This window comes from Pelodiscus sinensis, chromosome 6, assembly GCF_049634645.1.
Source record: "Pelodiscus sinensis isolate JC-2024 chromosome 6, ASM4963464v1, whole genome shotgun sequence".
Lineage (NCBI taxonomy): Eukaryota > Metazoa > Chordata > Testudines > Trionychidae > Pelodiscus > Pelodiscus sinensis.
Genome location: NC_134716.1, coordinates 70678110 through 70800005, shown reverse-complemented (window position 1 = coordinate 70800005; position 121896 = coordinate 70678110). Strand labels below are relative to the sequence as shown.

Sequence of the window (121896 nt, the reverse complement as noted above, 5' to 3'; positions counted from 1 at the left end):
ATTGAAGGCAGACCCAGGAATTCCTTAATTGACAGCAGTACTTAACAGCTGATCAGAAAGCTGTATTATGTCCAACATTTTGAACTAATGTTATAATTAAAGCTAAGATTTTGTCAGGGATATTTTTTTGTAAAAGCCAAAGACAGGCCATAGACAATGAAGAAAAAATCCTGAAGCTTCTTGAACCCAAAACAAAGATACTTGTACCTGCTACTATTCTTGTGTAGGAGTGCAATACCATTCACCAACATGGCCACTCCTGTTGGTCAGCACAGATGGATTCAGGGCAATTACGCTATAACCATTATGGTGGCTTTCATGTGGAGCATCATGAAGGTGTTATGCTCAAATGAGGTCACATGTTGCAATTGTGGCTGATCCCTGTGCAAGAGGAGGACCCTGGCATTGTGTGCTCTGCTTTGTACACCCAAGAACAGATCAGCTGTTTTTTGGCTTGCAGGACTATATAATAAGCATGTTTATGTACAGAATTGTAATTGTGTTAGCAACATGCACTGAGTCCCACTAACCACTGCACAGCAAGATTCCATAGACCTTATTTGTGGAGAATGGGAAGTAATTGTGACTTTGTAACTTTCAGGTGATTAGGGATTGCTTTCAAATGAGCTAATTAAAAAGGTTGTTTTCAGTCCTCTGCCTGGGGACACAAGTTCATCCCACTGCTTTTTCTAATGACTTTAATGAATTTTGTCTTTAATTTGTCCATCAATGATGCTTCATGCTGACACTAGTTCTCTTCCTTTTTTGAAAAGGAGACTTAATTGCCTTGCCCAGCCCCTATTTGTGCCTCAGAAGGGTGGTGGGGGGAGGAGAGGTTGTGGGTGCTTTGTGCAAGTCACCAACAGTAGAGATGTGGATGTTAATTTTGTCAGATCTGAAACAAGAAGTCCAGGGTCCTGGTCAAAGTAGAGTTTAATGCTGCTACTTGAAGGAATTAATGGTTTGATTCTGTTTGATAATAAAAGCTTACCGGATTTTTAGCTGCATTTTATTCTACTTGTCAAAATGCCTTTGCTGCAGACTTGCTGCCAGATGTCTCTTAAAAGGCTTCATGTGTCACTACAAAAAAATTGTTTCAGGGTCACTTCTTTGCTTTGTTTCCTCTACGACCTATTGATTCCTGCTTCTCCTGGGAGCAGGGCTTTATTGAAGTCTTAGAAATGGGAACACTGCTTCTCCTCTTCAGAATAGGCTTCTGAATTTTAAATCCCTGAAAGACAAGCAACAAGCTCAACTAAAGTAGACAAGCCTCAGGTAGGAGTGGAAACATAGTAATATTCTAATTCAATTTAATTTTCTTTCAATTGTTTTAGGGTCAGTGAAACTCACTAGAGACCAAAGAGCATGCTGCTAATTTATAATGAAGGCCTTTTGACCCTGCCAAAATGGCATAGAGGGTCCTTATCTAGATGCACAAGCTGTACTGGTTTAACTAAATGGCTTTGGCTGGGCTGAGTTAGATCAGCATCTTTCTCCATTTGCGTAGCCATTAGTTTTGCACGGGCAGGTTGAGCCCAGGAGGCCTAATTTACTTGCTATTAGGGCAATTTTATGTTGAGTTCCAAATCTAGAAAGTGCCTACAGCAGTTAGATATATAAATAACCATAGTAGGTACAGGCTATTCATGCTCTGATCCTTCCATGGTGAATTAAAAAAAACACAATATTGTGTGTATACTGTAGCAATTGGAGAAAGGGTTAGAACTCACACTTTCTAAATCCTGATTATGTGAGCATACCTGCCTTTCAATGGCATTTTCCACATGCAAGACATTCTTTTCTATTCTATAGGGCTATTTATACCATTCTCATTATAGTATTAGAGCACATTCTGGTGTTGCATTAAGCAATGTGATTAGCATCTCATCTCATCCTTTGGGGGATATTTGGGGGTGAAGTGTCTAGGGTTTTGGTTTTGTTCAAAATGAACACACTGACATGGATTTATCTTGAAGAAGGCAGGTCAAAGAAGCACGCCTGGTATTGAGAAGAGAAAGGAGCAATGTCTGTGGTAACTTAGTTCTTGTGGGAGTTTATTCAGCAAGGACTGATCTCCCCTCTCCTCCCCCCCCCCCCCCCCAAGAAATCCCTGTCTCTTGCACTGTCTCCTCCTTTACTGTGGAGGTAGCTAGTTATATTGTGTTACAGAAGAGAGGTTGTTAAAGCATCACCAGGGAGACTGTGGATAAGCAAGCTTCCAGGGGTCTTGAAAATAAGGCCTGAGACCTTGAATTTGACTTGATAATCTATGGGAAGCTAGTGTAGATAGCAAAATACAGCTTTGAGGTAGTCATGATAACCTATGTTGCTGTATTTTGGACTTCTTTAACTAAAATGATTTTAAATTGAGCAGAGTTTACAGTTGTGTGAATGCATCAACACTAGGCATTTAACTAGACCAATTTTCAACTTTCAGTTTACAACTGGAATTTGTTAACACAGATCTGTTATACCACTGAAACCCCTAAGGCTTGTTTTCAGCAGGATTCAATCAACATCATGTTTCCAATGACTGAGTAGAAAGGATAGTGATTGCCGCTAAGTCCTCCTACTGTTAACATTAGTAGAGCTGAACTAGTTTTAGTGACAGTAGCCAGAGTGAAGTCATTTCTCCCATGCCCAGAGAGACTTAGCTGTAACCAGAACTACTATTGTCATATGGGAAGTTTGAACTTGTTGAATTCTCCTTCATATAAAAATTAAGATTCACACTAAGGAGGTTCCCCTATACATATGAAGATTTATTTGTTCATTAGTTGCATAATTTATTTTTCATGCACCTTTACAACGTGCACTATAATGTCTGTGCTCAAGCCAATAAACTGCTGTGAAAGCAGATTAACAATCATGCAAGACTGCACTATAAATCCAGAAGGCTGTTTGCAAAGCAAAAATCCTCAGGAAAATTGCCTTTGAGCATGCAGGTACTATAATAAATCTCCACTCTGGTACAGTAGGTTCTGAGTGGGAGGGCCGGTTGCAGCAGAAATGAAGTCAGTTTTTTTTATTAAAGCTGTTTCTTAGCCATAAGAGTGCAAACAACATCTATAACCTTTAAATGCCTGTTTATTTTTCCTGTGATAGCTTCCTTGCTGATTCAGTTTCTCTTCACTGGTTTAGTTGGTGATGATGTGAACAAATGCTGGACCCCAACTTACTCACTATATATTTGGAATTCTATATATAGGTAGGAGCTTGTGTTCCATCACTGTCTGGATTAGAGCCAAAGGGAACATGGCATACTCTAAAGATGGGAGGGAGGCCTTGAAGCTGGTAAGAAACATTTTCTTTTCATTTTTCATAGCTAGTCCCAGAAATGCTGCCAGTACATAGCTTGAGTACTTTGCTGCCAGACAAGCCTAAATGAAGTTAGGGAGTATAAAACCTTAAATAAAGATACAGCAAGAAGCGTTGAGCTTACGTCTGAACAATTTCATTTTGTTAGTATTCAGTCACCCTGCATCCAATTCCAGATTCTCCAGAGCACATGTATGAGTCAAGCATCTGAAGTTAGAATCAAACACAAGTGACGCTTACATAATTCCCTCTGTGAAATACAAAACAGGACGTGCTGAGAGCCACTGTAGCCTGGAATGCTCGTAATGGCAATGATACAGATACATGTGCCAGGCTTGCTGACATCAGCAGGAGCTATGTGTATATATCAGGGAAGGATCTGGCCCACTATATGCGTAGGCAGAGAAACTCAAGGATTGCTTTCAGTTCTTAACACTAGAAGGTCTCTCCCCAGTAATAGCTATAGAATAGCTAGCTATCTGCCTTGCTGGCAGTGGCTGCTTCTGCAGGCTCCCTCCTTTGTGCTGCTCCTCTCCTCCAGCCCACAGCATGGAGTGGGATTAAGAGCCTGCTGTAGCAGGTACTAGGGTGACAGAAGGAGCTGGGATGGAGGGCTGGGTACCTTTTCGATTCATTGTTTAATTGAAAAAATGAACTTGTAGGGAAGAGGCTGATTTGTTAAATCTGACAGTTGGGAAAAGGGGAAGATAAAGATCCTAGAAGTGATTGTCTAGGAAGGAGACTGCTGAAAGGGATTTAGGGATCATAGTAGACGACAAGTTAAACATGAGTCAACAGTGTGACACTGTTGCAAAAAAAGCAAACATGATTCTGAGATGCATTAACAGGTGTTGTGAGCAAGCACAGGAAGTCATTCTTCTGCTCTACTCTGCGCTGATAGGCCTTCGTTGGAGTATTGTGTCCACTTCCAGGCACCACATTTCTTAAGAGAGATGTGGAAAAATTGAAGAAGGTCCAGAGAAGAGCAACAAAAATGTTTAAAGGTCTACAACAGGGGTAACATGTTGAGCCGCATGTGGCTCTTTGATTAAGGAAATGCGGCTCCTGCCTCTTCTGAGCTGCGCGCCTGGACGGCTCACGGCCGGCCACTCTGCGCATGCACCCAGCGCCTGGAGGGGGATTGGGTTAGAGCAGGGGGGCTGGGAGTTCCTGGCTGTGTAGGAGGGAGGAATTGGGTTAGAGCAGGGGGGAGAGGCTGGGAATGCCTGGCTCTGGGGGAGAGGAAAGGGATTGGGTTAAAGCAGGAACCATGGGGGTACCTGGCTCTCCTGGAGGGGGAGGGCATTGGGTTAGAGCAGTGGTGGGAGGGGGGGGCTGAATCACCTTAAACTCAAAGTCTTTGCGGTCGCAGAATAAGGCAGCCAACACAGATGTCATATTTAAATTCCAGGGCAAAAAGGGAATCTGCAAGTACCTAGTTTACACTGTTTCTTTAAAGAAAATTCAAAGGCTATTGTTTGCCAGGCTGAAGCAATTATTCTGAGATATGAGTCTCTCCCTTATTGTTTTTGAACCTCTCATATTTGCAGTCTGGGACAGACCTGAATTTTTAGAACCATAAAAAAGCTATAATCTTCATAAGTAAAAAAATGAGGAAACCATACCAGAGATCAACAAGCTGGAGTGAAACAGGCACTTCAAATTGTGCTAATTTACTTCTCAGATCAGTTTAATTTTAAAAAAACTTACAGGACATAATAGGGCAGTAGTGTTAAATTTAAAATACATGGTGGGGATGCTTTTTTTTCAGTATGGGAATATTACTGTATTATGCTGCTTGAATTTTAAAAGAATTGGCTAACTTCATCATCATTACTAACATCTGTGGCTCTGCAAGCAAAAAATGGCAATTCTACTCATATAAAGTAATATATAAATCATACTTTAAGTTGGGCTGGGGGCTGCTGACCCACAGAAATATCAGTCAGGGGCTGCACACAAGAGAAAAGCAAAAAAACAAAACAACTCCCCCCCATCCCTGATGTGGCCCCCAGCTGAGAAGCAGAAAGACACTCCCCACATACATACAGTATTGCATAATGGGTTAGGTGCGATAGTCTGATGGAGTTTATCTGCCACTAGCAAACACTTAATTTCAAGGACATATAGAAATATAGGATTTGTCGATATAACGGGAGTCACATCCATTTCATTTTACTGTGAGGATAAAATAAAATGGGGGAAATCATTACCTATGAGTGTACACATACATAGATAGAAAAAGAACCCTTGCACTACTCTGGCAGATTAGAGCTTTAAGTTTGAGACTAGTGCATCATCAATAAAAAGTCAAATCAAATAAAGGCTGCAATATTAAATACCACCATCGCTACCTCACTACACAAACAATGAGCTTCTAAACGGGATACAAGGCCTACAGACACTTATCAAGGATGATCTAGACAGCGCTTGGTCCTGCCACGAGGGCAGGGGACTGGACTAGATGACCTCTTGAGATCCCTTACAGTTCTATGATTCTATGATCACAGGATGATTATGAACCACCATTGTAATGTGGTTGTGAAAAAGACAAATGCTATTACTGGGGAGAGACCTTCTAGTGTTAAGAACTGAAAGGTGTTTCCAGTAGAGAGAGGAAAAGTATGACTGCCATTGCTCAATATCTTGTGATACTTCCTAGGGGATTGTGAGGCATCTCACTACCACCTGCCTTTGTCATGATGCAGCCATGCCTTTACCTTCTGGGGATCAGCTACCCAACCACACTTGCCATTGACAACATAAGCACTCCCCTCTAGGCCAACACTGGCAATGCTGTCTGTCTATAGATTAATAGGCACACTCCACCTCCCAAGCTTTCTTAGAGTCCATCTGAAGTGACCAGCTCCTGTTACACTGTACTTCCATGCTAGTAACAGATACTCTGTTCCCAAAGAAGCAGTACACCCCAGTTTGCAAGGTTCCCTTCAGATCAATGTTCTATTTATAGTGAAGAGAAGCATTTAACAAGGAGTAGAGAATTCCATGATAGCAAGTAGAAATATTGGAAACAAATTATTACACATAAAATAAAAATCATATCATGTATTCTAAACCCAGGCTTCTTTAAGTACTTCCTGTTGTGTGTCTTTTGCAGTATTGCTTCCTAACATTCTTCAGTCAGGTAGGCTGTGATTCTTTTGTCATGAAATAAGCCATGTTGTCAGCTTCATGTCACCCTTTTTGCAACCCAAGATACCTCAACATAGTCTTTTGCTCTTCTTAAATCAGAACGCCACCCACACCTGCTGTATCTATCCTTCTGTAGATTTTGTGACCTCTTGTCTATTTTGCAAGCTTTATTAGCTGGTCGCTCTTCCTCACTGAAAGATACAATACATACCTGACCAGACATTGAGGGATAAGCATCTCCTCCCCTCTGCCTGAATCCATCCTTGGCCTGTAACCTCCTGGTGATTTGCTTTTAATTTCAAATCTTTAAGAACAGAATTTACAGCTTCTCAAATATTATCCATATATACATTCACAATGAGTATTATGTCCCATAAAGTACTGTTTTTTAGCCAAGATTTTACATGCTACCCTTTGGTGAAATATTACGCTTATACAAGCTTGTAAACTCCTGTGAAAACTTTGCCATCTACCATCTGGTATCCTCAGTCACAAACTCATTTGGAATCCTGTGTATATTCCAGTCACACACATTCAAGAACAATGAAGTCAAGCTGGAACAGGTAGAGAGAAGAGCTACTAGGATGACTGGGGAAATGGAGAACTCTGAATGATGAGAGTAGACTGGAAGGCTCTGTCTACACTGCCAGCTTTTTTGGCAGAAAATATCCTAACGAGGGACTCGTTAGCATAAGTTGCAACTTCATTAGCATATTTTCTGCCATTTCTTTTTGCACAAGGGGTTTTTGTGCAAAAAGAAGCAGAGTGTACGGGGGGTAGGGTTGCACAAAAATCCTGTTTTGTGCAAGATCCTTATACCTATCCCAGAGAAGCATAAGGACCTTGCACAAAAGGGCATTTTTGCATTAAAAAAAAGTCCACACTGCTTCTTTTTGCACAAAAACCTCTTGTGCAAAAAGAAATGGCAGAAAATATGTTAATGATGTCATGAGTTATGCTACTGAGCCCCACATTAGCATATTTTCTGTTGGAAGAACTCGCAGTGAACACGTAGCTGAAGAGTTTAACTTGGTTAACCCAGCAAAAAAAGAAAGTGGAGTTGGGTTATGATTGCTCTCTAGATACACTTAGGAGGCAAATACCAGAGAGGATGAAATGCTATGTAAGCAAAAATACACTGTTAGCACAAGAACAATGGTATAAACTGGCCATGAACAAATTTATGCTGGAAATTAGGTTTCTAACCAGTAGAGCAATAAGGTTCTGAAAAACCTCCTAAATTATTGGGGGGTGGCTCAATGTAATTAGTTTTAAAGGAGCATGGTTATATGGACAAGGTTGCTTGTGATGGTGCAGGTGACTGGTAGTCCTGGAGATCACTTCTGGTTATGACCTATGCCTCTAAAGCTCATGTTTCAGGGTTTCAGACAGTCACCTGCAGGCAGGGGCGAGGAAAGAAATTCTCCTCCCACCCCCATGTATTCAGAGATGACGATGGCTTTAGAAGGGGTGGGGCAGAGGTCTTTGGTGGCACTGAAGGTTCTCCTACTCCTTCACATACTTGACTGGTTGCACACATGAGCAAGAGCCAAACAAAGTCTAATTGATCACCAAAAGTGGGGGTGAATGGGAATTTTCCTATGGGTCAGACTGGCAATGCCTTTGGAGGTTGTAACCTTCCTTTTCAGCATGTGTACTTGGGTTTCATGTACAGGTACTGGGTATTGCTGATAGTCTGTAATATCAGGAGGTCAGACTAGGTGATCTGGTCACTGAGGACCTATACCCACCCCATGGACCGCTCTCCCTCATGCAGAACTCTTTGAAGGGCTACATTTGGGGCTTCCCACACACCCATCCTTTGGTCCCCCATCCGACGGCTTCCATTTTCTGCCCTTTTCCCCCTGATCCTAAACTCTCCATCGAGCCTCCTTACAGCTCTCCTGGTACCAGATCCTTTTTCCTGTCTCTCTGTCTAGCCCATCACCTGAGGAGAAGTGGTTGAGCCTCAGAAAACTTTCGTTGTTCTCTGCCAAGCAACTCTCACTTCTTTCTGGGGCTTCTCCAGAGTGGGGCCTGGGCTCTACCTGTGAAGTGCTAATCCAGGGCAGCAACAGGACTCGCCACCCCATCCCTGGAGTGGCAATGCCTTTTTTCCTCTTCTCTCAAGAGTTTGTCCTCTCGCTACATCCCAGCTCCCTCCATCACAAGGAGAAGTAAAGAGTTCAAAATATCCTTCTTCCCCCAGCACCTCTGAATGTGGCACAAGTTAATTCAGCTAAGCAAAAGACACAAGTGATTCTGGTTGAGAGAGTGTGGTCAGGAACTGTAACTGCCCTTTTTATTTACCTTCCACTGCTAATGAAGTTCACAGCCTTGGATTCCTATTTGATAAAGCACTCCAAGCAAATAAAAAGTATGGCACAAAAATGTTGCCCTTGGTCACACTCCTTTCTACCAACCCATAATAATCCTTTCCCTCCTTAATTTGGGGTAGACTGGAGGCCACACAGAGTCTTCAGCTGCTTCAGAACCCTTTAGCTCATCTCCTTATAGGAAAAACAAAACAAGAGCTCTCCATCCCATTCCTGATCTGCTTTATGTGCCTAGTTGTCTTTAGTGCTCTCAGTGAGCTACAGTTGGGCTACTTCAAAGACAAAAAACCTCACACTAGGACAGTCTACAAGGACATTATTGGGAGTGTTTGGTAGCAGGAGCTACCTCTGAAAGGCAAGATGACCTTGTGTTTTTAAGTCACTTTTGAAAATGGGACTTGGGCTCCTAGATTATTAAGTTGTTTTTTACATTTTTACCCTCATCCACTCAAAGCATCTGTTACCTACAGCATCATCCAGACATAATCCCCATGTTTACCTTAAGTACATGAGTAGTCCTGTTGGAGCAGATCTTCAACTAGTCACACTTGGCATAGCTCCACTGAACTCAATGGAGTGCTGCCTACTCATGAAAGATATGACCCATATAACTTCAATGAAAAAAACTTGTGCTTAGAATTGGGCAGTCATGTGCTTGCTAAACTGAGGCCTTTGCTAATGTTGATTTTAAAAACTAGGAAGAGCCCCTAAACTTGTTCCTTTGGCTTTGGATGACTAGGGCTGGTATGCTGTAGTTTTTGCAGCAGGGTATGAGAGTTGCACTGGTGGAAACCCAGTCACTTCTTTCTCATGAAAAAGCATAGAGACCCACCCCAAGACAGCTAATAGCTCAGGGTTTAGATCACTTATCTAGAGTGTGGGAGAGTAAATAATAAATTCATCACTCTCCCACATCTCAGATGAGTGCTCTAATCACTGTGGCTCTGGGACATAGCCAGTCAGCTAGCCCACACAAAGCCTACTGCTCACCTTTTGTGAGTGGCTCAGTGCAGGTGACGTAAGTGGGGGGAAGGGAGATTGCTACTTTGAAAATCTCTCTGAGTTTTAGATAGGAGCCAGGATCTCAGCAGTTTGACCATGGCAGGACTTCGGCAGTTTTGTACTTGCCCACTGGAAACAGATGCTTGGGGAATTTAGGTGGCCACAGGGTTAGGTGGCAGCCGAACAGGCATTTTGATGATCTCAGTAGTTGGATTAAACACCCTTTGTGAATCTAGTCCTAATAGTTCAGCACAGTACAACTGCAAATTTTCCATGGGAGCATTTGGTTCAATTTAAAAGGAAAAATGTATTTATTTCAGTTCGACCTGGATACAAATAGCACAATTTAGCTACTATAACACTGGTGTTAGTTTTCCCTGGTTTCCTGTGACATACATTTATACCACCTGACACATAGCTTCAAAGAGGATTTTCATAGAACTACAAATTATCTAGTTTACAAGGAGATGTTCTTGTTTAACAGGTCTTAGTACTTTTGAGTCTTATTTGTCAGAGAGCTATATGATTTGAAACCAAGCTTCAAGGTAACTTCTTGAGCTCTGCCTTCTGGCCAGGGTTAAGTTCTCCATTTCCAGTATTCCTGAGTTTTTGGTGCTAATATTTTATTCATAGAGTTTAAGCTCAAAAGACACAACCACATCCTTTAATCTGATCTCCAGTATATTACAGGCCATTACATTTCACCCAGTTACCTTGGTATCGAGACAAATAACATTTGCCTGACCAAAGTATATCTTCTGAAAGGCCTCCAGAATTGATTTGAAAACATGAAGAGATGGAGGATCCACAGCTTCCCCTGTTAGCTTATTCCAGTGGTTAATCTTCTTAAACATTAGTGCCTTATTTCTAATTTGAATTTGTTTGACTTCAGCTTCCAATCACTTTCTTCTTAGGCCATTCTTTGACAGTAGAGAGCCTTTTACTGTGTAACCAAATCAGACCTCGCTCTTCTTTTTTGATAAACTGGACTGCGCCTTCTCCAATTTTTCAGCATCATTTTAACAATGTTGAGAACTGAGCACAGCATTCTAGTATCTCACCAATGCCAAACCACAGAAGTCAAAATCACTTCCTTACCTCCTTATTTCCAAGTTCATGCATCCACAGATCACTTCAGCTCTTTTTGCCACAGCATTGGACTGGGAGACCTTACTGGGTTGTTTATCTGCTGTGACCCCCAAATCCATTTTGTAGTTATTCTTTATATGCAGAGGTTAGCATTGCCTTCATCATCTACTGCGTCCCTGTGGCTAGGTTTGAGGCTTTTTACCTATTTGAGTACAGCTGATTCTGTGGGCCTTCAAATAAAGTCACTAGAAAGTCTAGACACACCAGGCAGTTGATTGCTTCTATTTCATGCCCCTGCCCCATCCCCTACCTCCCATTTTTTTAAAATATGGATAAGTCTGCATCTTGTTCAGCTGATTAATAGATTCATTCTGGCAAATTGGTTTCAGACATACCGGCTGTGTCTACACTGGCATGAATTTACGGAACTTCTTAAAACGGAATACTATTCCGTTTTCAGTTTTTCCGGAACAGGAGCGTCTACATTGGCAGGCTGCTTTTCCGGAAAAGCCCTTTTTCCGGAAAAGCGTCCGTGGCCAATGTAGACGCGCTTTTCCGGAAAAGAGCCCCGATCGCCATTTTCGCGATCGGGGCTTTTTTCCGGAAAAGACTACTGGGCTGTCTACACTGGCCCTTTTCTGGAACAGTGTTCCGGAATAAGGACTTATGCCCGAGCGGGAGGAGAATAGTTTTTCTGGAATAGCAGCTGATTTTGTACATTAGAGCGTCGTTGCTTTTCCAGAAATTCAAGGGCCAGTGTAGACAGCTCGCAGCTTATTCCGGAAAAGCGGCTGATTTTCCGGAATAAGTGGCCCAGTGTAGACACAGCCATCAGGATTATAGACTATTGCTGCATTATATTTATAAAAGCAGTTTAAATTTAACCGGGCTTGGCCTCTAAGAAATCATTTTCTTTTAGCCTATCAGTAAGTTCCAAGAAATGTCCATCCAATTGGTCATTATTGCTTAATTACAAGTAATAAAACTGTTTCATAAAAATTGTACCTGATAACACAAGGACCAGCTTCAATAACACAACAAAATGTGCCAGACTGTCTGCTATGAAACTCACTGAGGGTCTCCCAGATCAGCTTCCTTTGCCTTATACATACTGTCACAGCACAGAAGCCAAACATAGTCTTTGCTGAATGGGACAATTAGTAAACATTATACAGAGAGGAAGCATAGTCTTGTGAGTAGGCATAGGACAGGGAGCCAGGAGGTCTGAGTTCTTTTCCTAGTTCTGTGGCAGGTTTCCTCGAGCTTGGGAAGTCATTTACCTCTGTGCCTTAGTTTCCCAATTGGAAAATTAAGGTAAAACTGCTTCCATGGTGCATGTTGAGACTTAATTTATTAACTGTAGTTACATTACTGTATTCTGCTAAAAGCCACAGAAACACCAACGTACACTAGGATAACACATTCCTAATTCTTAATCAGGAATTATCTGCATGTTAATTTCCCCATTTTAAAATAAAAAAGCTATCCATTCTCCAGGCTTTTCTCTACTTGGTATCATCCTGATTGCAAGAATTGCTAGTGCCATCTGGTGGAGATGTAGCATTTTTGTTTTAACCATAAGTTCACCCCTCATGTTTTAGGGCCTAATATTGTACACTCACATCAGGGATGCTTCTGGAACCAACTATTCTCTGTATGGCTGCATCAGGACTGAGTGAGTTTTTACAAGATATTTACAGTTAAAAAAAAAATTATTTTCTGAACATTTTCCTTGTGTGATGCTTGTTCCATTGCCTATCCTACACGTTGTTTAAAAGAATCCAAACTACACCACACAATCAGCACAATCATATTAGTCCTTGCATTGCACATTTAGCATTGCATCTTTCCTCTTGCCATTTTCCTACAATGTCTCCCCTACTACTAGGGTGACCAAATAGCAAGAGTGAAAAATCAGGTCACATTTTTGGGAGAGGAGGAGTGGGAGAGAAGCATATTTGCCAGTCAGGCAAAGCCCCTAATTGGTCATCCTATCCACTTCCAGGCCTGCAATAGTATCCTAGCTCCGCTCTTGATGTCCATCGGGAAAGTATCAGAGACAGGCAAAAAGATTATTTTTCAATTTGTACATTTTGACTACAAAACTTGAAAGACTTCCCTGTATTTACCTTAGACTCACAACGTCAGCCTACTGTTCAGTCCTTTTATACAGGGGTAGCCCGTGCATATAGGCCAACTAGGCCGTCGCCTAGGGTGCTGCATTAAACAGGGCGCCCAATGATGATGTCATGCCATTGAGGGCTGTGGAGGTGGGGGCGCCAATTGTGCATTCCACCGGGGGCGCCAGATGCCAGCAGCCCGCCTTGGGCTGACCCTGCTTTTATACCAAGCCAAGAGCTCCTTAGTTTACCTGGGGAAGTTCAGTGCTTGTAAATTCCAACTGAGTCATTGGAGTTAGCATGGTAGCAAATCTTTCAATTAGAATCAGCCTCCTGCTAGGACTGCTTTAAACAACATTTACCAGAGGAAGAGAAAGGCCTTCAAAAGGAAAATTCAGCGAGAGCAAAAAAGGAAAATCTACTTAAGAGGTGACCATCCTGACACAGTAAAGTACAAGTTCAAAAACAGCCAGAATCTTTAGCCACGTCCAGGCATTGCCATCACTAGCAAACATCATTGAATAATTATTAATATTTGGCAAAATTATGTAGAAATATTATTTTTGCAAATACTTGTTTGAAAAGGATTTTCCACATTGTTACTACCCTCTCAGGATGGCTTATTGACTAATTCTTCTCTCAAGCAAGCTTTAAAAGCACAACACTCAATTGAAACACTTGCCCAAATAGATTTGACTGTAGCTGAAGCCTGTTCCAGTCACTGACGAGTGGTTAGATTTGCTAGATTTTCAAATGACATATAATCACTTTCTGACATTTTGGAGTGCAGTCCAGATCAGTGAGGGGTTATGTAACCTTTGCCTGCAACCTAGATCATCCCATAATGCTTTATGACTATAGCTCCCAATCTGGGCTGCTCACAAACAGTCAAACAGCACACAAGTTACATCCCAAGTGCACATTGATAGCCACAGCCCTGGTTCAACAACTCTAATCCCACTAGCCTGTCAGCAAACACTGGCCAAGCTCTGACTTTCACCGCCCTTTGTTACTACTTGAAGGGTGACCCCAGTATAATCCCAATACCCATTTGCTCCCAAAACACATGTTCTTCACTGTCCAGACCTCTCCTGGGACAGTCAAGATATATTAGGGTCATTGCCCCTTTAAGGGGATCTATATACCATAGTCTGCTACCTTAAATAGTTACCCAAACAATTCATAACACTAGATTGGTTTTGATTAAAGAATAAAACAAGTTTATTTCACTACAATGAGAGAGATTTTAAGGGTGCGCAAATACAAGGCTTTAAAGTTAGAAATGATTACAAGAGAAATAAAGATAAAATGCATCCTAATACTAAAACTTGCGATTCAAGATGAAATCCCTTACTACATTTCCAGTAACATTTTAAACCAAATTCTTACGATCTGGTTTCAAAGTCAAACTACTAGTTCTTTTGATTTCGGGGGGGGGGGGGGGCAGGAGGGGAAAGAGATGGACAGGGAGGAAACTTCGCCCCTTACTTTTGTGGTTCAGTGCATTTTTCTGAGAGTTATCCTTAGATAAAGTTCATTCCCATTGTGTGCCAAAGACTGGGGGCTGGTGATAAAAGAGGTTCCATGCTATTGTGTGCTAAAATGAAGGCCTGTTTTTTCTGATCCCTTCCTAGCCCTAGAATGGTCACTTGAGTGGTGATGGCCCATTAGCTTTGATAACACCTGGCTAGAGGCATGAGCTTATCCTTTATCTTTGGTAAACAGGTTTACCCACTCCCCAGAGTTATCTGGTAAAGACACTTCAGTCATGATTTTACCTTCTGTTCATAATTTTACATATACTGTTGCCACATACATTTCACCAATATATTATTGACCAGCAAGTTATTTATTTCAAATGATACCTCACGAGGCATATTTTGTACAAAGATTATTACAGTGTTGCATAGGGTGTGAATACAGGGTTGAGCTCCATCACACCCTTTTTCTCCCATCCTCACAATTTTGCTAATACTCCACCATTTTCGGTTAACTCAAGATGATCACGCTGTATTAGATAAAAAGAAGTGTCAGACTAATTAGGCAAAACATTTTTGAAAGTCTGAAAATGTTAACTTTTTCCCTTCCTCCCCCCATTCCTCACGACTCCAGTTTGTGGATAGATTAGAAATGGGAATAGTGGTGCCAAAATACAGTGAAAACCCATTCTTATCTTTCTTGCCAGCTGGAAAGAGGAAGCAAGTAAAAAGCCATAGATGTATAGCTAGTTAAAATGTTTTAAAGCAAAGAAGTTGTCAAAGTTTCTCTGTTTTCCACAGAGATTTTTGATGAACTCTATTCACGAGAGTTTTCTAGCAAACTAAGGCCCTGACCCTGCGAACTTTTCCATGAGGGTAGACTCTTGTGCACACAGATCTCCAGGGACTGCACAAAGGAATCCACCTTAGCAGAATAACTTTCAGAAGTGGGATTTTTGAGCTAGTAATTTTGTTGCCTCAAGAAGCTTGCATAAGTCAGAAACACATCCAGATTTCTGAATGTTTGTCTGAAATGAATCTTTTCAGGCTCACCCATCATTTTGTATTTGCTTCTCTCTTGTCTAACCAGTACCAGTCTCCACACTGATCTTCCTCTTCCTCCCTGAATCAAACCTAATGTCTTAATACAAGGTTATCAATTCTCTTAGTTACTCGACCTGATAGGGACTGGCAACAAAATATAGGGGCCTGAACTTACATCTAGGACAGACAAGGGCATCAAACTTATTTTGCAGATGAGGCAAATTCCAATTCTTCTGTATATGCAAGAGCTGAACGGTTTTAAAGATGTACTTAAACTGAGCTGGTTAAGCTAGTGGAAAACCCGGTATGGATATTCAGATTGAAGCCTGTCATATATTGATTTAGCAGCATTCTGAAAATGATTATTTAAACCAATTTACAGTTAAATCTGTGAAACTTTCATAACTCTTTGACACTTACACACAGGAGAGCACTTAATCCTATGCTTTCATTATAAACCTATACCCATCATTATATCTGCAGATTGCTCTGCTATCCTAGCCCACCATTGCAAGATCCCAGTTTTCTGCTACTGACATAACTTGATTCTGAACTAAAATGATGTAGACTGGAACCTTGAGGTACATATGCACCTCTTTATTTTTGATAACACTCTGGATTCAAAAGTTTCAGAGGGGTAGCTGTGTTAGTCTGTAACTGGAAAAAAAATAAAAAACAACAAATGGTCCTGCATCACCTCAGAGACTAACAAAAATGTAGATGGTATCATGAGCTTTCATGGGCACAATGCACTTCTTCAGATGAATGGAATTAAGGAGTAGAGTACAAATAAATAGCAGAGAAAGAGAGCGGATGAGTATGGAAAGAAGGAAAAAATGTGTGTGTGGGGGAGGTTAGGGGGGAAATATTGTCGATTAGAGTGTCTGTGCTAAATGAGGTTAATAGAGTGGGCTCTGAGTGTCCAGTGCTTGGTTTTTATGTCATTAGGGTATAAGTTTCAAATTGGCATGCGCCCTTTTTCCTCACTCTGACTTGGTTTCCTTATGCTTTCATTTCTGTGGTTTAAATGCTCCTGCCAGCGCTTTATTTGCTTTGGTCTACTGAGGCCTCAGTCATACATAGATTTTTGCTTTAGTCACAAACTTTTGTTTTGATTTCTCTGGTAAATGCATTTCCCAGCTTGCTCATTCCCTAGGCAAGCCCTGCTCTGTCAAGTCTCTCCTGCTACCATCCCACACATCCATTATTACCACATCCGGGCTCAGGAGTGGAAATTGCTTAAAAAAATGAAAGGTCAGACAGAGGCAGTAATGCAAAGATCAGAGAAGAGCAACATCTGCCTAACTAAATCTCCCGCCCTGCCATCAGCATCTCCAGTGGTCAGTATAGGCAGTGGTGCTTGCTGCAGCTGGTCAGACCTCAGGCTGTTTCTATATAGTAACATTCAGACAAACAGGACCTGCATTCAAGTTGAACAAGACATCTGTGGAGCTGAGAGTGCATGTGAGGGGAGAAGCAAGATGCCTGTTACCAGACTTGTTTTTTCTAGAATTCAAGGTGAAGGCAGTTTAGAATCTTCCTTGCCCACCTCATAATTATAGCCTAAGTTCCAGTGACCTAACAAGCCCAGGAATTAGGGTAAACTCTATCACACAAAAGCGAGGACTCAAACGTATTTATTACTTGTTACACAACAACCCTGTAACATGTAGGATGAGTCATAAGGAGAAAGTAATTGAAGCAGAGAGTAGAAAGACAAGGTGGTTTAGGTAACATCTTTAACTGGACCAAATTCTGTTGGTGAGAGAGACATACTTTTGAATATATGGAGCTCCTCTTCAGGTCTGACAGTTCAAGTGAAATCTAAACATATTTCTGGTGGAAAATTATGATAAGGCAAAAAGGTAGAGGGACGAGAATGACAGGTATGTTAAGCTTATCCGTCTGATCTCAGATTCTTGGGTAAATGGTATGATACAAGTGCTGTGACCGCTTAAGGTCTCACAAAGCAATTTCACGGCTGTACAAAGCTGTGATCCTTCAGAAGCTACTGAAATTGTATACAGATGATTCTGAAATGTTAAAAATTCTGAATGTATTGTACTTTCTAGAAGATTCACTACCAGATTTTTCCCTTCTCTTAAATAAGTAGAAATTCCATGAATTTCCCTGAAAATATTCCTGAATTTATGCCAGTGTAAATTAGAATCAGGCCCACTCGGACTAGTTGTTTGAAATATTCCAACTGGAAGAACTGGTCTGTGCAAGAAGAGGTAAAACTGGCCTGCTATAGTAGAGCTGACCTGAGAACAAGTGCTACTGAGTGTTGTAAATTGCACAGAGATTAAAAGCCACACATTTACATATGCAGAATAGAAGCAGGTGTAGAAATACTCTGATGCCACCTTGTGCTTTAGAGTTGATCTAAGTTAGAAATAGAAAGGTATACATTCTGTTTTACTGGCACTTACCTCCAAGTTGTTCAGAATAGATGAAGATTGGTGATGGGAGGCTGTGTAAAAGTTTTACACTCCACAGCATCTGAACATCTTATACACAAAATAAGTAGCAGTCATAAAGTTCCTATAGGACTTAATGTAATCTCTGGCTTGCCTCTTTTTTTCCAGAGTAGTTGTTATTTGTGTCATCACCCGGCCTGCAGAAGCATTGTTACTGAGAATTTTAGCCCATTTTGTAACATCATAGTGTAGATACTTTCTGCCTCAACAGGTTTTTTTCTGTCAGTGTAGTTAATTCAGCTCTCCCAGAGGTGATGGCTAAGGAGAAGTAAGAATTCTTCCGCTTATACTGTATCTACACTGGGGAGTAGGTCAATCAAATTTCTAGGTGTAGAAAGACAAAACAGGTGAGATAATATTTATTGGAGCAACTTCTGGTGAGAGACTAGCTGTATGTTTCACTGTCTCAAACTTCTATATTCACCTTTTATGCTGATGCATAAACAGCTTAGACCCCGGTGGTCCAGCACCAGTCTCAAATGAGGAAATTTATCAGATTAGGGGAGGTTCCCCTGCTGCTGACTTTCTAGTCTGCTGGTGGCTCCATTTCTGGCCCCAGCTGGTCATCCTGCTGACTGCCTCAGCCAGGCTGCCTGTCAACGGTCCCAGCTCAGTGGGCTGCTGTACAGCCCCAATCCAGTTTCTCTGTTACAGCCCTGCATCCAACTCACCTGTGGGGGATGCAGCTCTCTTTGGCCACATGCTGCAAACCACTGCACCAAGAAGAAGTCAGAGGGTGGAACCAGGAAGCCAGGCTGTTTTAAATAGTGTCGGGCTACTGCGCGGCCCCAGCTTCGACTCCAGCTCACCAGCTCATGTGACTCTGACCCCGTGCCAGGCTGCTGTGTGGTCCTGGCTCCCCAGTTCACATAGCCTCCTTGCTGGGCTCCCACATAGCCCCATTTCCCCTGCTGGACTGCTGCACAACCCCAACCCTGGCTCAACTGCCAGCCTCCCTGCTTGTGCAGCCTGGCTTACTTGCAGGGCTGGTGCTAATCCCACCAGGCTCCCAGCTGCCAGCCCTCCTGCTTCCTGACTCCCGGCCACCAGGGCTCTCTGGCTATGGAACACTGTTGCTGGACCATGGATGTTGCCAAACAAGAGTCCCTGTTTAGAGAGGTACAAGGATGCCATATATATCAGTTCATTAGAATTCTTTGAGGCTATCACCACAAAGGTGAACTAGGGTGATCCAATTGATAGACTACTTAGACTTTCAGAAAGCCTTTAACAAGGCCCTATACCAAAGGCTCTTAAGAAAAGTCAACAGTCATGGGATAAAACGGATGGATTAATAACTGGTTGAAAGATAGGAAACACAAGGTAGGAATAACTGGTCAGCTTTCATAGCGGAAAACAATGAATAGGATTGGTACCAGAACCAGTGCTGTTCAATGTATTCATTAATGATCTGGGAAAAAAGGGAAACCAGTGAGGTGGCAAAGATTGCAGATGATTCAAAATTACTCAGAATAGTTAAGTCCAAATCTGATCATAATGTGATTTAAATAAGCTGTTAAGAAAGAGATCTTGGATTCATTGTGGATGATTCACTGAAAACCACACAGTTTGCAGCTGCAGTAAAAGAAATCCAAGCGATTGTTAGGAACAGTTAGGAAAGGGATGGGTGTTGCACGGGGAACACTGCAACGATTAATTTGATCTAATTGAGAGGACCTAAGCTCGCTCTGGCTATCTAGTTACTATATCGTCCCTGTTTCAGAAGCGAGATATGCCCGAGAAAGCCATATCTAATCACCGGTGGAGTTTTTGAAAGAATAGACAGACTCTCAATTTGGGGCCAAACCATATATTAAACAATTTAGAAAGCATACACAGAAAGTGACAATCAACTGGTGAACCACCCTAACCCTAAAAATAAAGATAGAAAAGTCCCTTAAGCAATAGGAATATAATTTACAATCAGTCAGTTGATAATGTAGCCGTTGCTCACGACCTCTACACTTTGGCTAATGGAAAGCCGCAATGGAGGAACGGTGAGGAGATCCCTCGAGCTCGGTCACCAGGCCTTGAGACACCGGTTCGTCTTAGGATCCTCAGCTCCTCGGGTAGCAGTCACGCTCAGGAGTCACGGGAACTGACTATTCAGCACACTCACGTAATCCCAAAAACGATAGCGAGGATAGTGTAGCTGCCACTATTCCTGGCCTAATTACCTCAATGCGGAAATACACCATGCGCAGGTGGCCCACAGAAATATCAAGCTAACTAAACACTTACTGCCATAATCCCGATGGTGACACAAATTAATCAACCTCTCACACACTCTTATCAAACAAGAGAGACTTGGGTAGACAGACAAGACAACAAGCTAACTCCACACAATCCGGTAAGTACGTCCACAAGGGAAGAACCAACCCGAACCTCTCAGAACCAAGGGGTTTTATTGCCTCTAAGGTGGGAAAGCCTGAGAAGGGCTGAGTGCACTTCTTTGGTGACATGTGCACATAGGTTACCTAGGTAGTGTGCAGATCTTAGGTGCCAAGTGCATAACGGGTGGTGTGCATAGCCTTAGAATGTTGTGTGCACACTGTTAGGATGGGGTGCACAGATTAATGACGAGTGCAAGGCGTAGATTAGGTGGGAAACCCTAACCTTTATCTCACCTAAAATGGAACCCATTTGTGACTCCATTTTGTGTTTACCACCACATCACCATACACATTCAAAACCCATGGTAACATAGATAATATGAGACAAAATATCATAATGTCACTATTTCAATCCATTCAGTTCCACCTTGAATATTGCATACAGTTCTGGTCACACATCTCAAAAGTATTACAATTAAAAAAGCTACAGAGAATTAGAATTAGAAAAGCTACGGAGAATAATAAAATTATTAGAGGTATGGAAGGAACAGTGTCCATCTGAGATAAGACTAAAAAGACTGAGACTATTCAGTATAGAAAAGAGACAACTAGGTGGAGATATAATAGAAGGCTATAAAATCAGAAATGGTGTGGAGAAAGACATAAGAACCAGGGGACACCCAATGAAATTCAATAGCCTGCAGTTTTAAAACAAAAATAAGGAAGTACTTCATATAATCCCCTGGCAATGAGTTGACTATGTATATTGTGAAGGCAAAAAAAAGTATAACTGGATGCAAAAGAGAATTCGGTAAATTTGTGGAAGATAGATCCAGCAATGGCTATTAACTAAGATGACTAGGGGTGTAACCCTATGGCTCTACGTGTTCCTAAACCTCTGACTACTAGACAGTGGAGCTAGAACACTTGATAATTCTTTTATTCATTCCCTCTGAAGCATTTGTCACTGACCACTCTCAGCATACAGGGTACTAGACTTGTCTGACCAAGTTTGGCAAGTTCTTATGTTAATGTCAATTTCAAATTAAGAAATACAGGCACACTTAGGGGGAAGTCTTGACTAGCTTCTAGAGCAATAAAAATCAAGGTAAAAACTAGTATAGGACATGTTACAACAATCTGCAATGCTACTGGAAACTACCTACATGTTATGTACTGTATATTTCCAGAAGCAGGGTTCTTCCCTGCTCCCTATAACAAACAAAGTACTAACATAGACTGAAAAGACCACAAGGTGGCACCATCTCATGCAGCTTTGTTTACCCATATTTAGAAATAATCATATTTCATAGCAAGAAAAATTACAAGCAAGACATTTCTTATATGGAAAATCAAGTGTTAATGCAGTATCTCTGGTTGCTTTGTTTTGAGCATTAATATCAGATTTTTAAGGGCATTTTCTAGAAAATGAAAGTCCAGGAGCATGTGCCAGAGACTATGTAATTATGAAACAAATTCTGTATCTAGCCCTGTACTTGCATATGCAAGTATAACAAACCATTCTCCTCTGTTGTACATGAACTTAGAGCTGCACGCTGCATGCAAGTGTACCATCTCCACCGTCTCTCCATTAGAAGTGGCTTTATTCTTACCCCAGCCCTGTTTGCAACTCCTGTAGTTCTTTGGATCATCAATCTCACAAGGCCTTTGTTTCATAATTGTACTGATTTCTTTTTCCTCTGTTATTCCTTTCATGATCATTTGAGGGGAAAGTATGCACCCGAGCATTAGCCAATACACTGTGCTGCTATTTGTGCCTTCAGTTTAGGGTGATCAGATAGCCAGTGTGAAAAGTCAGGACAAGGATTGGGGGGTAATCGTCACTTATATAGGACAAAACTCCAAATATCAGGACTGTCCCTATAAATTGGGGCACCTGGCCACCCCACTTCAGCTGGGTTAGCCCATCAGCTGAATGGAACTTCTCAGTTCTGTACTACCTCCATTTCTTTTATTAGTTCTTTGGCTGTTTTGACTCAGACTCCCAGTTGAATGATTGCCATAGGACATCTGATTGTGTATTTGAACGCCCACCCTTTAACAAACTGAGCAAACAAATTGCTTGCTAATTGTGAACCATAATTTGCCACTATACCAGGGAAGTCATAGCAACTTTAATGTCTCTTGTGTCACTCCACAAATAGCACTATGGGTTTATGGGAGGCTAAATTTAGTAGTCTTGACCTTTGGCTGTCTCTGTATTGAAAGTCTCGGGTGCTTCACATTTGACCTTTGAGAGAGACTTCCTGTCTAGAATTGCACCGATATATGTTTAATACCTTTTAGTCAGGTACAGTAGACTTCCGATAATCTGGCACCTTTAGGACCCAGGGGGTGCCGGATTATCGGATATGCCGGAGTATCAGGAGGTACTCCGGCAGAGGGGCTGTGACGGGTCTGGGGGGGGGGGGTCGGTGGGGAACAGTGCGGAGTGGGGCAAACCTGCCATTTTGCAAGGAAGTGGGGAAAACCCTGTGCAGCCACCGGCGACAGGCCAGCTGGGGCTGCAAGCGGCAGCGGTGATTTGGGGAAGTGGCAGGACAGAGCAGCTGGGGTGCTGCTGGGTTGGTCCCACAGAGCCGCCCCTCACCTGAGCAGCACTGCGGGACTAACCCAGCAGCACCCCAGCTGCTCTGCCCGACGCTTCCCCAAGTCCGCCGCTCATCAGTTTCAGCAGCGGCGGACTTGGGGAAGCTGCAGAGCAGAGCAGTTGGGGTACTGCTGGGCGCCAAGCAGGGGGATGAGGGGCAGCGCTGCGGGACCAACCAGGCAGTGCCCCAGCTGCTCTGCCCCACAGCTTCCCCAAGTCTGCCGCTGGTCAGTTTCAGTAGCGGCAGCAGCGGACTTGGGGAAACGGCGCAGAGCAGCTCCAATTGTCTGGCTGGCCAGAGCACTTCCGGGTTCCAGTTCGTGCCGGACTATCAGGAGTGTTGGACCACTGGATGCCGGACAATTGGAGTTTTACTGTACATTCATATTTTTTCTATAACTGCAGCAGCATATATTGAAATGTTTAGGGGGTAGACCAAGGATTTCATGCATATAAGTTCTCTTGATGCTTATTCCTGAATCAATATAGATTATTCCTGGGGTGCAGACTGAGTAAATCCTTTTCAGTGCATGCATGTTACTTCTATACTAAGGAGATATTTTGAAATAACTCCCCTGATTTTAAATAACAAGCAAAACAATCACACTACCACGCCTGATATTTTGAAATAATGGGCTTGTTATTTTGAAATAATAATTCCTGCTTTCCATGAGGAATAATGTTTATTTTCAAAACAGTTATTTTGAAGTAGTGGTGGTGTGGATGCTCCACTGCTGTTATTTTGAAAAAACTACTCCCCAGACTACTCCCCAGTGCTTCCTGGGGCTCAAAGTCGAGGTAGCACGTCCACATTCAGGGAGGCTACCTCGGAATAATTTCGAGGCTTCCCTGTAGTGTGGACATGCTATTTTGAAATAGTTATTTTGAGCGTGCAGCTCCTAGGAGCTAAGGAGTTAACACTCCCCTCCTTCCAGAGCTCTGCCTCCTGCTCTGGGAAGGGGTGGGGCTGAGGTTGCAATAGGGGTGGCGCAGCCAGTCACATGCTGCTGCCATCTCCATGGGGTGCTGGAGTCTGGGCTAATCAATGGGTGCTCCCCCCAGGTGGGGAGACCATTCCCATTGTCTCGCTGCACCTAGCTGAGGGATGGAGACAGCCCCGGGCAGCCACAGGGTCTGCCTGCTCTAGCCCTGGAGCTGCACACTGCAGGTGAGGAGCGAGCCCTGGGCAAAGGGCTTGGCCAGGCAGGGAAGTAACTCTGCCCGCCCCTCTGACCCGTCCTCACCCCAGCAATGCTTCCAGGGGGCTGCGAGTCCCAGCACTGCTGCCCTGCTGGCCTGTGCGCTGGGGGCACAGGAATGTGGGGCAGGAAGGGAGTGAAGGAGGATGCGGGGGCAGGATGGGAGGGGGCAGAGCTTGCACTGAGGGAGATGGGGAGAGTTAAATCTCGGCACACCATTTCTGAAAGGTTGCCGACTTCTGGGCCAGTCAATCTAGCTTTTGTTCAGGTTGAAGCTGTTTTTGTGGTGTTCTTGCTAGCTGCCTGCAGTCTTGGTCATCTGTAGTTTTTTCAGTGTATCTTTACAGCCTGTCACCAGTGTCATCTATAGTAAACTCCAAGTCACAGTCCACCCACAGCTTCATGAAGTCACTTCTGCTAAACATAATTACAGCAAGTTCAAGAGAATGGTATTCCAAGCCAGTGTTACGTGTGGTTGTTTTTTTTTTTTTTTTAAGGATCTTCTGTATGTGGGATGGAAGAGACTTGCATGAAAGCAATATCTTCCCTCCTACCTCCACCCAAAATAGTTTTCAAGGAATGTGAGCTGTTTAGTGCTCAGCTGAGGTCTGAACCACTGAATGAATACTTAGTTGGAAAGGAACTGAATTTCTATCGCCATACATATCCCCAGGGCCGGCTCGAGCCATTCCGGCGCCACAGGCAGTGGGCATGCGATGCATGTGCGGCTCGGCTCCTGAGTGCATGGCACATGTGCGCCGCAGCACGCGGTGCCTGATGGCAGCTCTAAGGGGCGCTATGTGGCCGGGCACACAGCACCCCTTACAGCTGCTATCAGGTGCCCCCCATAGGTTGGCACCCCAGGCAGCTGCCCGGCTAGCCCCCCTCTTAATCTGGCCCTGCATATCCGAGACAGTTGGCTCAGATGTTTTTTGAACACTTTATTCCCAGAGGTTGCATATAGCTGTCCTGAGCTTTATTTTAGTAGTGTTGGTACTTTACATGTGTTATTATGTAGTAACTTGAGTACCCAACTTCTAATGCTACTCACCTAGCAGAGACTCAAGTCCAATCAGTGAGCCCCCCTCACCCCTTATCAGATCAGACACCTTTCCACCCATGTCACTATAAAGTGTTTCTTCTACATTTGTTATGACACTCATTTTCTCATGCACAATTTGGGGCTTCTGCATCATTTTTACTATAGATCAAACATGTGTAGTCAGTGGAGGCCTATTCTGCTAGCAAGAATGACCACAGTTGATGGTGTCACAGCAGGCATCATGTAATAAAGTGAAGCAATCTGGCCCAATTCTTTAAATCTGTTAATATCTGGGGCAGCCCTGTGAGCAGGACTAGGTAGGGTTAGGATGTGAGTCAATGAAGAGTTTTGAGAGCACTGTGTGCTGGGATGTTTTTCTCCATTTGGAGACATGCTGGAAGAGCACACAACACCTCTTTTGAATATAGGGAATGATTGGAGGGTGGGCTTATTTTTGTAAGATTGTGACATTTTGTACAAAATCAAACCACTCTATGTTCAAGATTTGGAGAAGACAGTACATATGGAATGTCTCTAGCTGCTTCAAGTTTTCCTGTAAGAGTGTCCAGGTTTTTTAAGCTGTGAAACAATGCTAGTAACAGTCAGGATCTGTCAAATGTGTGTGTGTCCATAAGTGAGATGTGGACTTCACAGGAGGCAGCAAGACCTATTTGTCAGAGAACGTCCAGTTTGCTGAATTCTGTTTCTAGCCTAGGTAGATGAATTCACCAACACTGAGGCACTCAGTCTCTACCAGGTCTCTAATAATAAGATTAATGTCTATTTTATCCTATGTACAATTCATAGTGCCTGGTGTCTTAACCTGGTAGTATATATGTAGTCTATTTCTAAATAAGTTATTTCGAAATAACTCCCAAAATAACTCTTTCGAAATAGCACTTCCCCACTACAGGGAAGGCTCGAAATTAGTCCGAGGCAGGCTCGCTTAATGAGGACACGCTATCTGACTTACAGCCCCAGGAAGCACTGGGAAGTAATTATTTTGAATGACTCTAGGATGTAGTTATTTTAAAATAACAGCAGCTGAGCATTCACACTAACCCAATTTCAAAATAGGTGTTATTCCTCATAGAATGAGGGGTTATTTCGAAATAACAAGCCCATTATTTCAAACTAATTTCAAAATGACAGACTTGCTGTGTGGATGCTAACTGTGTTATTTTGAAATAACGGGAGTTATTTTGAAATAATTCTGTAGTACAGCTATGCCCTAAGAGCTTCATATAAAAGCCGAGATGTAACATGACTAATCAATTCTCAAGATATTTGCTGTATGGCTGAACAAGTAACAGCTTTTCTAGCACAAGATGTCCTCATGAGGATGCTTCTCAGTGCCTATGGTCAGAATGATCTACCATTACTTTCCTGGGGTTTTTACTATTTATACTGTTTGTACAGTATGCAGCATTAACCTAGCCATTGACATCTTAGTTTTCCAAGCTGAAGGAAGAGCAACACTGATTTCTCTTATTTTATACAATCCTCCAATGGCTGACAGTTTGCCATTGCTAGCATGCTTGCTACCATAACAGTGGCATGTGAGTCTACTTTTGTACTTAGTGCTTTCTTTATTCTTTTCACCCTGCCTCTAAGTCTTAGCAACATGAGTAATTTATTTAGAAGCCCCTCCCATCACATTAGGACCAATGCAGGTCTACTGGTGCACTGCTAATGCAAATTGGTTGCTAGTATACCCAGAGTGACACCAAGCTAGCAGACCCCAAGACAGAGGCAGCTGACATACTATGCTTGTATTGCCACCTTTACAGGTAGAGCTTAGCAATTGGGAGAATAAGAAAAATGCTAGTGTGGACAGCTATAATCTGTTTGTTTGCCTTTCTGATGGGCCAGCATTTACTCTTCCCTGCAGCTATTTTCTCACTGCCCATATTTCAAGGAAGGAAAAAGGTCTATCTTGGGCTCTTCAAACTTCTTAGTTTAGCACATACAATCATAGAAGATTAGGGTTGGAAAAGACCAAGGAGGTCCAACCCCTTGCCCAAAGCAACCTCAACTAAATCATCCCAACTAGAGCTTTGTCAAGCTTGGCTTAAAACCTTTGAGGATGGAGATTCCACCACCCATCTACGTTATCCATTCCAGTGCTTCACTTTGCACCTAGGCCATGTTTACATTACAGATAAAATCAAAGCAACCACAGTCCATCTTCCGGGATTCAAATTAGCAGGTCTAGTGAAGACACGCTAATTTGAACTGAGAGGGTACTCCCATTGAGGCTGGTAGTCCTGCTTCTATGAGGAGTAAGGAGTGTGGATGGTGCCAAAATTTGAGTTCAGATACTTTAACTTAAGCTACACATTAACATAGCTGAAGTTGAATATCTTAATTTGAATTTATCTCCTACTGTAGACCAAGGGCTAGTGAAATGGTTTTTCTTAATCAAACCTACACCCATGGCCACATTATGACTTTCATGGGCCCGAGGCACTTTTGCCTTTGTGGGCCCCTTCCTCCATAAAAAAAAATATTAAAAATTATTTTTGATATAACTTTAAATACTTCAACATTTTATTTTTTTTCTGTTTTAGGCAAAACTTAATAGATTTTCGTGGGCCCTAAAAGTTTCATTTTTTTTCTGATGTGAGAAAAAAAAATTAAAACATTTTCTTCAACCCTAAAAGTTCATTTTTTTCTTCTGATCTTAAAAGAAATCAAAACATTTTCATGGGCTCCTAAAAGTATCGTGGGCCCTATGCACTGTGCCTACTGTGCCTAATGGATAAGTCGGCCCTGCCTACACCTCTTCCCCCACTGCAGCTTGAGACCATTGCTCCTCGTTTTGCCATCTGTCACTACTGAAAGCAACTTGATTCATTCCTCTTTGGAGACTCCTTCCCCTTCAGGTAGTTAAAGGCTGTTATCAAATCTCCCCTCACTCTTCTGTAGATTAAATAAGCCCAGATCCCTCAGCCTCTCCTCATACATCATGGACCTCAGCCCCCTAATCATTTTCATTTCCCTCCACTGGACTCTCTCCAATTTGTTCACATACTTTCTGTAGTGATGCTCAAAACTGGATGCAATATTCCAGATGCAGCCTTACCAGTGCTGAATAGAGGGGAATAATCACTTCCCTCGATCTGCTGGAAATGCTCCTACTAATTCAGCCCAATATGCTGTTAGCCTTTTTGGCAACAAGGATGCACATATCCAGCTTCTAATCCCGTGTAATCCCCAGGTCCTTTTCTGCAGAACTGCCACTTAGACAGTCAGTCCCCAGCCTGTAACAGTGTTTGGGATTTTTCCCTCCTAACAGCAGGACTCTGTATGTGTCCTTTGTGAACCTCAGCAGATTTTTTGGTTCAAACCTCCAACTTGTCTAAGTCTCTCTGGACACTGTCCCTATCCTCCAGTGTTTCTATCTCTCTCCCCACCCCCACCCCAGTTTAGTGTCATCCATGAATTTATAGAGTACAAATCAAACTATTGAGAGCATTAATGAAGATGTTGAACAAAACCTGTCCCAGGACTGACCCCTGCAGTACTCTGCTTGATACTGGCTACCAAATAGACATCGAGCCATTGATCGCTACCCATTGACCACTATGATCTAGCCAGTTTTCTATCCACACCTTATAGTTAATTCATCCAATCCATACTGCTTTAACTTGCTGACAAGAATATTGTGGTAAACTGTATCAAAAGCTTTGCTCATGTCAAGGTATATCATGTCCTCTGCCTTCCCCACATCCACAGAGCCAGTTACCTCATCATAGAAGCAATCAGGTTGGTTAGGCATGAATTGCTCTTGGTGAATCCATGTTGACTGTTTCTGATCACATACGCTATGCTTTAGTGCTGAGCTCTGGAGATGTATCAATTTATCATTTGAATTTGCAGTGGCACAATTCTTCCTCTTTTTTTTTTTTTTTTTGATATCCCAATATAGTAATATGGGCTCTCAACAACCTCAGGTAGTTGCCTTAGAGATAGCTGGATATGGATCTGTGTGAAAGCCCATTTCAGCAGCAATAAATACAGAAGTAGTACTTCCTCATCTAACAAAGTGATCCTAACCTCAGGGCCTGTTCCACGTTATTATTAGCAGCCAGATCTCATCTGGAGAGAGACTGAGGTTTGAAGTGGGACCGAACTCCTGTGGCTGGCCTGTGTCACCTAACGTGAGCTTGTGGGTCTTGAGCTGCAGGGTTATGAAACTGTCTTGTAAACATCTGGGCTCAGGCAGAAGCCTAGGCTCTGGAATCCCATGGGAAGGGTGTGGGATCCAGTCTGAGCCCAGATCTCTGCATGGCAATTTTATAGCCCCATATTTTGAGTCTGTGAGTCTGATTCAGCTGACACAGACCAGCCACGAAGGTTTATGGGTAGGTTTACACTGCAATAAATGTCTAGGATTTTTACTTTCTCTAATTCTTCAAGAACAGCATAATAACCTGAGAGGTACTCACTCTGGCACCTTGTTTCAGCATAAGGTTTAAGTAAGCAACATTGAGGACAGTGAGCTTTGCATACACCTGTATTATCCCACTAGGTGGTGTGCCACACATTGAGCTTAAGTGCACTTTTCATCTTACTAGCTACAGCTTCTTTTATATGTAGTATCGTAGAGCTGGGCTTATCGATAGTATAATGGAGGTCCAGGTTCAAACATAGGGGAGTAAATAGAAGAAGCCAAGAATAAGATTAACCAATAGACCTTTTAGATATGGCATATCAAAACCCACATTACAACTATACTCCCATTTCTTAGCAAAAAGATTTACATTATGTTTTTGCACTGATATTTTCTCTTGAAATTTGTATTTAAGATTTCAGTAGTATCATGCCTATTATTAAAATCATGTATTCTGAATAATAAAAGCTATTTATAGCTCAGACACTGAAATGAAACTAAGGTTATATTTTTCCTATGGTGATACAATATTCTTCTAGCTAATTTACTAAAGTGCAAAATGTTTAATATTTCATCTTCTTGCTTTGACCTCCCAATGTGAGCACTGTAACTAAATAAAGTCAAACTGTATTTTAATGTTTAGCAGTCTGGTTTCTTTTTGGAAGAGTGATATCATGCATATCAATTGGATAATATTTTATCCTCTGAGCACAGAAATCAATTAAAAATTATTAGTTTTTATTAAAAGGTAATAATTTTAAAAAAATTGTTTCCAATCCTAGGCGTCTCAAAGAACAGTAGGAGTTTGGACAGGTCTACAGTCTTTTTGAATAGGACAGGTTTTTGCCTTTCAAAACAAGTTCTTGGGCTACTTGGATTATTTTTTTATCTAGAGATGCATCAGCAGTTTTGCTGGCTGGTTGAATGTTAATGATGCTGAAAGCAAGACAGCAGCTTCAAGATGTCTGCAGAATCTTGTGAAGCTGCAGAATATTTTTAAAAGCAAGATAGCCCCCCCTCAAAGAGGATGATGTAGAAGCTGGTAGATATTCCTTGGGCAGAATAAGAGATTCACGTGTCTATTCCTCCAGTGTATGTAGATTTGGACCCAGCCCCTCTAAGCCCTGGTCTACACTATTTTGAAATAAAAAGTGGAGCATCCACCATTCCAAGCCTATTATTTTGAAATAGTTTTTTTGAAATAGTAGTAATGTGGATGCTCCACTGTTGCTATTTCGAAATAAATACTCCCTAGAGTAATTTTCAATAATTACTCTCCAGTGCTTCCTGGGGCTCTAAGTAGAGATAGTGAGTCCACATTAAGGGAGCCCGCCTCAGACTAATTTAGGGACATCCCTGTAGTGTGGACACACTATTTTTAAATAGTGATTTCAGGAGTTATTATTTCAAAATAAGTTATTTTTTTGAAGTTATTTTGAAATAATTTCCTAGTGTAGATATGCCCTAAAAATCCTCAGTTAAAGGATTTTCCCAAGGCTGGAGTTTCCCAAAAGGCAGACTGGCAAAAGACAAGACTGAAGAGGCTCTTGTACTCAATTATACTGCATCTATTCTTACTCGGTGAAACAGTTTCTTACCCCTACAATGCAGATTTGAAGGAGTGTGAAGTTACCAGCTTCCCTTCTTCACTGGAAGCACCAACACCAGGACTCCAATCCACCAGTGCAATTCCACCTCAGGCCATTTTATATTTAATCATACCCCCAGCTCTAGTGCTTCTACAGTCTTCTTGCAGGGCTTTTCATACATCTCCTTCCACACTCTGCATGTTTATTTTCCCCAGGCTGACCTCCTGCTCCTTGAGCACTCCCTCTCAGCACCTATTGCTTGTAGCTGTATAGAGCTCCAGAGATTCCTCCACCACCATCTCTACTGTTTACCTAGTCCTGACAGTCACATGCTTCACCAGATTACTCCTGCCATCAGTCCCTGTTGGGAAAGTACATTTCTCAGCATTCCCTTCTCGTAAAGGACCACGCTCAAGTAAAAGGCAGCTGAGTAGTGACTGCTCTTGAAAGGGCTTCCATGTTCTGTTTTAAGGCAGCAATGATTTTTTGTTGTTGTCCCTTAAAGATTCTTTCATGTCCCTTTCAGAGCTGTGAGGCTCTTCTTTAGCCTGAGTTCACTCATTTGTCCTCCTGTTGCTCCCATCCTCCTTACAGATGCTGGTGCATACAGAACTGAACTCTTTACCTCCCAGAACATGTCCCTGAGACCACAAGCTCACCAGCCTGTCAGAACTGCCCCGTTGCTCCCTTCATCTTCTTCCCCCATTCATGCCTTCTTTTCACGGGACTCTTCCATTCTATTAATCCTTTTCTTTAAAAAAATCCTTTGCTGACTCCAGAGTCAGAGCAAAGAAGAGACCTGATATCAGTGGAGGCAGACCCTGCACTTGCCCTACTGAAAGGTAGGAATGATTTGAGACATCTTTTTCCGGTTCCCATTTAGCACTGCTTCCTCCAAACCCATTTTCTCATGAATCCTTCTTCTACACTTATCTGCTTATTAGTGATCACTCTATACTCTTCTTTGCCAAACTGTTTCATGTTTGTCTTGCCTCCTCACTTGGGATTATAAGGCACATTTAGTGTTCTGCACAAGAATAAAGTACAAATTGATCAAGGAGTAGCATCCTGCACTCATCTAGTTTTTTCTGGGAACATTTTGTACCTATTCTCATAGCCATTTCAGACAGGTGACTTGCATACTAGATTGTATTTGTCAGTGAAAAAAATAAGAAATGAAATGGAAGTACCAAATAATTCATCAAGAGAAAAATGACTGAAGATCTGAAAGGTAAGCGACCCATGAGTAACAAACAACCAATCTCAGACAAATTTGATTCTTAAACAAACAAACAAACAAAAAACGAAAGAGTAGGGGATTACATTAGATGAACAAGTATAATATATTTCAGTTATAGGAAAGCATTTGATGCACTAATTAAATCACTAATAAGTTCATGCAAGTTGGCCTCTGTAAGATATTCATATAGAAACTGACTAAAACACCAAAAATAAATGAAATGGCAATACACCAGACTAGGGAGACTTGTCTAATAGAATAGTGCAGGGACAGGTGTTAGGACTCATTTTATTCAATATCTTCATTAATTATCTGGCAAAGGAAGTAAACAAGGCAATGAAACCTGATAGTAGGGAAGAGTAACAAACATCACTAAGAACTAAAAAATAATATAATGGACAATAGAGAGATGAAAAACATGGGCAGAAAACAAATAGAGCCTCACCTTAGAAAAACAAACAAATACACACAGTGCAAAAGAAACACAGAAGCAGTAGCACTGAACAGGTACATCTATTCAGCAGGGCTAAAGTCAAATTAAGCTACACAACTTGAGCTACAATAATTGCATAGCTTAAGCTATTTCAACTTAACTCAGCTTTAGGCACTGTCTACACAGCAGGAAATCGAAGGAAGAACCACTTTTCCTTCGATTTTCCTTACTCGGTTACTATGAATCAGAATAAGAAGTCCTTCAGCTCGACATTATTTCAAAATAAAGGCTTGTAATGTAAATGCACACTATGTTATTTCAGTTATTCTGAAATAACGTTGCTGTGTAGACATACCCAAAGAGAGAGAGAGATGATAATGGACAGCAAGGTATACAATGGTTGCAACAAAGCTCAAAGCAATTTGGGTCTGCACCATAAGGCAGAGAGGTTAAGTCTCTTCCTACCTCACTTTTATGCAGTTCATCCCAGGATATTGTCTTCAGTTGTGGGACATTCACTGCCAAAAATATATTAAACAAATTGTAAGTTCAGAAAGCAACAATGAAAGTGATTGTGAGTAGTTAGGATAGATTTATCTATGAAAAAAGATTAAAAGCATTTAACAGCTTAGTTATTAGGGCTTGCCTTGGAAAAGCAACAACCAAAGGGTACATCTACACTAGCCCCTACTTTGAACTAGGGAGGCTAATGAGGGCGACCGAAATTGCTAATGAAGTGCAGGATTTAAATATCCCACGTTTGATTAGCATATACCTGGCCGGTCGCCATTTTGGAAACTGACTAGCCTGAAGTAACTGCCTGCGTCTACACGCGGCAGAGAAGTGGGATTCTGAGATAAACCCCTTAGTTCGAATTAACTGTTACTCCTCGTGGAATGAGGTTTCCAGGTGAAGTGCTAGAAGCTCAGCTACTTGGCACTTTTAAAATTAAACGGGATAGAAAACTATAAAATGTGCAGTTGGGTATAGTGCTGCCTTAGATGAAAGGAAATAGATTGAATCATCTACTAGATCTTTACTATCTCTGACAGATAATAATGGAGCTCAAAATGCATAAGACACAATCTATCCTGCTAAGCTAAGAAAATGCAGTATAATTTTCTCTGAACTACTCTAATTGAAGTATCAGTTTGGCTTGATAAATCTCGAGCCTTATACAGGAGATAGACACAGGAGGACAGCAATAAAATATAATAGTTCATGCCTAAGTAATTATGGGTGGCGTGGCACTATAAAGGCCAATGGTCAAGTAACTTTAATCATCTAAGAAGTGCACTAACTGCCCTCAGATACTCTGACAGAATGTCTTTACTATTATGAAATGGGATTTGTTAAGAAAAATAAGGCAAACAATCAGGCCATTAACTGACTGAGCATTATTGACCTGGATTCAGGATAGCTTATAGCATTGAGTCACCATTAGTATCCAGAGCTCCAAAGTCCATTAGTCAGTTTCTAATTCTAGCTGGTATTGACAGGATTCTTTTTCTGGCACACTTTACACGTACTAAAGACTGGCCTATTGCTGTGTGATGTCCATTTTTGGGAAGTCTTTAATGAGCAGATTATGAAATCATACTGAGCAATACTCACTAGTTGGGCCAGCAGGAGCAGGGTGTGGCCTGGAATCTAAAAAAAGGCTAGAAATCTATTGCGCTACATAAAGTGCTGTTTGCTATAATGTGGACGTGGTTCCTGAGTTTCCCCTCCCCTGCATATTATAGTAAAGAAAAAGACTGCTGTAGTAATGTGATATTCTTCAAAGCAGTATGACATGTGACATCAGTTTTCACAGATACAGTGATAATATAGACAAGCAATGGGATCTCGTGCATAATAATTCACTATAGGAAGCACTTAAACTATGAATAGTCTAGCAGCACCTTAAAGACTAAAAAACCATGTAGATGGTATCATGAGCTTTCATGGGCACAACCCACTTCTTCAGCTGAATGGAGTAGTAAAAATCCAGATCCACGAATAAATAAGGGAAGGCAGAGGAGGGGGAGAAATCGAAGGGGGCGGGGAGGGAGAAAAAAGATTTAAAAAGTAGTGAATTAGATTGTTCAAGAGGCTGAGAAGAACAATTTGAACCTCTTTAAGTACTCATTGTTTGTTTGTTTGGCTAAGTCATTAGGATGTGGAAGGTAGTGGGCCAGCCAGTCTATATCTCTATTCATTCCTCTCTGATAGGAATCAAACTTGTAAATAAAGTTAAGTTCCAACTATTCCCTGTGTGTTTGGCTTGTGGAATTGGCCTGAAACAACATGGTGACTTTGAGATCCATTAATGAGTGCCCCAGCAGGTTAAAGTGTTCTCCAACAGTGAAGAGAAACTGATGGAAGCTGGTGGTTAAATATTGTCATGGGGTAACTGGCTCTCTTAATAGGAGTCAGGCCCCACTCTGCCCAGGACAAACACATTTTTTGTCATGGAAAGGCTGCTTTTTACATCTTTAAGTATTTTTAAAAACATCTTTCAGGCATGCTGTATCAGTCCAAAAGCCAAACCATTGAAATACTACTGAATAATAAGGATAAACTAATAGCTACAGCTTTTAAAATTGTTTTAAATATCTTTTTTTTAAATAACTGAGCCCCAGGGTAGTTGACTGAGCTATTGACTGGCCATGCCTTTTTCTTCTTGGATGTTTGCAGTGTCATGCACTATAGCCTTCTTGTTCTTAAAATGTAAGACAACTGCACTAATTCACCACATTTAATGGAGCTGACATATGGTTTGATTTTTAGTCTAACCTTTATTGTTTTATTTCACAGAGGCGCTTTGCAAATCATGGTAAGTAAAATTGCAGGCCTTTAGTTCTAAATGCATCTCCTTATCAGAACATGAGGCATGGTGTTATATTGCATAATAATGATTTGGAGCACTGACTGATAACATACATGCATAGTTAAACAAAATGTTACAACATAAAATAACAGCAAATCCATTTATTCTTGGTGAAGAATGTCACAACAGGAAAAAGAGATTTACTCTCAGCTACATGTGGTCATATAGATCTAAATAGCTGAAATAATATAACCATTAAGAGCTATTTTCCTGATAACTATCTATTTCTTTATACCCCATCTTTCTATTTTCTCCAGTATATTAATGTAACTTGACAGTACTTGGTTTACATTTTTTACATTAGGTATTTGTTGAGTTTGAAACAACACTTCCATTTTCCCATAAATTGTGACAATAGAACAAAATGATATTTTTAATAAGAGTCTGTCATTAGCGTGCAAAGCGTTCGCTTAAATTATTTATATTTATGCCTAATGGGATGGAAGCATGAGTCTTTTCAATCTGTGACTTACCTGTCAATGTTTAAGGGACTGATTGAAGGGAAAATATACATTTCCCACTGTAGGAGCTCTCTAGAATGCCATTTATTTGAATGAGTAGTTGTTGAGTTCTCATTTCCTGGGGCTGGGTGTATCCACAGCTCTCAGGAAAAAAAGGGCATTATAAAAGGACACATCTGATTGTCTAGCAATGTTTTTTGCTGTAGGTAATGACTTAGTTGATTTAGACTCCCCTAATCACAATAACACTTCTGAAATTATTGGAAAAGCTTTCCCTAGAATTTTTTCATTTATTTTCAAAACAGAATACTGCAAACATTAGGAGGCTATTGCCTCCCCAAACCTGTAATATTTGCAAAATGGTACTGGGAGAATTTAATTTGCTGTTTCAACAGAAATCTGTGAGTTGTAATGGTTCACCTGCTGCCTCCTCCTATTCCTAGTTACACAGAAATGAACACTCAATTGTCACTTCTGTAAGGTCATATATCGGCATATAAGGTGTCAGATAGTAGGTGTTTAAATCTTCCACCTAGCTTAAATCTAGAAAGCTAAGATTTAAAGTCAGTTTTCCCCCCTATGCATAAGAACTACTGTTACAGTAGTGACTGGGTGAGGGGAACATTATGGAGTCAGTTACATCTTCCTGACTGAGCTGGTTTGGTGTTAACATCAGAACAGCCTAGAGTCTGCTCTATATGGTCCCTAATGAGCCATATGTCATCAGAGAATATAGTGAAATTGCCTTCCACCCTGACCCTGTCCAGCCTGACTACCTTAAAGCTCGCCTTGCCCTTCTTTGCCATGACTCTATGCTTCTATCAGCCAGGAGTTCCCCTCTTCAAAGAAAATTCTACACAGACAATTTACTGTTAGACTGTAAAAGGACCTGATGGTCTACTGCCTTGCATCTTTGGCTGTAATTTACCATCTTTGCAAAACAGATGTTAAATGTTGCTGTTCTAAAGCAAGGCAGTGAAAAAATTAAGATCTATATGCATGTGACTTGATGAGTGAGTTGGTACATGCAAGACATGTGCTTCTGTTAGTGATGCAGGCAAACAGAATGTTTTAATATTTCAGCTCCACATGGACTGATCTTCTTGTCACTGCAGTCAATGGCAAAACATCTGTTGACGTGAATGATGAAAGATTCCCACAAAATCATCTTCGGCATTGCCAGAAGAATCCTTTGTAAATTCTCTGCATACAACAAAATATATATTTATATTCTTTCTCCCACCATCCCTCTCTGAGATGGGGCCACTCATCCTTTGTAAATCTAATTAAATTTCATTATTTCCCAGCTAAATGAATCTATAACTTGTCTCTGTCTTGTTTTCTTTAAAAATGTTAAGACCACACACTCTGGGCTCTGCTAACATACTGTATTATGCTATTATTAGACAAATGTAATTTTAACATTACATCACATACATGTTGCAGCTGTAGTTGGAATATGCCTTTTAAAAATACTTTATTGGATGAAATTGTCTCAGTTTCAAGAAAAATCTGGTGCTTTAATATATTTTATTATGCCTTTTAAAATTCTGTCTGATAAAACCTTTGATATATTATAAATAGCTGTAAAGAAAATATAATTTAAAATTCTGAGAGAAAACATTTCTCTTTTTTCCCTTTTACATTTTCACAAAACCCACACAGGCACCAAGAATAACAATAAAAATAATTTACGTCTGTGCAATATACTCTGGGTTGGAAAGATTCTAGAGAGATTTTCAGCAGGTTAATTTTAAAGCTGCTCTCTGATTAAACTTTGGCTAAAGCATGATGACTGATCTTAAAGCAAATGAAGGGTCATATATATTTCACATAGTTAACATGAGCACTGCATTAATGGACTTGCCATTGTTGTGGTTGCTGCAATCAAAGGTGTGCAGTAATCATTTTCACCTGTAACAAGGACTAGCTGTTACTGCTGTTCATTGCAGAAAGCAGCCTCTAAGAATCTTGACACACTAATAGTACTTGACTGACACAAGAGCTAGGTGAAATTTTGCCTTGAAATTGTGTCTGGCAAAAAATGCTGATTTGGTGACACCAAAAATATTTAGCAGATTTGATTTTATCTTAATAGTTCATATAAAAAAAAACTCTAAATAAAAAAAGTCCAAAGAAAACATTGAAAGTGAAACGTTTTGATTTTCGATTTCATGTGCCTTTTTACTTGAAAGTTCATTTGCTTTTGTTGTTTTTTAAAATATATATTTGTTTCAATTTCAAGCATTTCCTGTGGAGTCAAACAAAATGTTTGACCCAAACAGTTTTTTCTGTTTTTGATTAAATGAGAAATTATTTTTGGGGCCAAATAGGAGAAAAAAAATTTGGAATTGCCAGTGAACCAGACAATCAATTATTCATGCAGTTTGATACACATCCTAGCAATGTTGTATTCTTTACAAGGTAGCTTCCAGTTCCAAAAATTAAAATATGACTGGAAATTACCCTGCATTTCCCCCACCTAGGCCTGCTTCTCAAATTAATCAAGATCAGTCATCTCATCTGTGACAGCCTGTCTCTCTAAATGCTAGTACAATGAAGGATCATCATGAGAATGCTTTTTGGTTTGGACCATTTCAACATTTTTACCACTTCCCATGCTAAAGAAAATGTTGCAAATTAGCACAGAGATAAGAGGAGGCTCAGAAACAAAGAACAGATCAAACAGGAAGTCACCACCTGGAGAAGTAGGTATAATATGATTCTCCTCTCACTCATGCTGGTGTAAATCAGGAGAAATTCCTTACATCAATTGAATTACATCAGTGTAAAGCTGGCTTCATGCAGAATTAGGCTCTAAAAGTGTATGCTACTATGGCAATGAATGAGAAATCAGAGAATTTCAAAGTTGCTATAAAAGAAGTCATGCTACTTTTTACTGATTAATTTAACAGTAGCTATTCTGAAAGTAACCAGGTTTTGTTTTAAACAATAGTATTTCACAACAGCTTTGAAAGCCTGTGTTCAATCTGATGAAATATTAACAAAACATTAAGCTCTTAGTTTGAGAGGTACCAGCATCACTTAAGAAATGGGGATACTGAAGAGTGACAAGTATTTCTCAAATCTATTTGGAAAACATAAATAGAAAGATAGAGAGATGTAACATCTAGTTAATATCCAAATATCTTTGGCATGGTAGAGAAACATTGCATTTTCCATTTCACTTAGAGTCTTTGTATTCCCCTGTCCGGGGTTCCATCAAATTTGTAACTGGATATTTGGCTGTGTGCTATTTTTTGGACTCTGAGAGCAACAAGAAGTACACCCATCCAGTGGTGCTGGAACAATTTTTATACAGGGAGTGCTGAAAATCATTGAACAGAATTTTAAATCCTGTATATTATGGAAACCACTTCAAGCCAAGGGGTGCTGCCACAGCCCCACCACTCCTTGTTCCAGCACCCCGTATCCAGTCTTGATTTCAATTAAAATAAAGGTAATATTCCTACTCTGACATCCACTATCACTCAGCCATTTTGTTCCAGATATTGTCTTCCTACCATAGGATAAGGTGATCTGCGTCCTTCCACTTAGCCACTCTCCACAAATGAATCAGCACTTTACTTGACAAGAGTTGCTGCTACCATTCTGAGGGAGTTCTCTCCATACTTCTCTCCCTTCTCTCTTTTCTGACTTCTGACCTTTCACTTTCCTCTTCCTTGTATTTGACTGCTGCCTCCTCTTACTCACATTTTATTTTCATCCTCCCCCGCCCTTACCTATTCCTTCCTCTTTTACTCCTTTAGCAGGCAGTGGATTTGAACAGAACTGCCAGTGCTACAGGAGCTGCCTGATAAGTGGGAAACAACAGGGAAAGGAAAAAGCGTTTGAAGTGGAGTTTTAGTGTTTTCAGAGGAACATAGTTGAATTTCATGTCAGAAATTGCCTCTTTTGGTGATAATGAAGACATGCTTTGAATAGAGCAATCACTGATACCCTTCAGCTTAGTGCCTCACCACTAACAAATTACACTTCCTATCTTTTTCTCACCCTACTTGGACATCCTGATTAAGTACGAAGCAATCAAAGTAGTAATCACATGAGTAAAGTGTAGAATATACTTTAGAAAAGGGCAAGTGGGGATGGGGAGCATGAATATTTCCAACTCAGTGCCATACTCTACATTTAGTTGTCTTCATTCAGAATATCAACCAAGGCTTGCAGCAGTCTATCATCTCTATGTTTGTATGGTTTGGCATTGTAAAAAAGGTCAACGTAGTCACTATACAGATTGTCCTCAGAGTCTTTTAACTGGGAGGGTTTGTTTAATTTTTCAAGGGCTTGATAGAAATGTTCGTATGGAATATTTATCTTTTCATTGGGAGTCTTCTTTGGTACTCGATCCTGGGTCATGTGTCCTCTAAAAGCACTTTGCAACAGACGAAGCATTGCCTCTGATGGGATTTTGTTTCCCATTTTATCAGTGCTGCTGCTGCTGCTATCTTCTGGGACTTTGGCTTTTTCACTCAGGTTCTCTTGTGTGGTATGATCCTAAAATACAGAACAGGCCCAAAAGTATTAGTAAGCATTTTGCTGACATCTGAAGTAGGTCTTGTTATGAACAGGGATTTGTGCATATGAATAAATGCTGCTTTGATCATTTAGGAACCACTGAAACCAGGAAAAGGATTGCAAATCTCTTGTGCAAAATATTTAATATATCAAATAACTAAAAGATCATAAAAGTTTAAATTTGGATTCTACTAGCTGTTTATGTATTCTATGTACCTACCTACCATCCTACATTTTATAGTAATACCTGCAGATTTTTAAACGTAAGCACAATTGGATTAGGTACAAACTTGGAAAAAGAACCTCTAAGGAGGCAGTGCATGAAGTGGTGACTCAATAGTTGGCATTTTCCCCTTTCAAGCAGGAATAAACTAATACCCCAAAATAGCCAATAAAGTTTTGCTGGAGGTGCTGTTTCAGATGAGAGACAAAAATGAGGTTCAGAGACATTCTGCCCACCAACTTCCCCCTGCAGTGTTGGTTGAATAAAGTTTTACTTCTTTTCAAATTATACGCTATTGTGCACTGTTGGTATGTACATTGCCACTTGTGATTGATATCTATATATCCTATGGATAGGCCAATCTACCTACTAAGAGTGGTGTGAGACTGTATAGTTGATGCCTATACAGTGCTCTGAAGACTTTCAGATAAGTGGTACTGTAAAAGTGTGAAGTATTACAATCATTCGAATCTGGCACTGACAGCCAGTCAGAGGCTTGAAACATTTATATTTTTCATAAATCATTAGCAGTTCACCTCCAAGCAAAGGAAGAGGATAAAAAGGAACTGGAGACAACAACACTAGTTATCAGAACAACATTTAAGATCACAAGAAGGTCCCTAAATCAACATAGAACCATTTGTGGGATGCTTCATGCCAAAACTCACAGCAGGCACCAGAGCTGGCATGCTCTTTTGGGGCCAGATGCTATTTCCATTTTAATCACTGTAAGCGACAAGATCCTAACGCTCAGCTTGATTGTTGGAGAGATTCCCCCCACCCTATTCAGCTTCTGTACAGACTGAGTGGATAGTTCATTTTTAGAACTGATAAACTGATCATTTGTGCCTCATATGTCATTAGTAACACGACAAAGTGACTGATACCTCTACAAAGTCTGCCATCTTCTCTACTCCTCTTCTGTCGTTTTGCACAGCATTGTAGGATGTGTATACACGTGGCTGCTTCATGTGTTCAGGTTGGGTAGATGTGCCATGCAAAATCAATTTCCAGTTCACAATTCTCCCTTCATTCTGCATTCTCCTAGACTAAAGAGCAAGCATGAATATTGTATTAGTGTAGAGTCAGGGGACAAGAGAGACAAAGAAAGAGGATAGTTCCAGTCAACAAAAACAAGAGTCACAGGAATGGTTTAGAATACTTTTAAAATGTAAATTTAGATGCTGAATTGCAAGCACAGAAAGATATTTCTGGTATGATAATATAATATATGATACATAGCAGTAAGTGAAAATTAGTCTAGTGATTCTAAGCTACGCCAAATGTGTTGAAAATACATATGTTTTAAATAATTTTCACTAGCTCATTAATAAGTGTGGTCATTACAAGTGGCAATACAGCACAATGTCAAAAATTACTAAACCAGATATTTCATATTGTCAGAATTTGCTCTCTGAGACACTGCACAGAGATTTCTGCCCTGTTAGCAACAGATTTTTAACAACATATAATAGTACCCTTGAAACACTGCTCACTACTGTGCACACTAGATTTTGGGAACATCACTGTATAATAAGAGTGATTTTAAAATCTGATAAGGGAAAAGGCAAGTGTGTTTTCTGAAACATGTTTTAAACAACATCATCTTTGGAATTCTTGCTCAACTGTCTGCCTGAACTAAGGCAGCTGCTGACAATCCACCTAGTCTAAGAAAAGCCACTATTACTGGCCTTGAGATTTAAAGGCAACTAACACTTTAAAATTAGCAGTAAATCTAAATGAGGCTCTCACGGAGTAGCTACGGTAGGAGTCAGTATTATGAGAAACTGTTTCTGGAATAAAAAAAAGGCCCGGGTGACAGAAGCTGAAGAAAAGGTGCATTGTTTTTCAGGAAGTGGGAGGCTGGGTTTGTGAGATTGTTTGGGGATCTTGTATTTGAAAATGGAACATGACTATCCATTTAATTAAAAACAAAATACTCTTCTTATATACATTGCAAGAAATGTTATGCCTTGTTACAATGAGATAATTATTAAGGCACCTCTAATAACAGGATTATCTGACAAGCCAGAAGTCCTGCAGGTAGCATGAAGAATATTATTGTTATTGCCTTCTCCACTTGCTATGTGCTTTGGATTACCCTGCTGTTTGCAAACTCCTCTCATTCCACATTGCACCATCTACTTCTCTATATGCTGATCCTCCAATTAAAGAGAATGATATCTCAGTCATGTAAGAAGCGGCTTTCTCCACAGACCTCTCACTGCTTTAATCCATATTCTCATAAGGTTTAGTAAACATGTATTATATATCTCCAGATTTCTTGGCTATAATCCTTGTGGGTCATTCATTACTTTGAGAGAGAATATAGGGGAAGATATACATAAGAATTACTCTCTGAGGTGACCAGGAATTAATACATTCTCAAGCTTTTAAGTCAATGAAAATTATACCAAGAAGAGACTAGACCTTTCCTTGTGCTTTACTTCCCCAAATTTGCAAGTAATTCATTACAAATTCCACTCCAAAATAGCATAAAGACGGAATTAAATGGTTATTCTTCATCCATGTAAATATGTACATTGTAATAAATATATTAAAAGCTAAATTCTGCTGACAGTTGCACCTCTATGAAGTTACCCTGCTTTTACACTTACATAATAGACAAATGAATGTGCCTATATCTTAAGTTTCTCTCATTAGCATGCCCCTTTCCACTTTTATCCAAGTGCATGTTTGGTTTGTGTTTTTAAATAAACTATTTTGTTAGTTTCTCAGTAAACAAACTTCAGCTGGTCTCCTTACTGGATAATGTTAGTGATCTCTGGTCTATGTGTTCTACTCATGTACCTGGCTAATTAGCACACATATATGTACTTACCACATCAGTAATTCTCAAAGTCCAAGTGCCTTTTGGATTTTCTCCCCATGTATGGACAGACATGAAGTCCCAGTTTTTAAAGCCATTGGGAGACTTATCTCTCTCTCTTTCAGCCAGTAAGACAGTGTTGGTACCTTTTTAAGTGCAACAAACAAACATTCATGGAGTTAGTGAGCATCCATGGACATAGTTGAACTACAACTTCCATAAATCTTCCCCTTGTATCTACCCTCCATTCATCACCTTTTAGAGATTTTTGCCTATCATCAAGAACTGCCCACTTTACTAGACAATACCTGGGCTTTCTTCAAGACTGAATAGATCATTGGCCTGTTGATACAAGGCTCTCTTTATCTTTCATACTATCAAACTATCACCTGGAGCAGGTGTTATTTTATATTTGCTTTTGGTTTGATTACAGGGTGGGACCATGTTGCTTCTGGAATTAGCTATTAAATCATTTTCAAAGCAGGCTTTGCTGCAGAAGGTTTGCAGTTAATCCAGGAGTTGTCATGGAATATCAAAATCACATCAGCAAGGCTCTCACACCCTACTAGACAGTGAGATACATCCACAAAGGAAGAGTTTGATGCTGTTGAGTAAAATTAAAAAAAAAAACAGATCTGGGGAAAGCTTTCAGCATTTTAACTTCTGCGGGTCAAATTCTGCTCACAATGTTTGCATGGGTGTAAACAAGAACAAAATTTATCACTAGGGTTGCCGGCCCTCCAAGACTGGCATGCAGTTTCCTGGTATTAAAGATTAATCTTTAATTAAAGATTATGTCATGTGATTAACTCTCTAGGAATACATCCAACTAAAATTGGCAACCCTATTAAATTATCACTGTGTTTTCAATGAGTGTGGGGTGCATCTTAAGTAATGCCTACACTATAGGCACTTGAGCAGCACTGGTGTGGTATTACATCCATGCTCCTGTAGTGCTGAAGTGTAGGCACCTCATACAATGATAGAAGGGTTGTTAATCCAAATACTGTGGTAGCTAGCTTGACAGAAGAATTCTGTTGCCCAGAAGTAAGGCTGGCACAGCTATATGTCTTGGGGATATGAATTTTTCTACACTTCTGAGCACTGTATCTATGTCAACCTAACTTTTAAGTGGGTTGTGCCCACAAAAGCTCATGATACCATCTACATGTTCTGTTAGTCTATAAAGTGCTACCAGACTACTGGTTGTTTTTTAAGTTTATCCTGTACAGACTAACACGGCTACCTCCTGAAGCTTCTAAATTTTAAGTGTAGAACAGTCTCGTACTCAGGCCAAGTCTACAGTACATGAATGTCGGTGGCACAGCTGAGGTGCTATAACTATGCTGGCAGTGGCATAACCCATAGTGCAGGCACAGCCTACAGTGATGGAAAGGGTTTTCCCACTGTTGTAGGAACACTGGTTCCCTGATCAGTGGTAGCTAGGTAGAACAGAAGCACTCTTTCATCAACCTTGCTGAATCTTTACCAGGGGTTAGACTGGTGTAGCTTGATGTGCAGAGGGTAGTTTTTCCACCCCCTTAAGCATGTGGGGCATTACATCCAGAAGTCTTGTCTCTGGAATATGGGATATCAGAAAATGATGCCTCAGTCACTGTTTCCAACTCCACAGTAGGATTTTCATTGAGGTTTGCCACCTCTGAGGTACAAAAAAAATGAAACATCTGGAGTGAGTCTGAGCTGGAAAAAGTGGAGAGCTTCTCAGGAGAGTTACTTCACAAAAGAGATAATCATTGGAAAACTTGGATAAGTGGCAACCCTACTTTCAGTATAATTTTCACTCACCATTTTGAAGTTTTTGTTTTCAATAATACCTTAAAAGACATGGAAATAGATAGTGGCACATAGGCAGCCAAATCCCTGCCTTCTGCATATGATTCCTCCAGGAGTGGCATTGAGGATCTGGGCTTTTAAGGCCTGAGTTTCCCAGTCAGAAAGTCTGGGAAGGGGGTTCTTAAGCTCTGCTGTTGTGCACAGTCAGTTAGAACTGGACATAGAATAAAGTTTTTGCAAGGTCCTGAAGTACTGAGAGATCACTGAGCACTACATCAAGCATGTACTTTTTTGGAAGTAATTATTTTTCCTAGAATGTAATTCAGCCATTTCTACAGTAGGGAGCTAAAGTGATTCTTAGATTCTTACACTGCAACAGCAGAAACTAATCACTTTTTTGATCACGTTTGTTTGCCTCTTATACCTGATGGGGAAGTGAGAGTGACATGAAGATCACCTCTGCGGGAATATTCAATTGTTGCTTCAAACTGCACATGCTCCAGAGATGTAACAGAATTCTCTTGACCTTCACACGCTTTTGTTGGAATTTCAATGGTTACTTCTCCATTTGCTCTTAATAATCTAGCAAAGTTACAGAGATTTCTTGGTTACTTACTAGGTTATTACACAAAGTCCAGTACATGGATGCATTTTACACCTGTTACTTGAATGAACAGTCTGGGAAGATATAAGGACAGTTCTGCACTCCTTGCTCATCCAAAATTGCCAGTAAAATCCCTGGGAGTTTACTGCACAGGAAATACAGAAATCAGCTAAAATATTTAAACTGACTATGCCTGATTTCTTCCACACACTATGGAAGCAAGAAAGCTTAATGATCAATGTTATTTCAAGACTTAATGCCTACACTGCACTCCAAAAGACTCCTAAAAGAGAGTCTCTTCATACAACAGCATTAGTGTATCAGATGTATGTGTTTGCCTCAGTAAAATCACCAGCCAGAATATTACTGTATAACTAAAATGGCTGGAAAAAGCTGCAGCGGCTGTAGCCCTCTGAATCATTTGTGGTAAATTCCACTTCCTAGAACAGAGCTTATTCCTTCCCGACATTTTCAAAGCATTGTGCATGGCTTTTTCTGTTCAGTTCTCATTAACTTTAATGAGAATCTGGTGCTTGAATCCCAACACAATACATTAAAAATGCAGGAGCTAGCGAGCTTTGTTTTTGTAATGTAACACAAAAGGATTTCAGTGATGATACCTAGCTAATAAGTTTCATAGACGTCAGTTCTGTATTAAATTCAAAACATGAAGAAAAACAGACCAGACCCGGGGGGGGGGGGGGGGGGGGAGAGGGAGGGGGGAGAGAGCAGGGAATGTGACAGTTAAAAAAGGCTATAGTAAAAATAATATAAATAAACAGGTTACCAAGAAGTGAAATGCTACATATCTGTAATATATTTGTACTTGGTAAACTTAGATGATATCATTTATAGATCTGTTATAATTATCTTTATTCCAGACAGCAGAGTCATACATTAACAAGTCGGGGAGAGGGTGGAGGAAGAGGGTCTAAAGTTCTTTATTGATTAAACAAGTTAATTATTCAGTGTGCCGTGCATGTATTAATACTGAGTCTATGTGCAATATATAGGAAATATTTGCAAGTATGATATGAACTTTTATCACAGTGCATTTGAGATGGTTGTGTACATAGGAATGGAGGATAAGTGTGAGTTACACAGATCACCTACCAGTGCTTCTGAAGCAACCTTTATATCACATTGTCATGTATAGTAAAGATTTAACATGTTATAGGAAAATATTTTAGGAATAATTTCAAAAAAACAAATTAAACATTTGAATTTCTCATATTTCTTCATCTTAATTGGTTAGATTTAGTATAACAGTGCTAGTAGTCCTGCAGTGTCATCTATTCACATGCTGGTTATGCACACAGACAGAATCTTTATTCTATATTAAATCATAAATCTTAGTATTTGCAGCAGTCTTACACTCAACAACATGAAACAAAGAGATGGGTGCATTACTTACCCACTTTTTGGATTCCTGAGAAACAGAACAAGGCAAAACCAAAGAAACCAAAATTAAATAGCTTAACCTATTAGACAAATTTATTTAAGATATTACCTTCTTGCTGTGGATTAGACAGAAAGAAAATATGAAGAATTAATTGCCAATGCAAATTCTTACCTAGGTTCAAAGCTATTGTCTTTCACTATACACTCTTTCTTTTCAGGTGCTCCTTTCCAAGTTTTAGGATCAGCTAAATCCACCAGTGCCTTGGCATTAAGTAATCCAAATCCAAATCTGCTATTCACCATTAACCCTGCTCCATTCTTCTTCCATCCAGGATTATTGGCCAGTGGATCATATTCTGAAGTCCAAACTACCAAATGCTGCATATCTCTCCATGTTAGATTAGGGCTGTTTAAGAAAGTATAGTTAATTTCTACCAAATTGTCAGTTAGCTTTCTCTAATGGTGCAATTTTACGATATATACACAAAGCTGTTGAATAAATGAAATCCCTTTTTGCTTATCTGTACCCCAGCTGCACTACTGTAAGCATTTGAGGGCCTCACATACTATGTATTTACCCATACAGAACTCTTTTGAGATCTGGAAGTACTATTATAGCCATTATATAGATGGGGAACTGAGTGGGGAATTTAAGTGACAGAGTACAGTAAACTTCCGATAATCCAGCACCTTTAGGACCAGGGGGTGCCGGATTATCAGATATGACGGACTATCAGAAGGGGGGGCTATGAGGGGTCTGGAGTGGGGTGGGAGGGGATGCCACCCCAGACCCCACATAGCCCCCCCTTACGATAGTCTGGCTCTGCCCCAGGTGTCCCTGATTCAGCTGCTGCTGGTCAGTTTCAGCAGCAGCTGAATTGGGGATGCCTGCAATAGAGCAGCTGGGGTGCTGCCGGGTTGGTCCCGCAGCGCCGAGGGGCAGCACTACGGCACCAACCCAACAGCTCTCCAGCTGCTCTTGGGGACGCCTGGGAAAGAGCAGCTGGGGTACTGCCCGGTTGGTCCCATAGCGCTGCCCCTCAGGGCTGCGGGACCAACCCGGCAACACCCCAGCTGCTCTTGGGGACACCTGGGGCAGAGCAGCTGGAGTGCTGCCGGGTTGGTCCTGCAGCGCCAAACGATGGCGCTGCGGGACCAACCCAGCAGGACCCCAGCTGCTCTGCCCCAGGGGTCCCCGATTCAGCCGCTGCTGAAACAGATCAGCGGCTGATTCCAGGAAGCCCGGGGCAGCGCTACAGGATCAACCCGGCAGCACCCCAGCTGCTCTGCTCCCGGCTTCGCCGTTTCAGCTGCTGGTCAGTTTCAGCAGCAGCTGAATGGGGGAAGCCTGTCCGGCTGCCCCAGCACTTCCGGGTTCCTGATGGTGCCGGACCATCAGGAGTCCCGGAGCATTGGATGCCGGACTAATGGAGTTTTACTGTACTTTGAAAAATCTGGCCCTACATGACTTGCCCAAAGTAACAGAGAAGTCTTTTGTGAAGCAGAGAATTGAACAGAGGCTCCCAAATGCCCTAAATATTGGACCATCCTTCCTCCTTCACAGTTCATTTCTTCTCTTAAGTGAAAATGCTGCTGTGAGGTTATTTTTCTAACATGTTTTTTTCTAGCTACCTCTCTGCAAATGTAGCGCTGGCTCTGAGCCCCAGTCTATACTACAAAATTATTTCACTATGACTGTATCACTGGGGGGAGAGGGAGAGAGTAGCTGTGTTAGTCTGTAACTTTAAAAACAAGTAGTGCTGTGACATCTTAGAGATTAATAAAAATATATAGAATTATGAGCTTTCATGGGTAAAACTCATTTCGTCAGATGATCACTTGGGGTGTGAATAATCCATAGCCCTGAGCAACATAATTATAACACCCTAAGCATTGGTGTAGATATTGCTTTGTCAGCGGGAGAGCTTTTCTCACCAACATAGCTACTACCTCGTGTGGAAGTGGACTTATTAAGCTGACGGGAGAGCTCTCCCCCTTCGGCCAAGAGCAACTTCATTGGAAGCGCTACAGCTGAATCAGTGCAGATGTGTCAATGTAAATTTCTTGTGTAAACCTACCTAGAGCTTGGGTACTTTCCATTTCATGTATCATCACTATTACTAAGGGTTCTGTAGCCCGACTTAGCACCTCATTTAAACCTGGGCAACATCATTAGATGTTCACTGACGTGCCATCCCATTGCCTTCTTGGGTAACTTACTGGGATGTAAGCAATATCTATACTGCCCTGAAGTTTGGACTAATGGGTTGTGAAGGACAGGGTGTACCAAAGTGCTGTGCTGTAACTCCCCTGGTGTGATGCTACGGTCATGAACTGAAAGATTCTTAGTTCTCATTGATGTTTGAAGAAGATGGTGGTAACACAAACCAGAAACCTTTTAGTTGCACCCATAGCTTCCACATGGAGTGATCACACAGCACTTTAGTGCACATGGCTATTCACACCTCTACAGTTCAAATTGCAGCATAGTGTAGACAAACCCTCAGTAAACAGACTGTTACTGATGCCCAGAATGAAACAGAATTCCCAGGCTCACTTTTATTTTGGAACTGGACTTTTAATACTCCATTCATCTGAAGAAGTGGATTGTACCCACGAAAGCTCATGATACCATCTACATGTTTTGTAAGTCTTTAAGATGCTGTTAGACTATTTGTTGTCTTCTCTGTGTTGATCTACCAGCTAGCAGGGATTAAAAGGTCTAGTAACTTATTTTTTTTATTCTCTAAAGTTAGGAGATCTGACTCCGTTGAGTGAAATGATTCCATTTTTATAAAGTCACAATATGAAAGGAACACATAAGTGGAGAATTTAGGAGTCTTACTTTGCTTCAAGAGCTAGAGCAAAAATCCCTGCTGCCAATGGAGCAGATGCAGAGGTCCCAGTGTGAGTCTCAGTACATTCATTATGAAGGTCAGCACTTGTCTGAAAGAAAACAACATGACTAAAATTAGCATGAAAAAGATGAATGAGCATTATTGTATCCACACATAAAAACAAAGTTATGCATCCTTTATCCAGTGCATCTTAATTCACTGTAGAAAACTTTCTCCTGTGTACTAAATAATGGACGTTTAAAATCTGAGGATAAATTCAATCTATTCCTCCTACTATATCCATTTCAGCTATAATTTTTGTATCAAAATGCCTTGTATTGGAAAAAGTACTCCCACATTGAATATCTTGCCTTATTCTGAGATCTGAGAGATGTAAAAATAAGTGAATCAGACTCATCTGTGAATCATAAAAACCCATCATTGTGTTTGGTCTAGGACATTTAAAATTACTGCTTGCTTAAAAATTACTCACAGGATTAGTAGTAGCGTTCTGCTTTCTCTTCAGCAGAAGCACTATAATTTGCAAATGAAACATGCATTTTATTTGAAAATGAAGTACCTAATTCCTCTGCCCGTGTGCTTGCAATATATGAAATTGGATATGCTGAGTGCTTTGCATCTCAGCTACAGAGAAGCCACTTTGGAAGGGCATTCTTTTGACCTACTGAAATGAAAAGTTATTTTAACCTCCATCCATGCGGTATACTGTGAGATTATCATCTTCCAGATCAGAGCTGTTGTTATTAGGTTACTTAAATGCTACTTGATGGTCCCTGCCATAAAAAAGAAATTATGTGTGATCTATATACACACACCAGTATCTATCTATCTATCTATAGATATCTAGATACGCACAAAAAAATATTCCATGCTGTAAAGATGGACCTAAACATGTATCATGATTGGAGGCTTCTAGGTGTTACCGCAATTAAAAAAAAGGAGACGAAAAATCTAATTCTGCCTCCTGATGAGGGACATTTGCAAGCTTCTGAGAATGCACAGAACCATGCAGAAAGTGTTGAACATCTAGTACAATCAAGCTCAGATTTTGTGAAATTCAGAGTTGCTTTGAAAACCAAATTTTTTTCACTACAAGAAATTTTGAAAAAGTCATTTTATTCCTGAACAAAGTTTCAAACTGCTTCAAAGTTATAATTTTTGTTCCAAATAGACATTCTGACTTTAAAGCAAAAATCTGAAACTTGTTTATTAAGATTTCAATAATAATTTTAAAAAGACCTACTCAATGCTTTAGATCAGTGTTTCTCAAAGTGGGCTCTGGGCCCCCTTTGGGAAAGCTGCTAGCAGGCCCACACTGCTTGTTTACCTAAAGGGTCCATAGCCAATGAGGCTCTGGGGCTATGGACGCTTTAGGTATGCAAAGTGGTATGGACCGCTAGAAGCTTTTCCAAAGCAGGCCCATGGTCCACTTTGAGAAACACTGCTTTAGGTGTTCTCACGCCTCATTAAATATCAACAGGATTACGATAATTTCAGTTTAGCCACACACCTATCACACTCCTTTCCATTCTCTTCAGTGTGCTTGGAAACAAACTCTCAGGCTTTTTAGAAAATCCTCAGAAACAGAAGAAGTCTTTTTCACTATTTCCTGAAGGTCACCAAATTTAGGCTATTTCAAACAAAGATGGGGTGAAGAAACCTGGTATCTTCAAAAAAAATGCACAGCCAACTGCCTACTCTCTTGGATAATGAGTAGGGAGGCTGAGGCACTGCTATGTGCCATGAAATGACATTTTAAGTTGGAGCGAAATTGACATTTTCATTTCATTTTTAAGCATCAATTACAAGTACAATTTTTCATTTTGGCATTGCTCCCAGGAAAACCAAAAATTACCTATCCAAATTGACATTTTACCACTGGACATTTTGATTTTGACTCAGCTATATTTTGGAATACAACAATTTTCCACCAAAAAAGTCAACTCTACTAGTGTTCATGATGGGCACTTAGGCCAGCTGACTGTTCATGATAGGTAGTGGAAATTCTTAGAGATTTCCTAATGTAAGGGGACTGTTATCCCCTTACTAAAACTCTGTGGGAGTTTTTGGTTTGCCAGCTCTCAGTATCAAAAGGGGGAAGGGTCCATGAGACTGACAGACCCCAGAGACAATGGAAAGCAGCCAACACTCCAGCTCAGCCTGATTGACAGGTTGGACAGGCCAGTGAGGAGAGTGAGAGGCCAGGCCCCGTCCTCCCTGTGAGCTGGGATTGTTCTGGGTCTCTCTGAGCAAGGAGAGAGCTGAGAGACAGCTAAGAGCAGTGCAGGCTGTGTGCAGAAGAAGTCCTGCAGCAACAGAGCCAGACACACACAGCTCAAGGAGCACAGACTCTGTGTTGAACAGCAGACTGGCAGTGCTCAGAGAAGCCAAAAGGGATAGAGAAGCAACACAAGGAGCTGGAGACTAAGGGTGTGTCTAGACTACCTAGTTTTGTCGACAAAAGTGGACTTTTGTCGACAAAACTATACCAGCGTCTACACTACCGCTGAGTTCTGTCGACATAATGTTGACAGAACTCAGCAGTTTTGTCGACGCTGGTAAACCTCATTTTACGAGCCATAACACCTTCTGTCGACAGAACTCTGTCGACAGAAGGTGTTATTGCCTGTAACATTGCGTCCAGACTACGGAGTTCTGTCGACAAAGCAGCTTGCTTTATTGACAGAACTCAATGTGTCTAGACGCTCTTTGTCGACGGAAGTTTTGTCGACAGTATCTGTCGACAAAACTTCCGTCGACAAAACGCGGTAGTCTAGATGTACCCTACGGCAGCACAGCCTACAGCTGGGTGTGGTGAGCAGCTGCAACCAGCAAAGCGTGGGGAGAGGCTCTGGGCAGGGAAATATCACCAGCCAAGAGGCCCAGCAGGCCAGACTGGGAGAGGGGTCTGGCCACTTAGAGCTTGAGGCTGTGTGGTCACTGCCAGAGCAAGTGTGTCCAGCCTGCAGCCCCCTGCAGCACATCCAGGGCCTCTAAGGGAGACTGTGGACTGTCCTTACACTCTGCAGGCTGCTGTTTTGATGTCCCCATGCTACAGAGCAGGGCTGTGTGTTCTCATTTAACCATTCTCATTTTTTCTTATTCTTTTCTCTTTAACCTGTTGATGTTTAATAAATTGTATTTGCTTTGAACCTTATGAAATGATCACTGGGCCAAGAAGGCCTGCAGTGTAAAGAGAGCACTCGGAGTGGGGGCACCCTAACTCCTGCCCCTAGTGACTACAAGGTCGGGGATTAAGCCCCAGGAAACCTGGGCCCAGCCTTGTTGGGGTTTCGAGGACTCTGCTACTCAGGAGAGTGGACGGGGAGCCCTCAGGATCAGGGAAGCAGTGGGGTAAAGGAAGTGGGAGCGGGGACTCAGATCTTTTCGCTGGCCCATTTCACCGGGGCGATATAGAAGCCAGGAAAGTTCCCCACAATAGTGGGACCATTCCCCCGCTTACACTAACACCTGGAGATTTCAACTCATAACAGGAAGATGCAAAATAAAATAATTTTTTTTTTAAATGTTGAATCTAGGGCAGTGGTCACTGGTAGGGATCTACTGGTAGATCTTGGAGCCTCTGGCAGGTGATCTTGACTGGTTTGGCCACGAGGCTATCAAGTGCTGGCACTTCAGCTGCTCCTCCCCCTACTGCAGCTCATCTCCTGCCATTTGCCTTGGAGCTGCCTCTCCCCATCCCCCAGAGTTTCTTGCTTACTGGGCAGGATAAGGGAGGGAGAGGTGGGGCACTTATGTCAAGGTAAGCAGAGCCAGTCGGAGCCCACATCCTGAAACCCTACCCCAGTCACAAACCCCCTCCTGCACCCCAAACCCCTGCCCTAGCCCTGAGCACCCCTGCATCCAAACACCCTCCCAGAGTTTGCACCTAGAACCCCCTCAAGCACTCTAACTGCCTGCCCCAAGCTCAGCTCAGAGCCCCAAATCCCTTAATCCAAGACCCGAGCCTGCATCCCAACCTGCTGCTCATGCCTGATGAAAGGGAAGGAGGATGGAGTGAGCAGGGGCACAAAGGAGGCGGGGGGACAAAGGTGTTGGGGTTTGAGGTAGATCTTGGATTGCACTTAAATTTAAAAAGTGATCTCATGGTTAAAAAGGTTGGAGACCTCTGATGTACGGCTAGATTTAAATTCCTGTTCTGGTCTCAAAGGACAAATACCTACAAAATAATCATCCTCCTTCTGGCAAGGAATGCAATATTCTGAGACACATTTATGTTTGTGTTAAAAGGTCCAGGTGCCGACTAAAAAAGGACTAGAGTTATGATGTTCAGGCCTGGAAGCAGATCTGAACCTGCACTTCTCAAGATTTTCAGGACTTCGGGTCTAGTTACAGGGGTTTGCAGCTGTTTCTATTCCTACAGGAAATCAGACCATGAAGTCAGCTGTTTGAATTCTAAGCGTACATTTTTCCAGCTAACGTCAGCAAGAATTTACACTTGGGAATTTTTTTTCCTTTTTCTGATGGTATGAACCCTACATAGTTTTGTATTTTTATGATTCACATCACCCACTTTTTGAGACTCTCCCACCACAAGGATGGCTGAGATGTAGTCCTAAATATCTTCTCTTTTGCAGGATGGTATCATAGCAAAACTCAATCACAATTAATTAGCATAACATTTATGATATTGAGTATAATGAAATGATGACCTATGTAATTGCTTTAAAAATACAGGCAGTCCCCGGGTTACATGGATCCGACTTACATCGGATCCCTACTTACAAACGGGGTGAGGCAACCCAGCACTAGCTGCTTCCCCCCAGCAGACCAGGGAGACGCGAAGCTAGCGCTCCTCCCCCCCCCAGCAGACCAGGGAGACGCTGAGCGGCTTTTCTCAGCAGACGCCTCAGCTTGAGAATAAAGGACTGAGGGAAGTGAGGTGTGGGAGAATAAAACTGAGCTCTGGAGAAATGTTTGGCTGGAGTTTCCCCTACAATATGTACCAGTTCCGACTTACATACAAATTCAACTTAAGAACAAACCTATAGTCCCTATCTTGTACGTAACCCGGGGACTGCATGTACTCTATGTTAGAGGGTAGCAACCATTTTTGCAACATGCTAATTCTCTAGGGTTCCAGCATGACACCTATTAGACATATAACGCATACGTAAATGAAGCACTTAAAAATCAGGCATATCTAAAAGCAGTTTCCATTTTGTGGTTTTCATACACAAAACAATTCTGTGTGTGTTCCTCTAAAGCATGTTACTTAAATCTGGTAAAAACAACCTACAATTCTCTGGTCAGTATAGTCTCCACTGCTGTATGCTGTGGCCAGTGTTGAGGAGCACTTCTCTGCATACCAGGGAGAAAGACCTTGTTGAGAGGCACTGCTGATGGAGATAGTGTAGATACTATCCGTGTAACCATCGCAATCACAATTATCACCCTGACGACCACCATTCCCAGAAGCCCATACAAAAATGGAACCCTTTCCATTTCGGCCCTAAGGAAAAGAAAAATATGTTTATCTTAAGAAAGTCTACAGTCTGTTTAATACAATCCCAGCAAAACTCCACATAATTAAATAATCTGCAAATAATAGAGAATAATTGTTCATATAAATCATAGAAGTTAGAGAGATAAAAGCCAGTGAAGGATCGTTCGCTATAGTACATCAGCTTGTGATTGGTCCAGTCTACCTTTAAATGTCACAATTAACGGGGCATCTACCATGTCCACTGGAATTACATTTTGGATGCAAATCAGCAGACAGTGATCAATAAAGGCAGTTATTCCTGTAAACACATTTGGTACTGTGTGTGTTTAGGAAAAATAGACACATTTTTTCAATAAACTGAATTTTAATTAATTTCATCTGCAGTTGTGATCATAGTAATATCAGTAAGCGGTCTGTCTGATGCGTGAGATGACATTTCTGCACAACTCCTTTATTATGCCCTTTGCAGTTTGCAGTTTTTCATCAAGTAAATGCCAAAGCCATAAGCTCATTTTATTGGAAAGTCTACTCATCACTTCCAAATCTGTGGGCTTACAGCCATCAGTCTCAGGGAACTACTGCCTCCACTTCCTATTCCACTTTCCAATGTATAATGAATTAGTGGCAGCTCAAAAGATGCCGACAGCAAGGAATGTAGAGAGCTGGAGAAGCATGAAAAATGTCATGCTTTTCCTAATTGAAACAAATATTTGCAGATACATCTTAAAATCTTGTAGACTTCTCTTAATGTGCAGAGCAGAAGCTTACATTTTAATTCAGTATTATGCACATTCATTATAGAAAGTAACTAGAAAGCATATAATCAATTAATCCCCTCTACTCAACATTAACATTGTTGGTTCAGGGGACAAGTGACGATTGCAGCAATCTCAAAATAATAAACATTTTAAAAAATAGAACAACAAGTTACACTCTTCCTCTTAGGCCTCTCCCTTCTCCCCTATTTGTTTTGGGTCTGCACATCCTAAATTCATAACTCCGGTCATCTGAAAAAGTGGATTGTGCCCACGAAAGCTCATGATACCATCTACATGTTTTGTAGTTTATAAAGTGCTACCAGACCTTTTGTTGTTTTTAAAGTTTATCCTATTAGAATTGTCTGGGGTACGCCACTGCAAATCCCAATAAATGAAATAACTTGTTTTTACAACTATGGCCCCAATCCAGCAACACACTAATTCCCTTTGACTTCAGCAGGAATACTTGTGGGGTTTATAATTAAACAAATATTTAATTGCTTTGCTGGATCAGATCAAGGGGGCTGGTTCTGAAGGTAGCGGAACACTGTCATCACTAAGGGCATGTCTACACTGCAACACTATTTCGAAATAACTAGTGCTATTCCGAAATAACTTAGTCCATGTCTACACAGCAGGCAGTTATTTTGAAATAGTGTCAAAATACTGTCAAGCTGGACGACTTCTTACTCTGACTCCTGTAACCCTCATTGTACGAGGGGTAAGGGAAGTCAGAGGAAGAGTGCTCTATTTTGAAATAAGTGCTGTGTATACACTCCCTATTTCAAAATAAGCTATTTTGAAATGAGATAAGCAATTGACATAGCTCAATTTGCATACGTTATTTCAAGTTAAGCCCTGCAATGTAGATGCACCGTCACTGATTTCAAAGGTGGTTCAAGGCACTCAGTACGTTGGCAGGATGGGTCCTTAATGAGTTAGTTTGGTATAAAATAAACCTTGAAAAAATGCTGCCCTCTTCACCAAGCAAATTTCCTGATTTCCTAGGCCAACCCTTTATTTCAGACACTGGTTCCTTATGCTTTCCAAGGCCCTTTCTGTTCATCTTTCCTTCCCATCCCTGTGGGACTCAATTTTCCTTTCTCCCTTTTCAGATCTCCATCTACCTCCATTCCTCTCCCTCCCTATTTTCACCTCTCCCTTAGAAACCCCTCTCACATTGGTTAGCCTTTCCCTCCATTGTCAGTCTCCCCCTTCTTCTGTTCCTTTTTCTGCTGCTGTTGACCTTTCCCTTTTCTCCAGACTCCTCTTCTGTGGCTCCACCAGATTTGCTTCAGGCTTGCTTTCTCCTCTCCATTTATCTCTCTGCTGCATCCCCCCTGTCAACACTATCTCTAGATAACCTTTAGATAGCTTGATATCTCCGTAGGGACAGTGTTTATGTGTCTGTGTGTTTCTGTTTCTCCGTGTGTGTGTGTACCCAACAGTTCTCATTCAGCATAATACCACTTGCCTTCTAACTAGGTCTATAGGGATATCATAAAAGAGCGTTTAAAAGCTGCTGCTTTCATCATTCTCCAGCAGACATTCCTACCATCTTTATTTTAATTGGAACATGGTATGCATAATGCAATTAACATAGTGCAAGTAATATAGTAACACAACCCATCCACGGAGTGCTAAAATATATCACCATTTTACAAAATGAAATATTCGTGAAACGGACACTTTGTATTAAATTTTTATAGGATCCTCTGTGCAGAAATCCAATTACTATTCAGAGCAAAACAAGCAGACAGAGAGGAGGTGGGGGAAGGGAGGCACAGAAGCAGCAAAAGGAAGGCAGAAGGAGGAAAGCTAGTATGCCGAGAATAACCCCTTGAAAGCAGAACACAGTCAGAATGCTTTCATATGTCAGGTCCAGCTGGGAGATTTTGCTAAACCTTTGTATCAACATCCCTCTAAAGAATTATTCCGTTTCCCAAATCTGCAAGAAGTAGACAAAGAATGGTCCATTTTCTCACCCCCAAGAAATATTTTAAAATACAGTCTTTGCCTGCAAGCTGGGCTATATTTCAACTTAACTATCGGTTAGAAGGCTCACCTGTTTGATCCCATATTCAAAAGCCTTCTGTGCTAGCCTGCCAGGTCCCTCTACAGTTTTACCATCATCATTAGGGCCCCAGCTTGCACTGTAAATATCCACATGGTCTGGATTGAAACCAATTGAACTGGCTTCAATGGCATCAGTGACTATTCCATCCAGCATTCTTATACCTTCAATTAAAAAAACAAGTAGAATGAATCTATTGTTATTGTTAACCATTTGTACAGAATGTAACAAAAATAGGTCCTGGTCCGAGATTATAATATTGTAAAACCTTTCATGTATGACTCATCCTTCCTTTGAAGAATCCAGTGCATTTTACAAATATTAAAAGTGACCTTACAAAAATTGGACTGTGCCCCCACTGTTTTTCATTTATTTTCTCTTTATAATGAAGGTTGTGAAGGTCCCCCATCTCAAGTTTGTTTTTTACCCCTGAGATATCAAAAAGAACAAGTCTGGGTGGTCTGGGTTTTTTTCCTAGAGTACCTCCTACATAGCTCATAGCAGATATATTGTATGCTCTTATTTTAAGTCTCTCTCTCCCCATCTCTCTCAACTTCAACAAAGATTTCCTTTCTCCCAAAGTTCATTAGGTATTATTGAAACCAGAATTTTTAAGTCTTTTGTCTTTAAAAATTTTGAATTTAAAAGTTGTGTGTAAAATGAACAATTTTAAACACTGACTAAAAAACTTACTTCTCCTCTCCTCTCCTCTCAATTACTAAACTTGTATTTTATGATGTTATTGTTTCACTAGTTACCCAATCTTGAATACACTACTAAGGAATACTGCAGAAATTTTCCAGCATTGTTAATACTAATTCATTTCTACCATTGTAAGCAATGTGGGAAGCCCCAGTGATAGTCAGCCATTAACATTTTCATTAGAGCTGTGTCATCTGATCTTGCTCAGAGCATGGCTTATCTCCCTGGTGCCCAAATTCCAATGGTAGCCAATGGCTTGTCTGCAGTAGAACTCCCAACACTGTTCACTATGTTAGAACGATGGGAATTCTTGTGAAATCCCATCAGTGGTGTAGCTGCCCCAATGGCAGCAACAGTATATCTGCTAAATTAATGAGGATTCAGAAGAGGTTTCCATGGTACGATAATAAAAATGCTTGAGCTCTATCTGTGCTAGTAATTTAGTACCAGAGAAGCCACACCATTACTGGCAGTTGCTGAACTATGAATTACAATTCTTCCAGTGAAGAATTTCTCATACATCTTTCCAAAGGAGGACAGACAAGATCTGAATTTCAAATACAAGGAAAAAACAATCCACAAACCACAAAACCTCAGGCTTTGATTCCTTCTTTTGCATTATTAAGAAGAAAAGGGGGAACTGACTGCAGGATTAGGAACAGAAATTGTAATGTGCAATGAAATACTTAGAACACTGGAGATAGTGTTGACATTGTGACAGCTTCAATAGAAGTAAAGCCAGCTGTACTGATCTGTAATATAATACGAGAACAAACAATTGTATCCTCAGCACACTAGTGAAAAACAATTCAAGCAAGACTGCACTTCCAATTTTATTCTCTATGGAAATTCTGTTTGTTTTCTAAATAAAATCATGGATATGATTATTGCAATTGTTTTTCTCTATATTAGTTTTCACCAGTAAATAGAGTCATTTTTTGTCCAAACACCTGTCTTTCCCTTTTCTCCCACATGCTTGTTTCCCATCATCAGCATTGTGAATTCAAAAACAGGCAAAAGCAAAATGAATTTCAGACAGATACATATATCTGCCTAACAGACAGTTATTTTAGCATCACATTCTCAGTATTGAAACTCTCAGCTGAGTCCTTCATAAAATACAACTTCTTAATCATTTGATTTCCATGCAGTATCAGAGAAACAGTGCTGTGGTGATTTATGTGTAAATGTAAATGGGATAACCCTTATTTCCTTTTTCTACACAAAGTAATGGAGGGGAAGTGTATGTATATACTAAATTAAATTGAAATATAACAAATTAAAAACTGATACAAGAAAATATGTCTCAAACAATGCACAATAACGCTGTGGAACTCATCACCACATGATTTCAATGACTGCAAGAACGCAATGGGATTCAAAACAGAATTGGACATGTATATGGATAATAAGAACATCCAGATGTATTATGTTAATTATTTGAAAAATAAAAAGAGCACTTGTTTCTGGAGAAGCTTATCAGTAAAGATATTTATCTACATTTGCAAGTTACATAATAATGCATGTAAACAGGTAACCTTATTTGTAAATGCAAGTGTTTGGAAATGTCAGTACAGTGAGTGTTCAACATTTGTGAAGGTTTATCCACTTCACCCTGCTTTGAATATTTGATCCTTGGTGCCGTCATCTTTTGAGTGAGACATTTTAATTAAACTGTGTGAGAAAGCCTAAAACAAAATGGCAAAGGCGGACAGTAAAATGACATCTGACAACTCTAAATCCCTCTGAGAAAACAGGACTTAAATGGTGAGAAGAGCAGTTACAAGTTGTCAGTCCCTGATCAGCTGTCCCATTTGATTCAAGGAAAAAAAGTTAAATTGTAAAAGTACAAATTTTTGGCTAAATAACCACGTGCAACTGATATTTTGATCAAGTCTATTTCATAGATCTGTAATAAACTAGACTTTCAGATGGTTTTCTAAAAAAGGGTAGTATTGACTGACAGATAAACAAGCCTTTATCTGTTTTCAAAATTAACATGTAATTGAAATGGAGAAACAAGCAACTGAAATGGAAACCAGAGCAATTTGAATACTTTGACTGACACAACCTTTCTATATAACTGTATATGCAGGAACAAAACACTCTAAATAAGAGTAAGTAGGAAATTGGATTTTCCTTCTTTCACTCTGCAGGGTCTTTTTTGTTTTGTTTTGTTTTGTTCAAAATGAGATACCAACCCACCATTCCTTTGTTTAAGAATATAGCCTTTTATTTAGTTGCTACCAACAATCATATTATGTATCAAATCCTGAGAAAATGATAACTACTTTGGATTTGGGATAATATTAGCAACTTACACTATTTCTGGTAAAAAATGTACTATAGCAAGATGCAGAGTGCCTCTTAAAATGTGCTGAGCACACTCAGCTCAAGGTGATTGCAACTCAGCGTACTCAGTAATCTCTCAACTTTGTTTCCATTCAGATCAGAAAAAAGGACATTTTAAAGAAAAATATTGTTTGGTTTCTTACCTCCAACTCTGGAGTTGTATGCCACACCAACACCACATTTCTTGTTGTTAGCCTGCATGGCAATTTCTCCTGCACATCGTGTTCCGTGTCTGGATAAAGTAAATGATAACTTATATCATACTATCACTCAGTGCATTTATTTAACCTACATAGAGACTTGTCACTGCTCTGCTAGAATGGGTGTGTTCTTTCATCACTGAGATATGAACCTTTAAATATTAAAATAAGTTTGGAAATACATCTGTTTTAAAAATAAGACCCTTTTTGTACTTACACTTTGGTAATCATAATTTCAAAATCAATGGATGATCAGGATATCGGGTGCGTCTAGACTGCTTTCTTCTTCCAAAAGAGGAAATGTAAATGAAGAAAAAGGAAGTGCAAATGAGGCTCTGATTAGCATGTTTGCGCACATCATTTGCATATTCTCTTCTGATTGCTTTTTCGAAAGGTTTTTTTTCGAAAAAAAAAAAAAAGCAATCTAGACGTGGTTCTTTCAGGAAAAAAAAAGAACCCTTCTTCAAAAAGTGAGGTTTACAGCGTTCTTTTGAAAAAGGGGTTTTTTTAAAGAACCGCATCTAGACTGGGAGGGTTTTTTCCTCCGAAAAAAAAAACTTTTGAAAAGACTATCAGAAGACGATTTGCAAATGAAGCATGTGAACATGCTAATCAGCGCTTAATTTGCCTATCCTTTTTCCTCATTCGAATTTCCTCTTTCAGAAAAGGAAAGTAGTCTAGATGCAGCCGATGAGGCACTAAGTGCCTGATCCAAATCTCATTTAAAGTCACTAGAAAGATCATCTTGTTACAGTCTACACCACAAGCTGTTGTATCATGTCTGCTATAACGGAGTGCAATAGTGAGGCAAATTTGGAATAACGAAAAGATGCTAAATCCCTTAAAATAATCATGAAAAAAGCCACTTTTGAACAAAAATTATGATATTTTATTTATTTTGGGATACAACTGGTAACATTTAAAACAAACAAACGTTTTCATCTTTGTGAAATGATTCCTCTAACAAGATATTTTTTATCTTTTGCCATGGAGGATCTTTTGCCATGAAAAATCTTTTGCCATGAAGGATTCCTATCCCTCAAAGCATAACAAGACAGCTTAACTACCCAGAGTTACTTTATCTAGTACTACATTTTGATATGCAGCAAAATTCTTCAGTGCTTCTGGGTGGAATCCATTTACATATTAATAAAGATTAGAGGTAATGGAGGTAGATGTAAAAGATAATGTCATTGGAATAAGAGGATAATGGCCTCCAACTGCTATATGAATGCTATAGCAAAGCAGAGATATTTTCAATATCATTTAGAACATTTATCCTCTGATAACTTCCCATTCCGATTACTCTATTTTTGTAATACCAATGGATTCATGATGTGGATGCTACCATTGTGCCTGATAGACAGTGGGGAACCAAAATGTCAGTTCCTCATTGTATCATTATAAAATAGTGACATCCTTGACCTGGTCTGTGCTACAGCTCGTAAAGAGGTCTGTTCTCTTTTCTGTGGACCAGGTCTCTCCCTCAACTATCATGGAAGGACTTACGCACAGCAGAACTACTATGATGTTCCACTGTGCAGAGGAGAGGTGGATTGTAGTGAGGTCATGCAGAACGATTCGTCTCTCCTTCCCTACCACAAAATGCTCCAAAATGTCCCTAATATAATTGGTCATGCATGTAGGAGGGAACCTGCGGCACCTCCACAAGGGATGGTGCAAAGTGTATATTCCCTAGTGTCTAACAAACAAATCACAGTCTCTCCCAGAGGCCCTCTGATGGGGCAGATGTAATTCCTCATCATCCCCCAGTGCAAGGCCATGAATTAAAGGCATAACTGAGGGCAAAGTCTGTTTAGTCAGATTGTATGCCCTATAATTCTTTAGCACTAACACCAAAAGATCGTTCCCTGGAGATTACACATATGTTATTAGTGCCTTAAACATAGAACCATATGAAAAAGAGAGCTTCAAGACATAACAGGGAAATTAAATTGGAAAAAGAAATCCTCATCTAGATATGGAAACTTATTCAATGTCCATACATAATGTGCACAAAAATACCATAATGGTTTTTTTCCCCCTTTTACACTCAATAGTCTTTTTGAGTACAAATATTTCTCAGGTTAATAGTGAAGATCTATGCATTTGCCTGTTCTAAGGTGCAGCATAATACTTAATTACTTTGTTTCTTCACAAAATGAGAGGCTACTCACTTGTTTTCATTTGTTGGATCATATCTGGGAAAGGGATCGTGATCATTGTCATTGAAATCATAACTTGCCTCTGGATCCTAAATTAAAAAATAGACTTTATAGTTACAATGCGATAATATCCTCTAAAACAAGTGCTAAAGTTTCTGAATTCTATTCTAGGTGATGGAATAATTAGATACATAGGTATATGTGACATCAGCTTTAATGTATACTTTCTCCTCAGCATTAAGCATCATAATGTCTAGGTGAACAGTTCACCTTCATAAAATAAAAGTACATAACATTTAAATTTATCTTCTAGAGTAGGCATTGATTAGCACGCACAAGTGAAGAGTTTTACTATTAAAGATTTAGCTTTTGGAAGTCTGGTATGGGGAACCCTGCAAAGAAAGGTATTGGAATGTCTAGAAGAAGAGCATTGGATAGTTTATTTATCAAGTCACTTTACAAACATTAATTAAGGAATCTTCACAGCTACAGCTGGTTTGACTGACAAGTTTTTGTTAAATGAAAAGTGGCTTTTTTCAAAACCAATTTTTTCAAGAAAAATTGGTGAAAGTTTTTGTTTAAAATGTTTTCAGTAAAAAAAAAGATAATTATTTTGATAACATCTTCACAAATACCTTTTTTAAATTCAACATATTATTAGCAATATGAAAAATTGGTATTTTAAGAAATCTCTGAAACAACAATTTTGAACATTCAACCTTTTGTGTAGTTAAATTCTGAAACTGGCTTCCAAAGGAGGTTATGGAATCCCCATCATGGGAGGGTTTTAAGAACAGATTGGAGAAACATGAGTAAGGGACGGTCTAGGTTTACATGGTCCTGCTTCAGCCCAGGGGCTGAATTTGGTAACCTCTCAAGATCCCTTCCAGCTCCACATTTTGATGATATTGTGAATATAAAATCCACAAAGGGCTAAAAGAGTTTTAATAATTCAGCATTAAACAATTGTGTCTAAACATGCCCACAGACTAAAACACCCTGAAGAACCCAATCTCTTGGTGGATTTACTATTCAACACCTAGTGGTACTAGCTGGGGTCCAAATTATACTTGGGGTGAGTATTATAGTTTCTCTGTCATGTGGGAGCTGGTCTTGAGCCAAAGAAGAATTTTGTATATAAACACCTACAACTGATTTATTTATTCTGCAGCATTATAAAGCACAAACTTACATAGTTAGTATATATGTCAGTGTGATTCCACTCCAAGCCATCATCAAGCACTGTTATAACCACACCTTTGCCTGTAATCCCTTTTTGCCAAACAGGAATAACATGGAGATCCAGTTTTGGTAGAGATGGAGTCACCCTTGTATCTTGCTGGGGGGAGGGAAAAACAACAATACATGTTTTAACACTTATACATTAATTTTAACCTGTCCAAAGCTGTGTGAACGCCGTATTACAAATGTTCTTTAAATCAATCTTGGTTTGAGTATGACCAAAATTTGTAAATTCCACTCAAGTTTCATAAAAAATCCACAAAGATTGTCCTGTTCAAATAGCTAGAATACTGACAAACCTACCTGTGCCTACCCAACCTCCCTCATTCCTTTCGCCATAAAACACAGGATTCTCTGGAAAGATATCTTAGGTATGAAAGGGACATACTGTGTCTTATAAGAGTATTAGGGAGGTTGAAGAGCAAAATATGCTGACTGATCCTTGGATATTTGAGTTAATGGTCAAATCTGCAAAGGTTTGTTCTCTCACCCACTGAAAACCAAACCGCAGCCTCCCAGGACATGAAGAGTTGTATTTTTTCTAAATTATATCCCTCCTGTGATATCCAGGGTAGGGAGTGGAAAACAATCAGGAAATGGGAGGAATTAAAATGATGGGCTGATTATGAAGGATTGTGCTGAGTAACAATCTGCTATTTACTACCTTCAATGGAAAATCACTTGGAAACTTGATTAATCTAAGCCAGCTTGCCTGGATTCAGCCCCCAAGACCAGGGCTCCCTCCCAGCACTGGGGAGCCTGTGCTAGCACTCCAGTCACCCCCACCTCTCGTGGGGCTGGAGCACACACAATACTAGTCTGGGCCCCTCAAGGCTCTGTGGGTCAGTGACTCCCAACCCAAAAAAGGTTCCCCACCCCTTATCTAACCCTCTTTCCTTTGAAAGAAGTGTCTTTACAAAAGAAAAATAATCCATTTAAGAATTAATCTTTAATGTTAACTATAAATTATATATATTTTAGTATATAACAACTTTACTTAATACCTTGTGAAAACACAAGCATGGATTCAATCACGGTGTGTTTTAGTGTGTCTCAGGACATAAATACATTATTAAATAGGAATTCTAATTTTTTTCTAGATCTTTGTTTCCAGAAGAATGCTGAATGAAGAGTGAGATCCAGATAATGAAATGTATTGTGGAAACAACATTTCTTGCATTACAATGCCCTATTTTTAGCAGCTGCAGTTCAAGGAGATATTCTAGGTCACAAGGTTTATTGTAGTATCTATCAAATAATTACTGTTATGTTGAAACTGAGGCTAACCTGGAGTATGGGAAGGAGGGGTTTCCATTCATTACATGAACAAGGAGGTACTTTGGAAAAAATATTTAACCCTTAATCAGCATTTTATTTGCAGATTTCAAAGTGCTTTGTATGGAAGGGTAAATATCATGATCCCTGTGTGGGCAAACTGAGATGCAAAGATTCCTTGACTTGTAGTGTGAATTACTGGCTGTGCTAAGAAGAGAAAGTATGTCTTCTAATTTCCAGTCTATTGCCTTTTCTGTAAGGCTACACAGCCTTGTATTTGTATTCTCCCCATTGAAAATGAGCTGGAAAGAGAATTCAGGGGAAAGGGCTCCTGAAAGTATAAGATTCTGACTATCCTCCACTACAAAAACCCCAAATTAAAAAATCCTTATAGCTGATCAACCAGTATTGAGTTGGGGTGGGGAGGAACAGTCTAGTCAAAGCAGAGCAAACATTTTAAAAGTCCAGCAGCATAGCAAAGCAGCATCCCCTTAAAGCTGGTGGTGCAAAGGGCACTTGCCTACCTCTAGAATTAGTCCTGCCTGAGGCTTTAGATAGTACCTTAGCCTCATTCCCTCTTTTGGAGCCATTGAGGTCTGAAGGTATAGGGATGAGTAGATACAGAGTGTCATTATATGTGGCAACAGAATTAAATCTAGCTATGATGGTGACTGTCCAACAGATCTGCAGCAGAGCAACGTAAAACTCAGTGGTTCTTCTGGATGTGGCTGGATTGTCACAAGAGGCCAAAAAACATATGTAGGATAGGAATCTTCATCCTCCACCTCCTCTTCATTAATGACTCAATCCTACGAGATGCGGAACACCTTCAGCTCCAGTCAAAGTCAATGGATGTTTGGGCTGGCTGCTCATTACCTGGCACACTGGAAGCTTTATTCTCTGTTGACATATGCAGTATGCATTCTTGACTCCAACACAGAAATTCGCTGCCAACCAAAGAGGTAGGACTGGAGATATTGGTGTTATCTGGCAAGGCTAAAATTCATGTTATCATAAGCATTGCGAACAGTTTAACGGCTTATTAATGTATCACATAATTCCAGTGATCAGAAACTTGATTAGGATGACATAGTCTTTGTGTGAGAGAACTGTGGGTGTATTTCTTTTTAAGAATGTTGCTTGATGATATCTAATGCTGAGACCCATCATTGTCATGGGCTACAGATATGGAAGTAGCTACAGTTGGCTCCTTTCTGTGCACTCTCTTTGACATCAAAATAGCACAAATGATTAGTATAAATAAAGTTTATCATCGCTAATACCATATAAAAATAAACTCTTACCAGGTACCACTGCTGATTCCACATAGGATCGTTGAAAAAGTTTTCTGCTGAGTCTCTGAAGGCTAAACGCTTAGTTCGTTTTTTCTCATACTGTTGCTCTGCCCATGACACCTACAAGTATTTTATCAACAATAATAGCATATAAACCCACAGAGATTCATTGGTTTTGAGAGTATTCATTGTAAAACATAAGCTTGGTATCCAGAGGGAAAAGTAGAGGGTTCATTAATGCAGATAACACATTTTGCAGCAAAGTGTATCTTAAGAAGAAGGGCAATTCAGTGAAACCATGAGAATATAAAATAATTTCAAGTACAGCTAGAGTGAAAATATTTTATCCGCAAATGCCCTATAATGCACATTTTTGTTGAAAGAATGTAACTATTAGAAGATTGTCTAATCTGCAGTAGTGATTCAAACCAAATTCAAACAAATATAAATATTTGTTTCATTCTCCAGCCTCCAGTTTAATATCTCTCTGTATGAACTAGAAAGAACAGGAACCATTACTTTTTAGAGTGGGAAAAAGAGCCATTCTTGTCTCAGTCTCAACAATGTTTGCTACTCATAGTCCGTCTGTCCCTCAAAGCTTCTTTCCAAATGCCACTTATGATAACATTCCACTTCATTGCATGAATTATTAGTAAGCAGTGAATAGTACACCAAATCAACACTAGTGTGACTATTAAAGTTAGTGGAGTTATATTAAAATGGATATGTTCAAGTATGTTTGCGGATGTATCTATGTATGTAATTGCATACCAATTATAGATACACCTCACTATGCCTAGTTTATTTGATGGTATTTTCAAAAGATTTCTCATTTTGTCTCTTAGAATGAATTATTCCTTCAGGAAAATTCAGTTCTGTTTTAACAAAGACAGATTCTTCTGATAAATAGCATGTCAGTGTCCACTCATTAAGGATGAGTGGAAACATATTTTGCAAATATTGGCATTTATTTCATTTAGGGAACTATTCATGGAAGTAAGATGCTCCTCAACATGACTAAGGGTATCAGAATCTGGCCAATAGCTGGTGTCTGATACAGACTTGCTTTTTGCTCCTGGAAGTTAACTATATAGAATAATTAAAATTATCCCTTGATTTTCTGTAATGTTGTTGATAGAAAATGGATTTTAAAACTAGTCTGACTATTGGAAGAAGATAATTACACATTTTAAATACAGTTAAAAGCATTACATATTTTACTTTAACACTAGGTAGTTTATAGGCATAGTTTCAGGACCTTGCTTATTACATTTAGATAAACAAATATTCCCAATGCTATAGGCCAAAAGTTGCTCTAATCTACATCTACACTGCTCTGTTAGAGATAATGGAATGCCACAAGCATAACTAAAGGCAGGATTCTGGCCACTATACTTTTACAAATGTATTTAATTATTTTAAAGAAAGCTGCTCTTGAACAGGTATAGATTTTTAGAAAAGATGTCTATGTAGAACTCTATAGAATTGCAGCATTGACATGTGTTTGCATACTTACATAATTACATCTCACTCACTCATATAGCTTATTTGAATATTAGATGATAAATAAAAGGCAAATTGGAGATGATTTTGCAAAAGTCACCTGCGGCATTTCAAAGCACTCTATTCTGCACTTTAATAAATAAATATGCAATAATGATTATCAAAGTCAGTCACATAATTGCCCCCAGTCTTTGTGTTATAGGAAAGAAATATACTATAAAAAAGGTGATATTTCTTCTCCCATCCCAGTAATGGATAAATGAAATGTAACTGGATGAAATGGAGAATACTGAACCTAAACTCTGGATTTGATCAACTTGGTACTATGGAGGTGTTGAAAATGTGAAACGAGATCTGAATGTGAATTTGGAAATGCAATCCTTATTTGCAATAAGTCAAACCCAAATGCTTGATGTAAATTGTCTTCAGATTTAAAATGTTCACAAATCTTGAACCCATCTCCATTATTGTTAGTGTTTCTTTTGATTAGAGAGAGAGAGAGAGAGAGAGAGAGAGAGAGATTTTCAAGTGATCCAATCTATAAGACAATGGGAAAGTGTGGCTTTGAAACAGAGCAAGCAGAACAAAGTATATCCTAACCTTGTTTTTCTCATCTCTAACTACCTTTTCATGTTCAGTGTTGCCTCCTAACAGAAGCTCAGTCTAATTTTTTTTTTAGTAACTGATCACTCAAATATTTTTGTTCTTGAGGGATTAAATATTTTTTCATAACTGGATTTCTAAATATTATAATAAGATTAGATTTAGATTGTTGCTGTTCCACTATATAGTAGTTTTAACTTTTATGAAATTTTCTAGCTTTAACACTGGGCTTTCAGTTACTGAAAAACTAATCAGTTACCTAATATGTTTAAAAATCAGCTACCACCTAGTAAACAAAATTAGATGAATGGAGTGTCTGATTCACCAGTATAACTAGGACCCTACAGGGTCAAAAATCCTCTTGACTGTTTCTGCTGTCTGATTTTGGTAAGAGTTTTCAGTGCCCAAAGACTGCGAGAGTGGACCCTATAGTGGGCCCTCTTTAGATATTAGTCTATGGAAAGAAACTACCATTTACTTCAACAGACTTTCAATCAAACCCTGAATTCTCTGTATTTTCACCACCCACAACTATGCATTCAATCCAGACCCATTGCAGGTTTGAAATTATAAAAGAGCAATTAGCAGAAAAATACATAGCAGTTTACAGCCAGATTACAGACTAGTGCCTTACTCCTTAAAGTCAATGGGTCTGTTCATAGAATAATGTTATTAATCAACATGACTATGGCAGGAAGATTTAAGAGTTGTAAAATGTGTCTGTGACCACATTACAAATCAAGGAATAAGCTGACAACATAGATACTGTACATCAGAAAGGGTAAATACTACACTTACTCGATGATCATCAGAAAGTCGCTTAGTGATATGAATGGCACTTCTTCGAGACCTTCTTGGATGGCTTCTGTGTCTGAATAGATAGTGATTTTCAAGTGATCCAATCTATAAGACAAAGGAATATTTTACCAGATACTTCCTCATTGAAAACAAGTATCAACAATCATAGCCTGTCAGAATTAGAGTCCATCTTCAAATAAGTGAAACTAGAATAAATTTATACCTTATAATATTTTTATTTTAAAATAAAATACTGCCCAAGATAAAGTAGTTTTACTCCTAAAATTGTATGCTGTTTGGTGTAATATTGGGAAAAGAAGGGGCACAATCTAAGCTAAAATTCAAGGTAAAGCAGTTAGTCTTTGATTTACACTAGTTTATTTCTGACCATGGCACATGTAGTGTTGAGGGGACTGAATCAGGGAATGTATATTTTCTTGGAATACACAAATGTGGGGCAAGTATGTGAATGTGAGCTCCCTGTGCATGCAAAGTGGGTCGATGTGATTCTCCACCCTATTTTAATATTGTTTACAGCTATGAAATCTATGATTTCAGAAGACATATCTTATTGGGAGTAATAACCATATCCATCCATCCATCTCCTAAAGTCAATGGCAGTTATGTAATTGCCCTCAAAGCAACCAGGTCCAGGCCAAAATAATAATTTCACATACTACAGTTTGTTTTAGAAAAGGATAAATCTCTTTGGTGGAAAAGGTCTTTGACTAAGCAACCAGAGGAGGAGACACTAAAGCAGCGTGGTGCTAGCAAATGGGAGACTTGAACAGGAGAGATGGATTTTAGTCTTGGATCCCTGGACTCTCTATTTTCGGAATCATCTCTCCTACTTGTGTTATTCAGATACAGATTTGGCTTGTTGTTGTTGTTTTAATCCTCCCAGTGTGGTTTGGTTCCTAACGCTGCCAATCTCACGGGCTGGAGCAGCACGACCCGAGGGGCTGGAGCGCCAGAAGAGGAGCAGCAAGGATGCTGTTACGTCAAGGTAGTTACTCATCCCTGACAACGCTGACATCCCGGCAGCACGAGGAGCCAGCCCGCTGCTGGGAAGAGCCCACCGATCCCCAGCAAGCCCTGCCCGGCGAGGGGAGCGCTGCCACCCCGCGCCAGCGCCGAGACTGCGAGGAGTTTGCCAAAACCTGAGCCAGGGACAGAGAGCCCAGGACATCCCAGGGCGGGCGGGGCTCGGGCTCCCACTCCCGGGTAAAGCGAAGTTAACCAGGCGTCGGGGCTCGCCGCTGCCATTGCAGGCACCCGCCGGCCGTGCCTGGCGCGGAGATGGCCCAGGGCTGGAAGCCGCTGGCCGCGGCCGCTCAGGGAAGCTGCTGCTGCTGCTGCCATATTGAACCAGCCTCCCTGGCGCAGGCGGGGCTACAACTCCCCGCGGGGCGCGAGTTTCAAGGCAGCCCGGGCTGGGGCGGGGGAGCCAGGTACTTCCCGCCTGGGCACGCGGGGAGGCGGGATCGGGCCCCGGCAAACCCGCTAGCGGACCGGCGCCCGAAGTTACCTGCCCCAGCAGCTCGTACTCCAGCTCCTCCGCGATGGCCTTGGCCGCGGCCGGCCCGCCCGGGATCTCCGCCGCCCATTCATTGACGAACTGCTTCTCCGCGCCGGCCAGGCTGGCGGCGCAGCAGGCGCAGAGCAGCGCCAGGGCTACAGGGCGCCCAGCCCGGCGGGTCCCGGCCATGGCCCGGCGAGGGAGGCGGGAGCAGGCAAACAAGCGGCGGGCAGGGGCAAGGCAGCGGCGGAGCCCTTTGGTTGCTAGGCGGGCAGGGCGCAGCGTCTCCCAGCCAGCGCGCCGCGGCTCTGGCTCAGGGCTGAACGGAGCCCAAAGCCTCCCGCGCCGGGCTGGCACCGAGTGTTTACACGTCAAAACTACGAAAGCCGGCCTGACGTCAAGTGCAGCTGGCCCCCGAGCGCGCGGGTTATTCCCAAGCGGGGGAGGGGCGGGGGTTGCTAAAATAAACCGGAGGGACAGACGCACATTCAAACCAGAGGAGGAAAAAAAATCCCAACCCAGCCTCGGCTCCGAGCCGAGTCCCCCCCGCCCACTCTCGCCAGGAGTAGCTTCCCTGCGCGCTGCCAGGGACCAGTGCTCCATGAAGCGCAGGGCGCTAGCGGCCCGCCCGGCGCCAGAACAGGCTCGTGCCCTTTAGTGCGAAGGGCTTCGCGCGCCCCTTTCTGGAGATGGGGGCTCACCCTGCAGCCGGCCCTAATCCGCCCCTGCTGCAGCCCGCCTCTTGCCGCCCGGGTGAAACGCACTGCCACAGCAGAGCGCTTGTAAACAGACCCCGTCCAAACTAGCCGGCCAGCACTGACCTCGGCTGAAGCCGCTACCGTAGTGAAGCCGCGGCCGTTCTTTACTGCGCCAACTTGAGCTCACCTCCTGGCTCCCGGGGATTTTAAAATTAAAGGTTTGAAACACCACGGCAGTCGGAGCAGGCGTGAGCGCATAAATGACGGTGCGTGTGATGTGCAAAGGAACATTGCCTAGCCTGGGCTCGCAGCTTGCGGCGAAGACGATACACGCGAAACCGGTTCGCTTTAGTTCCCTGTTTAACCGAGAAGAGCTCGTTGCAGGGTTGAGATGACAATAAGTTAGGAACACTACCTACCTATTTGATGTTAGCGCTTGGAATAATAATTTTTCAAAGTCAAACGTTAATTTCCGGAAACACATGGAAAGCAGCACATACTTAATTATGCCTTGCTACGAATGATATTTAGCACAGGACACAGCGTTCAGAACCGAATGGTTTTTTTTTTATCCCCTACCCCCATTAGCACACGCGTTTTCCACCTCGGCGGGAGGAAGAAAGAGCCTCCACAGACCTTGGAAGTAAACATGCAGTTAAAACAGCTTGAGCCAGGGAAGGCGCTCAGAGTACAGTACTATAGATTCTGTGCCTAGTGCCGGTTGGCTCCCATGCAGTCGAAATAGGTCACATTTCAGCATGGCTGGGATGGACAGCGACCAGCGGGCAGCATCTGGTGGAGCCAGGCATCTAGATTGCTTCGAGGCCTCTCGGCCGTGAATCTCCGAGCCACTTGACACTGGCTTTAGATCAAACTTGTTCTTTTTTTAATAAGGCAGTAATTGAACTGTGTGTTGGCAGACTCCTGGCAGTACCTCAAGATGAGCATATGGCTGCTGTTTTCTCCTACAAACCCTAAGATTCATCCTGTACTGAAAACTGGAAATGAGTAAAGATTTTGTCATTTAATTAAAAACAAAAAACCTTTGCTGGGTGTTTTTTAAAGCTCCTAGCCATCTTTAGCACAGCTCCTACTAAAGACAGAGAAGCAATAAAAGAGAAACGCTAGGGGAACAAAACATTTTTCAATTAAGCTAATAAGACAGAGCATACTGTGCAGTAATGCTTGATTAATGCACACTGTCCCTTGATACCACCATGGCACCACAGGTATGCATTAATCTGCACAGCTACCCAGTCTGATTAGGTAATAGGTATCTTTAAATAAAGAACAATTGCTAATTTTTTAAATAATTGAAATATCTTGCCATATCATAGCATAGTTCTTCCTTCAGTAATGCTGAAGTAAGTTATGAAGAGAAAATAGTCATTTTATTTTCTGCTCACAATTTCCCTCTCGCCTTATGTTTTATTTAGCTCTTCTGCTGGCATTTCATTCTCTTCCCTCTCTCCACAGCTCAGAAAACCTCCTTAAGACTAGTCACTACCCTTTCTTTGCCTGATATTACCCACCTATTCTAAACAGTTTACCAGTTTGGTTTTGTAGCTGAACAACTGTGTTTGAGGCCGCTTAAGGCTCCCAGTTTGTTTTTACAAACAGACAATTCTCCTGAATACTCCTTCCAGGGATGTAGCTGAACATGACCTTTGTACATACATTTGCCAACCTGCTGCCCACCACCCCCAATATTCCATGATATTCCAAATGTGGCTTGCCATTACATGTAGTACATACATATACAAAGTTTAGAAAAAAAAAGTGTGCAGTCGTACTATAAGAAATGTTAACATTGTAGCTTAGATGGCCTACTTACCCCTCTCAGCCCTAGTCTACACTAGGACTTTATTTCACAATAATCCCCCCTCAGCCTCCGGTCAAATTTATAAGTGGAGCGTCCACAATACCAAGCCTGTTATTTTGAAATGAGCCATGGAATTCAAACTCTGTACTCCTGCTTTTCATCAGGAGTAACGCTAATTCTGAAATAGTGTTCTGATACCACTCTTTCAACATAATTACACCCTAGTGCTTCTTGCGGTTCTAAGTCCGAGGTAGTGCATCCACATAAACAAAGCCTGGTTCACGCTAATTTTGAGGCTACCCTGTAGTGTGGACATGCTAACTTGAATTTGTTAAATCAGGAGTTAAGTTGAATTTAGCAATTTTGAAATACTTTTCTAGTGTAGACACGTGACTGGTGTACAGCACACAAAAATCAAAAAGTTGTTTCTAAATGTCAAACTCATGGCACAGATGCTGTTTTCCAGGCACTGTTTCACAGCCTGACCAGCATGTCTGTTCTATTTATTAGGGACAACCTAAATGTGAGAGCAGTAAACAGGTTCTTCCTTTGGGCAAAACCCTCCTTTCACATCCAGAGCCAGTCCATATTAGTCTGATACACTGTTCTTCCAATATATAATAAAATCAGATACCAAGTGCTCATATTCTATGGTAATGAGTTCAGACTACAGATCTAGATAAAAAAAATAATAGAAAGACATTCTAGAGTCAAGTGGAGATCTGTCATGCAGCACCAAGAGTGGATTTGTATTATTAGTTTCTTAATACAAAATAAATCTGGCACAGGTAGTTGAAGCACCAGTAGTGGGAAAAGGTCTGGCAGAAGAGAAAGTAACACTGGTCAAATCTACAATCACCAGAATACAAAACAAAAACAAAACCTGCATTTAAACTTCAGAGAAGTGTAATGGAAAAAGTAGCTTTGTGTTCTGCTTTATTCAGACTTAAACCATGCCGATGGCATCTGAAAGCCATGTGGTACCTGTAGTCAATCATTTGGCAGAGCTGGGCTCCTCAGCAAGTGAATGCGAAAGAAGGAAGGAGCTGAAAACAGCAAATATATGTAAAGGACATGTCATATTGGTATCAAAGGCCTCAATCCTGCAACTCAGTGAACCTGTATAGATCCCTAGCCTGCAGGGAGCCAGTGCCTCATGGATGCACGGATACTCACAAGATCAAGTTTTGAACAGATAAGGCAGGAAGTTGAAAGGCTCAGAAAAGGGTAGTGGTGCAAAAGGATAAAAGAGTCTAGCCTGGCAGAGACACCATATTTACAGGAGAGAGAAATAGTATGATAATAGAACCAAAGGAGGAAGAAGGATGATATAAGTAATAAACTAGATCATTGGTTCCCAACCAGGGGTATGTGTACCCTGGAGGTGTGCAGAGACCTTCCTTGTTTTAAAACAGGCTACATAAAAATCACCAGCAAAGTCAGTAAAAATTAAAATTGCATACAAATGACTTATTTATATTATGCTATATACTATACCCAAAAGTGTAAATACAATATTTATTTTCTTATTGATTTTATAAAGCTATATGGTAAAAATGGGGAAGTAAGCAATTTTTCAGTGACTGTGCTGTGACACTTTTGTATTTGTAGGTCTAGTATTTAAGCACAGAGTTTTCTAGTCAGGTGTAATTTGGGGATACACAAAGCCAAATCAGACTTTTGAAAGGGGTACAGTTATCTGTCTAGTTCATTTTCTCTCAACCTTTCCAGGCTAAAGAAAAAACAGAAATAAAATAACGTTGGAATTTAGTGCTGCTATTTTTGAATTATAGTATAGTAATCTAGGTTGATATTTTTCAAAGCCAACTATGGGAATTGGATGACTCTTCCATTATTTTTAATCATTCCTTGATTTTAATCAGGATTCAGTTCCAAGAATGATTTTTTTTTTGTTTTCCAGAAAGTTACATGATAGATCTCTTCCTTGCATTTTAAAGGGCTTCTTTACTATAGTAATCGCTCGGTGCAGCTTCCTGGCTTACCTAGATATTTATTTCATTTTTCATCAATATAGGTGCGTGTGCTTTCTGGGTGTTTTGTTTGCATTATAGGCAGCATGTTCACATTCATATTGGTTTTTGTGATGTTTTCGTTCGACATTAAAACAATTTGATATAAGTAATATTGGTGTCTAAAACATTGTCAAAGCTGCAAAAGGGTGATTCTAATTCATATTACAAGAATCTCAGTCAAAATTAAAGGGATTGTATGTTTAAATCTTAGATTATTTTGAAACGTTTGAACCTGACTTTTATTGAGGATAGGTATATCAATGGCTATTATCCAGGATGGACAGTGATGGTATCTCCAGCCTCTTTTTACCAGAATCTGGGAATTGGTGACAGGGGTTGAATCATTTATGATTACCTTTTCTGCTCATTCTCACTGGGACACCTAGCATTGACCACTGTTGAAAGACAGCATATTTCAACAGTATTTCAAAATACTTTGGTCTGACCCAGTATGACTGTTCTTATGTACTTATATAATAAAAATTAAGGATGTAGACCAGTCCTTTATATTCTTGTCCAATAATAATACATTGTAAAAGCAATGGCCTGTACAGCACCATCAACAGTGCTCTTGGGGAATCCAAGAATAGTTGTTTCATGCTCCATAAACATCATGATTTCACACTGTTGGTTATCAGTGACAGATGTGTTTGTTCTGTGATGGCCCCAGTGGTACTGTGGCTAAATATGACTCATTGTATATTAGCAGAGCCAATTAATAAAAGAAATTTCTAAATGAAAACCTTAATTTAACATCAATGCAAACTGCTTTTATAAACCTATATTATTTTTCAGTTTACAGCAGAGACTTGTTTCTTGAAAGACCTATGAGGTGGGCAGACATAAGACTGAAGTTTGCAAATAAAGATTTATCAAGAGGCTCATTTTTCAGTCTATAATTAAAAAGAAATCATTAAAATTCTTGAGACAAAGGACAGTTTTAGAAAAAAATGCAGAATGAGGAATTGGTTTATCAGGACATTTGTAGTATGCTCCTTACTGAAGTATCTAAACATTTTGGCCCAAATCCCAACCCCAAATCCATGGTAATTTTGCCTTTGATGACTTCAGAGAGGCTAGGATTTCAATCCTCAGGCCCTGATTTTATCCTCAAAGTGGTATAAATCAGGAGCAACACTGCAAGTCAAAAGTATAGCATCATAACACCAGTATAAAAATAATAAAGTCAAGCCCCTGGTCAGGAGACCCTAGACTTTTGTCCGAGTTCTGATTCGAACCTCCTGAGTAAATCACTTCATTTCTTTGTGATTTCATTTTCCTATGTGTAAATGCTTATCTTGTACAGACGTTTTGAGAAATATTTCATTAATGTTTGGTAAATTACTCCAAGATACTCAGGTAAATATAATACTACAATAGTCATTTCATCCAGTGTGTGACATCCTTTCCCGGTGTTACTCATGAGAAAACTCACTGACTTAAGTGGGACCAGAGTTTAACCCTCCCTCCCCCCCCCTTGTCCATGCAAATAACCCTTTAAAGACTGTAGGTCAGAGTTTCAGCACTGACCACATATTTGAATGTATATTTCTGCATTTATAGAAAAGATGTCCATAAAAACAGACCACCTGGGAAAATCCTGGTGTCGGCACATACTGGCACTCTTTTATGGAATGAATTAAAACTTTGTTCAAACTTGTGTGTAAATGCAGCACTCTTTTAAAATAGTTAAGCAAGGCAATTAAGGGACTACACCTAAAACAAGGCCTGATAGAGTCTGTCCAGAAATTAGCATCATGTGAGCAGGGAGTTTCACTGGGTATTGTGACCAAGCACCTTTGAGTGACTGTAAGAGAACACACAAATTGAGAATGGACAAGAAAGAGAGACAAAGAAAGGCAAAAAGCAAGAATGCCAAGCAGTGGTTTGTGAGCACCATGAGATCCTGCTAAGAGCTAGTGAGAGCGTTTTTGGGTCGGGGGTTAAGAGGCTGTAAACGAAGAAATTGCTCCTTTTGTTCTTAGTTCTTCCTGCATTTAGAGAAGCAGGACATTTTATTTATTAAAAATGAATAAAGACTGCATCAAAGAGAATATCAAACTCACTCAGTTTCTGCTGCTGCCTGGAACATGCCTGGGCCCCAAAATTGGACCAGCACTCAGGTCAAAAAATGCAACAAATCTCCCATATACATTATGAATGCTTGAGATACAACAGAATTAAGGAAACAATATGAAACAGCAGCTTTATCTTCCAATCTTCACTGGAGTCTACATTTTGAAACCAGCCTGCAATTGAGATGCTGTAATACGAATCAGGAGCACCTTTATGCAGCTTTGACTTAACCACTCACACGCAGAAGCTGTCTCTGTTGAACTGTTCAAATGTGTAGTGACAAACACATCCTAAATTGCATTCAGGAAGGAGGGGGAGTAGGAGCCAAAAAGCAATATGAGTAAAAGGCTGTCGTGTTGATAAAAAGGAAAGGACAAATATTTATCAAGTAGTCTAATGCACTGCTTTGTGTGATTACTACAATTAAGAAAGGTATTTTGGCCTTGGAAAGGGTTCAGAAAAGGGCAACTAAAATGATTACGGGTTTGGAACGGGTCCCATATGAGGAGAGGCTAAAGAGACTGGGACTTTTCAGTTTAGAAAAGAGGAGACTGGGGGGGGAGGGGATATGATAGAGGTCTATAAAATCATGAGTGGTGTGGAGAGGGCTGATAAAGAAAAGTTATTTATTAGTTCCCATAATAGAAGAACTAGAGGACACCAAATGAAATTAATGGGTAGCAGGTTTAAAACTAATAAAAGGAAGTTCTTCTTCACACAGCGTGTTGTCAACCTGTGGAACTCCTTGCCAGAGGAGGCTGTGAAGGCTAGGACTAAAATAGAGTTTAAAGAGAAGCTGGATAAATTCATGGAGGTTAGGTCCATAAAAGGCTATTAGCCAGGGGATAAAATGGTGTCCTTGGCCTCTGTTTGTCAGAGGCTGGAGAGGGATGGTAGGAGACAAATCGCTTGATCATTGTCTTCGGTCCACCCTCTCTGGGGCACCTGGTGCTGGCCACTGTCGGGAGACAGGATACTGGGCTAGATGGACCTTTGGTCTGACCCAGTATGGCCGTTCTTATGTTCTTAAGGTCTGTCCAGTGCAAAGCTAGCAATGCAACAAAAAGCCCCTTTAGGTAGCAGGCCAGGAAAATGAAGACATTGTATTCTAACAGAAGCACTGAGTGTTGAATATTTTGAACTGGCTAGTGTCAATAATTATATAATAGTTCTGATTATGACAGGACCTAAACACCTACAATCTTCATTGATTTCACTGGGATTCACAGGTGCTTAGCACCACTCAGAAGCAGGCCCTGTTTATTTGTTAAACGGTCTCACATATAAGAATTGATTTATGTTTTGCACTTGAAGAATGTTATAATGGAGAGCATGTCATCACCATGACTACTTGAGAAAACAGAAATATTTTAAGCTGCCAAGGTGAAATACTAATTCCAGATTGTGTGAACATAGATCAGCCAGCTATCTTTTTTTTATATTGAATTTTTCGTATAAAATCTTAAGAGTGAGAAAATACACCTTTTATGTATATCTTACAGATGACACAGCACTCCATTCCCAAATCTGGAAGAACCACATTCCTCCTCCCCCCTTCTCTGCAAGCTCAATTTCCAGTCTTTCAAACGACCAGATTTTCAAATTGCTCCCATAGCACTGGTGTATACATCTGTGACTTGATATCACATATATGTACTCCTGTTTTTATTTTCTGAAGAGGCAGAAAATTTAAAAAAAAAAAAATCAGTGAATGAAAAAAGTGTCATCGGTTGTAGGTCTGCCACTGAAAAAAAGAAATGAAGGTTGCCAAATTACAAAGAAGGCATAGTTTAAAACCAGATGATCCATAAAAGTATGGAAAATAAAATAAACTAATTAATACACACTACTGGCTTGAGTTTAACTTCAAGTGCAAAATCTCAGAAAAGTACATCCATTATTAAGGCTGAAATTTGTCCCTTTGCAAAAGAAGCCTGAGTAAAGCCTCCTGTGAACCATTTAAATCACTTTCTTATGTGCTGCATGGGGCTTCTGTGGGATCTCAACACTGGAACAACACTGAGCACAGTAATGTATTTGATATATTGATGCGCTTTATTCTCTCTTAATATGCTCACTTCAATTGGTTACGCCCACTATAGACAGAGGGACAAATTCATTGCTAGTGTCATGGGGCTCAACTCCATTGATATTCATGGAATTTTATCTATTTGTGCTAGCAGCAAATTTGATCCATAAATGTTTCTATTCAAAATCTCTTTCAAAAACACCGATCAGAAACCTGCCACAAATGATGTGTCTGGGACATTCAAAACCCTACAAACACCTATCAGTATCAGCCTATCTGCCACCAAAGGTAACGATTACAGGATACTAAACCAGTGGTGAGTGAACTGTGGCTCATGAGCCACATGCAGCCCATCACGGTTATACATGCACCCCGTTCTTCCCCTTCTCCCCGTGCTTCTCATGAGCTGGAGGTCTTGCATTTACCTACTCCTCCCTCTCCCTCACAGCATTTCTAGTTCACTGTGAATCAACTGATCGGTGCCCTGTGCATGCTCCTCCCTGAATCTCTAGTTCTTCTTTTCTACATTATCATGTCTGAATGTCTTAAACCAGATGACAAATTAATAAAGTTAGAGAAATACAATCGAGAGGGATCTACTCTAAAATGAGTGCATAACTGGTTGGATAACCATTCCCAGAGAGTAGTTAGCAATGGTCCACAATCATGGTGGAAGGGCATAATGAGTTGAAGGCTCCACATGGATCAGTTTTGGGACCAGTACTGTTCAATGTCTTCCTCAATAATTTAGATAATAGCACAGAGAATGCATTTATAAAAAGTTTGCAGATGGGAGAGGTTGCAAGTGCTTTGGAGGATAGGACCATAATTCAAAATGATCTGGACAAACTGGAGAAATGGTCAGAGATAAATAAGATTAAATTCAATAAAGGACAAATGCAAAGTACTCCCTTTAGGAAAGAGCAATCAATCAGTTTCACATATAAAAAAATAGAAAGTGACTATCTAGGAAGGAATACTACAGAAAGGAATCTAGGGGACATAATGAACCACAAGCTAAATACAAGCCAACAATGTGACACTGCTGAAAAAAGAAAAATACATCAAACATCATTCTGGGATGCATTCACAGGAGTGTGATAATCAAGACATGAGACTTAGTTCTTCTGCTCTACTCTGTGCTGATTACGCCTCAACTGGAGTATTGTGTCCAGTTCTGGGTGTCAGTGCTGGAAAGATGTGAAAAAAACTGGGGAAAGTCTGAAGAAGAGCAACAAAAATATTAAAGGTCTAGAAAACATGACCTTTGAGGGAAGATTGAAAGAAGTGGGGTTATTTAGTCTGGAAGAGAGGAGACCCAGAGGGGACATAATAACTGTTTCATTGGTTATGACAAGTAGGAGGAGAGAAAAGTTATTCTCCTTAACCTCTGATGATAGGACAAGAAGCAATGGGCTTAAATTGCAGAAGGGAAGGTTTAGGTTGGACATTAGGAAATACTTCCTAACAAGTGTCAGGGTGGTTAATCATAGGAATAAATTGCTGAGGAAGGTTACGGAATCTCCATCATTGGAGATTTTTAAGAGCAGGTTAGACAAATATTTTTTGGGGATGGCCTAGATGTTGTTTGGTTCTGCCATGAGTGCAGGGGACTGGATCTGATGATCTCTCAAGGTTCCTTCCAATTCTATGAGATTTATTGTAAAATAAGTGTTCTAACAAGCGTATGTTATTAATACTACCACCATCTCACTATAAGCACTGAGATTCATGTCACTGATGCTACAAAGCAAGTATGATATCTTAGAAGAGCTAAATGACTTAAAAGAAAAACTAAATTTTCCACTGGAATATTTAAAATGGCCATTGGTGTCCATAGTATTTTTTATTGATTCTGGAGCATGAATAGAGGATACTTCATAACAGCTGTTACATTTAGTCTAAATTTGCCAAGTCAAAACATCAAGAAATCAAACAACTACAGTGACAAAAAAACAATTTGGTGGCTCAAGAGTTTTGTGCAGTGGCTCAGTTAGTTTAATTATTTAAATATTAAAAGGACTATCCTGCTTAGATTTAATTTGGCTGTATACCAAAGTACACTGTTAAACCCCACTCTTTGTAATCAGTACTATTTCTTTTTGGCTAGAACTAACACTACAAAGCAATTGAAGAATAATATAAAAGAAGCCATATGTGTAGGCAATCACACAGAATATAGGAAACACCTGTTTTTACTTCAATTACTGCCTGAAAACTAATAGTGCATGTTTATTTTGAGGCATTACATTTGCTTGTGTAATAGCGCATGACACATTTTCAGTTCTCCTGCAAACGAACACTGAGGATGTCTTACAGTATCTGAATAAATGAAACACAAACATGCCCTCCCAGCCACACATGCAATTGAATACAGGCCTAATGACACCACACATTACCCACGGCCTACAATGTATACAAGCAGGAAGCAGTTGGTGAACAACCTTAATCTTTCCATTCTTAGCAACCTGTAGACTTTTGTTTACTTAGCGTTTGAAGTTAATTCAACCAAAAGGCATGGAAAATGCACAGGCAGGACTATGTAAAACACAGAGGGAATTGACGAACAGTGGCTTTTTTTAATGAGGAAAGAACAAAGCCAAAAGGTGGCATGCAGAAGGTTCACTTGCTGTTCTTGTGATTAATATTAACAACAGAGCCTGTTAAAAAAATAGGAAAATGTGAAAAATCTACTGTGAATTGTTTCCGTTTCACAGGATTTGAAATTAACCCATTTTATTTTACTATTTTGTGATAAATAATATTTTTAATTAACAAGTCATACTGTTTGTATGACAATTTATGAAATTATTAAAGTTTTAATACAATTATAGATGGAAAATTATTTTATAAACATTTAAACATAGATTAAATACCAATTAAAATCTAGCAAAAAGCTTCATTAAAAAGCTTCATGAAAAAGTTCTCTTTTAAAAAAAGGACAATTTTTGTACAAACACTTCTTATATATTGCTTTCCAGCCATAAAAATTAGTAGTAAGATCTTCTTAACCTCCACTTAAAGGATGTGTCATGGAAGAGAGAAAAGGAAGGAAGAAGAAACAACTGGAAAGCCATTTCACTTTGAGAGAAAAGTGAAAGAAAATGAAAAAAATTAACAAAGTTGCCTGGCTTTAAGTGAACAAAAGTCATTAATCATTTCAAGGATGGCTTCAATTTAAATAATCAATGACAGTTTTGCATAAAATGAAATTTTTTTGCCATAGTTTTCAATTTGAAAAATGTTCCATGAAAAAAAATGTGTAAATATATTTCCACTGGCTCTAATGCAAATCTATTAGATCTGGACAGATACAGGTGATGATGCATGAGTTCTCTTATGCAGATTGTTTTTTACTACAGCACTGCCACATGGTAGTTTTGCTGTACTCCAGTCCCTACACAGTAACACCCAGTCACCTACAGCAACCATTGTTAACTTATCCAGACACCCTTCAGGTTATGACATATAGTTTTCCTCATTCAGAGGATGGAGAAAAGGTTAAATATCTTTCACTTCTATTTTCTAGGAAGTTGCTGTGTTTTCCATCTAGCTAAGCTTTTATCATGAACCATTTTGGTGGTTCCATTTCAGTGTGTCTGAGAATTTGCTCATGTGTCGGTTTGCATTAGCTTAATTGTGGATACATTATTTAAAAGATGTGAATTTAAACAGATTTATTTGAACCAGATTAACAGCCTATGTAGAGAGTCAAATGGTGATTTTTAAACTGAGCTTATTTTGGTGTTGTTTATTAGAAACCTGGTTCTGATCAACAAACTGAAATAAGCCACAGTAAACTGAAAGAAGAGTTTACTTCACTCAGGAGTTTACACTGGTATAGCTAAACCTGTGCAAGGTTAGCCAAGGCCAGCCTGTGAATTTCACTCCTCCACAGATTGGTATTTCCATCTCCATATACAGTATTATCCAAATTGTATTGTAAAATAATACTTAGCAACATATAGCCTAGGTTCTGATACCTTCAATGAGTATGTGTATACTTTAATCTAAAGAGTCAAATGCTGATTTATAATTAATGATTAAGATCCAGCTTGAAAATTAAGATCCAGCTGTTTGAGCTACTAAAACATAATTGAGTTTTAGAACACAGATTTTAAACACTTCTTGAGATGAGGTGTCAGCATTGGTAAACCAATTATAGTTCTAAGAAAGCTATTCATGACAACCAGATTTACTGATTAGATATTTGCCAGATACACACAATAGATGACACTTCAATGAGCACTGCTGGTGATGCATTTAAATAGGAAGTATTTTTACTGTGGCTGGTTTGTTGTGTGATAATCAAAGAAAATTACTTTTTCAAACTAAACTTTTTTTGTTCCCAATATACAGTAATAACACTACAGAATTTTTCCATAGCAGTCCATGCAGTCTGGCACTTGGCTCCCAGGCTGTCCTATAACTGATACTTCAAGAGGAAAAAAACATAATGCAACCATTCAATCGCTCAGTACTGTAAAATGGGGAAGCCAGAAATTTCCAGAATCCTGTGGTAAGTAGTTTGTGTCTCCACTATTTAATTATAACTTAACATTTTTATTGAAGCAGTGTCCAGTCAGGGAACAGGTGCCCACTACACTAGACAAATGCTATACAGAGACCTATGCTCTAAATTGTCCCATGTGACAAAAAAAAAGTTACATAAAATCTTTTTGTTCAAGAACTCCTCCTAAAAGATAAGAGCAAGGATGACGAAATTCAGTATACAGCTTCCTCTTGTCATAATTTAAAGCAAGGTAAGGATTTGGCTGTCTTAGGGAAATGCTTCTCATAAAACGCATACAGAAAAAAAAAAAGAGAGAGAGAGAGAGAGAATCACCAGGCAGGTGAAAGGGACTGGCTAGGGGCGTGTCCCCACTGGGACTGCCCCAACCTAGAGCTTCCCACATGTCCTTTAAGGAGGGTAGGTGAGGCTGAATCTCCTTCCCTATAATTCATATGGGGACATTTCTGGCTATTCCCCCTTTGTCAAAAAGCAAGGGGAAAGCGCATAGTTTGCTGCAGTTCTCACTGACTGGGGAGTACAGGGGACAGACGAACCTGCTGGCCTTGCCCCAGCCAGGACCATGTACCCCTCCCCTGGCTGTGCTCACTTGAGTTGCAGCATCCATAGAGAGGCACTTCTCAGTTGGCCTAAAGTTGCTGTTGTGTGAGGGAACTGGGGAAGTTCTTTCTCCCTGGGGAAGCCTGCATACCGACCCCCTCATTCCCAGCCACACCCCCAGAGCAATGATTTAAATGAAGCATGTACATTTTAATTTCATTTTCAAAAAAACAAAAATAAATTGAATTAAGGACCTGAGCAATTCTGGTTTAAGTCAGCAACAGTTAAAGACAAAAAACCAGAAGTGGTCTAAACAAGAATGTCTGCTGATGCCATTCAAACACCATTATAAGATCAATACTTGAAAACAAAGGAGAATGGAATTAGAAATTAATTGGTATGTTCAAAGTTTGGCATAACTGGACAAAATAATGAGGGAATGGCTATTTCACCTCTTATTCGCTTTTGAAGGGACTTTGGTGAGTGGGTCAAAATGGTGGAGGATGGGCAGACTAAAAGGAGCAAGTGTTATAGGCCACAGTGTGGCTCCTAGCATTTGTCTCCATGACTGTCTTTGGTAATAAATCCCACAAGGTGATTGCAGGATGTGTGAAAAAAATATAGCCCTTTATTACTTTTAAACATGCCTGCTTTAAATGTCACTGCATGACTCATTCTGAAACTGCATTATGGGGTAGCATGAAAAGGGAATGATCAGTTTCCTTTTCATATTAAATACAGTATCTCAGCACCCTTATAACTCATCTTTTTCATGCTAAATAAGTCTCGATTTTATTTTCTCCCATCATATGAAATGCTGCAGTGTCTCTAGCTATCAGCATGGCAAAGATCCAGAGAAGACAAGAAAGATGCTATATAGCTAAGATTGAGGTAAACCATCAAAAGCAGAGCACAGTTCTCTGGGGCCTGACCCTAAGAAGCGAACAAAATGGAACACAGTTTTCTACAGGATCAGTCTCTTGTTCTAATGGAAGTTGAAGGCACTTTACCCCTTCCTGGATGCTAATATTCAGCTACTAGCAAAATCAAGCCTTCCAGGGAAATTATTCAACTACAGTATGCATGGAAAGCAAATACAAAAGGATAAATAAAACAAAGGCACATTTGTCTGAAGTTTGAAATCAATGTTTGTGAATAATCTTTTCAGTATTCTTCCCACAATAGCCACATTTATTAAACTATCCCTAGAGCCCCTTTCAGAGGATACATTTCTAATAATGTTGCTGCAGTATCTGGAAATACACCAATGAAAATATCCCCCTTTCCTTGAAAATATTACAGCTCTTTAATTAACTCTCTCCTATCTGCAATAGGCTATTATGGACAGTGTGTTTTTTCTAGGCTGATTTCCACCCACTATCTCTTTTGCATTTTATTCAACAAAAAGAGAATGTTTGCTGTCTGTGATATGTTTGAACAGGACTCCATACACAGATTTATTTAGTTAAATTAAAGACTGAAGCCTAATTCAGAAACAAGGAAGCCCTCACATTTAGCTTCCACTGATCAAATAGTTTTGCATTTTAATATCAGAACCTCCAAAGACCAATTCAATTACATTTCCATGAATAATTTTTGATGTTTTTGACAGAAAAGCAACACCTCAGCTTTCAGTTTCCTTTGTATTTTTATATAATCACTATGAAGTCATGTTGCTAAGCAGAAACAAAAATCAATATATAAGTCAGGCCATATCAGCTCATCTCTGAATCACTGTGGACATTTTGCTTCCCCCCCTTCCCTCTTTTTTTTCCCAAGATTTTTCCCTGCTAAAATGTGAATATAGAAATCTAGCTCACTACCATTTCCATTATTTCCAATATATTGCATTCCACATTCATTCCTCTATTTCCCTGCACTTATATCCTGCATATATAATATGAGTAGGAATATGCAGTGTTGGAGCCACATTGGTCCTGTGATATTAAAAGGATGAGGTAAGTGATGTAATGCCTTTTAGTGGACCAACTTCTGTTAGTGAGAGACAAGCTTTCAAGCTTGCACAGAGCTCTGAGCAAGCTTGAAAGCTTGTCTCTCATAAATGGCAGTGTCGTTTGTATGAAAACTGTACAGGCAACCTCCAGTCTTAACAGAGTATCTCAAACTATCTTCAGTCATAATCAATACAATTTTACTGTATCTTTAATGGAAAACTACTTCCACTTAGGAATCATCTTTTGTAAAGCTCCTTAGTGGTCACCTAAAAGGAAATTATCTTCAAAATCACATTGCCATCTAAAAATGTGCCAATTACTTTTTCAAGAACCACAATACAAGCAAGAGGTTATAGCAATTTTTTTTCTGTTTTTCATTTTGTTTACCAAGTACTTTTGACAGCATTTTGTGACTAGTAAGTTTCCCTGTTGATGAAGTCACATTTATGTCTTATGCTTTAAAGTGGGGATGACATTTTCTTGTTCAGGTATTAAGAGCTCCTGTGTATTCTCATCTCTAGGCCCTGCATTTAGCAGGAACAGCAGCAGTAAATCTGAAGTTAGAGAGGCAGCAGGTAGATGTGCACCAAGAGGAAAAGGTGATTATTTTTTGTGATATTAACAGTACTTGGCACTCAGCCAAAAAACCTTTGTCGACATCATTAGAAAAAGAAGATTAAAGTCTTGATATTTAAAAATCTCAGATGTTGGCATTTGGACAGTCTCAGAACCTTTAAGTAATCGGTGCGCCTTTAGAACAGATTCCATTGTTTTATAATGCCATCTGTATATAAAGCAACTCCACAAAATCTCAATGTAAAGTATGGGCAATAGAAGAGATAAAATTAGATATGTAGACGCTGAAAGAGCTACACTTATATGTACACTCAAAATCCTTGCCAAATTGTGGTACAATTTCTAGAGCCATGTCTGGTGCCTGAGACAAAATTTCTTGATACCTTAAATGACTGCTTCTTGGAGCTGGTACAGGAACCCACAGGGAGAGAGGCAATTCTCGATTTAGTTCTGAGTGGAGTGCAGGATCTGGTCAAAGAGGTAACTATAACAGGACCGCTTGGAAATAGTGACCATAATATAACAACATTTAACATCCCTGTGGTGGGAAGAACACCTCAGCAACCCAACACCGTGGCATTTAATTTCAGAAAGGGGAACTATGCAAAAACGAGGGGGTTAGTTAAAAACAGAAATTAAAAGGTTCAGTGACTAGAGTGAAATCCTTGCAAGCTGCATGGATACTTTCCAAAGACACTATAATAGAGGCCCAACTTAAATGTATACCCCAAATTAAAAGACACAGTAAAAGAACTAAAAAAGAGCCACTGTGGCTCAGTAACCATGTAAAAGAAGCAGTGAGAGAGGCATCTTTTAAAAAGTGGAAGTCAAATCCTAGTGAGGTAAATAGAAAGGAGCATAAACACTGCCAAATTAAGTGTAAAAATATAATAAGAAAAGCCAGAAAGGAGTTTGAAGAACAGCTCACCAAAAACTCAAAAGGTAGTAAAATGTTTAAGTACATCAAAAGTAGGAAGTCTGCTAAACAAACAGTGGGGCCCCTGGATGATCGAGATACAAAAGGAGCACTTAAAGACGATAAAGTCATTGCAGAGAAAGTAAATGAATTCTTTGCTTCAGTCTTCACGGCTGAGGATGTTAGGAAGATTCCCAAACCTGACCTGTCCTTTGTAGGTGACAAATCTGAGGAATTGCCACAGATTGAAGTATCATTAGAGGAGGTTTTAGAGCAAATTGATAAACTTAACAGTAACAAGTCACCAGGACCAAATGACATTCACCCAAGAGTTCTGAAATAACTCAAATGTAAAATTGCAGAACTATTAACTATGGTTTATAACCTGTCCTTTAAATCAGCTTCTGTACCTAATGACTGGAAGATAGCTAATGTAATGCCAATGTTTAAAAAGATCTCTAGAGGCAATCCCAGCAATTTCAGATCGGTAAGTCTAAGGTCAGTACTAGGCAAATTAATTGAAACAATAGTAAAGAATAAAATTGTCAGACACATAGAAGAACATAATTTCTTGTGCAAAAGTCAACGTGGTTTCTGTAAAGGGAAATCATGTTTTACTAATTAGAGTTCTTTGAAGGGGTCAACAAACATGTGGACAAGGGAGATCCAGTGGACATGGTGTACTTATATTTCCAGAAAGTTTGCAGAAGATACTAAACTGCTCAAGATAGTTAAGACCAAAACAGACTATGAAGAACTTCAAAAAGATCTCACAAAACTAAGAGATTGGGCAACAAAATGAGAAGGTCCTTTATGGGATTTTGAGCTGAGCAGATTATGACTTCTGAGTAGTAACTTAATCTCCCCACTTCTCAGTCAAACTAGGAATTTTGGTCAGATCTTGCTGAAACCTGATATTTTGATTTAAATTGGCATGTGGAGCTCTGTTCCTCTCTTGCTGTTCAGCTCCTTCTTCCCTCCCAGTACGCTGGTCTACACTAGGGAATTATTTTGAAATAGGTACGTGGTCCTAGTGGAGGGCTTTCTGCTACCCAGCAGGACTTCCTGAACCTGTGCTCAGCACTGAAGCTTCTCAGCCATCAACCATGGAGCTTCCATGCTGTCAAGGGCAGCGAGTGCAGGTTCCGATGGCAGAGCCTGGCCGAGTCCTGAGATATCAGGTCTGGAAGCAGCAGGAGGGTCATGGTGCTCTTGCATGATAGGTTGAGGAGGGTTGCGAACCAGTGTTGCCTGGGCCTTCTGGGGGCGATTAGAATCAGGGACACCCTGAATTCCCGCACTCTGAGAAGGACCCTGTGAATTAGTGGGAATGGCGGGAAGGCATACAGCAGGTCCTGCGGCCAAGGGAGGAGGAGAGCTTCTCCCAGGGAACCTGTGACGGGGCAGGCACATTGTCCGCGCCGCCCCGCACTGAGATGGGCAACCCGGGAGCAGCATCCACGGACGGGACAGCCGTCGGCCTGCTGGTTCACCCGGCGCCTGCCGATGACGTCACGGGAGGCGACGGGGAGGACGCTGGGAGTAACTAAACAGAAAACAAGAACGCATCTTTAACTTAATTAGCAGCTACTTAGCTGGAGACTAATTGAAAGAACGAGAAGAACAATGCAGAAGACAACGATCACTATGAGGAGCTGAGGGTTGTTCCAATGACCATCACGGCGGTAAGAAGGAACTGAGTGGGTGAGGGGGCCAGCAGGGGTATATATGGGCTGATATACCGGCGCCACTCCACGGGGCTCCCCTGCTGGCCCTAAGGGTACTGCAGAGGGAAAAACTTCTGATGGCACATGCACGCTGCACATACACACCCAAATTGGAATGCACATGAGCAATCACTTGAAGAAGAATGAGCTGGTTATTTCAAAATCTGCACTCCTACTTTCCTCAGGGAATAAGCTTATTTCAAAATAGTTATTTCAGGAGTCATTTCAAATTTAGTTATTTTGAAATAATTTTCTAGAATAGACATGCCCACAGTTATTGATACCCCTCTTTCCTCTGTCCCTTCAGTATTTCCTTAGGTCCCTTCCAATTCTTCAAGCATCTCACCTATGCTGCACCACATATGCACCTTTGAAGATCCATTCACAGGGCTCGGATCTTACAGGAAAGTCTGTAGTAGAAATAGGTCTTTAGCCCAGATCTCTGTCTAGCATAGTAATCGCAGGACCATTCTTCTTCTTGGTGGGAAGAGCATAAGAGGGCTGTTAGGAAGGCTTTTGATAGCTGACATTTAGCAACAGAACTGGAACTACATATATTCATGTGCTTTGTAATGAGATATTGGTTTTGATGTACATCTCTGTAAGAGCATCACACACACACAAACAAAATTCAGATTGTCTCAGACAGATATACTTGCTGCTACCATACCAGTCTCTCCTTGCAAAAAGCAGGTTTATTTCTTCAAAGTGAAAATTCCTTCCCTGTACTTGTGAAAAAAAAAAAAAAAAAAAAACCTTTTATATATAGCAGTCTTAATGCCCGTGACAGAAATAGGTAGCAGGTGATAGAGTGGATCTAGCACAGCTCAGCTTGCATTAGAATTAAACAATGATTAATTCATAAGCTTTATTTCTAAAAGTTATTTTAGAGGCAGCATGAGCACTGAGTGAATGGAAATTCCCAAATAGACACCAGTGCATAACAGAGTGAGTAAGTGCACACCCACAGGAACACATATTTGTTTGCACTATCACAGTGCATATGGCACCTACTTAACCAAGAGTGAAGCGAGAGGGTAAAAATAAACAGCTGAACCCAGAACCACCAAGCAATTAATTTTATTATTGGAATAAACAGTTCCTAGAGAATGTTTCACAACAAAGGAGAGATCTAAGAACAGAGAAATGAGAAGTAGCTGAAAACAGCTTCGTGAGGAGAGAAATAACATTCAAAGGCCACACATTTCTTTGAGATTTTTCTCTGCAACAGAAGGTAGGAGAAGGAGAAGGCTTTGAAATGCCCCATCAACAGGGCAAAGTGTCAGAGATAATTCAAATGATCATGCAAGAATTCAGTTCCATGGTCTCCATTGCTTGCTCTACTCATTTTAAAAAAAGGAAGGGAGAGAGGAGAACTGTATGAGCTTCTCTGTGCAGCTGAAGGAGCATGTTGGTGATAGTCTCACAATATGATTGTTGTAACCACCCCCCCAGCCTTACTGTTGCTGTCCATTCAGGCAGTGGCCTTCCTTCCTCTGCTTCTAGGTAGGTCCAATTCCACCTCCTTGCAGATCTCCAAGGGCACTGAATGGCTCCTCCTCCAGCTTATTTTTTTCCTACAGGCAAATCTGTCTGGACACTGCTCCTCAAAGTCCATATGGTTGCATGAGTGACAAAAATGTAGACTTTCCTTGCACATTTAGGGTCCAAAATTCCAATGAACAGATCCTATAGCATTCAGTACCTGTAATCATCTGAACTGGAACCTCTAAGGGTCATTAAGTGCTAGATATAAATCTTACGATTACTGCAGCTAGCAGGGATTCTCTTTTCACTCAAGAGTTTGGAGCAGAAAGGGGCTATCATAAGGTGTATAGTATAACTAGTCACAGTGTTATCTATTCAGCCTAAATTCCTTACACTACAAATTTTGGAGATGTGCAGAGATTCTTCCTCTGGAATAGAGGTTATCTTGACATGAAGCTAGCCTTTTATTTCATTTCCCCCAAAAATGAAGAGATGTATTAAGAGGCAATGAGTGAGGTTCATGATCCTGATATCATAACAGACAGACAATTAATTACCTTTCAGGGAAAGCCATGCTTAATATGTAAAGTTTTGTAGTTGTGCAGTGAGATCTTCTTTATCTGTGATATGCTTATAATATCAAATGCAGTAGAATATTTGTTCATTGATTGGAATGATAATACTTCAGTCTCTGTATTCCTTGCATTGGCTTCTAAGGCTGTGTCTAGACTGCAGGCTTCTTTTGGAAGAAGCTTTTCCAGAAGATATCTTCTGGAAAAATTTCTTCCAGAAGAGAGCATCCACACTACCAAAGCGCATCGAAAAAGCAATCTGCTTTCTTGAAAAATAGCATCAATACTGAATGGACTCTCTCTTGCATTTAAGCTGTGATTACTATGGACAGAGTGGCCACTAGGGCACCTGTGCTTTTTCCCCTCTTCTTTTGAAATAACTCCCTCTTCCCCATCCACACATGCCTTTTTCCAAAAGAGCTCTTTCAGAAAAAGACTTCTTCCTCATAGAAAGTGGTTTACCAATGTCCGAAAACCCCCTCTGTTCTTTCAATAGAACATGATTGCAGTGCGGATGTAAGTGACGTTTTTCCAAAAACAATGCAATGTAGACATACCCTAATAAGTTCCTGACAGAAGGTTAGTGCTGTTATTTTTTAATGTAAGCCTATGGTCTATTTGAGACTTTCACCATACATTTTGCCCATTAGTATGTACACTCAAGATCATTCCATTTTAGGAATCTGTTACATTTTAAGTCAACTTCTTTGCATAATGAGTGAGATGCACTCCCCTTTGATATTTACTTCAGACTATCCCCTTCCAGTAACAAAGAACACCTTCAGACTTTTTATTTTCAGGGGATTTTTCCCCACTATCAGCCATGCATTAATTATCCTCTTTTCTTTTATGTTTTTCTCCCTTTTTTATAGTGAATCTCTTCAATTGGTTTCATTCATTTGAAATGTTAATGAGGATGGCGAGAGATGACGGGAGGATGTTCATGTTTTCATTGAATTTTAATTATGTTGTAATGCTCTGTGGCTTCCAGAGCGCTTCTGGGAGGATGTGAAGAGAAAAGCTTTATCATTAAAATGATTATTTTTCCAAGCTGATTTTGAGATTAGAGTTAGATTGACTTTGCATACAGCAGTTTGTCAATGTCCAGCCCTGGCCCTAGGTTTCTGTCTATCCTCTGACTTGTGCAAAAAAACAAAAACAAAAAAAAACACCCCACCCCACCCCCCCCCAAAATACCAACGTTATTACCTCCCCCCCGCAAAAAAAAATCCCCCAACCCCAAGTATAATAATTAGAAGAAATCTCACAGCATTGCATAAATAAAACAAAAGACTTCCCTTCAAACTTTTGAAACTAGTTGGACAATCTTCAGGGTTTGCATTAGAAAAAACAATGCTATTATGCCATGAACCTGTTATTCATCAATAAAGTACAACACTTCAAAAGTTGTGAAGAATATAGAGGTGTATAGACAGTCCTAATTCATTATTAGACACAAACTTATTCAATGGAACATTTTCCTCCTGCTCTGAATAACTTACTTCAGATCTCCTGTGCAATGCATCTAAAATTGTATGGATAACTGTATTCTATATTTCTGTAAGACTAAGTTTAGTCTTGCAGCCTTTACCAATGCAAAATTCCTACCAAAGTCACTGGGAGCTTTTCCTGGATAAAGAATGTATGATAGAGTCTCATTTCTTCTTCAGAAGAAGAATTAAAGGGAGCAAAGTTGAACTAACTTTTTTTTTTAAAGTAAAACTATTCATAACTTTCAGACTTCAGGGCCTTCTCCACATTCCTTCTCTTTTGAAGGAGACTTCTGCGTATCTGAAGAATACAGAACCTGTCTGTATGTGGGTAGGGAGGGGGAGGTATGTTATTTGGCTATTACAAGGCATCATGTATTTATTCTTTATTTCCCTGAGAAATAATATCCACTTACCTGAATATTCCACAAAATAAGAAAATGGTGGCACTTATGTGCCTTTACAGAATTAGGGTCTAAGTGCCTACTCAAGTGTTTTGTGAAAACAGGGCCTAAGTTTTGGATAAAGAAAGTAAGGGAAATGATTTGGATTTACTAGGATAAATAAAATAATGAAAAGAAAAATATAATATTTTGAAGAACATTCTAGTGCTTCGATATGTTCTGAGATATGATTATTATTTATTCCTAATACCTTGCTCTTATATAGCATTTTCCCCCAGCATTTCTTTAAGCTCTCTACAAAGGAGGTCAATATCATTAACCCCATTTTGCTATATGGGGAAACAGACACAAGGATCGGTGTCCCCAAGTCACCCTGTGGCAGAGTGGGGAATACAAAGCAGAACTCGAGACCCAGACTCATGCTCTCTTCAGATGTTGGTATAAGTTGTTTCTGAAGAGTGCATTGTATCCCCGAGATTTGGTTTCAAATAATTTCCTGTTGTTAATATTTCCCTTTGCTTAAAATACATTATAAGGCAATGCAAATTGGAAAGGTGAACCTGGAGTAAATGATTTAACAATACATAACAGTCATCAATAGTTAGCACTCTGCAAGCTCCCTTTTGCTCCAAAACACCTTGCAAATATTAATGTTAAATTTTATTAAATGCAAAATCCATGTTTATTTTTATTTAAGTTATAGACTTTCCCCATCTCTAATTTTTGTGATCCCGGGAAAACTTCTTTAAAGAGTGCAAAAAAGAGCCAACACCTATTGTCCAGCATGTGTGTAAGAGGTAGGGTGACTCAACTCTCATCAGTCTCCTTAAGCAAAGCATATTCACATCATCCCAGCAGGAAAAATGAAAATGGAGTAAATCTACCACTTAAAACTTATTAGGGAAAAATATGTTGAAGAACAAGGACAAAAAAAAACCCTAAGAATTGCACCTGTGCCACTGAAAAGGGAATTTGGCTCATTACCTTTAAATATATGGCATGTTATTTAAAGAGCTGTATGTGATCACCAAAGCTTGTACATTTCTAGATAAGGCAAGCCTCCTTAATGGTAGCTTTCTTTACGGTGTTATTCTTAGGGCTAAATTCTGGCACTTACGCAAATACCAAATTATTGGTCTCTCTCCAAGTAATAGAACTATGCAGGAAGTAGCAGAGGTGCCAAAGTCTTCCTTCATAGCCCATGGGCAGGCTGCTAAAGCTCACACACCACCCACTTCCCGTGGCAACTACCATAGCTTCATAGTTACAGTACCAGGTGTCTGGGCAAATAGAGCCATTGATCAGGATCACACATGCCTCTTTTGTTGGCCCTGCAGAAATTATCATGGAATTATGCTCCACAAACACATGTGGTTTCCATTGATGTTAAGGAATCATACTGGTTCTACTGAGTTTGCAGGCTCCTGCAGCCTCTTTGTAGCTGCATTACCCTGAGGTTATTTTCTGTGTAATGCACCACTAACAATAAAGGTCATTCCTAAACAGGCATTCCTTGTGGATTATTTCAAAATGGCTAATATTACAGAATGTGTCAGACACACTGTGCTCTCTTCTGAAGATTTTTTATTTGTGCCTTCTTGGTTGCCTTTGATTGAAACGATAATCAAGATTAAATTCTTACACTTTATCTGTGAAAGAACATAACACTGATGTTAATTTGTTGGAGAGAAAGAACAACAACAACAAAAAACCCACCAAAAAACCCACTAGCCCAGTTTCTTATGCCAAAACATTTAGGATTGTTTATTTTCAGACCTTCCATTTAAACAAGATTGTTAGTCTTAAGTTCTACTGAAAACTTTACCTTCTTTTTTGCTTGCACTTTTTGGGAAAGCAAGGGGAACACTGTATTTGCTTCTGCAGTATGCCAGGCAGGACTTTCTGATGACACTTTGCTATTTGAACTTTCTTTTAGAGAAGGAAAGCTCTCTCTTCCTTTTTTTTTTTTGTCTCATTTTTCCTGTGACACCAGACTGTCATGAAAAATTCCACTTACATTCTCCTGTGACCTTAAGACAGAACATACAGAGCTCTGAGCTCCCCTTGGCATTTTCAATAAAGGCTTCCGCTCCAGACAGTCTACTAGCTTTTGTAACTAGTGATGACGCTCGTAAAGTTTGAGAAAAATACAACAGTTAGTGCTATGTGTTAGTAACTTCTAGAAAACTGTCAGCTGCTCAGAGTTCAGAGTACTTCATCCAATATTTATCCAACACTTATTGTTATGTTGTGGGGAGTTTCACAGTATAGGAAGAAATCAGTGGAAATGCTTGAGTAGTTGCAAGTGTCCATTTTATTGCATAGCACAGAACTCACTAGCACACTGACCCCAGTGTCCTACTCAGTTACTGTAACAACAAGAGCTATATGTACAACCCAATGCACAATACTTAACATTTCACCTCAGAACACTCATGTGTTAGGAAGGGTCACATTTTCAGGATAACACTGCCATTGTCCACCAAAGGCACCTACTTCAAGGCTTTTAGCTATCAATTCTCTTGGGCAGAGACTTGAAGCTTACTCCCTTCTGATCAGGGTTTTTCCAGGTTGCAGCGTATACAGGGAACTGCCCAATGTCCTCAACAAGCTAGATTGAATAAAGCACCTGGGCTTTGCTTTCTCTTTGTTGGCAAATACACTGTTGGCAGCCTACAATTACAAAAGTCACCACGGAGCTCTTAAGCAAAGATTCATTCTTAAGAATTACACAAAAATATCAAACCAATACTAATTCCTATACATATACTCAGAGATAACACATCAGTCTTAATAGCACTTAATGGCTGCGTCTAGACTGGCATGATTTTCCGCAAATGCTTTAAACGGAAAAGTTTTTCCTGTTAAAAGCATTTGTGGAAAAGAGAGTCTAGATTGGTACGGACGCTTTTGCACAAAAGCACTTTTTGTGGAAAAGCGTCCGTGCCAATCTAGACACGGTTTTGCACAAGAAAGCCCCGATCGCCATTTTTGCCATCGGGGCTTTTTGCGCAAAACAGTTTTTAGCTGTCTACACTGGCCCTCTTGCGCAAATACATTTGCGCAAGAGGGCTTTTCCCCGAACGGGAGCAGCATAGTATTTGCGCAAGAACACTGATAATCTTACATTAGATAGTCAGTGTTCTTGTGCAAATTCAAGCAGCCAGTGTAGACAGCTGGCAAGTTTTTCTGCAAAAGCAATTGCTTTTGCGGAAAAACTTACCAGTCTAGACGCAGCCAATAGGTAAGTCCTTCAAACATTTTGGCTCTGAGCCAGGTTAAAGTCTTATCCAAAAAAGTCCTCTTTGTCTGTTGGTCTACGGAGTATCTAGTCTGAACTAGTACTTCCATACCTCTCCAGGAGGGGATGCCCTTATGGTTTGGTTACAAGTGGCTGATTAAGGGCAATCACCCCCACCACCTATTCTTTTAGGTTTTAGAGTAGCTTTGATAGCCCTCACACATGTGGTAGAACAAAATAATTCATAAACTGTTTAAAATAATGGACCGCGCTTACACTGTCTGGGATAACACTATTTGTCATAGGAGAAACTGGCCATGTCCTGCAGCCTTATGGGCTAAGCCACAGGTGTCAATGTGACTGTTTGGGAGCCCTGGGATGCTAATGGAGGTGCTTAAGATACCACTGAGTCTGTCTTCTCAGGCTGTCTATAGTGCAGAGTTTTTTTCAGAAAAATGGCAGGGTTTTTTCCCCAGAAAAACCTCACAGAGCATCCACACCTCCATGTTTTTGTGCAAAATAATTTTTTAAAAAAAAAAAAACAGAAGAACAGAGGGATTTTTCCAGTGTAGGTATGCCTCATTGTATGAGGAAGAATGCCTTTTTGTGAAAGTGGCATGTAAGGACAGTGAAGAGGGGTTTTTTTTCTGCAAAAAGAGGAAAGAGGAAAAGCACAGGTGCCCTGGTGGCCATTCTGTGCATAGCAATCAAAGCTTACTTTCGAGAGCATGTCCATGCAGTCTGGACACTCTCTCTCAGAAGTGCATTGCTTTTTCAATGTGCTTTTGCAGTGTGGACGTGCTCTTATGCAAGATGTTTTTGCAGAAGATCTCTTCCCATAAAAGCTTCTTGTGCAAGGAGCCTGTAGTCTAGATGTAGCCTCAGTGAGCTTGGGCCCTCTCAAGCCTCCACCAGCAAAGTACACAGGCAAGCCACAACCAGCTGTTGATACAGACACTGAGATAATCTCTGGGATGATTCAGTTTGAGGGATTTACTATAGCACCCAGACTTTCACCTGCCTCCCTACCTTGGGGCACAAACCCAAAGTTATAGAAAAATTCCCTTCCTTCCGCTATGTACAATAAGATACACACAGCTCCCCCATTAGAAATTACATAAAATATGATTAACCAGAATTATGTTTATTAACTACGAAGAGGTGTATTTTGAGTGATTAAAGAGGCAGCACACAGAACAAAGCAGGTTGCTAAGAAAAAAAATAGAAAGCACACAGGTTAAGCTAGATTCACTAAAACAAATGCTTGCAAATAATAATATTATCACCCTACATATTATTTTGGTAGGGGCCTTCACAGGCCAAATATCTTTTTAGCTTGGGTCCAGCAGTTCTTCTTCCCCTCTCTTCAGTCACAGTGCTTTTGTTTCCAGGTGACTTCAAGTTTCTCTTTGGGATGATCCAGCTTCCACCCCAGACATTTTTCAATCAATTGTATGCAGCCACGCCCTACAATACAACCGGATGTGCTCCGACCCCACAGATAGAGACAATCACCTACAGGATCTTTACAGAGCATTCCTAAAACTGAAATACCTACCTGAGGAAGTGAAAAAACAAATTGAAGAAGCCAAAAAAATACCCAGACATGAACTACTTCAAGACAGACCCAAAAGAGAAAATAACAGAACTCCTCTTGTTGTTACCTATGGTCCACAACTCAGACCCCTCCAACGCATTATACACAATCTACAACCCATCTTGGAAAATGATCCCTCACTCTCAGCGGCCTTCCGAGAAAAACCTATTCTTGCTTACAGACAGCCCTCTAACCTGAAATGTATTCTTTCTGATAACCATGCTACACAACCACAAATTCTCCAGGTTTACACTTCGTATCTCAGTGACTCCATAGCATTTCATGCCATGGATCAGCTTTAAGACAGAAAATCGAGTATTATGATTTTAAATATTATTATGACTCCTTCATAGTCTGCAGTAGCCCTCAGTTTCTTATTTGTAGCTTATATATAAAAATAGTCTTATATTTTGTTCTAATAAAGTGCCATCCCAAACTGAATTTTTTTTTTTAGAAACTAACAACTGTTATCTTTACTATTAAAAGAGTATTTTACCTTTTGAGTGAAATCCTGGATCTACTGGAATCAATGGAAAATAGCTACTGACTTCAGTGGGACTAGGGTTTTACCCTAAATATCTGATTTATGACTTTCAGCTGTTCCATGTAACATGTTTTTTCCCTACATTGTTCCTGGGGGAGCAGCATCAACTCATTTTGATCAAGAAGTAATTTTTTTCATCTCTTTTCTACTAATTAAAGCTGGCTCACTCCTTTCCCTAATAAAAGTCAGCCCTGAAGTTGATTCCCTGTACCTCTCCCTCCCTGCAATCAAGGTTTGGTATTTGTAACCTTTCGCTTGATCCAGCAGGCTAACTTGGATTGTCTAATTAATTCTGTGCACAGAAGATGCTCATTTTGCAAGATTCCCATCAGTAAACTAGAGACAGCTCACAAAATCCTTTATGCTAACATGATAGATGACTGTTCCTAGCATAACAGATTCTGACTGTTGCAGTTACTCTGGTTTTCTGATTAAAAAAGAGAGTCTTCATATTAAATACTTAATATTTGTTAGCACCAATGTCCAACTATTTCTGAATCTTCATAAAAAATGGAGGAGAGGAACTGTGGCCACATTGAGGATGGAATCCTAGCCCTATTGAAGTCAATTGGAGTTTGGTCTTTCATGGGGCCAGGATTTCACCCATTATCTTCACTCAAATAGAACTCCCTATGAAATCAGTGGGCATTTTGCCAGTGCAAGGATGACAAGATCAGAGTGGGATTTGGAGAAAGGCTAAGTGAATGTGGTGGGTTGAGAATTATATATCAGATCAAGCTGAAGTGAATGATTTTAGGATTGCATTAGGTGTGGAATAATATAAAGATCAAGGCAAGAGAGACCAAGGTACTTACTAAAAATTATTGGCCTGATTCTTATGTTTTTTATACCACTGCAACTCTGCTGACTTTAATGGATTCAGTTTTGATTTATATCAGTGTGAGAGGATAATCTGGTAATATTTGTTCCTTTTGTTGATGGCTGAAATAGTTTGATCTAGTATGTGGAGATTTGAAATTGACTTTCACTTGGAGAAAAGTCTGTTTCTTACACAAATGAATATTCAAGATTTGAGGGCAGCTGGGGAGGCAGGGAGTACGTGGCACATCTCCATGCATTAGGGCAAGAAATTAAATATCTAGTTGAGGACAGCACTGCATTTTTCACCCTCATTGTCTGTCTTCAGAGTAGCACTAGTCAGGCCAGATGGCTCATTGCTCATTGTCTCGTACAAGGTTATTAAAAAACAGAATAGTTTACTAGAAATGTACATGAAAGTGTAAGATTTACATATAACCCTAATTGTTAAACAATATATTCAAAATAAATTACTTTCACTGAAGAGAGAATAACACTTAGTATTCAGAATATAGTGTCTGAATACATTGAATAAATTGAATGTGCCAAAGGACACACACACTGCCTGACTATAGGAGTTATTGAGTGAGACCACCATGGAAACTACTAAAACATCTTCAGGGTATTTCCAGAATACAAATGTTCTATCTCCACTGGGCTTTGCAAGCTGTTTGAAAATAGAGTTTATTCTTCTCAGAGAGGAAGGATGATCTTGGGGTTCAGACACCAGAGAGGATTCAGGAACTTTTTGAGTCCCACTCTATCACATGCTTACTATATATATATCGGCGCATCTATACAGCAGGGCTTAACTTGAAATAAGTTACACAAACTGAGCTACGTCAATTGCGTAGCCTCTCTAGAAATAGCTTCTTTCGAGTTTTGGTGCTGTCTACACAGCACTTATTTCAAAATAGAACACTCTTCCTCTGACTCTTCCTCTGAGGATTATTCTAAGAGGGGTGGTTGAGATTCTGTGGCCTGCACTGTGCAGGGGGTCAGACTAGATGATCATAATGGTCCCTTCTGACCTTAAAGTCTATGAATCTATGAATCTATGACTTCACTTACTTCTCACAAAATGAGGATTACAGGAGTCAGAGCAAGTCGTCCTACAACTTGACAGTATTTCGACATTATGTCGAAATAACTGCCAGCTGTATAGATGTGGACTATTATTTCAAAATAAAGCTAGTTATTTCTAAATACTGTTGCTGTGTAGACATAGTATATGTGACCTTTAGCAATGAACTTCATCTTTCTGTGCCTCAGTCCCCCATTTATCAAATGGAGATAGTAATACTTCTTTTTTCCTAGCCTTAGTCTGTCTTGATTTTAAGCTCTGCAGCATAGAGGCTGTCTCTTACCATATGGTCTGCACAACACCAAACACAATGGCTTTGTCTACACTGGCACCCTTTTCCGTAAAAGGGATGCTAATGAGACACTTCGGAATTGCAAATGCCGTGGGGGATTTAAATATCCCCCGCGGCATTTGCATGAACATGGCTGCCGCTTTTTTCCGGCTCGGGGTTTTGCCGGAGAAAAGCGCCAGTCTAGACGGGATCTTGCGGAAAATAAACCCTTTTCCGGAAGATCCCTTATTCCTACTTTCAAATACTTTCAAGTAGGAATAAGGGATCTTCCGGAAAAGGGTTTATTTTCTGCAAGATCCCGTCTAGACTGGCGCTTTTCTCCGGCAAAACCCCGAGCCAGAAAAAAGCGGCAGCCATGTTCATGCAAATGCCGCTGGGGATATTTAAATCCCCCGCAGCATTTGCAATTCTGAAGTGTCTTATTAGCATCCCTTTTACGGAAAAGGGTGCCAGTGTAGACACAGCCAATGGGTCCCCAGCCTCACCTGGGACTTCTAGATTTGATGATGCTACATCTAATCAACTGCAATTTAAACAGCTAGGCTACATCTACATTGGCAAGATTTTGCGCAAATACTTTTAATGCACGATTTTTTGCGTTAAAGTATTTGCGCAAGAGAGCATCTACACTGGTGTGTGCTTTTGCGCAAGAGATGTGCTTTTGTGCAAAAGCATCTATGCCAGTGTAGACGCTCTCTTGCACAAGAAAGATCCAATGACCATTTTAGCCATCGGGCTTTCTTGTGCAAAAAATTCATGTTGCCTGTCTACACTGGCCTCTTGTGCAAGAACAGTTGCACAAGAGGGCTTACTCCTGAGTGGGAGCATCATAGTTCTTGCATAAGAAGCACTGATTTCTTACATTAGAACGTCAGTGTTCTTGCGCAAGAACTCCTGGCCAGTGTAGACAGACAGCAAGTTTTTGCACAAAAGTGGCTGCTTTTGCACAAAATCTTGCCAATGTAGACACAGCCCTAAAGTTCCATTCCAGCTAAGGATAGGTAGGCTTCTGCATGAATTCAGAGTAGTGTTCACACATAATTTGCCCCATCAACAACAGCCGGCCAGATCATGTTTGAAATTGGTTTAGTTAGAATTATGTTTAAATTCCTGTCTGCAGTGGGTTTTCAACTCATAGTGCACTTTTTAATGGGATATGGTTTGGGCAAAGGTGTTTCTTAGAATTTTCCACCCTGAAGAAAGGGCACAGACAAACACGCAGACAAAATAATTCTTACTGTTTAGTTGTTGACATGCACAGCAACAAGCTGCACATTTAATAACTGACACTGTGCACAGTCACAGAAATAGCTTGCACAAATTGCATACCCCTCTAGTTTGAAACTCTGGGTCAAAATTTTTAGAAAACTTTATGAACATTAAAGGCTGTAAGAATAATTATCCCTATTTTGCAAAGGGGAAAACTCAGGCAGAGTGATTTAGGACAAAGACCTCAGATTTGCATGGCAGTGTCATGACTCTTGGCCCTCAAATCTGGGTCCATAGAAACAGCCATGCTGCAGCTTTCTAACCCAAGACCCATGAAACCCAGCCCCAGTTTGAGGCACCATCCCTGATTCCCAGAGAAGCTGATTGGTCCACTAGCACTGCTTAAGCCAGCAACAGGAACAAGATGCTGTCTGAACAACTAGGATCCACCCTGCTCTGGATTGCATGTTTCCTGCTGCCCTGGGGTGACTTACTGGCATCCTGGTTTGGCTTGGCTCCTGACCTCTGACTTGTGGTTCTAATTTCCAGTTTGTCTCCTAACTCTGACTCTTGGCTGGATTCTGGCTTTAATCACTTATTCTTGCTGACTATGATCTGACCTTGAAAGTCAGTGATTTCTTCTGCATATTTGAAAACTAGACAGCTTAATTAGGTGACAAATATAAACTTAGGGGTAACATTATTTAAAGTGTTTACATGATTTAGGAGTCAAAATCCCACACACTTTCCAACCCTAAGCCTTCCTGTGGGCACCCAAATGTGAAAATTTAGGCCCAGTTACCTTTTTCTCCTGAATCATTTGATCTTGGATTCATCATCTTCAACTTGGGAATTCTGGTTAAAGATGTCGCTCAAAAGTATTTCATCTTTTTAATTGTTGTAGTATCTTCAAAGTAATTTCAATTAAGAGTTAGTGTTTAGATATATGGATTTTATAGCTCTGAGTTGGTAAAGGCTCATTCAAGGGGCTGAGGAACTGATGTACAAAGAAAAGTACTATATCAAACCTAAAGTTATTAGAACTAATACTGCACAATAACATCTGTGACTATGGTCACCAGTTACTGATATTCAACTAGTTTAATGACCAGTAGGAACCCCACTCCTAGTCTGAATTTCAGTCTTGTCCTTAAATGGTCACCTGCAAAATGTGTTCCCATCTGCCTATGGACCTGCCTAGCTACACAAATTGCTTTTTGGCAGGCCAGAAAAAGCTGCTGGAAAAGTAAGGTGCTGACTTCACCTGCCAAGCCCAGGAGCAATGAGACAGACTGCATGGCATAACAAAAAGGCTAAGAGATACAGCTAGAAGTGATAAAGAATAGTGGGAGGCTTGCAATATAATGCAATAATCTGCCACAGAGGTGAAGAATTTTTAGATGAAGACCCTAGCAGAAGAGTTATCCTGTGATTGTACTGAGTTGAAGGATCAGCTGTTCACTGTGTAAGGGGAAAACTGTAGTAATGGAAAGCATTTTAGAAAAGAAAGCAGATACTGCCATGAGTATTATCCTTTCCCAGTACTTCGATCACCTCCCTGTCCTTCCACAGAGCATCAAGCAACACATGACCACACCCACTTCCTGTATCCTAAGCTTGTTTGCTTTATTCCTTTGATTGCAAGCACTTCTGGGCCTTTACTTCCAAATATACAGCTCAAAATATATTTAACATTTAAAATATATAAATATGAGATAGTCAAGGAGAGATTTAATCCCTGAGACTGAAGACTGTTCATTGTCGTTAGCCATTACTGTAAAAATAAAATGTCAGAGAAAGCAAAATGGCCGGCAAAGCAGGACTGTAAACATAGCAATGAGTTGAGTTGTAGTGGAAGAAGGTATTACAGCTGTGATAAAGCTGCTAATGTTTGCAGGTAGACCATTGTGAACTGCAAATACACAATACCTAAAAATCTGTTATAACTGTCAAGCCAAGAAAACATGGAATGGGGGTGGGAAACACTTTTTGCCATCCCTCCGTCCCCACCACGGTTCACCAACAACACTTAAAAGAACTGTTTTAAAAAGATCCTTGTCTTGCCCAAATAAACAGTCTTAATAGCAGCCATTAATAATGTTTCCCTGTCTTTGTTTGAAGTTCTTATAGAGCATGCATTTATAATTTATATAGTACTGGTACAGTTTGTTCATAGGACATTAAATAACAATGGGCCTCTTTTCATAGTAGGTTTGGTATTTCCCTCCCCCTCCCTCCCTCCTCCCCTATTTGTGATATAGAAAAATCAAAGAAAATATTAATGGTCTAATGGATGACTCTTGGACAATAAACATATTGCTTTGTCTTTTTTGCCACCCATTTTTACGCCAGCATTCAAATAGCTACCTAGTGAAGATTTGTATGTGCTATTTCAGTTATTTTCTTGGTCACCATTGTGATAGAATCTCCTTCCACAGCAATTTAATTAGCACAGTGAAAGGATTGACCTTTCTCAAGATTTTATTTTCCATCATTCTAAAAATATCCAGCCGGATATGTCGATACGATCTTTGATGCACACTGCACACTGATACACTGGAGAGGAGAGAAGCATTTGAGAGAGAATCATTTTAAATGGATTTCAAACTCAAATTTTCATTTGAAATGGGAAAAATTAGTGCAAATGTCTGGGATAAGGAACAGGCTTTTCAACAATAAGTAACACTTAGCTCTTGCATATCATTTTCCACAGGTAAATCTCAAGTATCACTATGCCCCAGACAAGGAAACAAGGCACTGAGCAATGATGTGGTTTGTCAAAGGTCACCCAGTAAGCCAGAGCTAGTCTTTGGAACAGAACATCACAATCCCGGAGCTCAGGCCCATGCTTGATCCTATCATCCCACTGCAGAATGGACCCTTTAATTTTTCTTCAATTTTCATTCCTGGATGGTCCACCAAGGCTTCATCTACTTCATTTTAAAGAAATATATTGGATAGTTGGGTGTGAATTCTGCAAGCTATCCATGTCTAATGGTGCATATCCAAGTTAGGCACACAGCTCTCACCAGAGAAAATGCAAACCAGAGCTGTTTGTGTGCATGCAGCAAGGATTTGAGCACTTAGGGCTTTGATAACACCAGGCTAGAAATTCTTGTTCTTTTACCTGACATAGCATTCCAAGATTAACCTTCTTGCATCATACCATTTCACAACATTATAAGAAGAACACACCATAACTTTGGTAACATTTGATAGGTTTGATTTGAAAACAAGATTGCAGGATTCACATTTTTTTACAGTATTCTGGAAGGGAGGGTGAATGGGGTGACATAAGAACGCCCATACTGAGTCAAACAAAAGGTCCATGTAGCCCAGTCTTCTGTCAGTGGCCAATTTCAGGTGCCCCAGAGAGAATGAAAGAAACCCCAGGTAATCATCAAGTGATCCATCCCATTACCCGCTTCTGACAAAGCCTAATGTAAGCGGGGGAATGGTCCCGCTATTGTGGGGAACGTTCCTGGCTTCTATACTACCCCAGTGAAATGGACCAGCCAAAGGATCTGAGTCCCCGCTCCCACTTCCTTTACCCCATGGCCTCCCTGATCCTGAGGGCTCCCCGTCCACTCTCCTGTGTAGCAGAGTCCTCGAAACCCCAACAAGGCTGGGCCCAGGTTTCCTGGGGCTTAATCCTCAACCTTGTAGTTACTTGGGGCAGGGGATAGGGTGTCCCCACTCTTCACACTGCAGGCTTTCTTGGCCCAGTGGTCATTTCATAAAGTTCAAAGCAAATACAATTTATTAAACATGAACAGGTTAAAGAGAAAAGAATAAGAAAAAATAAGAATGGTTAAATGAGAACACACAGCCCTGCTCTGTAGCATGGGGACATCAAAACAGCAGTCTGCAGAGTGTAAGGACAGTTCACAGTCTCTTCCTTATAAGTCCCTTATAGATCCTGGCTGTGCTGCAGGGCGGCTGCAGGCTGGACACGCTTGCTCTGGCAGTGACCACACGGCCTCAGGCTCTAGGTGGAAGGACCCCTCTCCCAGTCTGGCCTGCAGGGCCTCTTGGCTGGGGGTGTCTCACTGCCCAGAGCCTTTCCCTCTACTTTGCTGGTCCCAGCTGAACACCACACCCAGCTGCAGACTGTGTTGCTTTGCCAGTCTCCAGCTCCTTATATTGCTTCTCTGTCCCCTTTGGCTCTCTGATCACTGCCAGTCTGCTGCTCAACACAGGGTCTGCGCTCCTTGGGCTGTGTGTTCCTGGCTCTGTTGCTGCAGGACTGCCTCTCCACACGGCTTGCTCCTCTTAGCTCTCTCTTCTTGCTCAGAGAGACCCAGAAAAATCCCAGCTCACACGGAGGACAGGGCCTGGCCTCTTACTTTCCTCACTGGCCTGTCCAACCTGTCAATCAGGATGAGCTGGAGTGTTGGCTGCTTTCCATTGTCTCTGGGGTCTGTTAGTCTCAGGGCCCTGATTTCTCATGGACCCTTCCCCTTTTGATACTGGGAGCTGGCAAACCAAAAACTCCCACAGAGTCTTAGTAAGGGACTAACAGTCCCCTTACACTAAGGATACCATCTCTTCCTTTCCAGGCTAATAGCCATTGATTGACTTATCCTTCATGAATTTATCTAGCTCTTTTTTGAACCCTGTTATAGTTTTGACATTCACAACATCCTCGGGCAAGGAGTTCCACGAGTTGACTGTGTTGTGTGAAGATATACTTCCTTTTGTTTATTTTAAACCTGCTACCTATTAATTTCATTTGATGACTACCCATGAAAGTTCATTATACCATATATTTTTGTTAGTCTGTAAGGTGCCACAGGACTACTCATTGTTTTCTTTAGTTCTTGTGTTATGGGAAGGAATAAATAACTCTTCTTTATTCACTTTCTCCACACCAGTCATGATTTTATAGACCTTTATCATATACCCCTCTAGACGTCTGTTTTCCCAGCTAAAAAGTCCCAGTCTTTTTAATTTCTCCTTATACAGCAGCCATTCCATTCTCCTAATCATTTTGTCACACTTTCCTGAACTTTTTCTAATGCCAAGATATCTCTTTTGAGATGAGTGACCATATCTGCACCTAGTATTCAAGATGTTGGAATACCATGGTGTTGCCTAATCACCTAGTTTTGTGCAACCCTTTTGAAGCTCTTCACAGTCTGCTTTGGACTTAACTATTTTGAGCAGCTTTGTATCATCTGCAAATTTTGTCAGTATCTCTCCTCTTTTTTAGGCTTTCTACTACCTTAGGGTATGTCTACACTACCCTCCTAGTTCGAACAAGGAAGGTAATGTAGGCATACCGCACTTGCAAATGAAGCCCGGGATTTGAATTTCCCGGGCTTCATTTGCATAAGCGGGGCGCCGCCATTTTTAAAACCCCGCTGGTTCGAACCCCGTGCAGCGCGGCTACACAGGGCACGAACTAGGTAGTTCGAACTAGGCTTCCTAGTGGAATGAGGAGTAACGGTAGTTCGAACTATGAAGCCTAGTTCGAACTACCTAGTTCGTGCCCCGTGTAGCCGCGCTGCACGGGGTTCGAACCAGCGGGGTTTTAAAAATGGCGGCGCCCTGATTATGCAAATGAAGCCCGGGAAATTCAAATCCCGGGCTTCATTTGCAAGTGCGGTATGCCTACATTACACCGCTAGTTCGAACTAGCGGGGTAGTGGAGACATACCCTAACTGATTCTCATTTACCAGGATTTCTCTCTCACCAACTAATCAGAAAGGCTCCCAGCTTCTGCCTCTGATCCCGGCTCTTTTCTGTGTGTCTGCTAACCTTCCCTAATCTTTTAACATTGTTCCATGCTCTTTCTGTCACATCCTAGCCTCTTTGCACTTGCTGATGCTATAGGTCCTGCAAATCTACCTATTTTGCAAGGATGGCTACTGTGATCATTATAGGTTTGATAATTTGAGGAACTTTGTAGCTGAAACAGAATATCACAGCTCACGTCAATCTCTAGTGTAAGATACGTTCTTATCATGTTGTTGTAGTATCACATACAAAGCATTTTCAACTCAAACCAGGATGTGAATCTATGCTGTGTCTCTCTAAACATAAGCGCATGTTATACCATATTCTCAAACTCTTTTTCAAGTGGGCACAGTAGGTTAACTATTCTGAACAAAACACACTCCACATTTTTTATAATTAGGCTGACTTGCAACCCTCTTGGAGAAGTCCTTCCTGCTAACCTAGCCCTCATGGGAAAAAAATTAAAAAGCACCAGCAGGCTTATTCCAAAGGCTGTTGTTTCTAAATGCTGCTATGGATCAAAGATCAACCAACATGCCTAATCTTGCAGAGAAGTGTGTCCAATCTGTGTCCATCTTTTCAGTACATTTCTAATATTAGAGATAACACAGCTTGAAGTAGTACTTGGAAATAATGAAGCTTTGCTAGAAGGTACACAGGATGTGTATCTCTATTAGTTATAACGCTGCCTGCCCATTTCACAAGTCATTTTAACATTCTAGGTGAAAGCCAGTTATATTAAAGCTACTACAGTCTGGGCAAATATTAAACATAGATGGCTTACTGATGGTCAGTTGCTATCTCAAAAGCTGCTGTATTTTCATGTTAGGTTGCTTAGTGGAATATACTTTAACATGAACAAGGAAAAATCTATTTTCTTGTTCATAGCAGGTTTTTTTATTTAAAAACCACAACTTGGTCAGGACCCCATTGTGGTAGACACTGTACTGATACAACAGAAATGACAGTCCTAAAGGGCTTGCAGTCTTAAGGCTGGTCTTCTCTTTTACACTAAGGCCTATTTACAGGAGTCTGGCAATGTTAAAGCACATTAAAGTGATTTAAAATGTATGTTTTGGCCCCATTACACCTTCTGAACAATGTAAAGATGCCCCAGTGTAAATGATAGTCTGGCCCATCATCCCAAACCTACAATTAGATCTTGAAAGGCACGTTCTCATAACCACACAAATCCTTATTGAAATCAACGAGATCGAGGGCAGCTTATTTTGAGTGTAGTAATACTCAGAGGCTATGTCTAGACTGGCATGATTTTCCGCAATTGCTTTTAACGGAAAAGTTTTTCCACAAAAGCATTTGCGGAAAAGAGAGTCTAGATTGGCATGGACACTTTTCCGCTAAAGCACTTTTTGTGAAAAAGTGTCCGTGCCAATCTAGACGTGGTTTTACTCAAGAAAGCCCCGATCGCCATTTTCGCCATCGGGGCTTTTTTGCGCAAAACAGTTTTTAGCTGTCTACACTGGCCCTCTTGTGCAAAAACATTTCTGGAAAAGGGCTTTTGCCCGAACAGGAATGTCAAAGCATTTGTGCAAGAAGCACTGATTTCGGACAGTAGAACGTCAGCAAAATCAAGCGGCCAGTGTGGACAGCTGGCAAGTTTTTGTGCAAAAGCGGTTGCTTTTGCGGAAAACTTGCTAGTCTAGATGCAGCCAGAGTGTTCTGTACTTTACAAACACAAAGATGGACAGGATATCTGACCCAAAGAATCTACAGTATTGAAAATGTAAGTGAAACAGATGTTGAGTGGCTTATTGGGAGGAAACATGGTCTAGTGGTTAGGTGACCCAACTTTGGGAAACCTAAATTCAGTTATTGGTCCTAACATACAACTTCAGGTACCCTTTCTGTTGAATGGGGAGAACTCTAATGCACTCTGAAAGCCATTTCAGCAACCCAGACTCCAGAGGTATAAAACCTTTCTTTGTTCTATTATATGGGAAGCAATATGGTTAGATGATTAGGGTTATGAACTCTCAAATTGTTTTCCCCTTTACTTGCTCTGTGAACTTAAGCAACATTTCTGTGCCCCAGTTTTCCATCTGCAAAAGTAGTATAAGGACACTTACCCTGTATATGAAAGCACTTTGGCTGTGTCTACACTGGGCCACTTATTCCGGAAAATCAGCCGCTTTTCCGGAATAAGCTGCGAGCTGTCTACACTGGCCACTTGAATTTCCGGAAAAGCAACGATGCTCTACTGTACAAAATCAGCCGCTATTCCGGAAAAACTATTCTGCTCCTGCTCGGGCATAAGTCCTTATTCCGGAACACTGGCAACCAGGGCTCTTTTCCGGAAAAGTGCGTCTACATTGGCCACAGACGCTTTTCCGGAAAAAGGGCTTTTCCGGAAAAGCAGCCTGCCAATGTAGATGCTCCTTTTCCGGAAAAACTGAAAACGGAATAGTATTCCGTTTTAAGCAGTTCCGGAAATTCATGCCAGTGTAGACGTAGCCCTTGAGTCTTTCAGCTGTAAGGCATTATGTAAGTATCTAGTAGTAGTAGTAGTAGTAGTAGTAGTAGTAGAAGATGACAAGATGAATGATGCCGTTGTGATTAATGGAGCCTAATCAATGTTTTTTGGGGTTTCTCACACAAATAAAATTGGTAGGCTTTCATGCAGCAAGAACATCAGAGCGAGACCTAGACAGTACAATGCTCATTTGCCTTTACTAGTGGCATTCATGCAGGAATGGTAGACTCACCTTTAGCAACAGAAAATGGCAGACTTATTTCATAGTCATGTGGTGCTGAGAAAGATCAATACAGAAACCACTCTGGGAACTTAGAATACAAGGAGACCTTCTACAGTTCCCAGAGTGGAGGGATAGCTAAAGTATGTGATCCAAAAATAGTCTAGAATTTAGACATGACAAGTCAGAGATGGCACAACTAAGAGGGTAATAAGATTGATTGTATAAATTAGGCCACGCAAAAACTATTTTTGTGTATTCCTAGTGATCAAGATGTATTACTTTTAAGATCAAAACTTAAAATCATTTTTAATTAGGTCATGTTGTCCTCTTGAATTTGTGGAATCTTGAAATCCTGCAAGATTCCCAAAAGCATTTGTGCACATTTTAAATTAATGAATGTATTTGCCCACTGCAGAAATGAAGCAGCTTTGGTGTGGACTAAGATACTTCTTATAACAAATCTACTGTAGCAAAAAGTACCACAGCTATTCTGATAATCACAGAGTCAAAATTGCTTGCCAGTGAGTGAGGTCTGTTTTGCTGGTTTCTTAACCCAATTCTAATAAACATATCAAAGCAAGCAAACAACTTCCAACTTTAATCCTCTGGGGAGAGTGAAGTATATTGGCCCTCTATACACATCAGTGTTTTCCCCATTTATGTCTCAGATGAATCACATAGAGTTCTATTCATTTTCAACAATGGTTCTCCCCAGGCAGCTACTTGCACTGAAGTCCAGACAACCTTGAGGGAAATGGAAAGGAGAGGGAAAGGGAAAATGTTTTATTCTCCACAGCTAGTTTCAGATGATCCGTTAGATAGAAAATGAAGCTATACAGCCACATACGGAAGGGGGAGAAATCCCTTCTCCATATACATTTTTCATATACATTTGGATTTGCTTCAGGATTCCTCTTCTCCAAATTTCTACATTTTCTCTGACACAAAAGGAAAAAGAAAATATATAAACAGAGGGAATAACCTCACAGAATTCTTCAAGGAGTATTCCAAAGCTATATAGTTTAGCTGCCTCTGCTCTCCCAAAATAGTAATATCTGCTGCTTGTCCACATTTTAGTTTTGTGGTATATCTTGGACATTGCCTAATCACTGACTGTAGGATGGAATCTATTGCAAATCAACATCAAATACAAATGCAGAGAGAGCCCACGGATGCTGAGAAATAGAAAGAAAAAATAGATGGCATTTCATGAGGCGAACCAGCCAAGGCTATTGAAATAGTAATGAATAATTACTGCACAATAAAAATTCCTCAGTGATTATAACCAAAATCTGTAGTGGAGGGGACAGCCCCAAAACAGCTAAACCTATTGGATTCGTGACAATTCTTTATCACCCGTGAAAATAAAAATTGTTAAATGCCTGAACTGATCATAAGGAAAGGTTCACAAGATAAGTATTAAATTCATTGCAACTGTTAATTTTAAATGTGTTGGAAGATTACAATTTGCGTTTGGATCAAAAACAAATTATAGCTTTCCAATAAATTAAAATAAATTGATTGGCCAATTCAGTCTGTAGTTTAGGTATGTTCCTGGATTCTTTGTTGATCCAAATCTCTCGCTTTCTCTCATCTTATTCTGCTAGGACAGGGCTACTCAACACGCGGCCCATGAGCCGCATGCAGCCTGGTTGTTTGTGGCCTGCGGTGCAGTTTGGATTTACGTGGGGCTCAACACGCAGCCCACGGGTGGGAGCCAAAACAAAAAAGTAGTCACTATAGAATCAGAGACTCATAGAAGAGTAAAATGGAAGGGACCTCGAGAGGTCATCAAGTCCAGTCCCCTGCCCTCATGGAAGGACCCAGTACCATCTAGACCATCCCTGATAGATGTCTATCTAAACTGCTTTTAAGTATTTCCAGAGATGGAGATTCCATAACCTCACTAGGCAACTTATTCCAGTGTTCAACCACCCTGACAGTTAGAAACTTTTCCTAATGTCCAACCTAAACCTCCTGTTGCTTCTTGTCCTATCCTCAGAGGCTAAGGAGAACAATTTTTCTCCCTCCTCCTTGTGACATCCTTTTAGATACCTGAAAATTGCTATCATGTCCCTTCTCAGTCTTCTTGTTTCCAAATTAAACAAGCCCAATTCTTTCAGTCTTTCTTCATAGGTCATGTTCTCTAGACCTTTAATCATTCTTGTTGCTCTTCTCTGGACTTTCTCCAATTTCTCCACATCTTTCTTGAAATGTGGTGCCCAGAACTGGACACAATACTCCAACTGGGGCCTAATCAGCGCAGAGAAGAGTGGAAGAATGACTTCTCGTGTCTTGCTCACAACACTCCTGTTAATGCATTCCAGAATCATGTTTGCTTTTTTTGCAACAGCATCACACTTTTGACTCATATTTAGCTTGTGGTCCACTATGACCCCTACATCCCTTTCTGCAGTACTCCTTCCTAGACAGTCGCTTCCCATTCTATATGGCTATGTCTACACTCGCGGCTTCTTGTGCGAGTAATATGCAAATGAGGCTAAGCGTGGAATATTGCTGAGCCTCATTTGCATACCTAATGAGCCACCATTTTTTTCAGAGGAGGCTCTTGTGCAAGAAGGAGCGTCCACACTGCCCCTTATTGCGCAAGAAAAACCCTCCTGCACAATGCCGTTCTTCCTGTCAAGTAATAGGTGTAACGGCATTGCGCAAGAGGGTTTTTCTTACACAAGAAGGGGCAATGTAGATGCTCCTTCTTGTGCAACAGCCTCTTCTGAAAAAAATGGTGGCTCATTAGGTATGCAAATGAGGCTCAGTGATATTCCACGCTTAACCTCATTTGCATATTACTCGCGCAAGAAGCCGCGAGTGTAGACATAGCCTATGTGTGTAACTGATTGTTCCTTCCTAAGTGGAGCACTTTGCATTTGTCCTTATTAAACTTCATTCTATTTACCTGAGACCATTTCTCCAGATCATTTTGAACCATGATCCTATCCTCCAAAGCAGTTGCAAACCTTCCCACCTTCGTATCATCTGCAAATTTAACAAGCGTACTCTCTATGCCTATATATAAATTGTTGATGAAGCTATTGAACAGAACCGGTCCCAAAACAGACCCCTGCAGAACCCCACTTGTTATGCCCTTCCAGCAGAATTGTGAACCATTAATAACTACTCTCTGAGAACAATTATCAAGCCAGTTATGCACTCACCTTATAGTAGCTCCATCTAAGTTGTATTTGCCTAGTTTATTGATAAGAAGATCATACGAGACCATATCAAATGCCTTACTAAAGTCTAGGTATACCACGTCCACCATTTCTCCCTTATTCACAAGACTCATTATCCTATCAAAGAAAGCTAGCAGATTGGTTTGACATATAATGTTCTGGTGGACCAGACACAACTTTTCAGTAGTTTATTTGCTAACGTTCCCATACAGTCTCACACAATATGACATTATATTACATTTTGCATTTTCTTAGCGAAGAGTTTCATAAATATTATACAGCAGAATTACTATACAACTCTCCAAGAACAACAACTTCAGAGCATGGAGAATGGGGTATAAATGGGACAGTTATTTGTACAAGCGCAGTATACACCAAACAGAGAAGAGTAGAAAACTGAAGATTTATCTCATCAAATTGAAATGAGGGGATTTCTAGAAAGTAATTTTCTATACTGATATTTAGTCAAAATAGTGATAGTCACATTGCTGATCTTTCAAAAAGTGTAAGGAAGAACATGGATTAATACAACTGATACATCTAAAACTCTACAACTGTATGCTGGTTAGTATTATTGACACCACACTAACTCAAAAGGTCAGGAGCCTTTTGCTGTGCAAGCAAAACTGTATCCTGCTACATCATTTCCTTCTAGGATTATCAATAACTGGAATGGGTGAAAAGATGGTTAACTTCTGAGAAGCAGTGAGATGAAAAGCAATGTTGTTTGAGTGGTGTTCTAAGGAATCACCAGATACTCTCTTGGTTTTCCTTTGCAAGCTGCTTGGTGTTCATTAAACAAAGAAAAGGATTTCAGAGTAAAATCAGGACAATTTAACCAGCCTCTACGCCAGCATTTCTCAAGCTGTGGATCCTGACCCAAAAGGGGGTTGCAAGACTATTTGGGAGGAGGGGGTCATCGTATGAGGGATACTGTATGACTAGATTTTCCTGGTTGTGACTTCTTGTTTGGTCCTCTGATCTCCATCTGGGCAGATTTTTTGACATAGGAACAAATGTCTGGGATTTGGGATTGCCACCCTTACTTCTGCATCACTTTCTGAGCTGGGCAGCCAGAGAGTGGCATCTGCCAGCTGAGCACCCAACTCTGAAGGCAGAAGTAAGGGTGACATGGTAAGGCATTGTCGCTTAGTACTCTTATGAGCATGTAAAGTAATTTAGTATCAATTGCAGGTGTGCACATCACAGCCTGAAATATTTCAAAGGGAGGCCCAGAAAAGAAAGTTTGAGAACCCCTGCTCTAGGCAATTCATTCTCTAGTAGCAATTATTTTTTTCACAAAGTCAGAGACAGATGTTTAAATAGTTACAGAAGTCTAGAACAAGTTGCTTTTCACTTTTCAAAATTTTCTTAAGCCACTCACTATACAGCTGAAAGGTGTAGCCAAGTTTGCCGCTAGGTTAAACTCACTAAATGGAACACAAACAGACCAAGGATGAATTTGGCTCCTATTATAGTTGACCTGGCTGCCTTAACCAACTATGGAAAGTACATAGCCAATAATAAATAGATAGAAGCCATATAAAAAACAGACAAGAATATTTTGAAGAGATGTTACATAGGAAGAATCCTTTAAAATAATATATTGAACAGCAAAATTACTTGCATAATGACTGTAATAAGAATTCGAGATGAGTACCTACTTCGACAGGAAATTGAGCAATGCATAGAATGAACTCTTTCAGATATAATCCTTGGCTACACTGTTTTGCCAGCTGCCACAAAATGCCTAAGAGTCTCATACTCCATGTTGAAATTGAATATTATCAAAACACTAATATAATCATAAATTCCTTTATTAAATCTAAAAGCAAAATAGTAGTTATGCAATGGCTCTAACCATGCCACAAAAGCCTAAATTATAAATGATTTACTACATTCAAAGAGCATTAAAACATTTATAAGCATTTTATCAACATGCTTACAAACAGGCTATATCCAGGGATGCTTAGATCTGTACAGGCAGTCCCCGGGTTACATACAAGATAGGGACTATAGGTTTGTTCTTAAGTTGAATTTGTATGTAAGTTGGAACTGGCTCCAGATTCAGCTGCTGCCACTGAAACTGACCAGGGGCTGACTACAGGAAGCCGGAGGCAGAGTTGCTCTGCCCCCAGCTTCCTGGAATCAGCCCGTTCAGTTTCAACAACTGCTGAATCTGGAGCCTGGGACAGAACAGCTGGGGCGCTGCCCGGTAGGTTCCCACAGGACCAACCCGGCAGCACCCCAGCTGCTCTACCCGAGGCGTCCCGCAACAAAAGACTGGTCTGCTGGGGGGGGCGCACTAGCTGTGCCCCCTCCCCCCCCAGCAGACCAGGGAGACCCTAGCAAAGCCGCACAGGCGGAGGGACCCCGATGCCCGTGCGGCTTTGCTCCTGTCTCCCTGGGGTACTGGGGGGACTTCCCCCCCAGCACACCAGGGAAACCCGAGCAAAGCCGCACAGGCAGAGGGACCCCCCCAAAGCCGCTGGACCCCCCAGCAGACCAGGGACACCCAAGCAAAGCCGCCGCCTGGGTGGCTTTGCTCGTTTGCCCGGGAGCAAAGCCGCCCAGGCGGAGGGACCCCCGCCGCCTGGGCGGCTTTGCTCCTGTCCCCCTGGTCTCCTGGGGGGGTCCAGAAAAGCCGCTGGACGCCCCCAGCAGACCAGGGACACCCGAGCAAAGCCGCCGCTGCCTGGGCGGCTTTACGAGCAAAGCCGTCCAGGCGGCGGCTTTGCTCGGGTGTCCCTGGTCTGCTGGGGGGGGGGGGTCCAGCGGCTTTTCTGGACCCCCCCAGCAGACCAGTGAGACCGGGAGAAGCTTTTCTCGCCCCGGAGGACACGGGTGGCGACCCGCCGCCCGTGAGCTCCGGGGCGAGAAAAGTCCCGTTCGTAAGTGCGGATCCGACATAAGTCGGATCCGCGTAAGTCGGGGACTGCCTGTATTGGTCAGCTCCAACATGCTCAGGCAAGTTTTAGCAATAAACCTTTTAAGAGTTTACTTTTTTATACCCTTTAGCAAAAGTGATGCCAATGCCAATTACTGACTTCAGGTAACACACACACACACACACACACACACACACACACACACACACACACACTAATTTCACACAGTTCACACTTATTTCCATCTTAATCCAAATGAGATTTACAATTTCCTTTATACCCAAAGCCTTTCCTCTCCATCTTTTCCCCTCCTTCTTGCTGACTAATACATGGATTCATATAAGCCCTAATTTTTGAGATAATATTGGGATGTGGGTTGAGAAGGCCACATTGAACCCACCCCAGCAATCAACTCTGGTGCCAACTCTGTCCACACATCACAGGATCTAACCACATCAGAGGCTCAAATAACTACACTTCCACCAATGTGATCTATGCCACCAATGACCCTCTGCCATGTATATTGGCCAAACTTGACAGTCTCTACCACAAATCACATATTCAAAATGGTAACACAGATAAACCTGTTGGGGAAAATTTTAACTTGCCTGTGCACTCACTAATGGATCTAAAAGTGACAATATTATTGCAAGGCAATTAAAAAAACCAGCTGGAGAGTGGAGCTGCAGAACTTGATTTCATTTACAAGTTTGACACCTGCAACAGAGGTTTAAATAAAGACCTTAACTGGATGGCCTGCTACATTCCATACCCTAATGACATAAAAAGCCAAGCACCAGGTGCTTAGGGTACTTAGAACCCGCTCTATCAGCCTCATTTGCCCTGAATTCTCTAATTGACAATATATTTTTCCTTCTCTTTCCCTTCCCATCCGTTCTCTTTCTCTGCTATTTATTTGTCCCCTGGACTCCTTAACTCCATTCATCTGAAGAAGCGGGCTGTGTCCATGAAAGTCTAACATCCTCTACATTTTTGGTTAGTTTCTAAGATGCTACAAGACTATTTGTTGTTTTTAAGTTTATTCAGTTAGGGTACGTCTACACTAGCCCCCTAGATCGATCTATGGAGGCGAAGGAGGGCGCCTGGAATTGCAAATCAAGCCCGGGATTTAAATATCCTGCGCTTGATTTGCATGTTTCCAGCCCTCATTAGCCTCCCTAGATTGATCTAGGGGGCTAGTGTAGACGTACCCTTACAGACTATCACGGCTACCCCTCTGACACTTTAAGACCATCTCTTTGTCTTATTTTAAATCTTGTGTAGTCACTCCTGTTGGTCAGAAGCCTTCTTTTCAGATAGTTTCCTTATTTTATTAGTTATTCTCTAACTAGATGTCCTCTCTCTTACTTCATTACTTTCTTTTACATGCTGGTTAGAGTTTCCCTGTACAACATGTTCCTTTAACCAAACTTAAGCTAACTAGAATTCTCTAATGTTATATTTATCCTACATTACAATTACAAAAGCTAACATAATACATGGTCCTCTAATCTTTATTGATTGTTCCAATATAAAATGTAGAGGATGATAGACTAATAAGGGATCAAATGTCTTCCTTCTTTATCTAACCACATAAGCCACAACATCGGAGGCTCAGACAACTGTACATCCTCTACTGCAGTGGTTCCCAAACTTTTCGGCATCATGCTCATTTTGAGGGCCAGGGCTGAAAAACAAAAATGGCACCTGAGCAAATCTTGTTGTTTGGGAACCCATGCTCTACTGTGATCTATGCTACCGAGTGCCAGCAATGCCCCTCTTCCATGTAAAATTGGCCAAACTGGACAGTCTCTATGACAAAGGATAAATGGACACAGGTCAGATATCAGAAATGGTAACAGAGAAACCCGGAAGGGAACATTTTAACCTACCTAGGCACTCAGTCATGGATTTAAAAGTAGCCATTCTTCTACAAAGGAATTTTACAATCCAATTACTGAGAGAAAGTGCGGAACTGACCTTCATATGCAAATGTGACACTGTTTCCCTGGGCTTGAACAAAGACAATAACTGGATGGCCCAATATAAAACCAGCCTTCCCTCACTGACATCAAAAAGCTAAGTATGGGAACTTCCAGCCCACTCAATTAGCCTCATTAGCACCGGGACTACAATTGACAGGTTTCTTTTTCTTTCCCTTCTTTTTCTTTTATAAATTCTGGGATTCCTTTTTCCCCCCCTCTAGCTGATCTGAAGAAGTGGGTTTTGTCCATGAAAGCTCATTCTAAGGTACCACAGAACTATTTATTATTTATTTTTGAAGTAACAGACTAACACGGCTACCCTTCAGAGATTTTCTTTATGGCAATGCTAAATCTTTTTTGCTTATCAGCTAAGGCTGTTAGAACAGACTCATTCTCTTTGGCTATGTCTACACTGCAGGGTTTTTGCACAAGAAGTCTTTTGCAGAAGAATTCTTGCACTAAAACTTCTTGCACAAAAGTGCGTCCACACCTCAAAGCACATCACTTTTGCACAAGAGAGCATACACACTGCATGGATGCTCTTGTGCAAGAAAGCTCTGATGCCCATTCACCTGTGCGTTTTTGGACAGGCTCTTTTTGCGCAAGAAACCCCTGTGGAGCATCCACACATGCCTTTTTGCACAAGAGCTGTAGCACAAAAGGGAGCTATGCCTTGTAGAAAGAGGTATACCTACACTGCAAAAAGCCCTCTGTCGAAGGTAGTGCAAAAACCTTGTAGTGTAGACATAGCCTCTATGTGTGGTCTTGTTGCCATTAGAAGGGATAGTGCACCACACCCAGGAGGGGTGTGAGTTACACTATCCCTTTATACTCTAAGAATCACAGGTTATATTGCTCTCCCACCAAATTTCTCATTGGAAGCGTAACTCACTTTTAAGATCTAATTGTTTCTCCTGAATTACCTTATTAAGGAATAGCTTTGGATAACACTAAATATTATAAAATAATTTAGAAAATGTACACAAGTCCATGCACGTATCCATGTCTTGCAATTTTATCAGGTCAGGAATTCTTGATGCTGAGAGAAAGAAATTCTTTAAAAAATAATTTAGTTAAATGTTTATAAAGACGACGATCACTGGTCAATATACACTTATCTCATACTCTGAGTAACCTTAGCTGTATCATTTCATATCAAAACATATAATAGGTAAGAAAACTGCTCTTCTCCCCATAAATATCATGCCTGGCATGATACACAATGTGAACTCAAGTTGTCTCTTTTTGTTGATAGAACACCAGAGCCAGCTATTTTAGTTCAATTATCAGAGTTGCTCGAAGCCCAAAAAGAGGGTTTCGGGAGGGTGCAAAGGAGC

General features: G+C 40.5%; 1 protein-coding gene and 1 long non-coding RNA gene across 3 annotated transcripts; one reads left to right on the top strand and one right to left on the bottom strand.

Moving 5' to 3' along the window:
- Positions 1-1105: 1105 nt before the first annotated feature.
- Positions 1106-67660, top strand: LOC106731680 (uncharacterized). The gene is made up of 3 exons (XR_012904810.1): positions 1106-1275; positions 3209-3294; positions 66503-67660. It is a non-coding gene; the product is annotated as an uncharacterized LOC106731680 (long non-coding RNA).
- Positions 37621-100724, bottom strand: PCSK1 (proprotein convertase subtilisin/kexin type 1). 2 transcript variants are annotated; one of them, XM_075932104.1, is made up of 14 exons: positions 100587-100724; positions 70877-70981; positions 67982-68092; positions 65353-65499; positions 64173-64249; positions 61939-62027; positions 58733-58905; positions 55703-55915; positions 50430-50530; positions 47757-47990; positions 46004-46161; positions 43798-43931; positions 41843-42004; positions 37621-40711 (listed from the first exon to the last, which is right to left on the bottom strand). In XM_075932104.1, exons 3-14 carry the CDS (start codon positions 68003-68005, stop codon positions 40346-40348), a joined length of 1878 nt encoding a protein of 625 aa, XP_075788219.1. In that variant the 5' UTR covers positions 68006-68092; positions 70877-70981; positions 100587-100724; the 3' UTR covers positions 37621-40345. The 2 variants fall into 2 exon arrangements, with proteins under 2 accessions (XP_075788219.1, XP_075788218.1); XM_075932103.1 differs by lacking the exon at positions 100587-100724 and adding an exon at positions 72405-72897.
- Positions 100725-121896: the final 21172 nt, after the last annotated feature.

Excerpts from the sequence above, each read along its gene's own strand:
- PCSK1 (XM_075932103.1), bottom strand. The coding sequence starts at position 72,584 with ATGGCCGGGACCCGCCGGGCTGGGCGCCCTGTAGCCCTGGCGCTGCTC. Across the intron at positions 68,093-70,876 it reads GACTTTCTGATGATCATCGA|GTGTCATGGGCAGAGCAACA; the intron begins GTAAGTGTAGTA and ends AAATACTTGTAG. Across the intron at positions 42,005-43,797 it reads CTTTGAGAATTACTGATGTG|TCTAGGAGAATGCAGAATGA; the intron begins GTAAGTACATAT and ends CTTGCTCTTTAG.